This window comes from Pseudopipra pipra, chromosome 3 (assembly GCF_036250125.1).
Source record: "Pseudopipra pipra isolate bDixPip1 chromosome 3, bDixPip1.hap1, whole genome shotgun sequence".
NCBI classification, from domain to species: Eukaryota; Metazoa; Chordata; class Aves; order Passeriformes; family Pipridae; genus Pseudopipra; species Pseudopipra pipra.
In genome coordinates this window covers 18,234,928-18,347,141 of record NC_087551.1, presented here as the reverse complement: position 1 = coordinate 18,347,141, position 112,214 = coordinate 18,234,928, and the positions used below count along the sequence as shown (strand labels likewise).

At 41.2% G+C, this 112,214-nt stretch overlaps 1 protein-coding gene across 3 annotated transcripts; it reads right to left on the bottom strand.

Annotated features, from left to right (window-relative positions):
• Positions 1-8,385: 8,385 nt before the first annotated feature.
• SUSD4 (sushi domain containing 4) lies at positions 8,386-81,497 on the bottom strand. 3 transcript variants are annotated; one of them, XM_064648126.1, is made up of 9 exons: positions 81,201-81,497; positions 80,684-80,839; positions 39,279-39,491; positions 31,800-31,979; positions 28,277-28,465; positions 13,318-13,509; positions 12,699-12,843; positions 10,673-11,055; positions 8,386-9,484 (listed from the first exon to the last, which is right to left on the bottom strand). In XM_064648126.1, exons 2-9 carry the CDS (start codon positions 80,802-80,804, stop codon positions 9,456-9,458), a joined length of 1,452 nt encoding a protein of 483 aa, XP_064504196.1. In that variant the 5' UTR covers positions 80,805-80,839; positions 81,201-81,497; the 3' UTR covers positions 8,386-9,455. The 3 variants fall into 3 exon arrangements, with proteins under 3 accessions (XP_064504196.1, XP_064504194.1, XP_064504195.1); XM_064648124.1 differs by lacking the exon at positions 81,201-81,497 and adding an exon at positions 81,028-81,186; XM_064648125.1 differs by lacking the exon at positions 81,201-81,497 and adding an exon at positions 81,061-81,178.
• Between the last annotated feature and the right edge of the window lie 30,717 nt (positions 81,498-112,214).

Sequence of the window (112,214 nt, the reverse complement as noted above, 5' to 3'; positions counted from 1 at the left end):
TTTTTAGTTGGCAGCAGTTTCTGCTCATTTTGTGCTATCAGTACAAGCCCTAAAACATTGCTCTTATCTACACCTGTTCCTGCCATGGAACGTGCTGCCTGAGGAAAAGAGATGCTGCAGAGGGTAGGCTTCTGTGCCTCCTGCCTGTGAAGCAACCATCACCTCACAAATCATATTTGCCTGAAATGGCATGCTTGCCATTTTCTGTAACCCCACACATTGCTGTTATTATTTACTTTGTACGTTTGAGAGAATTTTGTGTCTGGTCACCTTTGCTACTGGCTGTCCTGGCCAATGCTCCAGCACTGACACAGCTGTGTGGGTCAAGGCCCAGTACAGATGGGCTACAGTAGCATAAACTTGTGTCTCTTTTGCCCTAATGTATATGGTGCAAATCCAGGAATAGCCTTCAGCAGTGAACAGCTGTTGTTTTTAAGAGAGCAGAATCAATTCTCTATGATCACGCCAAGTAAAGCAGTTGAGGCTCAAATGAAGCGTTTCCCAGTTATCACAAATTTATGCTTTTCAGGTTTTTTGCACTTTCTGTCTTCTTCAAATTATATAGAAACATGTGAGTCCATCTACATTTGGAATTTAAAATCTATCACAGCCTGTTTGGCATCCATTGCCCTGTAAGCTTTCGGCATATACTTACTGCTCTCCACAGTCATTCTTCATTTCTTTCTCTGTGGCTCTGTTAATTAAGGCCTCAGGTAATTTTTCTTTTAAGGTCCAAACTCTCTTCACTCTGTAAAAGAGAAAAATACTCATCAAGTGTCAAAGGTCTTTGAACTGTTGTATCTGTGTAATCCCGGTGATTACTCAGGACTCTCTCTGACCAGCAGCCTGGGGTTTATGCCTTTCTCATTCAGTAAACAAATCTTTTCCACAGAACTTAAATATGTAATTGCATGGCAGAGGCTGTTGCTTTCCAGGAAAAGCACTTATGAGTACATCTCACATTAAGCTTTTAGATTTCAGTGTAATCACGGGCTAATATTTTTCTGGTTTACGTGCTGGTTTTTCCTTCCAGGGTCCTAATTATGAACATGAGATTTCGCTGCCCTGTTGTGAACTTCTCATTCTTCAAATGCATGACTAATCTGAAGAGAAAAATGAATGCATGGGAACAACACAAAAATGAGGCTACTCCTAAGCTTGATTTTTTATTTATTTATTTTTAAAATTTGCCTAGTTTTCAATGCCACTCGCTTTGGAGCTGATGTGAGTTGAAAATACTCACTGCCTCATACAGCTGGGCCTGAAGGACATCCTGACACGACCTGATAATGTTGATTGCTGCTGATGCAAAAACCTAAGAGGACAAACCAAGGGAAAAAAATTACAAAGCACAGCCACAAGGAGGGTCCCATTCTGCCATGGACTGTAAATATGCCAGGTTCAGGGGGGACTGCAGTGCCCAGCAGTCCAACTTACGCAAGCAGGAGCAGCAAACATGGGTGCTCGCAGAGACCCAAGGCCCACTGTCATTTCCTGCTGATTATCTGGGGAAAAAGGCCACTTTCTACTTACTCCATGTTCAGTCTTGGACCACAGAAGTAAAGTGCATCAGGTTCAGTCTTCTTTTAAGCTAATTAAATTATCAATTAAATTATTGAGAAAGGATACCCACTAACTTTCTTCATGAAGAAATCTAAGATCTAAATTTATCTTGGGTGTTTTTCTTATAAATTATTTATAGTTTTTAAATTATTTAGTGAAGAAAAAAGCATTTAGACAATAAGAGAGAGTGGCAGGTTGTTGCTTTTCTCAGGACTGCAAACAAACTGAGGCAATGCCTCTTGTGCTGGAAACCAACAGGCAGATCTGTGAGGATGAAATCGCATTTTAAAACTGAATTTGGAAGGTAGAAAATTCTCTCAAGAAAATCTGTCTGCCTTCATGGATGGAAGTAATTTCCTCCCTTAGATATTCTAGAACAGGCAGATATTTGATTTACGTTTACTGTCTCCTAGTGACATGAAATATGGTTTGGTGACACAGTTTCAATGAAGAAACTGAAGGTCAGGGAACAATTCATCACTTTCTTGCTCATAATTTAACATGAAGATATGTAGGCATTTTTAGAATACTTAGGCATCCAAAGATGAAGACAGCACCATGCTGGATTTAAAAAATATCTAAGGGAACTGTCTCAGTTTCACTTCCTGTCAGTGCCTAGAGCAGACAAAGGCAGAATCCTATGTTGTGAAGGCTTAAATGAATGCAGAGTACTACAATGCACCCACTCAGCCTCAATTCACTACACATAGTGCAATGTGAGTAAAATCAGAAGTCTGGGTGGAGTTTCCGGAGTCCAGAGTCCAGTTTTGCTCTAAAGGAGTGTAATGCTAAACCCCTCCCTTCCTTGGATGGGAGCACATGGCCTTTCTTCTGCTTCTTAGAATCAGGAGATGGGCACTCCAGACTGCATGGTCAGAAAGAGCTCATTACTGAAAGGGGTCCCAGTTCCCATCCATTTCACTGTAAACTGAGAACAGTGCATATATCCAGAGCCTTTTGTCTGTAACAGCTCCTAGATTCAAAATTTCAGGGAACAGGAAACTCTGCCAGACCAGAGAAAACTGAGTGAAGAGGCATCATTACCTTTAATGATGCTGCTTCTTGGAAATTTTCCCCTTTTTTCATAAACCAGAGAGAACACCATCACCCAAGTCTTGCAGGTATGTTTATCTCCACCAAGATGTATTTGTGACAGATCAGCCCAGCACCCTAAGCCTAACTGAAATGCCGGACTCTTTACAGTTGCCATGATGTCTTTTTTAATGCCAGGCTTCAGCACTCCTGTAGCTTGGTCTACACTGCACAACGGGGCAAGGTGAATGTATATATAAGCAAACCTGGTAATTTACTGTGGCAGTTCTCTTCCTAAGCAGTTGCCCAAAATCCAATGGAAAACCCAACAGGAGGTGTACAAGCAGGCAGCCGACATTGCCCATTGGACTAACCCTCATTTTTTGCTGCAGCACTTCAGTAAAAGCCAATTATACTGAACTCCAGTAGTGGCTCTATCAGTGATAGACTGCAGACATTTATAGTCTTCATCAATGAACAGGCTAAGCGAAGCTAAATTGTTCTGCTAAACTTTTTAGTAAGTAATTAACCCTGAATTATTAACAACAGGCAGCTATGGTAATGGTTATGAAAGAAATAACAACTGGTTGCACAGTTATTAACACGAGAGCACTGAACAAGGCAGGCAAACAGCATGTGCTGCCATGGAATTAATAGAAGGGACAACGGTGGCAAATGCGATCTCCCGCAGGGCGGTAGAGTTCCAGGGGCTGAGGGAGCTGCTCAAAGACACTTGCTTTGGCAAGAGCAGCATGTACTCAGCAGTAGATGGATGGAAGTCAGAAGCGGATGGTAATAAGGAACGTTAAAAATAAATCTAGCCTCATTAGGTTAAAAAAAAGAAAATACGTGAACCTGACAGCTCAGCAACTGGCAACTCCTTAGTTCAAGCAGTTATCCGGGGAACAAGAAATTCATACTGGAACATCAGGAAGCAGACAGATGAAGTGACCTGCTGGGCACCCTGTGCTTCCTAACTGGACCGTGTCAGTGCCAATTTTCTGAAGCTGTGAGCTCACCAGTTTCAGAAAGGAGGGGGTCTTTAAAAAGTCTTGTATTGAAACCCCCTAAAATATAAGCCAGTTCTTAAAAACCTTGGCTACAAGGTTTTTACAGGAGCATTTGTGTGCACCTGTGAATACTGGGCCAATGAATGATGGCAAGCTGAGAGTCTTGGGACTGAGGCATATAGACACATCACATATGTAGCAATGTGGGCTCCCCTTAGTGCTCCACTCTAACCATTTTCATGGACCATTTATCAGCAGAGTGAGGAGCTCTGTGTCCCTTCTTGTCCTCTCTTGCTGAGAACACAAATGAGCAAGGCAAATAAGAGCAACCTCTTAGGAGGGAGAGGACGTGTCCTGCTGGGTACTGCACTGCAATTAAGCAACTTGTTTGGCTTCCCAGCATGACTGAGGTGACAGGATGAAACTGGAACAACAGTATTAGTTACCAAAAAAAAACCCAAGAAAGAGAGTAGAAGGATAAGCAGAGGAGAAAAAAAGGCAAACAAATAAAATGGAAAAAGTGGATCCAAACCAAAACCAAGGCCCTTATTGCAAGCAGAACCAGTCTGATGACAGAAATGCAGAGGTGAGGGAAAAGAGATGCTGGACCACCAAACCAAGAAGCTTGTCTTACCTCTCTGCCTCTTGACTTTCTTTAGAACCAATTGTATTAAACAAACAGCTCCCTCTGTCCTTACTGTGGAACACGGGGAACTTATCCATGTCCCCTGGACTTTATTCAAATTTAAATGTCTTTTCTCCTTCTCCAAGTTTTTCTTTAATATATTTTATCAGGTGAATCCAGTCTTCCTAGGTTATAAAATGCCCCCATGTAGCAGCTTCCTCTGGCCTGCAGGATAGTCCCTTTGCCTTGCTGAGGAAAGGTGCCTCAAGAATCCCATCTGTATGGGGTCTGTGAGAATTATTAGAAGTTTGCTCTGACGCCAGAACAGGAAATAATTCAATCTCAGGCTAATGCCCTTTCTGTTATTGTTAAATAACCTTTCTTCCTGTCCTGGAAAATGTCGGGCTGAAAGAATGGACTGTAGGCTACTATATAATGGTAGTGAGGAGAGAAATATATAATGCATGAAGTAAATTATATACATTATTTGGGGAGAGAAGGATTTGTCTGTCTATTCTGGCTGCACACCCTGGCATCAGAGAGTGACAGGCAAAGCAGGGCCTGTCTTCCCTCCACCATAGTGCCTCCTCTCCAGTATGCTGCAATTCCTTTGGGAACTGTGTCGAGGGGACTGGACGTGCCCTTGACAATGGCACATCTCCCTGGGTTTGGGGCAGATGTTTGCTTGCTTTCTAATTCCTTCTGCCCCTGAGTCCTCCCTGGGCATCCATGGGAGATCCAGAACAGGAGCTTGAGATGTGCTTCTCTCATCTGTCCTACTCCTTCTCTGACAGCTGATGTGCTAAGCTGTGCTACCATCCGCAGCACAGCACAGGGAGGAACAAACAGCTTCTGGGGCACGTGAAGCAAGTTTTGCACAAACATGACAATGGTCTCTGCGCTCCACTGCCTGAGCTGCTGCTTCTCATTGAACTCAATAGGTGTCTTCAGATAATTACCAAGAGAGGATTTACTTCACCTAATGCGCAGCGAGTATTAGAAGGGCTGCCTAAGATAGACATGAAGACCAGAAAATCCCAAGTTTGGATTTGTCACAGAACAGAATTCTGAAATCAATGTCACTAACGCAACAGGGTTTAATTCACAGGATTTTACTGGAGTTCAGCTCACATTACACAAAAGCCTCTGTTGATGGAATAGAGGGTATTTCTGGCTGTGATTCTGACGAGCGCTGACCAGTTTGCCCAGTACCATCAGTTTGGAATTTGTGGGCAAAACTGTGCATCAGTCAAGTTTAGTTCTCACAAGCTGGGAATCATGCAGAAACAGAATGGGAAGGGCCCCCAGAGCTCACATAGTGCATTTTACCCCAGTGTTTTCTTGGCCTGTATTTATTTAGAAAAGTCTTAAAAAAATCTCTCAGAGGTTTTTTTACAGATTCCTCAGACCAACTCTCCCTCCTTGTAACCATCCCTGTGACTAGAATGTTTTTCCTAATATCTAACCTAATTCTCTCAAGCTTCTGTTAAGCCTATTATTCTTGTCCTACTTATATGGATAAATTCCTTCTTCTTCGCAAAATATGCTTATTACAGAATACCAAACTTCTGTGTTCCCTTCTGTTGTTCACACTGAACACATGATCTGTGAGGACAGGCCAGGCTCTTCCAGTTCTCTGTGCTTGGCTGCCCTCCAGCTACTCTACATTTTCCTTGAAGAGGAAAAAAATTGCTCAACATTTGACACACTGCTCTAGCTGAGGCCCTGCTAGTGCTGAGTGCAGCTGAAGGATTGCTTCATGCATTTGATAAGTTACAGTTCTGTGTAAACATTCTCATATTGACATTTAACATTTTCACAACAGCCAGGTCCTGTTGACTCATGCTCAGGATTCACTCCCTGCAGAGCTCCTGAGAGACCTTGGACCTCCACCCTTCATCCAGCACTCCGCAGGTCAAGCCCTCGTTCATAAGTCAGTGTTGAAGGCTGACACACTTCTCCTCCACTTTTTTTCATTTTTAGAAATATTGGCAGGGTGAAGCCAGTTCTTGTTTTATTTTCCTGAAGTTGTCAGCACGTACCCTTTCCCCTCACTGCCGAAGGCACACAGGTTGTCCATCCTCACTAACATGCTGCTTCTCCCCTCACCAACAAGGGTTTTCCTGGGCCTGCTTTAATTCACATCCAGATAGCTCAAGGGAAAACAGCTTAATCTGCATAAGATGTGCTCATCCTCCCATCTAGTTTCATTTACATGGCAAACATACCATCATGATCTTACCAGCTCTGTAGTCTCTCAAGGCCCTAAAAGGATCCTCCCTCCTGAAGGTTTGGCTGCTGAGGGTTCAGGGAGAGCTCAAGGTTGACCTGAGGTTTAAGCCAGGGAGTTGCAGAGTTTTCCAGGCTGGCAGGGTGGTCAGCAAAGGCTGAGAGGGCACCTGGGGGCAGCCCTTAGCCCAGGACATCAGCTTGTGGGTGGGGGCACGGGTGCAGGTCCAGGTGTGGGCAGTCCTCTCATGAGAATTCAAGCCCTATGTGAAAAAAAAATAACATCAGAATCAGTCCTCTGTTTTCCCCAAATACTCAAGCATGTAAAACTCCCAAACTCAACCACACAAGTAATCCCCCCAAAACAGCCTTTCTGGAAGTCTTATACATCAGAAGCAACAAATGGTAAAAACTCTATTACCTTTAAAATCTGTATTTAGTACAGTGCTATCAAAGGGCTATCAGACAATATTAATACATCCATGTTTTCTAGAGTATTTGCAGTTCTGCACTTTTTAAAATACAAATGGTCTAATAAGTCATAAATTTACATTTCTTAAGTTACCATGTCTGGCTCCTTTAACAAAATGAGTGCAGTGCAATACATACAGCAGTGTAAATCCGTAAAACCACAGAGCTCCAAACATTAATCAGAAGCCTTCATAAGAGAAATTAATAAATGGAAGTCCAAAAATTTAATAAGGAATGAAATTTCACAAGCTGTTAAAAGACTTGCAAAGACAGGTTTCATAATATTTTATAAGGCATCTAAAGCAAATTCAATACTTTTCAATGACATTATGAAACAGAAATCACTTAACTGACTGTAGGCTTGAGACGTGCTTCAATTCAAGGTTGGTATCACAGCAGTCCCGTCTTATTTGCTGGAGTGACAATCCTGAACATCAGTTGGTCATGCAAACACCTCTGGAAAGCATGGGGACTAAAAAGGAAGGGTAGCTAAAATAGTACTAAGACCTGACAGATGTGTCTCTAGGATCAATCTGAAGATGCAGTTGCAATTGAGACAATTCAGCAGAAAAAACTGCAAGTCTTGTGTAAGCAGGAATAGAGGATAATGCAGAGTATGTCTTATACTCTGCAATACCAATTACTACATTCTCATCCATCTTACCGTAGAGTAATTGGCATTATTCTAATAATTGCTTCTGCACCATACAGGTTTTTTGTCTCCTTCTGCTTCTTGCGGTAATATGCAATTGCTGACAGGCTGCTACTAAACACTTTCTTGAATGGTTGCAGCACATCTATAATTCTACTAGTCTGACTCATGAGAGAGGCCACTAGATGTTACCACAATACAAAGAAATCATTAAACAATCATGAAAAAATAACAGAGCAACTTGTAGTGATCCTCTATTTAGGGCAATAGAGATATTATTAATTTACTTTGTACATAAAATCAGAACTCAGTCTTGTTTTTCCCTTTGGTTTGGATTAGCCCACACAATGGCAATCTCTGTCATTAACATATGGCAAGTTATTCCTTCAAACACCGCCAGTTCAACATATGTTTCATTCGCTCAATACCAAAAATAAGACGAGGAAATCTGCTTGGATTTCAGTAAGTGTATGAAACAGCCAGGAATTTTCCTGAAAAAGAACGAATAGCCTGTAGCACCACAAGGGTGAACCATACAGGCTTTAGCACAATGCTTGGCACAGCATGCAGAGGAGAGAAAAGCCGTGTAGCACCTACAGAAGCTGTGCCCTTGCTGCACCCATTTCATGTGCTCTGCTTAACCAAAACCACTCTGTCCATTTGCAGCTGGATGAGGGATGTAAAGCTGAAAATGCACCAGAGCAGGTGTTTTGCTGCCTTCTCAGCCTTCGGGTAGGAGCTGGTAAAAGAAGTGAGGAAGGGAAAAAAAGCAAAAAAAAAAGGCCAATGTCACAACAGTCCAGTAAGTCAAAAGAACCAAAACTGAACTTTATTATTATGTTTTTTTAAGTATTCTACAATAATGGCTCAGAATACTACCACAACGTACAGGGACAAGGCAGTGCTCTGGGCTATGACTGTAGATTACTCCAGTGTGTGTGTATATATATATATATATATATATACACACACATTTAAGAGCTTAAGAAAGGTTGAAGCAGGGTGGTTCAACATTTCTTAAGCACATAGTTCATATTTTTAACGTGTTCTAGATCTCTCATTTTATAGCAGGATTTATCAAATGCAATGTAGTTACAGAAGTCTTGCATAAATACAAATATTGATATTTTACCTTGAATATTGTCTATGATATAAATTCTGCCTTACCTTTAAAAAAAAATCTCCAGATCATTGTGTGACCTGGGAGTCTTTCCTTTTCTTTCTCTTTAAGAGTTTTTAAATATATATATATTTTAATATATAATTGCTATCATACATCAAAGTATATATGAATCCCATCATTTCTGTTATATTTTCTGCAGACATGGTCTGAACCAAAACCACCAACACCAAAAGCTTCCTGGTTATCATAGGAAACCCAAAGAGGATCTTTCCTCTTTTTTTGTGTGTGTGTGTGTTTCAGTACCGGTATTTTTTTAAACTTGCAAGGATTCTTCATAAACTAGAGGTCCATTCATCATTTAAAGCAGTCTTTATAAGCAAATTTACATATTTTGACATGCTTTTGTGAGGCAGTTAGTATCAAAATCCAATAGCATTTCTTACAGAACCATATGACTTTCTGCGATGCAGATATACATTTCATTTCTAAAAAGCCACAGTTCTTTTTCTACATCTGCTCTCATCAAATCCCCAGGATTCATTCATAAAACTGCTGCTGTTCCAAATGCTGATGCTGTTATCCCTGCTGTGGATTAAGACATACACCCAATCTGGTGACACCATCACGTGGAAGATTGATAAGTAGGAAAATACCCTCCCCAAATCCACAGATAGTCTTTTCTGTCTCTAAATCCTCATGATTTCATGTCACCCAACAGTGCAATGTGACGAAGACACAACTCAGTGCAGGCTAAGGGTCTTCTTCCATCAAAGGAATCTCTAGGAGAAACAAAGAAATAGCAATGACTGTAATTTCCCTTTATTCTTTTGCAGAGTATTATTGTTAGCAATTCTACAAAAACAGAAACGGACATTGCAAATATCTGAACAAGACATGTGGTATTGCGAATTCTAGACCGCTCATGCTCTGACACCTATATGAAAATTATTACTAAAACTACCCAGATTTTCTCAAACAAGTTAGGCCCACAAAAACCTAAATGCAAACATCCTTGCTACTACATTAATCACTGAAACAGCATTCAGAGTAGGCAGGGACTACTTTTACTGACATTATCATAATTTCTTCCTCTTCTCCTAACTGTCCTCTTCCCCTTGTGATAGCACCAAAATTATCCTAACCCTTATGAAGCAGGAAGAATTCCTCCACCCAGATCTTCCCCCACACTGAATATAGGACCCTGGGCTTCAGCTCAGTGACTGTGGAGAGAAAGATATGAGCCTCTCCTTCTAAATGTCTCCAAGGAAAGCTATCTAGTTTCCTTAACATTCTGAGCAGCACACCATGAGAACTCAGTGAAATGGTATCGGAGCATGCCCATGTTGGATTTAAATGGAGGCAGTAACACATGGCAAGCTCCCTCCTCACACATGGTCCTGTGGGTACATTCCCCTTCTGCTGTGAGTTCCACATCCATGGCTTAATGTGCATGTGCCTCAGATGGAAGGAACCCTCTGCTCACTGCACAGACATGATGAATTTGATAATAAAGGCTGCTAATTTTGACCCAGTATGAAAACATGATTTATTTTCTATTTCAAGGAGAAAAACCTGTTCTTTGCTGGGAAAGCCGTGGCATGTGAGGGATTTGTGAGTGTAGGAGTTGAGGAGCAGATGAACAGATCAGCACAGGCAAGACGATGGTTGGCTTTGCTGCTGCACACAGGTGCTTCCTGACATTCCTGTTGATGAGACTGGGGTCTGGACAGGAACATTCTGGCCTGGGATTCAATTCACATGCACCAGAGCTAGCAAGGACATACCACAGACACAAAGCCCTACGACCATGGAGTTGTATGATTTAAAAAAAAATGTCCAAATTAAGACACGAACAAAAACATGGAGAAAGTATGAGCAAGTCAGGTAGGTGTATTCCTGCTCCACCAGTGCAAACAAATGATGTCTCCTGTTTATGGACTCACCTATTGCACCTATGCAAGACTCACCATCTGTAATATCGATCCGCGGACTCGTGGATGCAGCCTCCCCGTCAGTGCTACGGGATACGTCAGTTCGGTCTGGAGCGGGAAGCGCTGCCGCTTGGCACGTCAGGGATGGATACAAACTTTGGAGCAGTTCAGAGGAACCCGACCTACTGTCACAGGTCTCAAATTCGCTAGGCAGCATGTCTGTAATCCTGGGGCCAGGGTAAGCGGGAGGATTCTGATCTTCTGCCTGCAAAATGTGCCCCTGGTCTGTAGTGGCTGAGTATCCAGGTGCCAGAGCATTCAAGCCGCTGCTTACGGCTTCATCGTAGGAGGGCAGCATGACAGGAACGCCATCCACCACCACGAAGTCAGGGTCACCCATGGAGCCCTCCTGGTTGCCTCTACGTCAGACACAGACGAGTTATCACAGAGAGAAGGAGCATGTCAGAAGCACCTCAGAGCAAATACTGAACTTCAGCAAACACAGCACTTTCTAGTCATGCAAAATGAAGCTACAGGGCCATAAACATTCGCATAAATGTTTGCTTCATGGTTTTGCAAAACTCTCTTTGGATTGACAGGTGAAATCTTTTACAATCGGAAAAATGAAACTACTAATGTGAAGGAGAACTTCAAGAAGGGAGGAAAACAGGTGTTTGGGAGAGATAAGGAGCACCATTTGCTGTGCTGTGCACAGTAGGTATCATGGATATAAGATCACAGATGTAGTTCACCAGCCAAAAGTGCCTGAACCCCCTGGAAAGATGTGTGCTAGAGCACAGAAGTGTTTACAGCCCATGTAAACAGGCACTGAGATGACTACTGCTGGATGACAGGTGGCCAGATTTGTGGCCTCCCTCAAGTCTTACTTTCAAAGGATGGAGGCTTCCTTTCCTTAACCAGTATTAAGCTGTATTCTTTTTTAAGTAAAACACATTTCTATTAACTGGGAAGGTCTGTTAAACTCTGAAGTATCTGTTTAGTAGCCAGTTAAATTACAGTATAGTCCTGGCAGGAGGGAATTGGTTCCAGGTACCTTTAAGACATGAAAATATCTGAAAAAGAGAGGACTTAAAGCATTTCAATAAGTTAGAAAAGTACAGTCTATAGACCTATCCATCATGCAGCCCATTACCCCAAAGATCTTCCTGGTGATATAGGTGTATGCATAGGTATTTGTATACTACTCCCCATACACTGTATATATTGACACCTATATGTATACATGTATATAAATTTACACATTGCTTATACAATCTGCATCTATTTAACATTAAGAACACAAAGTCCTTTCTGCTGCATTGGCATGGGGCCGTATTTACTGACACACAGCTTTTTCAGCTCTCATTTCTGCTCGTGGTAGAATAAAGACATGAGAAAAATCAAGTGTAGGAGAGAAGTCAAGGTCCATAGTGAACTGAACAGACTGAAAATAAGAAACACATCTAAGCCCTGATACAATTCTAGCTTTGCCTAAACCTCAGCATGTCTGCCTTTGTTTTTCCAGATGTATCTCATGAGGAATACTATGTGAATCAATAACTAATGCTCATAGCTGCATGGTATTTTATGGAAATAAAGGAAGATATGGGAGATATTTATGAATCATGATGAAAATAATACTAATGAAGGTAAAGCAAACTTTTAATATAAATTTGTCCATAGAGAGAAGATAAATTCTTTCTTAAAACTTACATTACTAAGTCTACAGTAGTTAAAAAATTAATTCCCCCGCACCTGAAAATGAGTATTTAAAAATATTGGCAGCTATTTTTACATGCAGAAGCAGCAATTCTCAGTAGCAGAGCTGTAATTACTCCCAAAGTGAATCTGGCAAACTTTCCCTTTTATCTTAGTTGCAGAAAGGACTACTGTAGGTTTTGGGGGGTGCCCTTCCACACCAGTGATTCAGAGACTTCTGCTCAGAGCAGAAGAAAGTATCTGCAAGGCTTTGTGAGCTGCTCCATCTCTTCAGCAAAGAGTGCTGAATGTGAAAACTGAATCAAGGCCATCAATCTTCAAAATAAAAAAGAACAGTACAAACCGTGGAAGGAAATGTGTCTTAAATTTGGTCTGGAACATCCTGGCTAAAATAACCAGTAGTAGTACTAATAAAACGCTGGTAGCAGTAAACGCCACTATTTTCCATGTAGTCAGGAGGGTCTCCTGTGTATTTGGCCAGGTTTGTTCTGTAACAAAAAGACAGTACAAGAGTTGTGCTTGATTATTGCCATCATTATTTTGTATGAATACTTCAACAATACTCAGAAGTGCCAGTTAGGACAAGACATTTTTTCTATGCATGTTGTAAAAGCACACATAAGCCCAATGCCATATACCAAAAGCAGCCTTAACATTAAGCTGTCACAGGGGCTGTATCTTGCTTTTTCCCCTTGACTGTTTTTTTATACATGCAATAATGACTTTAGATTACGTACATATAAAAATATCCAGACGCTTAAAAATACACTTGAAGAGGTAATAATCAAAACGGTTTAGGATCATTCAGTATCTTGAAAATGTATTATATTTAACAGCATCTTAAAATCAATGTTCATCACTTAACCATGAAATAGAAGTTCACCAGGCATTACAGACCTACAAATTTGCTCCAAAAGGAGGGACTACAAGAAGCTAGGATTACAAGACTATAAATCCCCCACCTGTTTTGACACAGTATACTTGGTAGGAGGGGAACCACTCTCCGTACTGGCAGGTGATGTACTTGTAGTCGTTGGTGAGGGTGTAGCCAGGATCACAGTAAAACTCCACCACCGTCCCATGGTTGTAACGCTCGCAAGGCCGCGGGTGGCAGATGTAGTCTCCATGACTCACCATTGGAGGTAGTGGACAAACTTAGGCAAACAAACAAAGAGAAAAGGAGAAAGACATTAATCAAATGTCTTTAATTTGAATAATTAAAACCAGTAACCCACTGCTGGGTAGCTTCAGTGTGTCAAAATGCACCGGGCACACCTCAGGCTCCCTTTAGGCTTCCTGCAGTTTTGGGTTTGTCTCAGTGGTACCAGAAAACTGCCCAGGGAGCCCAGGTGCCCATCTGCTCTAGCAGATGGATGCACATGCCTCCTGCATAGCAACACATGCCAGGGGGTGACTTTTGGCTCTCACTGACACCAGCAAGCTTTGATGTCTCCTGCTTGTTTAAAGGCCTAAGCTTCCAGTCCTCTGTGGGAAAAGGAGGGTGAGAGGAAGACAAAAGAGGACCCATATCCATCAGATGGCTACAGGGGGTTGGAGGGAGACAGTCAAAATAAAGAGAATCACTTTCCTTATAACGCATCTCAAATTCAGCTGTAACATCCTATTTTTTCTTTCATTAACATAATTAAATGGTTATATGCACTAATTAAATTCCTAAATATTGACTTTTAAAAATAAGTTTGCCATCAGCAGCGTTACAAGAGATGCTCAAGCACCTAGTGTTGCTTAAGCATATACAGTCTGTATCACTGTAATGTTATTAAGATGGGCTCAAACTCTACTGGTGGTATTTGTGTTTTGTTATTTCTGAAAAGCCCCACTGATCTCAGTGGGACCACTGGTGGAGTGAAGTCTTAAATAAAACAGAGGTTGAGCCTGTGTTAATTAAGTACAGTGGTTTACTTAAGGTTAGGTCAACAAGAGAGAATTGCAATATAAACACGTGGGACTTTTATTGTAGGCCCCAAAACGAAAAGCAATGTAATCTCACATGCTCAGGCCAATGGACTCAATGGAGAACTGAAGGAGCAGTCTCTAGAAAACAGCAGTGGGGAGAGCAGCTTGCAAGCAGTATTTTTATAAGAGAGGAAACTTTTCCAAGGTGTAAGTGTTGGTTGATTATTGTTTTCTTAAGTGCTTCTAACACAGAGCAAAAAAACCTTACAAAGTGTAATGATGTTTCAAATGGCTACATACTGACCCAAAAGGGGATTAAATTACTGGATGGCTTGTTTTATTTCCCTTCAGAGGCAGTAGCTGACTGGCTCAGTGCCCCATCTACAGGCTGTTCCCTTCACTTCATGCCTCCCTCATGCAGGCAAGACCTACTGCATTGATTTAAATAATGAAAATGACATCTCTTGGAAGAAGAATCTTCCCAGAAATTACAATTCAGCTGCTTCTCTCTGTGAATCTTGTTACATGAATAATGCATTTCATAAAAAAATACACAAGATATTAAATGAATCTTCAAGAGAGGCTGATTACAATGTGCAGCAATGTCTATTCCCCATCCCCTGGAGACATGGTTTTGTTTGCATTTTCACTGGCAAGGCTTAATAATAACTTGAAATCAGAGCAAGTAATTCACATAAAAATTCACATCCTCAACGCTCTGCATACTTTCCAAAGTCTCTGGGCCCACAAGAAAGAGGAATGCTTTACTGGGAAGTCAACTCAAGACTGAAAACAATTTTCTTATGACTAGGACAAAGGTGTCAGATTGAAACAGTAGGAAAGCACCTTTTGTCTTGATCATTCATCTATTAAAAAAGAAAGTGATCAGTAAAAGCCATTATTCTGGCCTGCCATAAGGAAACCTGGTATATTTTTATTACCTGTGCTTAGAGGATGAGAACAAAGGAAGACAGCAATTTAAGTTTCTTTGCTACTGATTTTTGCCAAGCAACAGCCATGTTCAAGAGATGTGTAGGTGCCCAGTACCTTTCTAGCAATGAGCAAGTAGAGCACAGCTTGGCATTGGAACGGCCTACCCAGAGAGGTGGTGGATTCACCATCCCTGGAGGTTTTTAAAAAGAGATTGGACGTAGCCCTTAGTGCCATGATACAGTAATTGGAGTTGGATCAGGGGTTGGACTTGATGATCTTGGAGGTCTTTTCCAACCCAGTCTATTCTATGATTCTATGATTTTATCACAAAGTGCAACACTCGGAGAAACTAATTTTCCCCTACAGCAATGTACCTGCTACATCATCCCTAACCTCTTAATATCACTGAGATCCAAAACAGTCTTCTGAATCAAAAATCTCTCAAAGTTGGTGATCCCAGCAGCGTGGATCAGCTCAGGAATGACACATTTCCAAGCAGATTAAAAGTAATACACTGGGGAGACAACCCAGATATGGAGCTGTCAGTCTGTTTGCAAATGGAGATGTATTTTATAACACTCGAAAACAAGAGCATCACTCTTTGTGTAGGATACTTCCCAGTAGTAAAAAGGAGTGGCACCTCTTCCACTGACACATCCATATTTCAAGGGAAATGCTCGTATATTGGTGCTGCCTGGGAACTCCAGCAGACTTTTTTTATGGTACTGCTGAGCATTAGTCATGAATTAGAGTCAAGCTTTAAGCAGTCATACCTGCCAACAGCTCCTGCATTAAACACTTGCAACCAGCAGATACAATGGAATGGAACAGGTTTGAAAATGAGGGCGGCTCTGAGCTCAAATGAAACAGTGCTTCATTCTTATGTCAATTGGACTATCAAGAGTCAGGGTTCTAACTCACTCAGGGTATCCCTCACCACCTCCTGTGAACTTTATGTTCATCCAGTTTCAGAATCCCTCAAAATGTACATGGGCAAACTGGCCCCCATGTACAATCTGCTATGCTCAGGCTCAAAGCCTCTTTTTCCAAATCAAGTCAAACGAGATACATAGAAATAACCCAAAACAAACTTGCTTTGAGCTCTGGGCAGTTAGTTGTGCACTCAGTCCTTTTCTCAGCTCACTCCATTCCCGTGGCCATCCAGACCCAAGATCCTTAACATCTGAACAGTGGAAGAACAGCCACCAAGTGGCCTTAGTTTTGATCACAGAAAAGAAAGATTATGTAATTCTGGAGGGCCACTGAACATTCTTGGCTCCCAATGACAGAGGATTTTTCATGCAGAGCTAGTCACCTTACAGGGTCAGATTTCTTATTTATGCTGAATGCTAGTGTATGATACTGGTTAACAGATTAAAGGAATGTGCCAGATCAAATATGGAGGAAGACCCAGGTGGCAAACCTAATACCACTGAAGTTTTCTAGGGAAGGTAAAATTCTAGCATTCCCAGTGATGACCACTAACTATATTTGGTAATTACAGGTCATGGACTTCAGGCAAATGCATCAAACTCACTGAATGAAAACAGCCACAAACTGATTAAAATAAAAGTGTGTCTGACAAGTACATTTTCACTGTCAAAGCCAACAGCAGTATGCACAATAGATAATCACAGAAACAAGAGAATTCTATGTCAGGAAGCTCTCACAGCTTAAAAAGAAGCCCTATGTACTGTTCTTAAATACAACATTAAATCTTTACTACCGATAGCTTTCAGCATCTTCACTGTATAAGGCTTTTGAGACTTTAATGCACTAATTACAACATCCAGCACGGATGATCCAGTAGTATCTTCTGATGACCAACATAAAAGATGACATGTCTGTGTCCTTAACTCTGGATGTTGTCAGAGGGATGGATATAATTCAGACTGTGTCTGCTGGTGGTTCTGCAGCAGGTGATCCCAGGCCTCCAGACTGTCGTTGTAGAGTAATTGGCCACAGTCTGTAAGGGGATTTACAAGAACTTTTACAACAAGCTCAGCATTCTCAGCTCAAAAGTTGAATCGTTCATCAAAAAGAAAGAGCAATTGTGTTTATATGGCATACAGATCCCTTGCTAGATGCTCAAAAGTCCTGTTACTCGAGTAAGTTGAAGGAAACAATTCCTGATTTGATTTGGTGGACTTCCGTGCCTGCTCTTAGGAGCTGCTAGAGCTGAGGGCTCTCCTCTGAGATCCTCTGTGGGCTTTCTGCTCTGATTTTAATGATGGATTAGAACCATCAGGAAGAGCTTAAAACCTGGGAAGTTGAGCCTTGCTTTACAAACAGTGTGGCATACTGGCTTGGAGCAAAGGCAGAGGCTGGTCTGCCCCATGGCATGTCCCCTCCATCACAGTTTCTGCAGGGCAAGAGCCACATCCCTTGGACCGAGGGTACAGTGAGGGTGGCACAGGCTGTGGGTGCTTACTGCCCAGGCACTGGAGAAATAAATGGGGCTCACCCAGTAATTTTTCCTCCCCACTATGGTCAAGAAGCTTTTTAAATTCTGCACAAAGGATGCTGCAGTAATTCTGAAATGTTGACACTGAAACCGTAGGAGGGAGGGAAGATTTTTTGGCATTAGCACATCGATGGCACAGAATAAAGACATCACATGACTTTTAAAAGCCCCTGGGGGAGAGACCACAGTGGAGTTACAGACATTCATAGTGCTCAAAACCGTTTTTTCTAGTCAATCAGTTCAGTGGTGAGTGAGTGGGTTTAATCTTTGGTCAAAGTAGACAAGTGGTAAATTATTCAGGTTTTGCCCAGCTTTTGTATGTGAGCCAAAAAATAAAAGAAAAAATGTCTTGAAATACAGGTCACTTACTCATAAACAAAAGGAGTAGGAATAAGCAAAAAGCTTATTTTTCACCTTTGATTTTTTTGTGTACTTTTTTCCTCAAGCTACTAGTTCACCTTTCATGTAGAACATTAGTTGCTTGGTTATCTGGGTTAGCAGAAAACCCTAGTGCAAGGCCAGCTAGTTCTGTTTGACACAGAGATGGACAGGACTAGAGATACTTGCACCTAATAAAAAATAACACTTCTTCCAAACACATTGTGAATGTCTGCTAATTATGCAAAGAGTGAGAATAGATTAAGATGAAACTTCCTGATGAGAAAGACACAGATAAAACCCTGCCAGTTCCTGTCAGTGTGTGGGGAAAACGCTGGTATATCTTGCTCAGATAGTAATCTGAGAGTGGGACACACTGTCTGGTTTGCTCACAAACTGGAAGAGAACAAGAGCTTCTCCTGACCCTCATTTGTAGTTCTTGTACATATCTGGACACTAATTATCACCAGAAATCTGGCCACTGTCATCTGGCTACTGCATTCCAACTAATGTTTAATTCAAGTTGTCATTTACTCCATGAGACCACAGCTGTATATATCCCAGCAGGTCTGACCCTTCCCATCTAGGGTGGCCTAGTCCCCACCTGAAGCTTTACTGGCTGGCTTCTGGGGCGTACAGAAGGATCCTTTTCCATATCCTGCCTTCTTACAAACACATGCTTGCATGTGTAGGATCTGAAAATTCTTTTTTTTTTCTTTTTACAGGAACATAGAAAATGAAGATTATGTTTCTTTCTTTTCCTGTTTTTTATGAATACCGTACTAATAAAACTTGGTTCCCTGGTTACTTCAGTGTCATCACCCTTCAGACCTTCAGAATAAAATAAATAATCAACCGAGAAGCCGCTCTTTCATATACCTCAAGAATTCCTGTCCAGTTCACCTGACAGACCTGGCCATTTCCACAGGTATTATCAGCACATGAATCACACCTGCACAGCACAGTACAGAGCCCCAGTTTCAAGCTCTTTGTCCTCTCACATACAGATAACACCACATTATAAGGCAGTCTGTAAGGAGGGGAATATAACACCTTTCTGTTATGTTCAGTTGGTGGAACACAAGTGTCAGCCTCTTTCACAAAAGAAAATGTTTCTTAATAGTTATGAGTTTGTAAAAAACAACAAACAAAAAAGGAATTAAATCAGTGGTGTTCAAAAGAAGAGTAGCTGTTAGTTGCGGATTTTTAAACCCAAAGGCACTGTGCTGTTTAGAGAATTTACTGATTTATTAGGCAAAAAGATCTCAATACAAAAATTGGTACAGAAAAATTGGTATTTCTAGAGCAATATCAAATAGGGAACTGCATGGGGGAATGGGGAGTGGATGGCCAATAGGAAGAAGAGGAAGCAAAGAAAATTACTTCTGCACTTTGAATATTAAAAAAAAAAGATTTTTTTCTATTCTATACTTAGACTTCAATTTATACAAATGTACAAAATGAAAAATATTTTAATTCTAAAATTGAAAAAAATCCCTATTAAATTGCCCAGTATTATAAGTAGGATGGAAGATAAACTGTTGGACTCAACTGCTCATACCCAAGTGAAAGTTTGAAGAAGAAATTTAGAGTTTTGTAAAAGGAAGTAGCAAATCCAGCTGCTTTAAAATAAGCCCTGTCAAAACATCTCATTCTAGAACAGCTGCTTAATGAGACTTTATTTTTAATGGCACTCTTTGGGAAAGTAAGCAGAACAGGAAGCATTACTAGAGTAATCTTTTCATTTATCATGAACATCATCTTAACAATATCCTAACGATACATTCCCATAACAAATGCTGCCAGCACTGTGAAGGGAGACTTCATGCATCTTATAGCTGTACTGGAACAAAGTTGGAGGCCACTGAATTTGTGTTTTGAAAGTGGAGACATGCTTTGAGGAACTTTTCTGATTATTCATTCCCATAGCAAAACAACAGCACCAAGAGTAATGACAGAACAGAAAGTTTAGTGGAAACAACTAAGTGAGCACTCATATATAAAGTAACTCCTACTAAGCCTGACAGTAGTCATGACTTAAAGCAATGAAGATAGAAGATGCTTACTTTGAACTCCGAAGTTGTCAGCAAATTTATTTCTTGAAAGCCTACAGCAAAAATTATTAAAAATATTGTATTCTTAGCCAATATTATCCAAATTCATTTCAATCTCCATCTTTCTCAATTACTTATCCTTCACAATGCCACTTACACATTTTCTTCTGAAAAGACACCTGACACCTAAGCAATTTCTTTTTGACCATTCAGCAAGACGATGTTCCGGCAGCCAGGAACATACCCCAGGTTTCCAGGCTGCTTGATGTTCCCCTCGACAGTCATTCCTGGGTAATTCTGTACCACCTACAGTAGTGAGGTCAGCCTTTCAATGTGCACACAGTGAGAACTTCTCACCTTCTACGAAGTGTGAAATGAATTGAATAATTAAGTTTTTAATGAAAAACTGCTTCTCTGGTCTAGCTTTGACAAACACCATCTTGCTGAGAATTGCTATCATTGAAACCAGCTGTATGAGCCTAAATGAAACAGTATAAAAGTAGTTTCAAACGTATTTTAATAATAATTTAACATTAGCTGATTCCTAAATGGAAACAGAAGGTGATTTGCAATCACTTATTGTACACAGAACTTCCTTGTTACTGGAGTTGCAAATTACAGAGCACATTTTGCCGTTCCAGTCAGCTGAGCTCCTACTGGAGCCAAATTCACACTCATCCTCAATAAATCTGCCATTCCCAGCACTGTAACCTGTGAAACATTGATATCAATGGGTAAGTATTTAGTTTCAAATGGATTTCACAAGAGATAGGGGATGAATCACACCCCAAGTGATCTTTTTCTTATAAATTAGAAGTTAAACAGTGCCAGTTTCATTTAAACTACAAAAAATTGATGACAAGTTTGCAGTTAGAGAGCTAGGACTTTTTTTAGCAATAGGCCCATAATTTTAATTCCAGAAATATTTATACTCATCATTAACCTATGAGTGCTTGGAGCACTGTGGTCTCATTTATAGCAGATCGTTTTAGCTTTCTTCATCACTTGCTTCTAGTTTTGTTTCTTTGTTTTCTCATGAGTGGTTGACTTAATGATCAGTAATGGTCTTTAAGGACCTTGAGAAGCAGATGCTGGGGACAACACAGACATTTTGCAGGAAGAAATTAGAGAACTCCAAAATAAGTCAAGGCTTGAGTGTTTGACAGACATCACAGGATAACCTCAGGTCTGGAAAAGGTCAAAGTGCTTAGAAGTAGAATGGAGATGGAGGAGAGAGAGCAAGCGAGCTGTCAGGAAGCTGGCTAAGAAAACCAGACAGATAAAGGCATCTGTCAGGGATATCCAAAGAAGCAAGTGCTCACTGTGAGCTGGACATATCAGTGCTTTTATGCTACTATAATCCCTCTTCTTTGAATAGCTTTTTTTTCTTTGTTTATAAAGCAAGAATCCCTCAAGCTTGATGGAGAGAAGGAATGCTGCAATAGGCAAGCTTGTATTCCAGGGCTTAGCAGAAAGCTGATGAAATCAAGCTGTACCACTCAGAAAAAGGAAAAGCACAAGGTCCCATTCCCAGCAGTGGTTTTAGCACTGTAAGTTCATAAACCAGCTTACAAGATTAGGAAGACATGGAAAAGTATCAGTTTCTTTGATTTATGTTTAGTTCTCAAGTGCCTGCCTACACTGATTGGTGAAACTGCCACCCTTTAAATAGTGGGTTTTATCTCTGGAAAGAACAAACCTACACAGCGAGCAGACTTTCTAATGCACAGAGTCCACAGCTACAGTTCCCTCCATTTGTGGAAGATGTTCTGTGATTGCCAAATTTAATGACCGTGTCCATAAAGCACAGATATGCCTGATTTCAAGGTAGACAATGTAGTGTTCTTTTCCTTTCCAAGGAGTCTTACCAGGTACAGTTAAAGATCAATATTATAAAACAGCCCTCGGGGAGAAATTTTGTATACTTCCCCCCCCCCCCCCCCCCCGTAATCTGCCGCATATTTAAAGCACCATGGAGAAAACACTACACACATCTGGCAGCTAATGTGGAACTTCAGGGCAGAAATTATGGTTCCATAAAGAAGTTGGGATGTCTGGCTGATTCTGGAAATGCTAAGGAGTTTCTGAAAGGTAAGAGGTGATAGAGCAGGTGTAAAACAATGATTTACTATGACAGTCCTGGGCATCAAGCACAAACAGAAGACATAAAAGAAATAGATTACAAGATGTTGTTCTGTTGCTTTCTTGAAAAACTATGAACAGTGAAGAAGGCATCTATTTCAATCCCTGCCAAGATCAAAGAAGATTTCTGCAATGCAAAAAAGGAGCAGTCACTTAGAAATATAATGCTATTTATCTTCAAACAATGTCTTCAGCTTGGAGACTGTTCTCTAAACCCCCTATCCCTCATTACAAGAGCTGCAAAAAGCCCACTTTGTTGTGTATCCATTCTGTCTCAAATTGTGGTCTGGTTTTCTTTGTGTTTCACTTTGCAATACACCTGCTGGAGTTAAGAGATTGGATATTTACTAAACAGTAAGTCCACAGAAGAACATGATTTCTCTGTCTATTATTTCTTGTCTCTATGTTCCTTCTGAATTCAATTCTTTTCCTCACCTCTTTAACTGTGAGTAAAAGTGTACAGATGAAGTGCAGCCTTTTCCAACAGCACAAAAATCCAGATATTCCAAGTTAAAGTGCTCAACTTCCATACTCATACAGGGGTGGTTGGATACATATAATGTCTGCACTCCTGGGTGGCAAATGAATTGTCTACAGTGCAGAAACATGAAGAATTACTGAATGACTTTTTTCTAAAGAAAACTATCTTCTTAAACTTTATCACACTTGCTTTCTGTAACTTAAGCACCCCCAGGGTGCAACACTATCAGCCTGTTTTATCCTTTGGGCATCAGGCTAAAGGTGTCACTGACATAAAGGTGCTGCCCTGGTAAAGGTGCTTAGAAATATTGTTGTCTGCTGCTGTTTGAGCATTTACTGCTGGTTGTAGTTCCTGAGCTGCAACAAGTATTGCTGTAGGCAGTGAATACATTCTGAAACACCACTGTAGTCAGAGCTATTAAAAACAAGGCTATCAATACGTCCCATGTTAACATTAACTCAGTTAACATGGATGACCTCTTTGGCATTGAGCAATATTTAACTTAGTCTTCCTCCTGCCTTTCAAGCTAAGTAGGTGTAAACATAAAACAGAATCCTGGTACCTACCTCACTTAATTTCTTAATACCATAGTGTTTCATAACTTACTTGTATTGCTGCCCTCTGCTCCCTTTACAGGACTTTTATCTGCTGGAGATCTGCTGCATCAACATTATCTTCCCTGAGATACACATCAGTCTGTCATGTCAGACTTTATCTAAAGCCTTCTCAATGTCAACAAAGAAACACAGAGAGAAATTCATTTGTACCAATGTACAATATCACAAGCTTAGGATTGCTTACTTTATTCTGTCTCCTGAACATAACTGATTACAGGATGACTTCTATCTTTTTCCCTCAGTGTGTAGCTTTATGTTCCATCGAGAATTTAAAAGAATTTAGCGGCCTAGTTTATCAAACATATAGCTCGGTGTCAATCACTCTTTATGGCATTAGCAACTGTTAGAATGAAGATTTTTGAAGCTTTCCTTCAAACTGTCCTGCGTATAATTGGTTACAAAGTTTCAGCTACTTTGTTTTGAACTATTAAGGGGCTACAGCATTTCATTGGCAATATCACCCTCTTCTTTCATGCTCTTTATTTTCTAGGTTCTAAGTCAGAATTATCAGCCCCTCTCTATGAATGTCTGTCCACAAGTTTATGAGAAGTAAAATTTTTAATTGTTCTGTATTCTTACCTGTTTTTCCAGAACATTTATTTTATCTGTAGCATACTTTGTTGTTTTTTCATTTTCACATGACTAACCCCCTTTTATTCTCCAGAAATTTCCTGGTGCTCCAGGTAGAGGGGTTTTCGGTTCCCTTGACCTTTTTCTGGCTTTTTTGTGAAATCTTCTTAATACCTTCCTTCTCCTATCTTTCTTCCATAGTTTCTATAATTTTCAGGGTCCTTTCTGTAATTTGTGGTTGCTTAGCATTGTATCTTTTCATCTCCCCTCACAATGAGGGCATTTTATTTTCCAGAAATTTTATATTCTAGACTTCTGCAATGCCTTCAGTTTTCTTCTCTATTTTTCCTCTCTTCTATTCATTGGTTCTCCCCTTTGATGTCTATTCCTCAGGTTTGTTTCATTTTAATTTTGAATCTACCTACAAAAATTTGAAATATTTTCTATTTTACATTCTTTCAAGTTTAACCTCAGCTAGAGAATCTGTTGGTCGCAGCACGTAGAAAGAAGTTTTGATATTGCAATATATTTGATTTCCTGCAGGACTGGCTTATCTGCTCAGCTGGGATGATGCTGAAACAAGACATTCCAGATAACAGGATCATGTCCATTGTTTGCAAATTGAATCAACCTGTTTTCCCTTTTACTCTTAAATACAAAGCAGGGAATTCCCAATGACACCATCCATACAACTTCTTTATTTTCTAGCATTATAATCAAATTCTTCCAACCTTTCTTCTCTTTGCCTGCTTCCCACCCAGTTTTTTATAAGAAATATTCTTTACATCTTCTTGGAAGTCTTCCAAAGGGCATGAAAAATTAAAATACAGAGTCCAGATGGCAAAGTGTGTAATCATATGCAGATCATGTTCCCAAAGTACTCACAGACAAGGGTTGTTGTTTTGGTTTTTTGGGGTTTTTTTGAGGGTTTTTTTGTTGGTTTTTTAATTTCTCCAAATCCCAAGTAATATCTTTATGCACTTTAAAGTATCATATTAAAAACACTTCCTTTTTTCATTTGACCAAGTTCCATGCAAGTATGTTTTCAAGTGTTTGCTCTCCTCCAATGTTTTTGTAAGCCATCTGATTTATTTTACAATTCATGTTTATACCCCATTCTTCAATTCCATTAATTTTGCACCCATGTTTTGCATATCAGATTTTACAGAAGGCAATAATTAACTTACATCAATTTCTCCAGATGGATGATTAGCCCCAAATTGGTAATTTAAAAATCATATAAATAAAGAAAAACCCAAAACTATTTTACTTTGATTTTTATAATTCTTGGAAGCATCTACTGAGTTTCAGTACAAAAGAATGTTTAAAAAGTTTATGCATAATTATGGAATTCCACTAGAAAGAGAGGAAATTAAGGAAGTTAAAGAAGAAGAAAATTCAGTGTTAAGATGCTTCATCTTATTCTCTAAATGACTGCAAAATTTGCTTGCTCTGGTAAAACAGCACCGTTTCCTTTACCATCATTCTCTGATACAGCTGAAACGTTTCAACTGAAGTCTCCCAAACGGCTCTGCTTGAGGCAGACACTCGAAAACCAATCCAAATGTTTTAAATTTGGCAAAGCTACAAGCATTTAAAGGTACCAGCAAATACTTGGCAATGTGAGCCGAAGGCATCCTTATTTGCCTGAGCCATAACCACCGCTCTGGTTGGATGGAAACAGCTGTTTCTGAGCAGGCAGTGCACAGCTCTGCACTGTTGGCTGCACTTCAGTACCGGGTGACACAGTGTCTATGCACTGCTCTGACTGAAGCAACACTGATTTTATTGATCAGAAAAAAAAATCTTCTTCCCTTCTTCTCTCACCATGGAGCTGGTGGAAGATCCGTGCTTGGCAATATCGAGGATAAGACTGGAAAGCATTAGAGAGCCTGCTGTATGATAGGAGCTGAGTGGTCCCTGGTGTAATCGTTCATTCAAATGGAGCTACAAACCCTTCATTCAGAATTTATGTGGTCTAACAAAGAGGGAAAAATTCACAAGATTGACATATAGTATTTTTTGTTACTACACACAAATTTAAGAAATCCCTTCCGTAGAGACTTCAAGAAGAACATATATCTGAATGAGAAAGCTGTAAGCAGCATTGCTTATAGGAGAACAAAAGTTCTAAAATGGTTAGCAATTGCTTCCTAACAGTCATTTGCTTTTAATCATTACCATATTAAAATACTGAGCAGGAAATGTCATTACAATACATTTTTAATTGAACATGGAAAGAAATAAATGGAATTAATTTGTTATTTGCAGATTTCCTCTGTGAAAAATACTGCTTGGTGAGATTACACTGCACACATAAAAGGAATGCTGAAAAATGAGCTTGACATTGGAATGCAAGGTGCAGAATAAAAAATATGCAGGGAAGGAGTTTGGTCCACTAATTAAGAGTAGTGGACTGTAACAAGATTCCTGGAGACTAGCACTCCTTTCATAAATCACTTGAAAAAACATCTCAAGTTGATTTACCCTATCTGGATTTAATTTTGAAATTCGCTACATACCTTCTGAAGCAGCCCTACAGAAGAGTTTATAAAGGGAGTTGTCAGGGGTGACCTTTCAGTGATGCTGCTTTCTATTCTGCACCAAAGCTGAGCAGAACCAGCTCTTGCAAGTATTATGCTCTAGACTTTGGTCTCCTGTGGTTCACTCAACACACGCACTGATGGGATGCCAACAAGGAATCACCATGGAAAGTTTTGACATTTAAAGACAGCCATAAGAAAGTGATTAAAAGGGAGGCTGAACCAAAAGCAAAACTCAGGAGGCATCCTAGATGGCCTTGGCCCAGCGTCTGGCACACACACTGATCCCTCAATCACAGATCATCACAGTTGAGTGGGGATGATGACTTTTGACATGTTATTTAAAATGTAAACTTGTTAGGGCAGCAGTTCTTATCTCATGTTTTTAATTATCAAGAAAAAGATTCTCTCATGACTTCATAATACAAGCAATAAACAGTGAGGACATGAGTTTTCTTTGGTATTTTGGTAGGAGGTGGAATGCTCACCTGTATTAAGTGAGGGTAAGACAGAACTTTTTCAGCTTCATAACAATTGAGTTTCTGTATTTTAATACTCTTACCTTCCTAACTGAAGAACTGCCATTTTTAGCAAATCAGTTTTACTGTTTGGATTAAGCCTAACAGGGCCCTTCTGATTTTTTAATGTGTTTTCCACGCTATACACAACAACAGACAAGCCTTCCAAAAAAAATCTTACATAGAGCTGATTGCGGATTAATCTTTTATGGTGTGTTAAATAAATAGAAAAACCCATCTTGTTTTGTCATTCCAAAATTGCAAAGGCATTTTTGTATTTTGGAACTTGGATTGTAAGTTAAAAATAAGGATCATTTAATTATTTTTGTGCAGCGTATCACTTTGTTGAAGCTTTTGGCAAATTTTTGCACTTCCAGAATGCTTAGCATTTAGTTCAGTGACATAAGCATCACATATGAAATCCTATAATTGCTTTTAGCTAAATTCTACATATAGATAGCCTCCTACAGGCTTGAAATAGAACAAAAACGTAGTCCTTTAACAGGAATGAAATGCAAAGGATGTATTTGGATTCTGATGACTCCCTAGGATGTTTCATTCAAGATGTGGTATGAAGATGGAGGAGGGTAGTTCATGCAGTTTTGACAATCTATAGAGCAATCGATTCGGTATCTCTGTTCTAAATGTATGGGATGCAAATATAAATGCACTACAATATCCTCCATTCCAGCACTGCAGGTTTAGTCACAGATTATTCCATTTGGCTTGGTACAATTTACCTCTGTTTCACACTGAATGGGTTTTATGTTCCTAATCAATAAATTAGCTCAGTCATTTTAGTTGCCAATCCTTCTTTAAGGTTAACTACTATGAGAGACAACAAATGTTGAAGTGTGCAGCATCGTGTAGCACTGAATAATGTTTGCAGTTGGCACAGCCCAAACTAAGAGTATCTATGGAGTATTTTTCAGTTTATCATGGAAATACATCCATATGTACAGGAACTCTGACCATCTGCACAGGAATGTGAATTCCCTAACTTCTTCAGTACTTTGATTAGAAAGGCAGCAAAGAATTTACATTTTAAGGGCAAAACAATCATCATTAGGAGCTTTCCCTCTTGCACTTTGGACTCTGAGAGAACAAGCATTTCTTAGGGAACACCGAGAGCTGACAGTGCCACGAGCCACAGGAAATCTGCGCGCAACGAAACCCAGATAGGCTCTGCACAGCCAGTGGGAACATCACATATCGTGGAACCGTGGTTAGAGCCCTGAGTTAAAATCATATAGAGCATGCAGGTTTTGCAAAATTGAAACATAAACAAACAAGAAGACATTTACCTTCCACATCAAGGCACCTAGGTGGGCTATCTGACCAGATAAGGTTATACATGCACTCAAGGATCTCTGTCCCTTCTAGTTTATATCCAGGAAAGCACTGGTAATACACCACTGTTCCTACAGGGAAGGAGGCCTCGAACTCAGATATGTTAATGTAACTATGAGGAAGAACCAATGGCCTCAGGCAACCTGCAAATTAAGAAGAGGGAGGTTTCTTTTATTATGAAGTGCTTATCTCAGTCATCTTCACACATCTCAGTTACAATTTCTAAATCAAGGAGTGTGATATTTTTCATCTTCTCCACTCTGAATGGCATGTCTGCATGATCTCCCTCAGATACATATGCCTCATTATCCTGTTTCAAACCCTTTTATTGTTTAGCCCACACACTGCCAGCGTGGGATTCACTTCCAGGAAAATCCAGGAAAGGTTTACTGAATCTGACAGTATTTTGTTTAACAAACATTCACCAGTTTTGCAGATGGCAATTTCTTTCTGAGGTAGGATCTTTAATAAATAATGATTGTCATTTATATAAACCATGAGTTTTATTCCTCCTCTTAAGAGTGACAGACATGTAAACCGTCTTAAATATTAAAATTGCTCCTGTGACAAAGTGCACATGACTGTAAAAGATTTGCAAGAAGAATTAATGATTTTGAAATTCCAGTTTGAGAAAGTCTAAAGGAATATGATTTCCTAGGAGGAGTCCCATGATAAACACTGAACAAGGTCTCAGATAAGGTTATCAAAAAATTAAGGTACCTGTTATCACCAGAAATGGTAAATGTAGTCAGAATTGGAGACTACATTCCAGTTCTACTTCTGGAATTACTTCTGAGGGATTCGTAGCATGGATGGTACTGAGCAGTGATGGTTAAATGATCACCAGCCGTATTTGGGGCAAGAGAAAGCAGTGAATTAAATAGATGGCACGTCTTTTCAGTGGCCTTAGAAATGACCCTCTGGGTAATACTTAATACTGTTGATTTTTTAATTTGCAATAATGTGGAGAAAAGATGACTAGTAATCAGGGAATGAAAAATAGTATTTTAAAGTTATGTGACTAATGGAAGCTGCATTACGGCAATCCATAAATAGGTCTCTTGCCACTACTAGGAATTTGTGAAGGATGTTCATAGGACACCCTTAATTTTAAGCCTGAGGGGGGAAATAAAATCAGTCTGAGAACTGAGAAAGTCTTAACAGCATTTCAAGCAGTCATTTCCTTTCAGTGGTCTTTTGAGGGAGAGAGAAGAAACCAAAAGAAAACAACGCAAAAAGCTTGAAAGCTTTTTGCAGCATGCTGTACTACCAGAGCAAAGGTTTTGATTGCTTTTTTACTGGCTGGTTATGTCACTACTCAAATAAAGCTTCAAGTGTCCTATCTACGGGCTGCTGCTCATACCCTGATCAGGTATGCCCCACACATAACACACTAATTCTTGCAATCTGAGCAGTCCACTGAGCAGGATGACATAAGGAGCCTCCACTGGGACAGAAAGAGCACAGACTGCCTGAGCAAGACCAAGCTTACTCTCCTCTGAACTGTATCAGGAAAAATTTTGTCCTGCTGGCTCAGAATTTTAATGCTCATTATGTTCCTTGTAATGCAGGGCAGAGATTTACTTGAATTTGTATGACAGCCAAGCATTTGTGAAAATTCCTAGGTCTCCAAACAACTCAAGCTGCTTGAAAACTTGATTTTGGCTTCTTTTTTGCCAAGTAATTCACATCATTCCAGATCAGTAATTAATTTTATTATCTCATTGCAAAAATAGAGGTTGGATTCTTATACGGTCTATAATCCTTTATCACTGCTCAGGCAGAAAAAAAAGGCATCTTAGTGTCATAAGACTCCCCTGCCTGTTGTAGTCAAAGGGCCATAGAAATGTAATTGACAGGCTACCTAGTGCAAGTAGACAAGTGGCTTTGATCTTATTAGTGCTTGACGTAGCAAAAAAAAAAATTCTGGGGACAATTTTGCAGCAAGAATTTGGCAAAATATTTCAGATACTTGAACTGCCTATTCTCTGCCTGTCTGGTAATCACAGCACTTGGGTCTTGTGCAATTGATTTCTCAACTTTTATTAGCACTGCTTTTATTCTGAAAAGCAGTTAATATCACATATTGAGTAGGAGCAGTTGATCGGGTTTCACGGTATAAATACAAGAAGAAAGTAACAAGCCAAGGGGTACTTGGGGATCTTCTGCTTACACAATTAATACTGTCTGTCCCAAAGTTTCCACATGGACCTTTGGCAAATACAGTACCTGCAAATTAATCTTTTGAGTATTCATCTCATCTAACCCTAAGAGTCTTAATCTACTTTAATTAGATGCGAGGTGCACCCACTCTCAGACATGGGCTGTACACTTCATACTGCCACACATGATTCCACTGCTGACAAGATACCCCAAAACCAGTGTCCACTTTTCTACAGTTTCATGAAAATTCTCCTTTGATGTTAGCACTATTCAGTGTGTGCATCTGAAACACTGAGCTATTCTGGTAATATGCCTAAATTTCTGCCATAGTCTAAGACAGGACCTTGGGGGACAGTCTGATGTGCTGTCACTCCTGAGAAGTGTCCCAGTTCCCCTGACTGCCTGCTCTCGCTCTGCAAATTGATGGGACAGTGCAATTAAGTGCCTACAGAGAACTGTTAGCTTTAGGAGCTGACATATGGGTTTGAGGAGAGTTAGGATTAACCCACTTTTCTGCTCAGCAGAGACAGTTAAAATCTCTCGATGCTGTTCAGTGGGCCAAGCTTGTTACCAAGATGTGAACTGGTTAAAACCAAGTCAGTGGTGCTAACACGTGTGTATTAGAAATGTGAAGGTAAAAGGAGTCTAAGGTTATTGAATTTCCATTCACTAAAGCTGGCTTACCCCCAGTCATTTCTCACAGTCTAAGCTGGGCTGGGATCCCATGCTGCTGATACTACTAGTCCTATAGCTAATGGCTTTTCTGGCCAAAATCATTCCTGTGCACACCCTGAATTTTCAGTCAATACCTACAGGTTTAATGGACTGTGAACCTAATCAACAACTCTGCTGAAAACTCTGACAGAAGAACAGGTTCCAGCCTCTCTTCTCCACCCCTGCCCTCTGTACAAGGCAAAGAAAGATAAATTGCAGTTAGAAGCTTAAATCTTTACACAAATTAATTAGTGAAAAAATGTCAGTTGCCCATCAGATCTTTTGCTGAACTTCTGACTGATTACCCTATTTTTTTTTCCTTTTAATGCAATGTATCTGTGTCAGATTTTAGACTCACAAACAAAAAGCAATATTTAAAGTAGTATTTTAAGTATGGGTATGTTCAGAAAGCGGTATCTTCTTTCCTGCAGTGAGCAACAGGGAAGAGAAATCAAAAAAAATCTTAGCAGCAGCATTATTCAAATACTGCACTGTGGAGCTTATCAGATCACTGACATTCTTACAACCGTAGGAAAAAAATATTGGCAAACTATCACAAGATGCATGAGCTATAAAACAGGACGTGCTGGAGTACTAAACCTTGACATAAAGGTAGGTTATCCCATGTTCCATCGTCTTGACATATGGAAACCATGTTGTCTAAGTCAGGGTAACGGATCTGGAATCCTTCATGACAGCTGATTATTAACTTATCGCCAGTCCTGTATGTCTTGTTATGAATCTCTGCATCTTCAACATGAGGAACAAGGCAATCTGTGACTTCATGAAAAAAAGAAATAGTAACTTAATTAAAAAAACATGGCTAACTATTCAGTAATCAAGCTCTTAAACAAAAATTAGCATTTAATTTAATTGCTCTGCTTAAACTGTTTCAAAAACACATGCATTTCAGTAAAAATGCCCTTTCCCTAGTCAACCACAATTTACAAAGTCTATAGCACTGCAATAGAAGCCGAGGTGCTATAATAATGGATCATTTCCCCAGCCTTTTTTGAACAAACAAAATTAGGTGCTTTTAGGAAGACTGTTGTTAGTTTTGGCCCTCCATTCATCATGAGTGCAAATTACAACACAGTGTCTGACTATCCCAAGGTCCCATGTGAAGGCAGACTCTTTGACAGCACTGAGGACAGGATGAAAGAAAATATAAAATACAGATATGGCACAAGGAACACAGAAAGACTGCTGTTTTAGCAGAGACACAGATGAAAATCAGGTACATTTACAAGGGTTTATCCAGCTCCATTCCACAGAGTTCCTTATGAGAATGTCCTCACATTAATCTCATGGATTATGTTTTAAATCAGATAGTTTTATGTGCTTGCATTCATATGCCTTCAGAGGACACGATTTTTAAGGTCCTGAGCAGGATCTCAAGTGCTTGTAGAAGACTCTCAACAAGGGACTACAAACCTGTAGTGATATACAGGCACAGGCTCTATTTCCTGTCTGCGATACATGTATCAGACAGTCATATATCTCTCTGTATATACCAGTACTGAAGACACCAAATACAGAATAAAACCCAGAACACTGAAAGATTTGGAAAGTGGAAGGGTGAGGCAGGGGAGAAATCCCTCTGCTAATACTGAATAATTAAGAAACAAGCCAAGAGGGTATGAGGGAATAGACCAGGTGACTCGAAGTTCATCCTCATTAAAAATGCAAAGTGAGATTAAACAGAAGAGACGAAAAGACTAAATATTGTGAGAGAATTTCTGTTTGTCTGCCAGCAGTCAATCCATGACAGAGATAGTGATAAAAGTTTCCAGGCATCAAAACTCAAGAAGTATTTAAAATAAAAGGAAGACAGTAAATATATTGTAAGCCTGTGTTAAGCTGTTTTCCCCCAACACTTCTACCATGAGAGACAATTATCTTAATTTAGGAATGCAATATTTATTAGGGGAAAAAAGAGTTTCAGAAGTCCCTTGAGATTTGCATAAAAGAGAAACTTTCTGCCACTTTCATGGGTAATTCTTGCTAAAGAGGAATAGGCAAATCTAAATTTTTATTTAGCAATTAATTGTGAGTATGCACAAAGTAAAGCTATAGTGACAGCTTGTTTGTTTCTGTAGAAGCACAAGTAGAAACAAGATAAACTGTTATTTAGCATAGCACACAAACTACGAAGAGCAAATGTATTTCATAATGTATATATTTAGTTAGGCAAACTAAGGTGATCTATTACTCTGAGACTCCATCACTAAATTTTACTAACATGAAGTGGGAGAGTATTGCTTTCCCAGTTAAAACATACTTTCCTTTGTGCCTTCCCATCCCAGGGATGTTTTCTAAAATACATTGTACTTAGCTAACTTTCGGTATTGGGCCTGGACATATTATTAGTTAAAAATTCTTCCATTTCTCTTTTTACTTTCAGCTTCTTGGCAGCTGCTGCAGGTGCCTCCTGCTGCTGGTAATGGGAAGGGCTGGCAGCCTGCCAGGCAAGCTGAGAAACTGCAGCAAGAAGTTTTCCTAGAATTTATTCATTTATAAAGGCCCAAGTCTGGGAGGATGTGTACCCTAACAGGAGGCTATAAAATACACTGACAAGGGTGCAGACATCACTTTCAAAGGCCAAACACTTTTCTCTCACTCTCTCTAGCAAGTTAATCAGCAGATGAGACAGCAGAGGATGCCCCACAAGAAATGCCTTACACTAAGCCTTAAATACTGCCATGAAGAGGCTGTCCTGGGCACCCTTGAGGATGAGATGAGATAGATGGAGAACCTGCTTGGCAGCCATACAGGAGGAGGTCGGAGATAGATGCCAGAAGATAACATCAATGAACAGCTCACTCTCTTGACATAACAGCTTTCTGTTGCTATACAAATAAAGGAGGTATGTATACACATGGTGCAGTAAAATACAAGATTTCACTTTCAAAGTGGGGGAAACTGATTCCATAACTATGATCTACTGTAGCGACTTCATCCCCATTATTCCAAGTAACAGGTGCAGATCGAATCGTTTCAGTCGTCTAGATGTTGGCAAAGAACAGGGATAAGTTGCTCACTGCACTGTCCTTTGCCTGCAAAATCCCGTCTGACTTTGATAACAGGCTTATTACAAGCCCCAGCTAAATGCCAGACCATTGGACCACAGTATTACAGCTCTTATTCCTGATGCCTTGCAAGCAAATGTTTTCCCACTGGCTGAATTCATATTGTTTAGCACTTAGTCAGGCATAAATTGCAGTAGCTACCTCTCCACAAACAACTGGATTAGCTGGTACCAATTCTGCTTGGAAAAGCTGAAAGTAAGTGACCGAATTTTAAAATGTCCTGTCCTAGAAAATAAACTACTTTATTCTAAGTACTTTTCAGCAAATCCGTGGAAGCTGCTAAACCATTTAAGGAAAAACATGGTCTTTAGCCAGCATTGAACAGCAAAGGCTATGACTTACACTCTTTTCTGGCAGTTTTACATGATCTGCTTATATCTACCATGTGCGTACTAAAATGGGTCAGCCAAAAGAACACATTTCTTATCTTGCAGGGGCAGAAAGAGCTGGGGTACAGCCAGCAGGCTCAACACCCTGCCAGGTGCAAGGGCTCGTCTTGACCTAACTTTCATGAAGATGCAGCTTTTGTGCGATAGCTGATCTAGCCTGTAGCAAACTACGTGTGTCCCCCATCACAGGAATATTGGTCTGAAGAGTAAAATTTGTTAATCACTATAGTTGTAGTGTGTTCGTTCATGTGCAAACCATGCATCATCTCTCAGAACTGCCCATGGGGATGGAGGACCACCCTACCTCCTCCCAGGAGCACTTGGGCCACAACAGCTACTCAGAAGGAAGGGATGACCTAGACACCATGGAGATAGCCACATCATCCACAGGTACCAGCTGGTTTGGGATGGCTTGTGTCTATTGCACATGAGCCCTTACCATCCAAAAATTGTCCCTGCTCCATACTAATCCAGAAGGTGCTTGAAGGATTTGCTTGGGGAGTACTACTGGATGTTGGCCAAAACCACATCAGGGACTTTTCTAACACTGTAAGAGTGTGCACAGTTGAAAAACACTGTCCTGGTCCGTGCTCTGGCACTGTTTTGTTTACTAATCTGTACATCAATTCAAACACAGAGGTCCACTGCTCCTCTGTATCTCACTGTGGAGTGGTCTCTAAATCAGCCTTGACCACATCTAGTGACATCACTGACAGGCTGGAACAGAGAGAAACAGGGAGGAGAGATAAAAGCAACATCATGAAGAATGGGTTTAATGCACGGACAGCTCATCTGGACCCTTTGCTCTTAAAAGTAAACATTTAAGATCAATATTGCCTCTTGCTTTTTTACTAGTGTTAAATCCATGGTACTGTTTTATTAGGATAGTTCTGTGGATGGCAAACACAGTAGTTTAGTGCATATTAAATAACATTTTCCCTTTACTGTCTTTGCTTGTATTACAATAGTGCAGAGAGATTTTACCTAAGACCTGTGGCCATTGTTCTGCAGCCTGGTTACAAACATAGAGTGCTCATAACCAGCTTTAAGAACCAGCAAACAGCTGGCAAGACAGATAAGAGATGGGGAAATAAAAATATTTCAGCCATCTCACAGATCCAGGGACAAAGGCAAAGAAAAATGAGGGATGAATGTCCTACAGGAAAGGTGTAGCCAAACTATGTACTAGTCCACTACTTTCACCGCAGGTTTATCTCCCCTGTCAGTGGGAGAAGGAGGCACTGAGGACATCTCAAAGGCATCTGCCTGAAGAAGTACAGGGAGAGAAGGGCACAGCTCTTTGCTTGGTTGTCATCTCCATGTAGACTATAAATTTAGATTCAATCTCATAGGAAGGAGCTAACATTTGTTCCAAGTAGGGCAACAGTCTCAGCAGCCACATTATCACAGTGGGAGAAGATGAGATTAAAGTGTGAACAACATGACATACTGCTCTTAAACAGTAAATACAAAATTCCCACCTTAGAGGTTTGGTATTTATGTGCATAACCATATTAGAATTGATGGAAGTTACAATCACAACATGCTGTAGATCAACAAGAGAACGTAACTCAAAGCACACAGATTTTTGACAGGGCATTTATTGGGCATCTATTCGTGCAACTTCATACTCGTACTGACACTTAAAATCTCCTGCATCTTAACGAGAAATGACAGACCTATAAAATCAAATTGATTGGGTGAAGAGCTCCAGGCAAACGTATTAGTTCTAAAATCAATTACATTCTCAGGAACAGGTTACTTTACTTCCTTTGGCAAATAGCATCCACTTGTGATTAGAGATTGTTCTGGTAAACACATAACGACAATTAAACATACGTAACATACAGACATAAAATCATCCTTAGTTGAATCTAAACTCCTGAGAATAAATGAACTCCAAAGTATTGAGTGTTTTTAGCGTGCAAGCTCAGCTGGCAATATCTGACACTTATATATCCCAGGACGAGAGGCGTGTAGAGCACAGCACAGCACACAGAGCAGTCAGCCCCCGCTGTCAGTGGGTAAACGCAGCATAAAGTTTATTTCGCCTTGTGATAGGTAATGATGAATGGTACAACATTAGCTTCTTCCTCCTCCAGGAGTTGCCAGAAATTTCAAATTTCTTTCCATATATCATTACAGAATTTCTGCAATGTAGACTTTTATGTATGTCATTAGACAGCTGAGAATTACAAACTCTGTTATTATTCTTTCTTAACTGTTCTCCAGATGTGCCATGTTCCTACACTGTCCACCTCTCTACCATGCCCCTCTCTCACGATTCTGCTCCCAGTATGCAGAAGGATCACTCTAAAAATCACTTAAGCAAATGCTTGGGTCTCATGGACTGCCACTGAGCCTTTGTTAATATTTCTTCTGAATCAATGGTTCTACTGTGCATTGGATAGAAGAACTAATTCTGTAATCTAATTTCTTTTTTTTCTACTGCCAAAGCCTAGGATTGTTTTAATAATACCCGAGTATTATTACAATGTTAATCAGGAAAGTACTTAAGCACTTGCTTCACTAAATCCTAAATCACGGTCCTACTCTTTGGTCCAAATAATAGAAAGCATTTTTGCGTAGGCCTAATTTTGAGCACAGAATTTTAACAAGACTAATCACATAATTACAGTTATGCTCAAGCTTAAGTGCTTTGCTTGATCAGAGCATTGGGTAGCAATTCTTTTTAAGTGTTCTGTGCTGGAAAGTAATTATTGTCGCTTAAGCAACTGTTGTCACATCATCCATCACATTCTCATCTTCCAATTTCTTTCTTTTTTGAAAACACCTGGCTCAAGTGTTGAACTCACTGACATTGGTGACAGTTTTGCTTTTGATGGCATTGTGATCAGAAACTTGCTCCACAGATTTCCACTGAACATTGAATATTTAATAAAACACATTAATTTTTATTTTAACAACTGCAATGGATGATACAGGTAACATTTCAAAGATGCACATCAAAATTCCTAGAAGCTACCTGAAGTGGTTAAGAAAACAGATTTTCCAAGCATTAAAGCTTTTTCTGTTAGTCTGAATAGCCAGTTTAGACAGACGCTGCTGCCACTCTACATGTATTTTTTCTTAAATAACCATGAGATGAAAGACAAGGTCATTTATGAAAAATGTCTGTACACGAGAGGGCATGATTTTCATACATATGTTATTTTAAAGGCATCAGGTTGTTTCTTTGTAGCTGACCCATGAGGCCAAATGATGAGGTGTTATTGGCCACCCTTTGCCTTTATGTTCCAGATATCAGCTGCCTTCTCAGTGCGAACCACGGCACAGCTCACAACTGTGCCCCTCACAGGCCTGTAGCCTGTGGCCTCACACATGACCATATTTTACCAAGACCTCTCCTGCCTGAAAGCCCACGGACTAGTTACCAACTGCCTCTGGCTACTCTCTGCAATATCTCATGCACCACTTGCACACAGGCCATTGTTCCGGGTTGTTCCCTTCACATGCACCTCCTGAGTGTGCTCCTCCCAGGCCTTGCTTGATCCTGCTGGGGCACATCCCTTTGCACACCCCTGTCCTGGTACAGGCTTCTCATACTCACTCACCCACTACCATAAATAAGTACTTGCAGTTTTTATACATGCTGAGTGATGTATGATCCTATGCAGTAAGTGTGTTTATGAGCCACTTAAGTCTCTGAATACTTTTGAATGAAGTCCATAAATTTATCTGATTTTAAATGGTGAAATAGAATTTATCTTGCTCAACCTTGAAGACAATGAGGCAATGCTTAATGACTTTGGTGGAGAAGTCACAACACTAAAATGTACACACTCGATTTAACTAACACTTTTCGTGTCTGTCGATTTTAATAGCTCTGTTGACCAAAAATAAATCAACAACAAGGACAAGCTATATCTTCAATATACTTGGTGAAATAAATAATTTGTGCTGCTTGCCTGTACCTTGGCCAAAATTTACACTTATGAAATTCAAATTAATCCTGCTTCTATCAAAGTCTTAGAAGAAGAAAGTAATTTAATGGCCTGATTATTTAAAACCAAATGCAATTTCAAATATAGAATACAATAAAAATCAATTGGTTTATGCCATAATTGTCTGAATTATCTCAGAGTAAACTTCTACCCTGACTTTAAACTTCTGCTGTCTATGCATATTTGATTTTTCTACTTGACTCATGCACACATTATAAAACACAATTGTTTAAAATTCCTGATTAGCAGGAGCAGTAGCATTGGAACCGGATTTTATTTTTCTAGTAAAACACTGCAGAAAGAAATGTTAAGTGGGCAGCTTTAATAAATAGTTATAAACAGTTTACTTACAGTGGATGTTGGTTTTTTTCTCTGCATTAATTTGTAAGTAGTTAAAAGGAGACATGTATTATCTTTTTTTTTTTTCACATTTATGTCCCTTTCAACACGTGTGCATGCACACACACAGTCTCTTGTCTTACAAATTTAACTAACAAATGAGAATTATGGATGGGAAACTAAAGTATGTATCCAACATGACACAGTGAAATGGACTCCAGCCTTTTCTGTTTTGTCCCGAGATACAGAGACATGGTACATGGACATGTGAGATCTGCTTGAAGAAAACTGACTTACCTTCTTGTAGGCACACAGGTTTATCACTTGGTTTCCAGCTCAGGGAGCCATTAAAGTGTCTCACACAAAGTTTTTTGGAAGTACCGTTAAGCCTGTATCCTTCTTGGCAATGAAACCGGACCACCACACTTTCAAAGAAAACACCTGCACTGGGTGTCTTGTATCCATGCTCAGGAGCTCCAGGATCAGCACAAGCTTGTAGGTCATCAAACCCTATGTCAGATAAACACACAATCAAACTGTGTTCATTTACTCCTCGTGCAGCCATAGCTGCGCTTTTCCTAGTTTTATCCATCTATCATGGGGACCTTGTATCTTCCATTACTGACCACTAGCAACCCTGCTTGGGTACCGGGTACTCCAGATCCAGGAGAGGACTAACCTCCAGCTACAGATGAAATGCTCAGGTGACAGAAATACCCCTGTCTTTTCATGCAGCTACTGAGGAAGAAAAGTCAACCACACGCCTCGGTAGCTGACCTGGATAAAAATAAAGCACTTGACCCAACCTCCCAGTGGGATTGCTCAGTAATGTATCTGTAATTACTTTTGGGGACTATGGGATTTTGGAGGTCTGGTACAGTCAGTGGAAAGAATAATAATGTGTCAGAAGCAGAGAGGAAGAGGAAATAAAGAAAGGGGCATGAAACCTAACTGCCATCCAAAGATACAGTAACTCAAATATTAAATGAACTGGTAAGTACAAGGAGGTTTCAAGATTGAAGGGAGATCTACCACAGGGTGTATCTGAACCCTCCATCACATCAGCTTGGTGGCCCTACTACACTTTTAAAACACAGTTATGGAACTGCTGTATCACTGCATTGACACCAGAAGGGATTTTGTAAAGCCCTTTACTTTCCCAAAATTAATTGTAAAATAACAAACTAAACCCCAACAGTTGCAATCATTAAATGTGACTGTTTATCACTTTATCAAACTCATTTCAATGCCATTTGCATAAATGGAAGCTTTTTTTACTGCAAAGCAACAAAGGTTTAGTGCAGCACCGAACAAGCGCTGCATACTGAAAAAGCAAATAGCTTTGGAACAGGAACAGCAGGGGGGCAATTAATGCCAGTAGGAGGGATGCCTGGAAAATGTGAAAATCATTGCACTGTAGCTTTAATGTTTTGATTTTAAAAGAATAGTATCAGAGAGTATCAGAGAGCCTCAGCTACTTCCTGCATGATAAGGATGAGTGGCTCCATGGTACAGTCAGAGAGAAGGAAGATATTACAGTAAAGGACTTTTCAAAATAAATCTCTGTTTCCTGAGGCTAAATCATTCCCTCTACCGAAGGGCTCCTTGTGACACTGTAGCAGCCAAATGGAGAGCACTGAAGGTGATAAAGGGCTCTTGCATTTGAACGGTGAATGTCTCCATTCAGTGCCCTGGCTGACAGCTGCCAGAGGAGAATACAAGAGGCCCACACCAATCCACTGCGTTGTACGTCCAATTACCTGCTCCTGGTCGCAGAGGCAGGGAACACTGTCGGGTCACCAGAGCAGATTGCATCTTTCTGACTCCATACATCGCTGATTTTATGTGTGCCCAGGTCCTATGCTGAATTCCCCAACCACACCACAATTTCCAGGAGGTGACCTGATGGCCAGGATGCCTACGTGCCATGTATGCTGGAGAGAGCCATCACCTACAGCCAGCCTCTGCCCCTCTGCAGTGCTCCAGTGCCCATGGCTCTTCACCTAAAGAGATTTTACTAGCATTCCTTCTCTGCTGAAGCAGCACAAGAGCAGCAGAGCATCTGCTCTTATGCGGCTTTACTCCTCCATCCAGTAAAGTTTATCATGAGAACTGAAGGGTCAGTGTAGTAACCAAGTCAAAAACATCTCTGAACTTCACAGCTCAAGTCCTCAAGTGCAAATTGCCTGAGACTCTCTACCATTTGCTAACATGATGAGCAAGGAGAAGTACAGTCATTACATTCATGGGATTACACACTGCAGGAAATATTAACAGAGAAGGGCTGTCCATTTTTACTGGAGATTAAAAAGAAGCTTCTTACGCTTCAGACAGCAAACCCACATCCTTTAATAATGTCAGCGATGATCTTAATTATTTTCCATTAAAGCAAGGGATAACATGACATTTAGATCAATTTTGTTACTTCAGTAATCTCAGAATTTGCAGTCAGGCACGGAATATTATAACGCACCTTGAAATACGTGTTCTTTCTTACTAGCTGCATCAGGGAAAAGTACACAACTGCCTACTACTTTGCCTCCACAACAACAGAAAAAAGAAATGAGCTGAGGTCACACACAATTTGCCTGGAAAAAAAAATGAGCCAAGTTTGTTTCTCAGTTTTCATTAAGTCAAACATGCAAAGTTAGAGATTTTGTAACTGTCAGCACAAAAGCCAACATAGAAAGCAAGAATGTTTTCTTTCCTGGTGCAGACTAATTTTATGACCCTATTGCCACTTTTCTGATGACCTTTCATAAGCAAAGATTTTCATTCCTCCTAGGGATCCTTTTGCATTAAGTTGGTCTCTTAGGTTCTTGAGTGCAGTTTGTGAGCAGACAAATCTAACCCCAAGGGGAATTCCCAAGTAGAAACTGGAACACGAATGGAGGAAATTGAATTATGTACCCTCTAGTTTCTATGAAGTCAGTAGCCAGTTGTTATTCAGCTACTGAATAAGAGATGACACAAGGAATCGACACAGGATCACGGCTTCCTTGGCTTGTTCCCAAAGCAAGGAAGAAAGAAAAAGCCTCAGGGAATAGCCAGTTAGGCAGATTACACATGCAATACACTAACTTCTCATGGTAGGATCATGAAAGCAAAGCAAACAAAACTCTAATCCCATCTTTTCTCCACAGATACCAACAGTAGACTTGGTCCAAATCTTAGTCAGTGGGAGACACTTGTATGGGAAGCTTCTTTATGAAGGTGCATATGATCCAGGCATAAAGTAGTGAACTCAGTGCTGTGCCACCTTATCCTGTGTTTTGGCTGAGAAGGAGGCAAGGACGTGTGTGGGAGGTGCAGTGAGACTGGCCACCATGCTGAGGATCTCCCTGTGCACCGAGAGCACTCCAGGGGTTCCAAAGGAGCAACTACTACCATCTAGAGAAGCCAGGAACTGCTCTGATTTTCACCAGGGTTGCTCCTCTCTTGCACAAGAGGTGTGCTGAATGTTGCAATGGCTACTTAGCTGACAGCTAAGTTCAACAGTCCTGTCCAATTTAAGTATGAAATTTCTGGTACAATACTCAAGAACAATATTGTTCAAACATCTCTGAGAATTTCAGTTCTTTTTAGTGATAGCAGACTTGGACCCTTTACATAATAATCCTTTCCATATAATCTCATATAGTTCAACTCCACCCTATCAAAAATTAGTAAATATATGTCTTCAATGAGACACGGCTTGGTAGATTGTATTTTTTTTTCTCATGATCTTTGGTTTCTCTCCTTTTTCAGAGCTATGCATTTAAGAGCAGCTACTCAAAGTTGTGATACAGTATTTTTCTAATGACAAGAGTAATCCTACATTACAGATGAGATTCTATAGACATTTTATGCTGTGATCCCTTTAGAACCTGATGAAAACAGCCAGAAAACTTTTCAGCCAGAGCCACAAGGTAAGTCTTTGGAAGAAACCATAAAAGTTACATAAAAGCAAAAACCAATCTTTTGGCTATAATAGAAAAGTGTTGCCCTTCAGGAAAAAGTATATCAAATAAGATAAAAAATAACTTGGAACTACAATGGATTCTGTTTCTTTATAAACCCCTCTATGAATCTTTGGGAAAAAGAAGACTACTGGACTTTTTCTCATGGTTGCAGAGAGGGAACGGGGAATCATCACCACCTACTAGTAAAAACTATACAACACACTTGTCAAATAAAGCAGTAAATTTTCATGTTACCTATATAGTAAAAATTTACTATGGTCAGCAGCCATCATAATCAACACTACATCAGTATCAACAACTTTATGGTATGCTGTTGTAGGGCTTTAAACCCCTAAAGTAAAGACTACACAATTACTGCTGGAACTGACTATTTCAGTAATCAAAATCATTTAATATTTAGTCCAAGTTTTGGGACCTTTAATGGACATTGTGTAAAATATAATGAAGAATAATGCCTTCTGGTAAGGTTATCGAGTACATCAGGTTATCATCACCAGTAAAGCATGCACTTGATACAGAATATATTTGGGTTGTAGTATTTACCATATTTTTACTGTTGGACCAACCAGAGGTCATCAGAAAATAACAATGCTCTTAACCTAGATGAAACACAAGCAGATTATAAATTTACCTAAATTTCTTGGTATTGTCAGTTAGATAAATGATGTCAAATTAATCAGAAGATTGAAAAATAAGCAATGCCCTCCTTGGGGTGTAAAATGAACCTTTGTAAATAATTTGATCAGACTATTTCTAGAATTCAGCATTGTACATTCTTAAACATATAACGATTTATCTCATCCCCAATGAAAAGCTTGAAAAGTTGGAAGTCAGGGGAAAATTACATATTTCTGATGGCAAGAAATCATGATAGCCACAACTGAACTTCAGACATGCCTAAATAGGCAGGAGGAAGAATCCCTCAGTTCATTCCATAAATCTGTATTTCTGTGCTTCTTTTTCTCAGTTTCACTTTTGGTTTTCCTTGTTTCCCTCTTCCCTCACCTTCATGTCTTACAGCTCCTTGTAAATTCATGGTGATGTTGAGGTCATTTCTAATCTAGACTTGATGGACTTCTTTGCCTCTAAGGCTGCTATATAACATTTCACTGACATACTGATAATGGATGTGAGCTCGGAACTGGTTGCACTCATTCTTGAACAGAGGCATCACTCTCATTACAGTTTGTTACATACACACAGTGAATAAGTGGCACTTAATGTGTAATAATATTAAAGATATAGAGTATTTTCAGTATTTGTCTTCAGTAGGAAGGAGAACAAGCTTCTTGTACAGCAACACCTGCACTTGGGTTCACTAAATCAGCAAGTCCTTGCTATCTCGGTCCAGGGTAGGGGAAGGGAAAGGCTTTGCAGCCTGTGGCAGGACCAGACTGCCTGCATGCACATTTTATAAGGAGTCTGTAAACACTGCAGGAGCAGGTTATCTTGGGCCAGCTCTCAGTAAAAAGCCATTCTGGGACTAAAACAGAAGGGCCACAAGTGCAAACATGCCAAGGGTTTGCTTGTCTTGTACAAAGAAAAAGTCGTTTTCATCCCTTATGAGTTTCTGCCCCGTTTCTGTGAAAGCCACGCAGGCACAGTGGTTTGTGCCTCTGGCTGTTTATGCTTCCTCACTGTTGATGACGTTAATTGAACTATCCATGTACCCCAGTAACAAGAAAAGGAAGGATGTGCAGCTTTGTAAAACGCTGCCCTGTTTAAGATGTGAATCACAACCCCCTTTGCTATCCTTGAAGATAGCACTCCCTCCTCACTTGGCTGAGCCTTATCCAGGAGAGCCTAACAAGCCACAGGAAGAAACAGAGAAGTTCAAATTATTTTGTAGAAGAAACAGAACAAAAGAGCAAAAAAGCAAAAGAGACTTCTGGGCGTGGGTACTGTGCTTAGGACACTGATCTAGAGTTGCTGATATATCAAATCAAGAACACCATTAAGCTTCATTCTCTTTCATATAACCCGAGTGTCATAGCAGAAAAAAAAATCAGTTGTAATGCGGTTCCCAAGCACCAAACCCACTCATCTGCAATGAAAAATGAACATGCAAGCCCTGCACGAAGGGCAACAGGCTCCAAGAGAGGCAACTGATCATTCAAAAGGCTGAAAGGTTGCCTCATTTGCAATTCCTCTTTTTTCTTATCTTACATCCTCTCTTCTCCCACTTCCCACCCTTCCCACTTCCCCGGCTTCCCACCTGTATTCTCCATACTCCTTCACTCCAACTCACCCCAAGCCAACTCACCATCTGCCATTGCACCCTCCTATCAAGACCTCTATGCTCCCAAATCTTGCCCACCACCATGCTCACCACCCCCCTTTCTCCTCTTCTCAGTGAGCACTTGGAAAGGGGCAGTCACTCAGAGCTGCTCCTAAAAGTGACGGTCAGCTCAACCTTAAAATTTCTACTCAGGTGTGACAAGTCCCTGGGCATTTTTGTGCTAAAACAAACTGACATCTCCCTAGAAAGCCTAAGGATTGCTGCTCCCTCCAGAGTGGGCACAGGGGAAGGAGTGTAAGGAGCCATAAGCAGGACAAAACACCCATGGAGGACAAAACAGGTCTAGGAACCATGCCAGAACTGCTTCTGCATAGGAATATCACCAGGGAGAACTGGGGACAAGCTGCAGTGTCAGCAGGGCAGGTTCGAGGGCCCTGCATAGATAATTGCAAATGTAATAACACCATCTTTATTTCAGGGGTCATGCCTCCAATTAGTTACTCCAATTACTGTTCAACACTCACGGATGACAGCATAGCCCAGCTGGTGCCTGACCAGTGTCACACAGTGGGAAACAAGCTGAATTTTCTACCAACGAAGGCGATCACCATTTTTGATTTTGAACATGAACCTTGACACAGGATTCTTTTATTGCCTTGTCATTAGGCTAATGCATGACGAAAAACCACTTAAAATTGGCTGGAAAAGGAAGATAGTTCAGAATACAACCATCAAAGCACTTCAGTAAACCCAAAGCAAACTAAAAAGATGCATTTGTTTCTTCTCGAAAATGAGTTTCTTCTAATTAACATCTTAAACAGTGCAGGCCTATCCCTTTAATCATAACTTCTCACAATTAATATAGCTATGTCATCATAGTAAATAAGCCATTTCATTTATAATGCAAGAAGCACTTGTTACTTCCAGCCTTTTGTAATCCAACAAGTCTGACTGCATAATTTATGAACCCTTATGAAATGTCATATGCTGCTCTGTGATCCTCTGAACCTCCCATCACTCAAATGAAAAACAAAAGGCAGAAAGTAAATTTGCCGGTGGTTCTGCTGACAGAGTTCCCTTCTTCTGTGTTCTTGCTACAGAAAGTTACCATGGATATCCTGGGATATGATTAAGAGTAAATAAAAGCCAATTTAACATACAATAACTCCCCCAGTTCCTAAAATTTTAAATGGGATATTTAGTTTTCTAACAAAGCCACTGAAAATGATAAAACTTGGCCTCTGAGGCCTAAACTGAGGTCAGTTCAAATCCAGTGTAAGGCAGAAATAATTAAAACCCTGAAGACAGAGTTTGGCCAGCTTTCTGCAAATATAAGGTGAATATTTTCTTTATCTCAATTTATTCAGCTAGTTCAGTTTAATGACTAGTTTTATTCAAGCTGCAAGATCTAAGAAATTTAAAATGTACAAAACTAGAGGGTTTTTTTTCTACTTTGTGAAAAAGAAGCATTGAATTCTTCAATCTCCAATAATATTTCATGTTTCTAAGTGAATTTAAAATATAAAATGGGCTTAGATAAGCTTATCTTTATGCATATTTATTATAAATAAAGTAATTTAAACTACTTTAAAATGTTTCTTCTTGGAAATGGTAGTTCCACACTTCTCATCCGAACCCCAAATATCTATGGATTCTAATTCCTGACAAACATGCTTTTACACAGATGACTAATTTTTGAAACAAGTCAATTTTAAAAAATAATCAAACTACATCTTTTACCACAACAAAAGCAAGGATGCAGTAAAGGCATGCTAAGCTCTATATATGCTTCAATAAATGGGCACATACCTAACACATCCTCTCATTCATTTTCCTCATAAGGCACTGTAATAAAGATGATATTTGACAACATGTGATTGTTGACTGGTGACCTATAAGAATCATCATAAGGAATTAAATATGTACAAATCCAAAATATAAAATATTAATATATCTCTTATGCCAAGATTTTCTTATTACTGATTTAAATGAGTAAATGAACTCAGTACTTGGATTTAAACCAACCAACCCCATTTATGTTTTCATCTTCAGATGTAACATTTTATATATTATATGTCTGAGGATTTCATTCGAGTTGCAATATTTTCGATGTGGGAATACAGCCTTAGGTCACTAAACTGGATTAATAACAACATAGAAAGCTACTAATAAAAAAGTGCCAAATAAAATAAACCAATATTCCCATAATTTCAAGAATGTTATGGGCCTGCTGTGTTTTTAAAAAACAGTATCTAAGTATTTTTGTTTATCTGTCCCATATTTTTAGCGCTCTGGAAAAAATTAATTACCGTGAGTTAGTTTGAACAATTTTAGTCTAGACAGGCAACCCTTAGGAAATATAGCAAAAAACAAATAACAAAAAGAATCATGAGCTAGTTACTATAGTAATATTTCTTCTAGCCAATAGCATACAATATTATTCATCATAGCAAATCCAAAGTGATGAAATGTCACATTGTTCAGCAGAGATCCTTGTTTCTATAAGATGCAGGAAGCAAATACTCAGGGGCATGAGCTGGGGGTTTGGTATTTATGTTCTAATCAACTACAGACTTCCCTAGATAACACTGTATTTTTATTGTATACCACAGTATGGTAATCCAACAATTTTTTGCTTTTCAGCTGTGCTATATAAATTGATTTTATACTTTCCCAAGACCAGGCAGAACTGTATATAGGGACAATCAGGATTAATGTGTGAATATTGTAATATTAAACTTTTATATGAATTGCACACTAGAGAAGACTGAGAGACGTGGGATTTAAAAAGCTGGTACATACCTAAAGCATGAGAGCAGACACTGTTTCCAGCTTTTGCACTGATTCTTTATCACAAATCCTATGGTGCTTCTGGGTACTCTGGTAGCTCTTGCACCCTACACTGACTTTTCTCTATATGCACCCACCCATGAAACTATGACCTTTCCTCTTGGGATCTCATTGCAGCCATCCATTTTTTATTCACCTTTTCCTCTGTCTATGTTTTGCTTGCTGGTACTTGTTTTGCTTAGCCTTGAAAAGTTGTGACATTATCTACCTACAGGTCTAGAAGATGTAAAGGAAGACAAGGTGGCTTTGCTGGTTCACCAGGTATTTTCCACATGAGGACTGGCATTGCACCTTTCACAATTGCTTCACATCACACTGCAAAGCATTTCTACTCAAGTAAAGCTTTTAGAGAGCAAGCAGATAATATCCATTGGAAAAAAAACAACACCCTTATTGATTTTGGTCCTAATCTGGACCCAAGGAGAACCTCTGATTTCCTTCTGTATTGAAAAGTGACTGTATGTTTCTATGTTTTGCTATTACTGTTAGCATTAAGCACAGGCTTTAGTCTGGTGATTCCCTTCGTGAGAATGCATTGTCTGAAGAAAAATGAAACATAGTTGTCTTGCTAAATTGTATAGAAAGGCAACAGAAATCCAGTTGGGCACTAATAATGAAGTATTGTCATCATACCAAAACACTTCTAACTTAAGTTACTCATTTAGAGTGCTCTTTCCTGTGAGTTATTCTGTCTATGCTAAAAAGACTGGAAAAATCAGTGGTAGTTTAAGATGATGCAGAAGCATATTTTTTCCCTTTCTTTTTGATTCACAGTTGTGTTCAACTTAATCTTCGTGTACCCGTTTTCACCGTACGGTCCAACCCAAGCACCGCCCAACAGCCACAAGGCGATGGCAGGCTGCTCACAGTATCAGAGCAAGCAACTCAGAGCAAAGTCCCAGAAGAGGCAGTGACCAAGATGGAAACATTTATAATTAAAACACTGTGCCACTACACAGCCATCATGTTTAACCCCCTAAAAAAAAAATTCCAGAAAAATGTCAATGACAAATCCCACTGGCATACTCTCAATTTTTGCAGCATCATCAAAAAATTATTAGTGTGTGAAGTCCCCTCTGGCCCCGTATTTCCCCTCTCAACACAAGCTGTTTCCCCTCTAGCCGATTTCCTATCAATTCTTCAATTCTTCTATGAATCCAAATCTTCACAAACACTTTCCCTGGTGGCAGTTTGCAAAAGTCAAGACAGACGATATCTGCTGCATTTCCCATCCCTGGGAAACCATCTGTGTCTCAGGAGATTAGCAGATTAGCCTGACACAATCTTTCTTTTAATAGAGCAATGCTTTATTTTATGTCATACCTCCAAGGTTTTTAACCTCACTACCTTAAAACAACTCTAAAATCTTGTGAATTATTGAAGTAAGAGAACCAAGTCCCTGACTGCCCACATCCTGGGGTTTTCTCTTTTTCTTTCCCCTTTAATCTGAGGGTATTACAGATAGTGTTTTAGGGAACTACTGAAAGTCAATCTCTTTCAGTTATATGGCAGTGACCTTATACAGAAGAGGAGGAAGCTGAGGACAGAAGAGAAACCAAAGAAACTGGAGCAGGAACAGCAGGAGTGACTTGGCAAAGGTACAGAGATGGGATGTAGCAATACACAAAAATATGTTAGCCTAGAAGCTGATTGATAGCTGTTTGGATGGTGATACCACCAGGATGTAAGAGAGGAGAGATGGGAACACAAAAAGAAGCCCAATATGGTTCCCAGGAGGCTAAAACATGGAACTGGAGAGGGACAAGTGAGAAGGGAGGGGAAAACTCTCAGTCACACGCAACAGAGCTAAGAGGATAGGCAGTGCCTGCAACAAGAGTAGGGCATCAATGCCAGGGGGATGCCTGGCAGAACAACTTTGGAGGCTGGCAACACACTGTGAGAGCCTTTCCAAGGGTTAATGGGCTATCCTTTTGGATCAGAAGAACCTGGATGGTTTTTTTTCTGATGACACCTCTAAAAACTATACACTCCATAATGTACTCAGTACTGACAACACTGAAGTTGAGACTGTCAGATTAAGTCTGATACACTTTATATAACATACACATCACTATTAGTCAGTTGAAAGATTGAGAGATATGGCATTCATGTGCACAGATAATAGGTATTGCTGAGCTACCATCATGAGCTCAAAATATTTTCATAAAAGCCAATCCAAAAATCACATATATTAGTTAAACTTAAAGATTATGGGCTTTTGTTCTTCAGAAAGCATTCACATCCCTACCTATCACGAAAATAGGTTCTCATCATTTTGAAGAACTACAGGAAGAATAAGCTGTTATTAAATTTTTATGGTACTGTAAGTTGATTAACTGGGAACTAGGAAAGGTCTAGAGCTAGCAAAGTGATAGTTCTTTGTTCTTATTCAAGGGACAAGAGCTTTAACCACATAAACAAGCAATTTATTTAAAACTTATTTTCCTTAATAGATATTCATTTGAGGATTTTTGCAGCTTTTTTTCCCCACAGTGTTAGATGGTTCTTTTCAGAGCAACAGCTGCAGCAAACCTAGTTAAAATAAAAAGCAGTCGGCACACAGATCCATACATATGCTTTGCAAGAAACAGGCAGCATATCCAGATTTATGTGTGTGCCAGTCCCCTAGGATGTCGTAATTGTGTTTGTTCTTTTAATAACTTTAGGCTCCAGTGATCAGAATAAGACATCCTATGCTGAAGCTAATGCTTCATCCTTAGTTTACCTCACTATCCTGAATTATATAGTAAGCAGACTTAAATAAATGCAGGAGTCTGGCTCCCTCCTTACACCAGATTCCAGCCACGCACGTAATAGGTTGCCTGATATAATTCTGGGTCTCTCTGTTCAAATCTTACTTTCTTTTTACAAAATATTTGGCCATTTCTTTTTATGCAGATTTTTGAGCCCGCCTTCCAGCATTCAGTGAATTGCAGTCTCCCTGATACAAACAACACATCAAGCTTCCCGACTTGCAAGAGCAGTTGGATTATTCAAACAATTTTGTTCTTCCTAATTATTATACCTACACTTTACATTTACAGCCTCTTTCTATAAATGTATCTCAAATAACTGAGTTAGTTAAGCAGCTTATTAATTACACACAGCCTTCCAGTAGCTTTTGTGACTACAGCATGCCAGTTCTAATCTTATGATTAGAAATGATTTTTTAACTCCTATAACCAGACTACAGATTACCTTATAATGAAGACAGGCATACATATTACCAGTTTACATGAGGGGCACTGAAACAAACAGAGGTCATAAATAGCACAGGCTAATGGAACAGTGGTGAGTACAAAGCCAAACCCCAGGCAGCCAGTACCTAGTCCAATGTGTCATACTACATAATGACCAAAACTGAGCTGAACACGTCTAAATATACTCCCACTTTCTGTTTCTGACCACCTTAGAAAGATTTTTTTTTTCATAATCTGACCATCTTGAACCTTGTTTGAGACCAGAGATGAACTGCTTTAGGAATGTCAGAAATTACAGAATCATAAAATGCTTTGGGTTGGAAGGAATTTTAAAGACAACCTAGTTCCAATCCCCCTGCCATCAGCAGGGACACCTTCCACTAGCCCAGGTTGCTCAAAGCCCCATCCAACCCGGCCTTGAACACTTCTATGGATGGGGCATCCACGACTTCTTGGGCAACTTGTGCCAGTGCCTTACCACCCAACCCAGGCCTTGCTGGATTAGGCAAGACTAATTGTCTTTGTTTGTTACACACGAAATGCAAGGGTACTTTTGGCCCCAAATAACTCAAAAACAGTTTCAGAATAAAACTCCAAGCTTGGTTGTTGATAATGTTGATAATGCTGGTGGAAAAAGAATAATCCCTGCATCAGTTCCCTGACCACCACACTTTGTCACCCCTTTGCTCTTCACCATTACCGATCCTACTGTCCTCCTGAGAATAACAATGACCCTTTGTTTCCATACCTCCTCTATCCTCACCCAGCTTTCTTTTGTGGGTTTCTTGGGTGCCACTTTTCAAAAACCTCTCTTAAAATAATTTCCTTTCTCATTCTGACTGATGGGAGTCACCCAACATGATTTGACATCTAGTGTCTGGTGCCAAAACTGCCTTTCTAGAACTGCCTTGAATCCCATGTCTCTGTGTTATTCCCAGTAATGTCTCTGCTCTCATTTTATCTCTGCCAGGACCCCGAGGGCATTGACAGGCCCTAATGGCACTGACTGGCCCCACCTGGAAATCCCCACACACTCTCTGCCCATGGCCCCAGAGCTCCAGGTAGCTCAGCCCTGGGCTCCCAGACATTGTCTGGGCTATGCTGTAGGTGTGCCTGACTCCAGGCCCATCTTCTGGATGGACCCTGGACCCACGTTTTAGCCCTGTCTCCTCCTGCTCTGACTGGGCTCATTCTCTGGCTGTTTCTGGGGCTATTGATGGACCCCATGACCACCTCTAGCTCTGCTGAGACCCTCTGGGGCTGTGCTCCGGTTGGTGAGAGCACAGCCCCAGTTCACTTCTCTCCTTTCCTTTCTTTGTGAAGTAGAAGACCCTCAGCCTGTTCTTCCTCACCATATGCTCCATTCTCCATTCTTTCTGTGCCCTAATTTTCTTCTACATTGTCCCCAGGATGTACTTTTGGTTGCTTAGTTTTTTCTCAAGCTTGAATTTATCTTTTTATGACATCTCCCTCTTCCCCCATTTTTCCCCATTCATGTCCAGCTGTCTTTTAAACCCCATCTCAAAACCCCACTTATTTAAATTATCCTTTGCCAGGGCCAGCTGCTTTCCACTTTGAGGGCTGTTCTCCATGAGGTCTTTGAGTTTAGACTGTTAAAATCCACAGACAAGTAAGCATCTTGCCACACTTGGTGGTCTCTGACATAGTTCACCATAACCTTGGCCTGAAAATGTTACTATTCTACTTAATTTTTTTTATTCCTGGAAAAAACCCCTTTCTTCACTTGTGATTAATTTCCTGTGAATATGTCACCATACCTAAAAACAGGGAGACTGCCATTGATCTGATCTGGCTTATCGTTAAGAAATACTTGTTCCTGGCATAAAAAGCAGGATCTCTGCTCCTGATTTCTGACTCAAGCCACTTCGTAGCCCACATGCTGCTCACCAAAGACATATCAATCATCACACACCAGGTGGGAGTGACCTCCAGAGGTAGTTATGAGTTCCTACACTGAGATATTGCTACATGGCTTGACCTAAAGATCTCTCCCACTCGCAAAGCAGGCCTGTCCTTCAGACATTTAGACCTACTGCTCTCATGAAATGCATCATCTTGTGCCCGATCAGCACAAGGAGTTGCAGCAACCAGGTCTCATCACTGGATCCTGCGGGTGTCTTGTGGGTCCTCCCAGTCCCAGCCCTGCTCCAACTGCCTGTGCCAGCACTGCAGCCTCACTCCAGCACTGACCCTCATCCAGCAGTGAGACCTGGTTGCTGCAACTGCGATGGTGGTTGTAGTCCTGATCCACTGAGGTGGTGATAGAAGTCCCATGGAGTGAAGGAAGGAGACCCTCAACCTACTGAGTGAAGTCTGAGTGTGGTCTTTTAGTGGGCTCAGGGTAGGTGGGAACACCTCTGATACCTCCCCTGGGATGGGGAGTTCTTCGCTAGATGGTTATTACTGGATCGGGGGACATTTCAAGAGCCTTTGACACCTTCTAAGCACAGGTGGATCCATTATGGCCATCAGCAGAGATGAATATCTTCAGGCCATGTGTGTGAACTGACCTGATGTTTCCCCGAGTGGAGTTATCACAGATGAGTCATTTGTGCAAGGATAAAGAAACGATACCCAACCCTCGTAGGGCAGGTGTGCATGATCTCTGAGTTAGCAGCCTTCCTGTCTTTGCACACTGGTGGATGCATTCTTCTCCTAGGAGAACCACCCTTAAGTCCCTCTCCGCAGTCTAAATTACATATCTGGAGAAAAGAAAAAAGAAAAAAGCAGATACCAGAGTCTTTGTGTAACCCGGAACAGACTGCTATGTTTGTGGGCAGCTTTCAGGACCAGAGAGTGAAAGGGGGTGAGGCAGAACATGAAGAGCGAGGAGCACAGCTTTCAACCTGAAGTCTTGTGAATATTTATGTTCATGAGCTACAGAAAATGAATGAACTGGGCAGCACAAGCTCCCTGTGTACAAATGGGAATGGCACTACTTAAAACCAGTTGCTTTGACAACTGGGGGAGATGTCAGTCCTGCCTCTTAGGCTGACAGAGCCTTGTTTGAGCTGGTGTTTGTACCACCAAGCTTACCTAGGGAGCGTGTGGCAGCTGAGCTGTGGCATCAGACTGTGCATGCACTTCGTCCGTGAGATGAAATGCATTAGCTTTAACTTCTTGCATCCAGACAATTTGTCAGATGGATTCCTAACAAACAGCAGAACTGAACTGCTGAATTATTTTATATATGCTTGGAAAGCCTGGGAGAAGAATAAACACAAAATAAGTAACTAATGGGAATTGAGTGATGCATTTTTGAGTGCAACAGACTGCATCACTATTTCAAAAAACCTCTGTGCGTTACAATTCTATTTTTTAAAAAAAGTCAAAAGTCAAAGTAGTTTCCCATGCTAAGTGAGATAATGGGCCGAATTTTCACTCAGTAAAAATCATGTCCTATTCCTCTCTGAGCATACTGTTCAATAGCAATGGTGTATGAATGCATTAAATTAAGGCTTACATGGTGCTGCAAATCCTTCAGCTATGCCTGCAAGAAATTCCCTTTTCCCTTTTCACTATGAATCTACATTCCTGCTCCTGTACAACAGCTGCATTTATTGTTGTTATTATTATTATTGTTTCTTTTGGTTTGGGCATTCAATCTTATGGATACGCTTTTTTCCAGCTTTTTTTAAAAAAAAAAAAGCCAAATGAAGTTAACGCAGCCACCAGAGGGAGCCTCTAATGTCTTTCTAGAGAAGAAAAAGCTATTGACAGTGACAGAGAAATTAATGAAAATAATTATAGTTGAGAAATTGAATTCCAAGAAGCAGTGACTTTGCCTTAAGACCAAATTCTATTTCAGTATAAGGTTTTGTGAAAAGATGTAATTTATGGCATAACTGCCTCCTTTGAATATAGAAAGCATGCAGAGGAAGTACAAAAATCTGACTGGGGTGAGAACAATTTTGATTAACTGTTGCTTAATCTAAAAATGCAGCAACTCTTCAGCTCCAGTGAGTAGCTAAAAGCAATTCAGGCTACTCAAAAGCATGCCTTTTGCAACCAGATATTAATATATAAATACACGAGGGTAGTAGTATGAAATTTTCACTATCTAGACATAAACTTTTTAATGGAGTTTGCAAAAGAAAACACACAGCTACTTTCCTATGTGTGATGTCTGCGTGAACACAGGTTTTATATGTGTCATGGCTGCCTTGCCAAGAAGAGGCATGAAACCTGAGTTCTCCAGAAATGACAGCAGAGCTTTCTCAGACCTCTCAACATCTTGCATAACCCTATCATGTTCCCTAGACAGCTGACCTTCAAAATGTCATTAAAAATATGAAATATTAAAAATACACTTCTACAGAGTAGCATCTGCACTTTATATCCCATTCCTGCCATGGCTCTTCAGAAGAAATCTGCCTTAAAGCATATATTGCTTAGAGGATGAAAAAAGGATACAGTATGTTTGTAACTAGTATCTCCAACAGTACATTTAGTGAAATATTCATCACTTGTTCTAGTCCCTGAACTACTTCTGAATTGCTTATGTCATTTCTGAGAAGATACTTGCCATATAAAGACTTTATATGTTGTTATTCTTAACTATCATCCTTCTAACCAAGAAATTTTGCCAGAGGGGCTTTACCTCACAATTGCAAGAACTTATGTTTTAGTTTACTTAGTCTGGAACTGGGATGCTTCCCTTTCTCTTCCTACTAATGAAGGAAAATATTGCCAAGCAAATACCAGACTGACTGCTAGATGATGTATGGTACTCAACATACTCTCTCAAGATGCTTCTCCTGCATGCTAGGGGATTCAGTTCTGGGGGTTTTTTCCCCCATAACTTAAGCAAATACGCTACTGGAACCCACACCAGTAACATTGATCAGTTGAACCTATCTTTCTTTAACATATGTGAAATAACTCTGTACAGGCAACCCATGAAGTAACACACTGGGCACAATTAGGTATTTTAAAATCTTGTTCTAACATCTCCTGAAATCCAAAGCTATGAAGCCAGAGATAAAACAAAAATGGAAAACTTCAGTTAAATGTTTCTGTATAAAGTTATAAAAACAAGTTTTCCTACCGAAGCAGCTTTAGCTACAGGGATCACTGCCAGCTCCACCTTCCCCAACACAGCACAACCCCTCTTGACTACACAGCTGCTCATCACACCTAATATAATCACAGTTATATAACCAGCTCTAGCACAAGGCACTTGATATAAATGTTGATGTCATGGTGATTTTTAAAAACAACATTTCTATTAGCATTCTGTCTTCAGCTTTCCCAGCTGGCTGACTGCAGACCATTTCCCAAGATGTTCCAATTCCTCCCTGCAGAGCTTTCTCATGTATCTTAATAATAATTCATAACATTTCTATTGCACCTTTTACTTTGACTCCCACTGACATATTCAGCTGTGACTTTCAGAGCAGCAGTAATACTGTTGTAGCTGCGATTGCCTTCAGGATACACCAAGGAAACATTTGTAGAGAAAAGAAATATATTTTACTACACCAATTAAGATAATTATAAAAACCAGACCACCTTGAAGTCACACAAGGCCTTCCTCACAAAGTCTGCTGTATTGTCTCTACTACAGAAATGAACTGCAGTTATGAACTAGAAAATGCCTGCTTAATGGTGTGCTGGCCAGAAGATGGAATTCTCTGGGAATATGACTTAAGCCAGTTACAAGAGTTAAAAGGTTGCAAAGGTTTCATGTTTAGAACCGGAGGCAAAACCTAATCAAACTAGAAACATATTTTCAAAAGCACTTTTCCTCTCCCTCTCATCATTACTCTCTTCACTGACCTCTTTCACCTTTTCATACGCATGTGAATCAGCGAGTAACCATTTACATTTTATGTGGAAAATTAAGAGACCAAGAAATGCATGTCAGAACAAAGAAAAGAATATAGATCAATCTAATGCAAAAGCAATCAAAAAGAAAATGAGATTAAATCATTTTGCAGATCTGTTCCTAGCATTCCCCCTCTTCCCCCCCCCCCCCCAAGTTTCAGGAACAAGTACAGCAAGCAATCACGTGCCAACATGAATTAGCCCACCTCTAGCAGCATACACAGAAGGCCAAAATACAGAGAGAAAACATCACTGAATATAGTCTAAAAAGCATTAAAAGGATTTTCCTTCTGGAATGGTGGTAAAGCACCATGAAGTGAAATAATAGTACACGTAGTAGACGGTGTTGCAAATTTCTCCCATCATCCCAGCAGTACTGTCTGGTCCCAAATAGTTAAATTCAACAAACAAGTACAGTTCAGCTTTCACAATCTCATCCAAAACGGGCACCTCTGATGAGAGTATGAAAGGTCATGAGGAGACCATGTGTGATGCAGACATCTGAGCAACAGGAAAATCCATTTTACATTTGTGAGGCCATTTAGTATCTATTTAAATGGCAGGAATCTTTTGTCACTGTTGAACTAAGGTCACTGAATCAGGAGCTTAAAATATAGCTTTCTTTATCCCTCTGTCCAGATTCAAGGTTTCAAGGCCATCATGGGTTTTATGTAAGCAACTATGAGATGCTGCCAACAGAGCAGTCATTTTATTGTTACACGACGAAAACGTATCCACACGTTCAGAACCAGATATGGGAAGAAATGTCTCAAAATGCACGTATGTCTATGAAATCAATCACTTTGCATCTTCTTAAAAACTTCAGTTCGCTTATGTGTGGCATATGCTTGCCATCTCTGAGAGACCTTTGACCCTATCTGTGTAATGGAGGATTACATCTAGAACTGATTGTTAAACAACACCTATCTGTAATAGCCGTCATATTCCAATAAAAGCCAGTTCATTTGACCTTCTGCATCTTGTTTTAACCAAGCTGGGAACACTCCTGCTATGCCATCTGTTCCTATCACGAAAGCAGCAAGACAAGGACGCTGAAGAATACGAGCTGTGCCTTAGCAGTTTGGTCCTACTTGCGCCAAGGCAGCATACGGTCATGTTGTGTGTTCATCAAGACACCAATGCAACACACTTCCTAATTTCAGCTGAGTATGGTAGCCAGACTACATTAAAAACAACCACGTCAGTCATAATAGCAATAACAACGATGGTAACAGTAATAGCAAACCACAGAAGTGCTACCATGTCTAATGTCTTTATAGTTGTTTTTTTTATTTGCTGTCATTCCCTTTACTTACATTGCACTTTAGATCTTTAACTCTGTATTGAAAGGGTTGTTAAATTGTTTCCCTTAACCAAGTACTACATCCATGCTGGACTAAGGCTAGAAGGGATAGGAAAGAAAGGGGAGGAAGGGTAGATTGCATGTGGCCAAAACTAAATATTTCTTAGGCCATATTTCCAGGCTGGAATCACTTAGACTCTTGAACATGAGCAAAAATTGTCCACATGTTTGGACACGTGTGGACAAATCTTGTTGGATACACTTAGATTTTCAAACAGCAGAATTCAGATCTCCATCTGCTTCTTTATGTTATGTATACACCTCAGCCTTGCACCTAACTTGACGTAAGTCCACATACTTTGGACATGACCTGTGCTATCACATTCAGTCATTCCATCACTACACAATGTCTGTATAATAGATTGTGTGTTACACACTTCCCGTGTCCTTGACAGGGCTGAAAGGCAACTCTGACTGGGAGGCTTCTTCTGATGTGTATATTTGCGGTCTATCACAGAGTAACAGGACTGTTGACATTGGAAGGGACCTTCTGATCTAGTCCAATGCCTCAGCTCAAACAGGAACAGCTAGAGCAGGCTGCCCAGGACCGTGTCCAATCAGGTTTTGAATATCTCCACAGATGGAGACTCCACCACCTCTTTGGGCAACCAATGCTTGGTCACTCTCACAGTGAAAAACTGTTTCTTGATGTTCAGAGGAAACCTCCTGTGTTTCAGTTTGTGCCCACTACCTCTTGTGCTGCCACTGGGCACCCCTGAAAGTCTGGCTCTGTCTTCTTTCCTCTCCATTCAGGTTATTTTTATACATCAATAAGACCTTTCCTGAGCCTTCTCTCCCCCAGGCTGAACAGTCTCAGTAATCTCAGCCTCTCCTCACATGAAATGTGCCCCAATGTCTCACTCTTCCTAATGCAGTCTAGGATGCTGTTGGCTGCCTTGGCTGCAAGGGCTCACTGCTGGCTCATGGTCAAGCTTGTTGTCCATCAGAATCCAAGCTCCCTCACCGCAGAGCTGCTTTCCATCTGGTCAGCCCCAGATTGTCTAATAGGATTTATAAGTATCTGAAAATGAACTCCCCTTTAAAATGCGTGCCTGCATAACATAACACCAGACTTGGATGTAGATTCACAAATAGAAAAAAAAAAAAAAAAAGAAAAAATACTTTAGACTAGACCAGACAGTGGAATTTGTTACAGCTGACTGTGAAGTGTTGATGAGTCAAACATGAGACCTAAAGTGGAGTGCTCAGCTTCCAGCTACCCTGACTTAAAACATTCCTCTCAGACATCCACATAGGACCAGAACAGACAGCTAGTCTTCTGCTTTGAAAACATCTGCCTGGTGTAGTTTGATAAGATTCAGTTCTGTCTTGTACAATGAGAAAAGATAAATACCAGCGAACACCACGAGGTTTTATGCCTCCTATGAAACACAACCAATCTTCCACTGTTAAAGGCTTCTTCCATGACTTGAAGTCACAGCCAAAGCACGCTACACCTTTCTCATCTTCTGGTTCAACTACTCTTTCACACTAAACATAGAGACAGACAAGGAAGCTACAGAGTTTATAACGCAGAGAAAGAGCAACACATTCCCAATGATCCAGTATGACAGGTTTGTTTCAGGAGCCAAAATCAAATTGATCTTCCAAATCAAGAAGTGTGAAGGTTCCACCCTCTCCCACAACTACCCCTTTACGGCCCCAGCAGCTGCAGTCCCTCAGTGTTCCCAGGACCAAGATGCCAAAGACAAGACCTGCACCTACAACAAAGGGTGTCAGAATTCCACCTCTTCTGCTGAGATATCATGAATGGAATATGATTGTGTTCTCAAAACTTACTATTACCATAATGAAACAAAAGGCTCATGTCGCAATCTAGTGTTTTCTATAGGAATTTTCTCAATAAGATAAAATGGGAAAAGCATTGGTAAAAAATTCAGCTGTGTTGCGCTCTTGATTAATGCACTGCAGAGGAAAGGGGGAATACATATGGTCAATGATTGCTTTCCTGACCTTTCTTTTCACAGAAAGTTGTAGCATTGGACATCTTTACAGATTAGAGAGATGCACAAGAGCAAACTGAGGTTAAAAATGTGAAAGTCAAAGTGCACGGTTCGCATTATTTCTGCAGTTCTCTCTCAATGCAAAATTCTACTGAATATCAGTCAGATTAATTCTTTTGTTGGAAAATGAATGCAGGATTGATTACCAATGGCCTCATTGCATCTCAAAGGACTGTACCTAGTATAAGGAGAGACAGTAAGCTACAAGTGATCACATCCTCCTTCCAGGAGATTTAGAAGATGGTGATTTAGAAAGGGTTAATCTTCAAGAAGCACTCAAAACAAAGAATATATTGAGTCTTCAGTTTTGAGGACGATTATAAAGAAAAATGTGCTTTATGTAACATATTTCACAATTTAAATCTTTAATCTCACCAACTCCAGACCTGTTATACAAGGTAGAACTTTCCAGATTCAGAAACAGAACAACCAGAAACCACATGTGAATGATTGCTTATAAAACTAAAATGTTGTATAAAACATATTCAAGGCATTAGGAAAACTGAGGTGGAAACCAGCTTCACTAATTTCTTCAGCCTACACAGGGACATGCCCAAAGGATGAAACTATAATCTTCTAGATGTTATATCTATTCTGTACCATTACAATTTCTAAACAGTCAGATCTTTTGCCTAAGGAGTCTTTCCACTTGGCACAGCTAACACATCACTGAAAAAACCCATATATTAATTTCAAAACAGAATATAAACACAATTTGGTAACAATTACTTCAGCTATTTATTCCTCCAGATTTCAAATATAAAGCCACAGCTTTCCACCCTTGAAACACACTCTTTCTGCAGGCAGGATATGGGAGGGATTCTCACCACTGTGTCCCAGTGAACTGAATTGCACAGGGACATCTCAGCTGCTCCTGCATGACAAGTGCAAAATGCAGTGGGTCAGCCCATTTGAGGTAGACTATGGAACAGGCACTCCTTTACTTCCAACAGCAGCTTTTCGATGTGGTCATACAAACTTCAGAACAAGACAAATCCAACACTATGGCTACTGATCCTAAGAGTACCTGTAGGCACAAACAGTCCCTGAAGAACTCACATGGCAAGGCCAGAGCAGGGACAATATCTGTGAGCAAGAGAGGTGACCATTTCAGAATGGCAGGAGTACCTTCCTGTACATACAGAAGACATACCCACATAGGTTTTGAATAAGGGAGAGGTGTTCATCCTGAACAATCAGTCTTAGGAACTGTCACCTGCACTAGCGGAGTGGATAGAAGATCTGTGCTTAAACAAATACGACTTGTTTGATTTAAGAAATCACTGCCTCCAGCAAACACTTGAGTATATATTTACATGAAGAACCTGAGAATGAGTAGGTAGAATACAATATTCTGCTCCATTACAGAAGTATATTGCATAAAAATCTCACAAACCCAAGCCTGAAGCAACGTCAAGATTATTCCACTGCCTATTAAAAACCTGCAATTTTGCTGTTAAACTTGATGTTTGGAGCAAGATTCAATAATGGTCTAACAAGAGGTGAATCCACTGATATGACACAGTCATCTGTGGTAGCAAGGGATACATGACCTCACCCAGAGTGTGGCAGAGGTTCTCAGTTCTGAGTCAGGCGCTGGACTCAAAAACAGAAGGACAAAATTAAGAGCCACTGCTGTTAAAAGAGCAAGACAATATAGGCACTGCCCTTGTTTAGCAAGCACCCAAGTCTGTGAGCAGTTCTGCAGACAAAGTAAGCAGAGCTGAACAGCGCAGCTGAAGATGAGTCCTCTCAAGGGCTTGGCTAAGGGGATCAGACTGTAGCTCTGATGTGTAGTTCTAGTGCTTAAAATGTATCCATTTAGAAAACGTTTCAGCTTAGTTCATTCAACTTGTAGCATATACAGCATTATCTATTGACAAATAACCTTGTAAAGTCTAGGAATAGGAGAACATTTACTAAAAAACTGTCAGATTTAATAGTTTCCTGGTTGTAGCTGACTCATTATGTGACTTGAAACTTTATATTTAAATCTAGTGTGTGTGCACAGTATGTCTCTTGGTATTTGCTTTGTTTTTTTAAATATGTTGTTAAGTGAAAAATGTTCTGCTGTACAAAGCAAAGATGCTGAACGCAGTCAGTCTTAAAATACATACTAACTTTTCAACTGCTATATTGCATAAATAAGTATTTAGAGTCTGTTTAAAAGCAGATTATTTATATAACAGTTCATAATAAATCTTGTACCAACAGTACCATTTTCATGCAAATTTGTACTGAATGTCTAATTTCAAAATATACTCCTTTTGTCTAATACACTTATACAAGGGTAAAACAGTTCAGAAAGCAAAGCCCTATTGAGCTGTGCAGTTCTCAATATACATCAGCTTCAATTTTGTTAACATATTGGGTGAGATTCAGCTGCGTTATAAATCCAGAGCTGTCAGAATACTCTGGAATTAATATTTCCTGCCTTTGCAGAACACTGGGCAGATGGTCACATTTTAAAGAGATTTCAGTACAGTGGCCAGAATTTATTCCTCACTAATGGTGCCATATGATTAAGGTGTCTTAGGTCAGGATACTGATTCAAAAGATAATGCAAAACTGCAACTTTCATGGACTTTTACTAGAAATTTGGGGTAAATCATATCTGAAAATGAAGTCCTTCAATTAAATCAGTGGTGTCCAGTGGGGTTTTTTTATATTATTAACATTTGATCTTGAAATGCCACCTCATGTGTCAGGGCTCAGCCCCAGGCAAAGATTTTTCATTAAATGGGAAAATAAATGCTTAGAGGACAAACTCTAGAACCTAAATGAAATGCAAGCCATCAGTTGTCCAAATAAACTGGAGACATAATCTAGCCTTCAGAGAGACCCAGGGTCTCCCCTGCTCAGTTTTACAAGTTACAGGATCAGGTAGGGCAGAACATGTTTGTTTTGCAGGCATTATCCTTCTAGAACTGAAGTCTACTGAACAGAAATCAACTTCTAAATTGTCATTAAGATTAAAGATAATTGAAAAGTGAGTTAAATTTTATATTTTTAAATGCTTTCAATGTCTATAAAGTATCTCTAGAAGTATGATCTTAAATGGATCATCCATGGGGTGGTTCTGTGCAGGGCCAGGAGCTGGACTTCCATGATCTTGTGGATCCCTTAAAACTCAGGATATTCTATGATTCCATGGTAAGAAACTGTTCTATTCAAATTTGAAAAATGAATTCCTCAACCTAATTGTGACATTTTATTCCTGATGCAATCCAGAGCAGAACTCCTGTGGTCTTCACTGAACCAGGCATTCAGAAAATCCACAGAGGAGGCCACAGCAGCAGCCTTGTGTGAAAACTGGCTGCTAAATGTAAAACTTCCAGGGACAGGAGAACAATTCACTCTCTTTGCTGATTCAGTACTGGCTTTTCCTTCAACAGTGACAGCAATTATTATGAATTAGTGTCAAGTGGCCTAGGGCTATGAGACAGACAGGTATCCCATAAGAGTACGGTAAGAGAAGGCCTTCAGGTGAAACCAGCTTCAGATTCAGAGCTAACAAGCAATGACCTCCTAAAGGAAGAAGGATCGATGACCAAGTACAAATCCCCGTCGTACTCAGCTGTCTTGAATATACAACCACTCAATATGCATTTTCGATTCTTTTACAAGTCGACGTTTCAAACCCCTGCTCCTATTTCTGGCTGCATAACTTTGCATTCCATATTACTCGTGTATAAAGAGCAGGATTACTGTGTACAAGTATATTTTTTTCCTGAAGCAATGCATAAAGGAGTGGGTGTTCACATATGTGTACGGCATATGTGTGAGCATTCATCCATATTAACATTTTTGGTTTGTCAGTGGCTAGGCCTGTGTGCAAGTAATCAAAAGACAGGTTGAGACACAACACGGAAATCTGTCCCATCTGTAAAATTGAATCAATCATGTGCTGTCACCAGAGATTTAGCTCACAAAGAGTTTGAGTCTTACAACATGTTATTGACTTAAAGGCCATGCTGTTAGAGAAAATTATATAAATTAAGCCATTTCTCACCACAGTATTACATCCTTTATTTAAATGTCTAACAGGGGAACAAGCAAACAAAAAACACAGCTTTCCAAAAACATTAGCCAAGAGGTCTATAATTCAACGACCACTGCTAAAACCAAGGTGCCAAGGTGACTGGAAACCTTTCTGTAACCAGCCTTACGCATGTCAGGGATACTATCTGGGTTTTTTTACCTTCCATCTCAAGGTTTTTTTGCATCCAAACAGTGTACTGTAGTTGACACAATTTCTTTTCTCTGAAGAGCAGAGAGAAGAGAAGTCATCTGAGTTTTGCTTCTCTGCCTGCTCAGGGGATCTGAGGAAGCAGGGAGAACAGATGGGCAAAGTAGCATGTGCAAAAGTATCTATGAACCCAACAAGTCACTCAACAGAAAACCTAGAAGGGACACTTCAGCTGTCACTTTCCCATAGGTATCAGATAAAACTTTGGGGGCTGTTTTTTGTTGTGTTTTTCTTTTTTAATCACAGGCATTTTGATTTATTAAGTTTAAAATGAGATTATCTGTGGGACTTCTGGCATTGACAGCATTCAGTTAATCCAAGAAACCAACAAGCTTTGTCTGCTGGGCCACAAATTATGACCTTCCAGGAAAGGGTTTGGATCATGTTGTGACTCCGGAGCTGCCCAATTTCACTAATAGAAATCACTACAATGAGCACAGGAAGGGTACAGCCAAGCTCTGTTCCCACCATGGCACTTTATTTCCTGAGTCTGGGTAGCTTCTCACAAGAAAAAGGATTTACATCCTAGCAGCATTTACCACCCACAGACCCTGACAGATTTAGCAAGAGGTACAGTGATTCAGTACACAGAGGATGGATTAAAAATAGTGACGTTGCAGCTAAATTGCCTCCACTGTGTCTCTAAACATTGACAACCTCAAAGCAGCCACTTATGATACTTGAAAACTACCTGTGCAATTGTAGTTGTGTGTCCCCATGCCAAGGTCATGAAGCATCCCCTGGACATTAAGGGAACAAGGCCAGAAAAAAGACAGCTTGGCCAAAAATCCTGATTGTACATGTATTTACTGAATAAACCCAGTATTTCCTATTCCCTGCATTACAGCTTTAAAAAAGAATGAGTCAAGAAAGCAAGAAGAGAAAGAAGCATAGCACAAGCTCAGTAGCATCACTGTGCCCCAGGATATCATAAAATGGATAGAGAAGAGCTCAAATACACAGAGAGACTGATTCTACCTCTACCATCTGCAATCAGTATGTTTGTTCTGGGATAAAACAACCACCCATAATCAATACTGAAGGAATGCTGGACTGTGTCTCATATACTTGAGCAACTGATCAAGAAATAATTCATCCCTGTGCAAAGCTTACCCTTGTAAGTCTGCCAAGGTCAGTGTCACTTTAGGTTATCAGCTGTTGGAAGTGCTGGCTAAGTTAAACTGCCTAGAGCAAGCTTTAAACTTACATACCCGACTTCTTTGACAAAACGTCTGTGTCTTACTTCATCTGAATTTGCAATCCTCTGATAATGCAAGGCACATTCTTCCCCCGTATTCCTTACTCTCTGCCCTTACTTCCCTTTTTGGCTCAGATAAGTCTTCCATACGTAGCAGAACAAGGCTTCATTACAGAGAACATACTAGCATCACTCAGTTGACATTCACCATCATATGTCCCTCTTAAGAAATAATTCAAATTAGATGTAGATCCTGGGGGGGGGGGGTTTCCATTAAAAGGTTTCGTTATGTGTAGTTTCCCACTGTGATTAAAAATATTTTTTTTTTCTTCAACTTAACATAAAACCAGTAATCTCATTATCAAGTACACTGCATCACCATTATGAGCTATGGTCTAGGACCTAAACCCCACATAATCAGAATGTAGGTTTTTGCATTGGTCATACTCTTAGCAAGTGTCCCAAAGGCTGTAGCACCTCTGTGGGCTGCCCTGTAACTTCACAGTAGCTCGGGGCCTTTGTTTCACTGTAGGTTTATGGACTTCAAGTTTATTTCAGTGCTTAAGCAGTTCTTAAACTCCAAAGTCACTTAACTGCTTTTTTAAGGTGTAAACATGTTTTTTTCTTCAAATCTGACAGTACCACCAGTCACCTTTACTTCAAAATTCAATGTCAGAAACTGGAACTGCTTGGGTGCAACAGAGGATTGTAATGACCAGTTATTTCTCAGGTAACCCTGGCAGAAATGCAGAGGCCATGCAGCCTGGTAGGCTTTACAACACTCTATAGGATTAGGAGCAAAAACTTTCAGAAATCATTGTACTTTTCCAAGCTGAATATGGAGCAGTTATCCCACAAGAAAATGTGATCTTTCCTTTATTATATCATTACCACCAAATGTCTCACTTCTGAAAATTTTTCTTTAAACATAAAATAATTAACATTCTGAAAGGAAAAGCTTTGAATAGGACAAACCCAATCCACAGATTTCTGTGTTGTCATTTCAGTTAAATCAGTCACATTTTCCACTTTGGCTGTTTCTAGCAACAGTTGCAAAGTCTACGTCCTATGCAAGGATCTGTACTGTACCAGAAGAGCAGAGAGCCATTCTCTCAAGGAGCAAGTCTATTATGAGTAGAAACCAAACAGATGCATGGCAGAAAGGGACCTGGGAGTTTGGATTGACAACAAGCTGAACATGAGCCAGCAGTGTGCCCAGGTGGCCAAGAAGGCCAATGGTAGCCTGGCCTGGATCAGGAACAGCGTGGCCAACAGGTCCAGGGAAGTGATTCTTCCCCTGTACTCAGCGCTGGTGAGGCCACACCTGGAGTACTGTGTCCAGTTCTGGGCCCCTCAGTTCAGGAAGGATATTGAGGTGCTGGAGCAGGTCCAGAGAAGAGCAATGAGGCTGGGGAAGGGACTCGAGCACAAGTCCTATGAGGAGAAGTTGAGGGAGCTGGGGTTGTTCAGCCTGGAAAAGAGGAGGCTCAGGGGAGACCTCATCACTCTCTACAACTCCTTGAAAGGAGGTTGTAGCCAGGTGGGGGTTGGTCTCTTCTCCCAGGCAACCAGCAGTAGGACAAGAGGTCATGGTCTTAAGCTCTGCCGGGGGAGGTTTAGGTTAGATATTAGGAAAAAATTCTTTACAGAGAGGGTAATCAGGCATTAGAATGGGCTGCCCAGGGAAGGGTGGATTCTCCGTCCCTGGAGGTTTTTAAGATAAGACTGAATGTGGCACTTAGTGCCATGGTCTAGTAACCATGGTGGTAGTGGATCAAGGGTTGGACATGATGATCTCAGAGGTCCTTTCCAACCCAGCTGATTCTATGATTCTATGATTGTATGATTCTATGATGCTATGATCTTGCAGAAGTCTGGTTAAAAACAGAAACATGAACGTTAAGCCTCTCAGCAATATCAGATTGTTCAACAAAAGATTCAGCTGGTATGGAAAGACAAACCTTTGCTCCACTGTCTCTCCTTCAGAGCTAAAAATAATAGTGAGTCATGCCAGTAGCAGTGTTGCTATTCAGCTTTACAAATTCAGGTCATGAGGCTTAGATGTACAGAGTCATTCCCTTCCTACCGCAGATCATGAAATGATAGTAAGGAACACTCAGGAACTGGGTAAAAAACAGCGCTTGGTTTCAAAACTTGATTTCAAAAGATAGCCCAGGAACAAACAAAATGAATACAGTCAAGTTCAATAAGAGAGTCAAGACTGAAATTACGATTACAACTACTACAAAAAGGGAAGCTTTATATAAACCTCTGAATAGTACATCCCTCAATCCCCCTTTCCCCTATCTAGCACATCCCTATCTTTTTTTTCCTGTCTCTTATTTTGTATTTCAGATCAAGGCAAATGGTTATAAAGTGTTTGTGAAGAAATTTTTTAAAAGCTAGATGATCTAGACAGAGAGACCAGATGACCTGAAGAAGGCTGAACAGGAGCCAAATTACAAAAAGAGATACATTAAACATTTTCTAAGTGCCTTGTAGCTTCCCAGAGAATCACCCAGAAAATGCACTAGTTGACCTGTTTGTTTTATTTTCAGGTAAGTACTTTTGAATATTGGTCAGAGGAGAAGTATGGACTGACAAGGATATAAAGGAGAAAGAAGGAGTGGTCTTCAGATGCTGAGAGGCTTGACATCCAACCAGAAGGACCAGCATCATCTACTGTTCTAGAAATGGCAGATTTTCTTCATCCCCGCAGGTAAACCGAGGTAGGGCATTGTTTTAGAACTGTTTTATGAGACCAAATCCCTTCTCATACAAACTCCTCTCGCCCCTATGTCCTTCATTCACAAGGTCAAGTGTAAGAGATAATACAGAGGATCCAGATTTGCTCTTGTAGGAGATTTGGCAGTGCTGCTGGTGACCAGAGTACCCATGGCCTGGATGACTGCCCTAGAGTGAGAAAGGAAATTCACAGGAAAAACAGAAAGCTGATGAATAGGAAAATCCCTACATCATCCTATTTCCGAAGACGTTCAGACCAGGGAAAAAACAGCAAATGGTATTTCCAAGCTAACAAACAGCAGTATCGTGTTAACATTCACAGTAAGCTGCCAGTCTCATTGGCTCTTGAAACACTGCTGCAGATCCCTGGACTGCCTTGGTTTTGTACTTCAGAGGAGATTTTCTGATAACAGAATCACTTGACTGCAAGGACAGAAAACACCAGCATATGAAAAGTATTTTTTATAACAATGTATGTATATCTATACTACCAAAGGACTTTTTACTCTCCAATAAAGCAACCAAAGAATTAAACTGAGATTAAGTATGGCATAAAGGGATCATAAACAGCAAATACTATGATGGATACACAGTTGCATCTGGGAGCAGTTATATTGTTGCCTTGGAAAAAAATAAGTATCTGATCAGATTTATAAAATATATAAAAAATCAGATCAGATTTATAACTATTTTCTCTGAAAGTCTGCATTTTTAAATCACATCTTTAAATCAACAGGTCAGGATGGCAAATGTCATGAATCGTTTACCCGTGATACTAATGCACTGCATCAAAATCTCTAGCTGACATAATCCTGAGCTACATTAAATGAGTGCCCCCTTCTATTTATTAATATTCTAATAATGCTAGCATTCAAAAAAAAAGTTTTAAATAGTATTTTTTTCAGTCTGCTTTATCAAATTAGATCCCTGTAACCTTGGCCTGGCCAACATCCTTTCTGAGCTGCGTAGATCTACCTGCTCTATGTACGAGGTTTCTCAGACAGCCTCTTGGAAGAACCAAGAAAACTCTGCCACATGCAGAACCCAGAGTTAAAAAATACACCTATCAGTAACGTCGAGGAAACACACCTCCTAGCACATCAAGGCTACTGCAGAAAGGCATCTTTCATCCTGGTTTTGACAAAATTCCTCTCCCCACAGTGAATGTAATTTATCTGATGGATTTCTCTTTGAAATGAGGAATGAAGTCCTTCTCTGTAATGTTACTATATATGAAATAAAAATGAAATAGAATCTAAATATACCCAACACTATTCTGCTCTCCATCCCTCACACGAATCCAATATCATTCTTGCACCTAAACAGAAGCATTAGAAGCAACGCTCATCCATTTTTCAGTGTAAAAAGCAACCTTGTAAATGTTAAGAACAAGCATAAGAACCTTGGAATGACTGCCAATGAGAGTACTATTTTTTTTTGCCATTTCATTGCTGAGTTGCTGGGGTTTATTTAAGTTTCTTACTCTTATGCAGCATATATGCATCTATCTATCTATCTGTCTATATATCTATCTATCAAATCCACCTATCCGTAAGATTAACAAGGGCATGCTTAAGTGCATTCGTGCATTGCTGCATAAAAGACAGATGTACCCCTCCTTCATCCCTCCTTTATAACCAGCTGCCCTTGCTAGCCCATATGCCCTTTCCTGCAATTTGTTCCACTGGCACCTTTTACAGTCACAGTTCTGTGGTGTGTCCCATCATCATCTAATTTCCAAGAGATCATAGGTTAAATAGGGTTGGGCTTCATCTACATACATTGTGCAATCATTCATAAAGTTTGTCTGGTGAATATTTTCACTGGGATTTTCCCTTTGGACTAAAATAGCCTCTACAGACCAGCCTAGTCTTGACAAAATCACTCCTAGACTGTACCTTTCTTGTGCTGGTCTCTAAGACAGACACACTGGATAAAGGCAGCAGTGACAGATGACACACAGGTTATCAGCAGGGAATGACTATGCTAGACTGGAGAGGTGGATTCTTCCATCTGGGCAAACACTTCTGAGTGTCACTCGTCAAAAAGAGAAGGGGGCAAAGTCTGAAACAACAACCCCACTTTCTGGTACACGAATCACATAGTCGAGAGAGAGGGAGAGTTTTAAAATGTGGGTACTGTGCTGAAACAACCATGTCATACCCTCCAGCTCACCCATGTGACTCCGGGTATTAACCAGGAAATAATATGTATTAACCTGGAAACACGTTTAATGAAAAGAGAGGCTGTATCCTCCATACTTCTTCCCTGGACCCACAGAAGAACCTCAGGTCTTGGAGAAAAGAACAAAGGAGTGCAGAGAAGAGAGTATGTGTTTGTATGAGACAGCAATGAGAAGAACTGCCCAGACTGATTATCTCTGAACCTAAGGAGTGATAGAGCACAATCTAGTATTGTGGTCACAGCAGTGTGGTGCTCCCTCAGAGCTATGACTGTACATTTTGGGGGCCATGACCTCCCTTCAGAGGAGAGAAGAATCTTCTACACTTCACAAGATCAAGACAAATGTGTGTGTATTCTCATTTTTGCTATTGCTCATGATAACACCATTTTATCTTAATTCCTTCAAGATTACTGCAAAGCTGGTAATTGCAATCAAGCTATTTTATAAGTCCAATTTACAGGAGACCAGATTATTTATTATTTATTTCCAATTCTAAGTGGACCATTTGTGTTTTCTCTGAGTAATATGATGTGTACAAAATATCCCTAAAACTGTCAACAAAGTGGAGAGATACAAAAAAACGACTCTGTCTCATAAGTACCCATGGCTTTCAGAATACAAACCATTCTTACACAAACACAGGAATAGCACGGTAGTTTTACACAGAGTATTACAAATACAAAAAAGAAGTTCTTTCAGCTAAAAGATTTACCCAAACAAGTAGTCCTGTTGACTTCACTCCCCACACCACTGCAGACCTCCAGCTAATTCAGCTCTTAATGTTGCTCTAAATCTCTTTAACTTCCATTTTAGCCTAATCAAGCAACTCCTCCCCTCACACTCTTCCCATGCCACTCCAGACTTCTGAATGACACAATCTTTCTGGATTCCCACAATTAGCAACCATTTTACTGGGAATGGGAACTCAGGCACTAAGGGTGTCAGCTGTTAAGTAGCTGCTTCTAAAATTCCAGTTAAAATTGTTTATTTGCAAACACACATGGAAGTCTTAAGCTATTGACCAGCTTTTGTGTGGATCTAATCTATTACCACAGGGCTATTCAGTATATACAACTTCACTCAGTCTACAGAAATAAAACACAAATTCACTTGGGTGCAATTTACTGTGGCAATAACCATACTGTTTACATCATGATCAAGTACAAAGAGTTGGTCTAATATCCCCAAGGAGAACAGACTGTGTAAATAAGCATCTTTTATAAGAGGGCTCTGAGATTTATTCCTGATCCTTTCCAAGTGTAACTTTGGAAAATCCTTGCAAGCCCTTCTAAACTAGCCAGGCAAAGCTGACCTTTTTGATAGCTGCTGGTAAGGCATCTCATTGCCTGTTAAATACAAACTTAGCTGTGACCTTAACTAAACTAGAACAAGGGAAGAATCACAATAGCTCCTCCTGTGCTGGTAGAAACATAGGAACATTGGGCAGTTACAGCTAAACCTTAGCTTCCAGACTGTTAATTAATACCTAATGTTTCAAAGACACTTTGCTGGACTGGAGCAGTCTGGATTCTTCCAGCCTGACCCAGGGAAGTGATGGCAGCAGTCAGGATGGTTAAAGACACAGCACTGGTGGATTTGCACTGACAGCGTGGTGGAGGAAGTAACACTTGGGAATCCCACACTAGAGACATAAATCCTCACAGTCCTATGTTACAGCAAAGATTACTCAAATTAGACTTGAGAAAAACCTTTTTGAAGGTTAAGAGAGTGAAGCACTGGGATAGATTGTGGAGTTTCCAACATAAAGCCTCGAATTACAGCATCCCTGAGGTTTGTGTGTGGGTCCTGTGTGCTGGGCAGGAGGATGAACTGCAGGTGCTTCTGAGGTCTTTTTCAGTCCTATTTCTGTGACTCTGTTCTCAAGTCTTTTGTTCCACATCCTGAAAGATGGAAATGAAATTTCTGTTCTATAGGTTTTTTAGTGTACACACTCAGTGGTGCTAATGACAGAAGTGAGAACAGGGCCCTATGTTTACAGGTTTCTTTTTCTGAGCATCTTCTCCTCCCTCCCAGCACGTATGGTAGCTTTTCTCTTGAATCTGTATGGTGTTCTCCAGTCTCCTGACAGATAAACAACTATGAGTGCTGCTGCCTTTCTGCAGTACCAAAAAAGAAGATCTGAAGGCCTTGCATTTTCAAAGACAACCTCTTCTTTTTAGCATATTCTCTCGGTCTCTGGAATGGGAGTCCAGTGATACAATGATTCCTCTGATTCATGTGTGTGCCATGCCCTGTTTTTATTTCTGCAGTGTACAAGAGTTTATTTTTAGGATAGTATCTCATGATACCCTTGATAACCCAACCTCTACATAATCTAACCCTTAGTAACATAACCTATTTTCTTCCTCAGCCTATTGCAAGCCCTGTTTCCTCTTTTCAGTTTCATGACTTTTTTCCCCCCATATTTTGTAAATTTTTACTAGTTGCAGAATTTGGCTTTACAGAAAGAAACTCTGCTGCACCCTTAGTCCTGCTTTGCCATGTGCAGTAAGCATCAAGGGACTAGGCACTATACCTGTTTCATCCTTCTCTCCTTCATGCTCCTCTACATTACACCTTATGTTTTCATGAGCAAACATTTGTAAGCTGAACTCATCTTTTTATGGGAGCACATTATACATCCACTGATTTCTAAAGTGGAATGGGCAGTATCAGGCAGTGGCACTCATGCCACTGTCTACAAAGAGCTGCCTGGTCATGTAATGCTCATTTCCCCTCTAACTGTTCAAGTACATTAGAATTAATTTAAAATCACATGCAATACTTCTCTACAGTTGCCCTTTCATGTAAACTACAATCATGAGCCAGATGATTGAACAAGGCAGAAATACCAGTCCTGTTAATATGCGCTTTCCACCATGAGAAACATGCATAACAACATTTTTCAGGGCTCTACTCTAACTTATAACATTAACTCTTTTCGTTGTTGTTATTCAGAAGATGTTTTTGGTGTCTGGAAAAATGCCATGTGCTATCTCAGACATAAAGGAGTCAAGCAAACAAACCACATTGGAAAAACTCCCTCTGTGATTTGCTTAAGTAGCAATTTATGTGAATAGGAAATCAGCTGCTCATCTCAGTTAGAAGACAGTCACAGCCAAAGAATCCTATTATAAAGGCCATACCATAAAAATGTGGATTAGGAATTTCCCTAAGTTCTATTTACAGAAGAAAGTACTGAATGAAGATCCAAAGTATCTCTTCCCTGTCTATGGCAACATCTGTTTCTTACGTGAAACATGTCTTCAAGACATTTAATCTTGCTACAGTCATTTCCCCATCTACAAAGGGATATAACAAAACTTACATTCCTTTATAAAATGCTTTGAATTCTATGGATGAGAAGACCTATATGAAAAAAAATAATATTTTTATCCCTATTGTTACTCTTAAGCTAACACAAGCAAGAATATTTGTCAAATTATGGGTTTAATGAGGTATGCTTATCAAAAGTAAGTAGGGATGCTTGCAGAAAAGCCCCATATACTACTTGCTAAAGTTGTTCATACCGACAAAATCAATTAATACATAAATGTTCCTGATAAATTCTGGAACCTCCCTGGATAACAAAAGCTTGGTGCCATCCCTTAACAAAAAGCAGAATTGCAATTCAGGACGGACACTACTTAGTTTAAAAGACTCAAGGGTCACAAACGTGGAAACATATCCAACACATCCGCCCCACAGGATCTCAGGGTGCACAGACAGCACCCACAGCCACTCCCACTATTTACAGTACGTGGAGAAAGAAACACCCCAATTTGGATAAATCCCACCAGCAGACCCGCTGTTCAGGAAAAGCCATCGGGAGACCCCTCTGAAAAGCAGGTGGCCAAACTCAGTGTTGACAGAAGCAATGGGATAAGACAGTCAGAAAGTAAGCATGGATATCAAAAACTGCTGTTATAAACCACACCACTGTGAAATCTAGTAGATGTACAGCCTGTAATTGGTTTCATAACGCCACATTGAAGAAAGCAGCTGAAAAGATGTAAAACCAAGTGAGGAGATGTCGGTTTCACAGTTAAATTGCTGAATTTCGTAAGATAATTGTACTTTCAGTGCCCTTAATATGTTACCAAAGCAAATTTTTCCACTTACTGAATCAAATCGTACACACTACACCACTTTATCCCTCGAGCTTATTTTCTGACTAAGCAATGTTCACCACTAAGTGTAGCCCAGTCTTCATTCACACTTGCACTGACATATAGCAAATAAGGATTCAGGCCACACTTTATTGTCCTTTTCATGCCTAAAACCTTACAGAAATGCACAGCACAAGTGCAAGGTTTTCTACTTTCAATAATGTGTATTTTGGTATAAAAATAAATGAATCGCAATCAGAGTTAGACAATATTTGGAAAAAAACAGAGTACATGTTCAAAGATGTAAAAAAGTCTCTAATAATCTGTGAAAGTCAAAAAAAGATAACATCTTCCTAATTCTGGTAAGAATATTTAATTATTAAACCACGTGTATGGCAACAACAAAAATCATAAATGCTGAAGAACCTTCTACTTTGGTAAACTTCAGTTTGTATTTTGTTAAAATTCCTATTTCTTATTCCTATAACATTTTCTTTGGGAGGTTCTCAAACTACTTCATAACACGCCCACAAAATACATCCCTTATCTACTTTACAGAGGAGAAAATCAAGCAAAGCATAATTAATTAATTCTTCTAAAGTTGTAATCATCCCTAATATAGAGATCAAAGATACTCTATTGCAATCCTGGGAGTAAGGGAACAAACAGAGAAGCAAAGTTAACCTCAGCCTCCAAATGCCACGGTACATCAGAGATAAACCTCCTTCTTGCAGGGTGCTAAGAAACTGATTTAAGATTAATCTATCAAATATGCCCACCCCTCTCAAGGCCGTAGGCAGAAGGATGTGCCACTAAGACAAATGATGAGCTCCCACCCTACTATGTTGCTGGCCTTGCTGCTTGCAATCAGAATGGCTACAAAATGGTACTGAACTGCCAGCTTAAGCCTGCAGAGAGGGGAATGGAGGTTGCACGAGGTATATTTGGGACTGAGAATAATAACCTGTCATGGTGGGAAAAATCTGTTCCCTCCAAAGCACTAAACTTCTCCAATAAACTGAGGTTCAAAAACAATCCTGCAAAATAACTGATGACTTCATCAAATGTACAGGGAACTCAAGGCTGAAATGTCTATTCTGCTTGACAAGCGAAGCAGACACACTGAGAGGGAGTGAGTAAAATACATTAACTACAGACCTAGTGAGATGATATCAGAAAACATTCTGAGTTTTCACAAAACCTTCTTTACAATCCCAGAAGCACATGCAAAGCAGTTAGGGTGAATCTTCGACTGGCTTCTCTTGCTAAAAACAACTGCAAGTTATCAAAAAGTAAGCCCTATGGTAGGCCTGCATCATCAGCACACACAAAAACTTGTATCACCCCAGGGAAACAAGTCCACCATTCTCAGAAACCTGAGGGATGTGTTTTTGGTGGCCAGTATGTCCAAAGTCAGTGGTTAGATACTATAACCAAGGCATAACCAAGATTTCAATCAAATGCAATACACTCACAGAGCAGTAAAATTCAGCTTTGGTCTAGAAAAAAACTCTATCACTATTCCTTGTGGTATCACTAACATTCAGTATGTTCCAAGGCTTCACAACATGCCAGATTTCCTTACCATCGTGCATGATGTACAGTACTTCACAGCTTCAAAGCACCCACCGATGTGCAGGGATGTTGCCTGCAGAACTTGCAACTGCGAAAACACAGCAAATTGACTGCAATGCCAAAAAAAAAAAAAAAAAGCAGTATCATGGGACAGGAACATCTGGCCAGGTAACAGCCTAGGAGCTGCAGGGAATCCAAAGCTGAATATAACCCAGCAGCATCATATAATGACAGTAAAGGTACTCAGGATGTCTGAACAGGAGCAGAGGCTCTAAGACACATTCCTCAGGTCTGTTCAGTGCTGGTGAGGCTCCTGGGTAGCACATTCCACAGGGAAGTGGTTCCATGAGAGCAAACTCATGGTCTGAATGACCAGCAATCTAGCATGTATGATACAGACTTAGGAAAAGTCCAGAGAAATTGGAGTCATCCAGTCTTAGGAGGAACTGGAGTCTGCATTTGTGCAGAAGAACAAATAGATTAAACAGAACACAAAAGATAGCCAGAAAGCTGAGGGCAAGAGGCAAGACAAGGTGACAGCCCATGGCCCCATCCAAGCCTACAGAGATGCGTGACCACAGCCCTGAGACTCCCCATGGGGCTATCCAGAAGACACTGCAGAAGAACAGAGTTCACCCAACTGACCTAGGACAACAAAGCAGATACATACCCAGGAGATGTCTTGATACAACAATAAAATTCTAAGACCACATGACAAGCCTCAAAACCAGAAGCTTACTGAACTTTTTTCTCCCTCTCTTTTTAGATTTCTCTGTCCTCTACACAATTTTAATATATTTCCAGGAATTTGAAATATATGTGAAAATATATTGTTACAGCTACTATCTCCATACTACAGGTTTCACAGTGAAATCTGTACAATGCTTTAAAACTCCAAAGTAACTTGTCATCAGCTTTGTCCACTACGCATTTCATTTTTCCCTATACTAGCCTTCCAACCCTGCTCCTACTTTCTCACTTTCTTCTTTTGCCCCTCCCTACAAGAAGGACCTGGAGGCACTAAAGTGTGACCAGAGAAGGACAACGGAGCTGGTGAAGGTTCTGGAGTACAGATCTTATGAGGAGCGGCTGAGGGAGCTGAGGTTGTTTAACCTGGAGAAAGGAGGCTCAAGGGGGACCTTATTCTTCTCTACAACCTGGAAGGAGGTTGTAGGGAGGTGATGGACAGTCTCCTCTCCCAGGTAACAAGTGATAGGACAAAAGGAAATGGGCTCGAGTTGCACCAGAAGAGGTTTAGAATGGGTATTAGAAAACTTTTCTTCACCAAAAGGGTTGTCAAGCACTGGAACAGGCTGTCCAGAGAGGTGGTTGAGTCACCATCCCCGTAGATATTTAAAAGACACACAGATGTGGCATTTGGGGCCCTGGTTTAATGGTGGGCTTCGCAGTGCTGGGTTAATGGTTGGACTCCATGATCTTAAAGGTTTTTTCTAACCTAAATGTTTCTATGATTCTGTAAACAAAAATGATTAGATGAAAGCCACAAGCTGAAGGATGAGAGATACACTTTATCCTTGGTATCAGCAGAGTTAAATACATCAGGGAGGTATATTGATAGCTGAAAGGTTTGTTCACTTGAGTTCACTTCTACAGCAAATTTTTTCGCTAGATCCACTTTTGAGAAAGTCAAAGTGTAATAAAGAGAGTTATTCTCTGTAGGGTTATTGACAAGAAAAAAGACTTATAAATAGTATTGATTTGGGGTGAAATGGTAGAACGTGACAATCAATAGAGCTTAGTCAGATATAAAATAGACGGAGTCACACAAGTCATGACAGGATTATTACAGGAGGCAAATCCTGGTATCAGCTAAGGAAGGGAGGAAGATATAAATGGGATCCAAAATATAAGCTCTGGATTGATTTATAGAAAAAAATAACCCTAAACTATTCATTTTCATGTTTTAATATGTGAAATAGTTTCTATTTCAGCATATTGTCACTGCTGTTTTTCTAAAGCTTTTGAAACAAATTCTTTCCACCTCCATAGTATTTTTATTAAATGTCATCAAAGCTCTTTTCAAATCTCTGAGAGAAGTATGATTATCCTTATTTAACAGATAATGAGAAGATAGAAAGAGATTGGGACTACATTTTCCAAAGCAGTCAGTAATGCCATGTGCCTTCTGTCTGGATACGCAAATCCATAAAATGAGAGTCCTACAGAAACAAAATTTTCAAAGGTCCCAGGAAATCACAGCTTTGATCGATGTCAACAGCTGCTTACAAGTTCCCAAACTCTGGGTCACAGGCTGTGGAGCCAAAAGCTGAGCCTTCACAGCAAGCACAGCAAGATGTGTAAGCACAGTAAGCTTGCTCAGAGATACAACAGAGCCTAAAATAGGAGGGATGCTAATTCACGGTCCACTGTTCTAATTACAAAGCTCATTATTTTTACCACTCAAATGACTCAGGGTGAAAAAAACCCAACACTGTATATTCTACCACATGAAAGAACTGTATATTTGCCGGTATTTATATAGTGCCCAGCTTCCGAGCATGACCACACTGGAAAATAATAGCAATAATAATAACAGCAATGAATATTTCTTGCTGGTGATTTTACCCATGCACAGTCATTCAGTGTATTGCCTTTTCCTAGACTCCGCACCAAAGAAAAATAAATTATTGAAAGGTCCTAAAATACCTTACAAATGAAATTTGATACAGAATTAGTTACACTACCAAGGTGAAAGGCAGTGGTGTTAATAACGATCAACAGCACACAAGAATCTATTGCAGGCTGTGATGAAATCTATTCCATTCAAGGAAGATACAAACCATATTTTGAAGAACGGCTTGCACTAATCGGCTAAATAAATGTCGACAATCAAACTGCAGGATATACAGAGCCTCAGGGAGGAGGGGGCTTTGGAACAGTTTCATTTTTATGAATGGAGCCCTAAGAAGGAGGTTAAGAGAAGGACAGGAGCACACACAACTCCAGTCTCGAGAAAGGCACAGGACAGGCAGGATGGCATCACCACATTGAAACACAAGGCAGGAAACCAAGGGTAATAAAACAAAATAAATAATAATTTTAAAAAGCCATTGATTTCTAAATAGAGATTCATAGTGACTGCAACAGTTTAAAAGCTTCTTTAGCTGGAATCACATTTGCAGTCACAGGATTTCTATTGGCAAATGGCATTATCATCTCCAGAGAGAAAACTAGGACTGAATCACATCAGGAGGAGGATGGACAAGATGACCTTTTGAAGTCCTCTTCAGCTATATTTCTGTAAGTCCATATTCAGTGACTGAAAACACATCTAGATTGGAGCTGCTGGGGCTTAGACATTCAAGTTAGAAAATTTTGGCATAAGTCTTTGGCATGAGAGGAACCCCAGGCAATTTTTATATTTGGCTCTGTCTGCCATTAGCGATGCGATTCAATCATAAAATGGCTTATTCCCCCAACACAAATATATAATAACACACCGGAGTAGAAATGTGAAGCTGCTCTCATTATCACAGCTAAGTTCATTTTGCAGCAAAGCAGTTTACTTTAAGACTTTTCCAGTAATCCAAGTCTAATTATGGAATCAATTTAAAACAATTTTGTAATTAAAATTACCTGCTGAAAATATCTCACAGGCTCAATAATTTAAATGATAGTGTAAAAAGGTAATTAAAATTAAAAAGGCCAAATGAGGCTGGGTCGCTCCTCCACCAAGAGAGCGCTGAAGGACGTTGCATTTGCAGACCCGAGCCGCCTGCTTCCTCCCCAGATTTCTGCTTTCCCTAGCTGCATAGGGATTTCGCACTAAGAGTCATCCAAGAGATGTCTGGCCGGACCGCGGCGGGGCAAGGCTTTTTTTGGGGGGGGTTGTTTGGTGGGTTTTTTTCCCTAATTCAAAAAATTGCACTGTTTCAAAACCAAGCTGTACTTACATCGCGCCAGTGCGCCCTAACCGGGGCCGGGGTGCGGCTCCCTCCTCCCGGGGGTCCCCCCACTGGGTGCCGAAGGGGAGCTGGGGGCGCGGAGGGGAGCGGCGCCGCGCTCCGCTCCGGGTGAGCTGGGGGGCAACTTTCCCCGCTCCCCCCGGGGTCGGGGCTGCGGGGGCGGCCGGGGAAGGGGTGTCTCGGGCCGGGGTCCGGGCGGAGGAGGGGGCCGGGGCCCCGCACTCACTCACCGCCCGCCGCCGGCCCCGGGCCGAGGTTCAGCGCCAGCTGCAGCCACAGCGCCGCGGCCAGCGCCCGCCGCCGCGCCGCCGGGAGGGCACCGCCGCCGCTCGCCTGCTTCCCATGACACATCTTCTGCCCGCCAAAGGCATCCGGTTCGCCGCCACCTGCAACGAGAGAGCCGCTCCGCCTCGCCGCTGCCCGGGGCTCCTCGGGTCGCCCCCGCCGCCCGCGGCGCGGCTGCCCCCGCACCGCCCCCCGCCAGCCCCGGGACACGCACCCGCCCGCCCCGCCGCCCTCCCGGCCCCGCAGCTCCCTCGGCCGGGTCTCCCCCCCCGTTCCCCGCCGCCGCTACCTGCGGGGGCCCCCCCGCCAGAGCCGGCGGTACCTCCGCGGCTGCTGCCGCCGCCTGCGCCGCTGCGGCTCGGCAGCCTGCCGGGGCCGGGCGGAGCGCACACGCACACACGGAGAGACACACGCACACCCAGGGGCGCGCACACCGGCACACGCGGGCACGGCCGGCCCTACCTGCGAGGGGGGCAGCGGGAGCCGCAGCGCGCACCTGCCCGGCCCGCCCGCCCGGCCGGCCGCGCAGCCGAGCGCCGCCGCGGGGAGCCGTGCGCTGCGGGACCGCGGGCAGCCCCGCCGCGGCAAACACGCATGGCAGCCGCGGGCAGGGCTGCGGCGCCCCGCCGCGCCCGGCACGGAGCGCTGTCCCGCCGGGCGGCACCCCGGGGCTGCCGGGCGGGGAGCCCGGGATGGAGGGGGACTCGCTGCCCAGCTCCGCGGGGCGCCCGAACGCTTCCAAGGGCGGAGGAAGGCGAAGTTAAGGCTTCGCTCCTGGTGGTTTCTGGTCGTTTGCACCTCAAAAGGGGGTTTCGTGGTGGGCAGCTCTGAGGGAGCATCTTTAGGATGCCCTTATGCTTCGTCACGTCGGCATAACGTTAGAGATGAGACACAGTTTACAAGCGTTGGTGCCAGTGCCACATCATTCACAGTTTTTGGGAGTGGGAAGGTGTATTCCAGAGTACTCTCACCCATCAGCTGCCATTGGAGAAAGGCAGGACGCCTGGGCCTGCCGGCTGAAGCAATTTGCTGTCGGGAAGCAGCACCCAGCTGGATTTAGTCAATCTGTGAAATTCACTGCAACTAATCACTGAATCAGAGGCACTGTCTCGTGGCTTCAACAGCTGTGGTACAGCTCCTGGTGCCATTCACAGGTTGCTGTTAGGGATATTGCCCCTCTGCCCTCATCTGGGCATTGCAGGTCTTCCCTTGCTCAGAGGTAGCAGGGGGTGCCCTATAGCCAAAGAGGCTGCAGAGATGGTGCTGGTGAAGCAGATTAAGGTGTGTGGCACACTCCTGGGTCACAGCGAGGGGAAGAAAACAAGGGACAAGAGAGTACATATTTGTAATGAAACATACCAAGGCTCCGTGCAAACGCAGACCAAGGGTATGTGGGGTCTACTAACAGCATGTGCAAATAGCTGATGCTTTGAAGTCAATAGGCAACAGTGGTGAAGTTGAAGTTCCTTTCAAGTGTCTCAGCTACCTGATGCTGTCTTCTCCAACTTAAAACTTAACGTTCTTCAAGAGGGATTTTAGCTCAAATCATGCATCAGTTCAAAGACCAGTGTAAGAAGTGTAGTTCTTTATCTCCCCTGGAGAAAATGGGCATCTCATAGTGAAATACAGGTATTCTGTTAAGAAAAGAAAAGTACACGGCCAATTTTCAGCTAAGAGCATGCATTATCTCTGAGATACTTAGCTGCTCCTTTTAAACAGGAAAATTTGGAAACTATAGAGCCTTTTCAGCCAAGAATAATTTCCTGACCAGGTGAGTGTTCACCTCCCCACCCAGCCCAGAGAGGGAGTTCAGGTTAGTAATAGCTCTCTTAAGCCATGCAAATACAACACAGGCTCAGTTATATGACAGAGATGTTCTTTAGAGGTAATAAGCCATTGACTATTACGAGTGGCAGGACAGAGCAATAATGCAGAAATTCCTATTATCTGTAATAATAATGGTTTGATGGCTTTGATTTTTAAAATCAAAATAGCAAAAGACAATGTCCCCAGCAAGCTAGCGCTATTCCTCTTCTGCATCAATTAAAATGCAAAGAGCTGGATGCAATATCTGTCTTCTATGTCGATGGGGGCACCCAGATACATACTGGTCTTCCAAGGAGGAAGAGACAAATGAAATACTGTCTGTGTCTGTCAGCGTTGATAGGTGCTGCTTAACCATTGTTTCTGCCATTTACTCCCATCCCCACATGTGTGCATCTGTGCTTCTGACACCATTGAGCCTGAGGAAGGACAACTAAGTGCACCAGGCGCCCGTCAGCCACCCCATGTGAGTGGGAGTACCAACACTCTGAACAGTACCAGGAAATCAAGGTTTCCTTGTGCAGCAGCTCTTCTTCAAAATCTTAAGGAACTGTAAAAATTCACCTCTTGCTGAGCAGCACATGTACGTAGGATGCAAGATGGTGGCAGTGGCTGAAGGGGCTGGGGTGGCTGGCCGCCCATGACTGAAGGAGTTTGACAGGCATCCCTGTCAGCCAAGAGCAGGGAAGGGCTTCTGGAGCCCAGGAAAGCCTAAATTGAGTGAGGAACAGCAAGAGGTGGAGGAGGATGAAGCCTGAGGCAACCCTGACCTCAGAGAGGCAGAGGGAAAGGAGCTGCTTTGCTTTGGTTTGGACTTCATTTCTGGAAGGGGTAGATTGCCTGAAGGGCTACAAGAGCTCTGTCACCAAAACTGACATCTGTAATCAATTTTAGCACATCCTCCTGAGGTGAAGTGGGGCCAGAGCAGTGATCAGCAGGCTGGACTTGAAGCTCTGAGCTGCCATTACCTAGCACAGACTGTAAAATATAGGAGGATTTGTCCCCTGATGATCAGCCGCAGCGTTTCACAGTCACAGATGTCGTGATTTTTGTGCCTTCCTATACTTGGTTGCCCCTCCACTATGTATTTTAAATAATTTTACAGACGTGCCTCAAACCTTTAGGGACTAACCCTGAATTGCCTCCTGTGGGGATAAACCCTCACTGGTGCTGGCGCAGACAGGCTAGAAACAAGTCAGAGAGATGATGTGACCTTTCTTTGCTCCACACATACTCGAGGAGCTGTCTCCATCTCCCTGTGCTGCTGCTGCAGCTAAAAATGCCTCTTGTTAGCAGCCACCCCCAGAATGAAGATGGAAAGTGCCAGCATTCATCTGCACCCACCAGACACAGGTTCCTGTTGTTTGGGCACATGAACATCGAGGTGGTGCTGGTAGTGGGGGGAGATCTCTGCTTCCTCTCGGCAGGTTGTGGGTGCTGCCATGTGGTGAGAGGCGTTTCTGGCCAGCTTTGCTGTCTTTGGAGGGAGAGGGCTTCAGCTCCCCTCCAGCTGGTGCACACAGCCGGCTTCTGGATGCTTCTAGCAAGTGTAGGGTGGGCATCCCAGCTAGATTCTGCCTCTCTGTGGGCTTACAGCTTATCTTCTCCTGGGGTTTTTTAATCACCATCACGATTAAACAATTGTGTGTGTATTTGTAGTTGCACGATTTTATTTTTATCTTGCCATACACACTCATCCATTTCATTCTCTTATTTTTATCTTCCCACGTGCACTCATTTATTTGATTATCTTATTCTGAGATCCATACTGAATAAAAGGCTGGATTGAAAAATTCTTTTAAATGCATCCAACTCAAAAAGTGGCCCTTCACTCCAAGCCAAGTGACAAGAGCAGCAACATTGACTCTGCTCAGGACTAGGGAACAAGAAGACCACGCCCACCCTACACAGCCTTTGGCCCCAAGTCCTTAATACAATATAATAATTTTCTCTCTCTGTGAAGGTGTAGGAAGTGTCTTTCAAAGCATCCAAGGCACTGTGAGAGTCCCTGCCATCGTCAGTCTGAGCAGTGCTCTTGCTGTGTAAACCTGTGTTGCACAGCTGCTGCCGTGGCAGGTGAAGGTGCTCGAGGATGCCTAAGGACACAAAACCAGGGCAAAAAGAGGACAGGAGGAACCAAACCTGCTCATTCACACTGCTCATTGGGAAGGTGTTGGACTAAATTATTTCCAGAACTGCCAACAGGTACTGTTTCAAAGGGAACAAATTCATTCACTTCAAAAAAGAGCTAGGGAATGAATGAGCTTGCTCAGTCCTCCACCATCCCCTGGCAGAAAGGGCAGGAGAACTGGAAAAAAAAAGAAGCTCATGGGTTTAGATCAGAACAGTTTAATAATTGAGATAAGAACAGTTTAGTAATCAAAATAAAGTAAAATATAATAAGAATACTACTACTAATAATAATAATTAAAATAAAACAATGGAAAGAGAAAGAGAGAGAGAGAAATAAACCCCAGGATAAACAAGTGATGCACAACACAGTTGCTCACCACCCTCTGACCAATGCCCAGCAGTGATCAGCAGCTCCCAGCCAACTCCCCCAAGTGTGTGTATTAAGCATGACTCTCCATGGTATGGAATATCCCTTTGGCCACTTCAGGACAGCTGTCCTGGCTGTGCTCCCTCATGGCTTCTTGTGCATCTCCTTGCTGGCAGAGCATGGGAAAATGGAAAGTCCTTGATTTAGAATAAGCAGTGCTTAGCAACAACCAAAACATCAGTGTATTATCAACATTATTCTCATACTGAATCTAAAACACAGCACTTTACCAGCCACTAAGAAGAAAATCAAATCTACCCCAGCCAAAACTTGGACAGTGTGGTAAGAGTCAGCTGGAAAGGAGGTTTTAAGTCCAAATTTGCAATACGACTCTGCTCTCCTCCCATAACTGAAACACCTATTTCTTTGCCTGGGATATACCCAAATTCATTCAGTTCATCTCTTCTTACTGACACCTTTGGACACTCACTATTGCATTATCCCATCAGTGCCCCATGCTCAGCAGCTCAAGAGCCTGAGACTGACTGGGATCAGGAGACACACGTGGGGCTTTGTGTGACCTGCACATTCAGAGCACTCCTTGATGCCAACCAACCTGGGCTTTCCACAGAGCAAACTGTGGAAACTAGGTCAGAGCAATGTGGTTCTGCCCACTATTGCTGGGCATCACAACAGTTAGAGCTCTCATCCAGGAGCTGGGAAAACAACTTCCCTGGTCTGAAGGAGCTCAAACCTGTATCTCTTTGCTATAGTGAGTGTGCAGACACTATAGATACTGAAGCTACATCTACTTAAGTACATTGAACAGTTCTAGGACACCAATTCTCTTCTCTCTGTATTGTTAAATTGTAATCACAGCATTATCCTGGGCTACCTAACACTCTGGTTGGCCTCAGTGCATGAGTGGTTGTGGGCATCTTTAATTTGCTGGCCAAAATATAACTCAAAATATTGGGTGCTGCATCTTCGTGTGATTAAGTCTTACGGTTTTTATTTGTCGCATTAAGATATTCCTTCTCCATATTTTACCTGCCCAAAAACAAGGTCAGAAGGAATTGTGTGGCTGTTGGGTAGGTAAGTTTCATCCTTAAATTAGATTCCAGAAAGGGTGAAAAGGAAGTAGCCAGGATTCTAGCTGAGGATGTGAGAGAATTTATTTGTGGCACTGTCAGACTGTAAAATAAAAAGACACCAGGGAATATTAGTGGCAGTTGAATGAGTAAAGGGGTGGTCAGTCCACAGGGAAAAGAACAGCTTAACACAGAAATCTACAATTAATTATTTTAAAATATAAAGTGGCAATGACTGGCATTGAGATTTGGCTGCAAAACCTCATTCCAGACCGTAAGTACATATTGTTGCAATACATCCTCCAGCCCTTCTGACCACAGACCAGCTTCCTGTTTCATTTGCCACAGGGAAGAACTATTACCTCAGGCTCACAGGTATCGTTTTGTAAACACAATTCTGCATGTAAAATTAAGAAAAACAACTCAAGCATCATCTAACAAAATGCAGGGAGTTGCTAAAGGGAGTTTTGAATGCCTTCGAAGGCACAAAACTGTTGAGGGCTAAGATTTGATAATGACCTTGTCCTTATGGAAGATAATAACCTAAGATATGTTGTATTATTGTATTCTTAACAAGCTCAAGTTGTCAAGCATTTTCAAATAAAAACTCATTTGTTGAATTCCCAATATAACAGATAAGACATTCAGTCAAATTCTTCATACCTGGAGAATGCTGTATTTCTCTTTCAACTTAGAAATATTAATGAGCTGAGATTTCACAAAAATAAGGTGTGCATGAGTGACCTGGGGAGACATATATTATTAAACCATGTAAGAATGGTGATGTCTTACTGTTAATATTCAGGAATGAATGACTTCCTGAGTGTTTTCCAATCTATTTCCAACTGTGCTCTATTTCCAAGTGAGTCTCTAGCAGGGTACTCCTGGAGACCCTCCTCTTCACTGTGACTTTGCCTTTGCTTGATTCTGGAAGAGACTACCCCTCCACACACCTCTCTGGGTAGATCTGTATTGAAAACCTTGATTTCATCATTTCACTTCATCCATGTCTAAAAAGGCTTGCTCATCTACCTCATCCTGAAGAGAGTGATTGCTGGACACTCAGTAATTGCAGGGATTGCAGGAAAGCAATTATTCTAAACAGAATACTTTTAGGTGATTGCTTAGAAGAGAGGCTTTCCTCATAAGTGTGCTTTCAAGAACAGGTAAGCAATTAGGAGGATAATTATTCTGATGAATTCTGAACCACTAACAATTATGATGGCTCAAGAAAAGCAGCCCTAAAATTGTTGAGTCCTGATTCTGCAGATGCTGAGTAGTGCTGGGTCCTTTCAATTCCTACCAAATTCAAAGGAGAGTTGAAGGCATTCAGTTGCTCACAAAGTCAGGATTTAAGAAGAAGCTTTCCCTTCCCTGAATATAATCACTCTCGTTTGAAAGGAGCAGGGAACACTCTGAAGAAAATGACAGGAATATGAAAGAAGAATTCTTTTTCCTTCTCTGAGCCATTAGTACTGACAGCTGTAAACTCACATCTGGGACCAATACACAAACATTAATAACCAGCCATCAGTATAGTTTTACCAATTAGTGCTAATTACATTTCATTAGAAAAACTGGCAGCATCGAGAGGGTGAAGTTTGAACTACTTTTTTGTTTTCTACTGACCTATATAACTGTTGAAAAGTTTTAGTTAACAGAAAACTATGCTTTATTTTTATTTCCATCAACATAGTTTAGAGGACATTACAGAAAGAAATGATACCTTGCTAATTGGAGAACTGACTAAATCACACTTACTGGGGGGCCTATTCTTCAGCTGAACACATGGAGATTTTTGTACTTTTCTGATAATAGCCAAATTAAACTTGTCAGTAGTCTTATGACTACATTTGGCCCTTGCTTTCCAGTAGACAGTAATTTTCTGCAGAAGAATGTAGAATGAAACAATACCAGGACATGAAACAATTTAAATTGTTTATGACTGCTTTTCATTTCATCTCCCCAGTGAAGAAGAGGCTAGCACATACAAAATGCAATGTGTAGTGTTTGATTTGCAACACCATTCTGAGCCTGAATTGTATTCATCATCCTTAAGTATAAACTCATGATGAATTTTTCTATGTCCACAGCACACTTGGCACAGTTCATTTTCTTTGCATTATGATACCTGAAGTTCTCCATAAGAGGACCCCAGTGTCTTTCACCTCCAGCTCACAAGTTCATTATTCACTGGTCTGTTTAAATTAAGGTGCTCAGCCCCATCCATTTACCCACTGGAAAAGTTCCCAAATTCTGCTTTCTGGCCCTTTTCATCAGTCTGCTGAGGCAGCCAAGAGCAGACCGAGGAGACACACATCTGACTGCCACTGTGCCTTTGGGGTGGCACAGGGAACCACACAGGGACAGCAAGACACAAATTCCTTCCTACCACTGCCTGAACTTACAGCTACAAGCAAGGCCCTTGGACTCAGCTCCCCCAAAAAGTACCTACATTCAAAATTGCAACCTGAAGACCCCTGCTCAGCTGTAGTTTAACTCAAAGGCACTTCACAATTTCTTAGCAAAAATTCCAAGGAGTTTGGGGTGTTTCAGATGTGGGCTCAGCCTCGGCAGCAGGGGTCCTGTGCTTGCCTAGATAGGGTTGTACCTCTGTGTACTGGATTCACAGAAATGTGTGAGCTGTCATAATGCTTCTGATGAGAAGGATCTCTTTCAAACCAGAAGAGATGTGCCTTCCTTTGTCCAAACCGAGCAGCTGAGCTTTCTACTCAGATGCAGAGGAAATCAGCTTCCCTGGCCCTTGGATTCAGGCTCTTGCATCTCACATCTCTGCAGAGTTTATGCAGACAAAGTGTGTTTGCCTAGAAGCATTTAACTAACCCATGTAGAAAAGCAAAAATTGTGCACTACCTTTTCCTTGCATGAAGAGCAGCTTTATATATTCCTTCAGGAAAGATTTCCTTCAAGAAGAATAAGGAATCGCGGTAGAGTCCCCATGAGAAAGGAAAATGAGAGAGCTGAAGCAGATGTGTTCAAACATATTCTTTGAAAGACTATGACAAAAATAAAGCAGCTGGTTGAGAACGCTTCCAGTGCAAATACCCATACCTTTACAATCCTAAACGTAGAATAACAGAAAAAGTTAAAATGTCACCATTTTATAGCACTGCATAGTGACTTTCTAAGTTGTTGAGATTTGTTATATTGAATCCTAACTAAATGCTACGCAAAACCTTAACTTCATAACACAATTTGGTAAGAATTAATTTACATTCACCTTATATATTCCATATCTTCACATTTTTATGTTTCTTGATAGGCATACAGCAATTTGTGTTAACTTCATTTTGTAGCAAAACCATGAAAAAGTTGCAAGAGGATAGTTGTATCATAGTTACACTAGAATTTTTGTAACTTTCTTTGGCATCTGTTCTGATGCACATACTAAAAACCACAGTATTAAGCTGCCAAACTTTTGGAAAAGTCCACAATGTGAAGCAGCACCCATATAGCGTAATTTAGTGCAGCCAGAAAAAAGGGACCAGAAAGAGAAGTCTACTAGACAGCACTCGATACTAGCAAACTTTGAAGAAAAAGAGATTTGGATTTGAGCTGCTCTCATCTTTAATTTCCATGTTTATTTTCTATCTTTTTCACATAGACACAAAAATAGCTCTCTTCAGCTATAGCCACATTACCACTGAGTTGTGCCAATTGTATCAGCTGTTCATCTGGCTCTCAGTGTAGGCAACAGTTCGGGTTTGCTCAGGTTTCTCCCTGCAGGTGATTCTTTTCTTCCTTTTTGGTGCTGCATTTTTGTAGTTAAATATCTGTCAGCTCTTTCCAGGTGAGATAATAACAAATCTAAAGCTGTCTAAAACATGATCACCATTCCTGCATTCTGTTGCCATCCTGAAATTCCTAGCAACAACAGGATTAGCTTGAATTGAAGACTAAACTAGATTAGGTTCGATTAGCTCTCCTCCTTTAGCAAAAAAAATCTCAAAAGAAAACAAAACAAAACCCAAACAAACAAACAAAAACCTGAATTAAAAAATAACATCAGCAGCTCTTAAGCAGGTGTGTAAGAAGGCCAGGAAACGCCCATGCCGGCCCTGAAGGTATGTATCTTCAGTGACTGTCCCGCCCCTCTCTGGTCCAAAGGGGGGAAGCTGTGGTTTGAGAGCAATTGAAGGCAGGAAAAGGGGATGAGAAAAAAGGGCATTGTTGGAATTGAGGTGAGTTACTCTGTGATAATCTGGGAACAGAAGACATGGTAGTGAGAGCAAACTCTATAGCCTGGAGAAGGAGAGGGCAGCAGACTGCCAATGATGCTGCATGTGGCAACAGCATGGATTTGAAAGGTCTCCTAAATGATGCTGCCTTCCCATTTTCTTCGTGTTCCTGCCTTTTCTGTGCAAGGTCTACTGCACCCTCCAGGAACAACAGCTCCCCAGAACAAGGGCTGAAGCCCTGCTTGTCTTCACCAAGGAAGGAGTTCTTTTTTTTTCTGCATGAAGGGATTTCAGGTATTTAGATCCCTATGGGAGTCATCTAATTCTTCATGCTTGCTAGTGAAAACTGAATCCAGCCAGGTCTAGTCTTCATCAACAGGTTAATTGTCATAATATTAAATATTCCCTTTTATTAAGCATAGTGCCATATAAAGCTTTGTCCTTCTTTGTAAGTAGGTGTTAAGGTTATACTATTTATATGAGGTAATTTTTTTATTTAGAGTGTAGAACACAAACTGAAACAAAAACATAATTTTTCTAGTATAGCAATGCCAATACCTTTTTGGTGCATAAAGCATCAGGTATTATATACATGGATGGGACCACGTATGGTGGTGAAATGCAAGGGCTTCAGATGACATGCTTTCAAAACCTGATGCTAATTAGATCTTCATCTGATCAGACCTTTAATGTGTCCCTGACCTCTACACTTCTCTCAGTTACCCCAGTATATTCTGAAGCATATTAGTGTTTGGTTAAACCTAAGTTTTCAGAAGGGCATACAGTTTTCTTGTGGTGGTTGGTTCAAACAGTTACTTTCCATGTGAAAATAAGATCTCCGACTATCCAAATTGCATTTGTCAACTTCAGCTCCCAGATAATGATTTCTGAGTTTTTTTTCATTTGGGCTTCCCCTTACCCGCATCTGGAGTACTTTTTCTCATGAAAATACTTCTATAGCACGTTTGAACCACTTCACAAGGTTCTTTAAGGTAAGCTCAGCTGACCGAGACCTTCGAATTTCGCACACTAGGAGTGTTAATAAGGAGCTATTTGAGCAGCTCCAGGGCCACCTGGCACAGGGGAAGCTCAGCAGGGGAGGCTGACCCCTAGATGATCTAGGTGATCTTTAAGGTCTCTTTCGTCCCAACTCATTCTATGACTCTATTATATGACAGAGACATGCCAGGCTCCCTAGTCCCAGCTGCCTGAGCTGGTGGTCCATGTGATCTGGACTTGTTCAAGCCACCACTGTGCTCACCAGTGTCGCAGCAGTGAAGGAAAAGCACTGCTGGGCAGAGATGGCCTTGGCTGATCTTGCTCCTCCCTCATGAGCAGCAAGGAGATGGGGGCTTCTGAGTCCCCACCCTTGCCAGCCACTGCCACCAGCTTGGCTCTGCTGAGCTCCTGTGTAAGGGAGGGAGAAGTCTGCTACACAGCAGAAAAGGCTTCGCTCTGTCCTGAGAGGAAAGGGCAGGAAGAAATGGACAGTCCTCTTTGGAGACATGGTTCCTTCTCTTCTTCAGAGCAACAAACTTCAAGCTTGCTTTCAATGTTGAGAAGCTTGTAGTAGCCCATAACCTTTTTCAAAGGGGTTACTCCATGCTGACTTTGTAGGGAGCTACCGCTGTCCTGCCAAGTGGTAGCTCCCTACAAAGTCCCTGATGAAAAGCCCAAACTGCTTTGTGCCCAGCCAGAAAGGAACTGAAAGAGTTCACTGTCATGTCTTTTTGTTGCCTCTCCATTCCCACACTTCACAAATTCTCATCTATAATTGATTATTATATGTTACCTTTATTTATTGATTGTACATCACTGCTTATTCCTAATTGCTGCTTTCTTTTTTTTTCACAGAGTCTGGCTGGCCTATCAGGCAATACTGTCATCTTTCTTGGCACTGCGATAACAGCTTTTTGGCTATTTAATGAGCTCTTCTTGAAAGAGTTCACAGTTCTTCATCACATTTGCTCCTTCTGTTCTATTTTTCTCACTATCAGTCTCACTGTTTTTTCTTCATCTGTGGGAAACCAGTTCTTCTGAAACACTAAAAATTTATAGAAGTCTGATTTCTTTTTGCCTATTTTGAATACCACTGTGATTACCACTCCATGGTTGACCACTCAGCTTTACTTGTAACAGAAGGGTCCAGACTAGATTTGGTATAGGGTGAATGTTCTAGATTAGGAAGTTACCTCTGTAACTTTTAGGAAAAAAATGCCTTTGGAATAGTCTCAGAGAATATTGCAGTTCTTTTCATAAACAAAGCTCATGAAGAAAAGGGAGATTGTATATGTGAAATTTTGTTGCAACTGATTCGAATCCAGGAGTTCTGTTCGGTCCATCATAGTCAAGTCAGAAATTATTTTTCTAACATTCTAACATACCCTGCTAACTATTTGGGTAGCAGGTTGTATTCCAGCTGATGATTTATTTATAAATCTGAGGGAAAGGATTGTCTATCACTGCAAATGCAGGATAAATTTTAAAATTACACTTATAACCAAAACTGAGTTACAAAACTTCAACATATATTTTATTCACAAGCCTTCTTCCTAATACATTATTTACCAAACATAACATTATCTCATTATATGTGGTCTTTGCCCCAAAGAGTCTGCAGTCTCATTCAGGCACCAAAGATTTTTTAGCAGTGGAAAGCATAATGAAGTAATTAGTTTTGAAATAAACAGACATCATTTCAGATTAGAGAGGATGCACATTAATTAAGGCATCATCCAGAAACCTTCATCTGCAAGGCACATGTTCTGCACCAGCAATGGCAAAAGATGTTACATGAAGGACTTCACTGAAAGCAGAGACCAATTACTTTTAGATTATGACAGTGAAGTAACTTTACCTATGCCAAGATCATAGGTCCATCAGTAAAGGACAGTGATTTCAAAAGCCATACGTTGTGTTTAACCCTCCTTACCCATACACTCAGCACACTTCCCCGTGGTTTGATTTTGCTGGGAACTGAAACCATAAAGGTGTTCAGTCCTCAGGTAGAGTTACAGCACCAAGAATTATTCTACCACAGTTCAGTGCAATTTACCACACCTCATAGTGCCTGAATACAGGCAGTCCGTAATGCAAATGGGAAGAATAATTTCATTAAATTATTTTTGTAACTGCATAATTTTAGTAATTAAAACCTTTACTTATACCAATTCAGGAATGAGCAGAATATTACATTAATGCGCTGCACTTATTGAATTTTTAAGGCTGACTAGTAAATTTGTGGGTGATGCAAGCCATAGTTTAAAAGCTTTGAGGAGAAAAATGGTCAAACAGCATTTTGATTAGTACAAATATATTTATGGGAATTGTCTCCTCAGATTCAGTTTGGTGGAAACAGATGGGCTTTTTCACGTGCCTGATTCTATGGCTATTTTGCTGTTCTTCAGATGTTTCTGAGGCACAGGTGTTTCTAGGCAACATTTACAGAATTCCCTGAGGAAAAATATCAGCATAGCAAAAGCAAAACTAACAGCTGCCTGACCTAGACCCTGTACTGAGTTAGCATGTTGTCTAGTTCTTCAGTCATTCAAGGCTAAAGATATATGCTTATTTATTTCTTTGGGCTTTGTGTCAAGCTTTTAGATTATGATTTGCAAAAACAGTGAGAAACCCAAATAGAGCAAAGCCCAATTGATGTGTAAGGGAGCACTGAAACAAAGATGCTCATCAAATACTGATAATCATTTAGTCATCTCCATAAACAAGACATGGAAAACAAATGCAACAACATGGAAAACAAATGCAACAACGCACATGCATTACATTAAAAGCCTGATTCTATATATCTTTTATCCTGCAAAAAAACCCTGGATATCTCACAAAAAAAGACATATAAGGAAGCAGGGCTCTGTACAGATTTAATCACAGTGTCTGATCCCAGGTTAACTTAAAGGAAAATGAGAGAAATCATCTCACCTTTCATAATTCATTAGAAATGTAATTTAGACACTACAATTGATTCAGAGGAGTACATGACACTTTTTTCATTGCCTCTTCTCTATTTCTCTGCCAGAAAGCTCTTATATCTCAGCTTCTTACAAGATTGTTAAATTACTAGTCAGAAGAACAAACCTTTCAAAAGATTTAGAGGTTTTACCTTCTGGATTATGCACCATGGTAATTTAATGCTAACGTGCTGCAGTGCTGACTAAAGCAATTTCATTCATAAGAATTTATGGGCTATACAGAATATATCCCAAATTATGATTTTAATTATCTGACAAATTGTTCTGTGAGCAGGGGGACTAATGTTGCATCCATGTCCTTCAAGCCCCCTCCCATCCCAGGCATCCCATCTCTCTGCTTCCTTTAGCAGCCCATGGCTGTGGCTGGGGCAGAGCTGCAAACATCCCAACCATTGCTGCTGGTTCCAGATAAAACCTGCAATGGGCTGATTCTACAGCTAAAACCAGCATGCAGGAAAGAAGAAACAACTGGTTAATTGTCCTGGTAGAGAAAGGCTTTCTTTTCCTGGAACCTTCTCTAGTTAATCTATTCTCATTGCTATCCAAGCAAAGGCAGGATTGCCACTTTAGGCACCTGCAGGAAACCAAGATCACAGGTCCTTTAAAATTCATGGGGATTTGCCTCTGGCCTCAGTAGTTAGAGGATTGTTATTGAAATCTTCCCAAACTCTCTTTGCTCCTGGTTGTACTAGCACAGGTTATCTTTATTGTACCTCCTATGCTTGATCACAGGTAAGTACACATTCCAGCATTACCAAACAGAAAAGTCCTTGGGACTATACAATTCTGAGAATACACAACTTACAGTTTCACCTTATCTGTGCTCTGCTGTGACTACAAGGAAACGAATCATAAAGAAAAAGACAACAAAAAGGAGTACAGTGGGGTGAAATTCTGTTTTCTCACCCTGGACTCACTCTCTGGGGCTATGAAGCTAAAGTAAGTGGATTTACACTCAAGTAGATTAGAGCAGATTTAATTCCTAGACTGTCACCCATATCTGTCTCTTATCTCATCATTGTCATGGTTGCACTACACTGTTAAAACTGTTGAGGAATGATACCTTCGTTTAACATTGTCCACAGATCTGTAATTTCAACTGTACTGTTTTAGCTGCTGCCGAATTAGGCCTCTACTTTGGTTCTTTAAGAAAAAAAGACGTTCGTAGCCCTAACATTTTGCCTAAGCATCATTCATAGTGCTTCTCCTTCATATCAGTACTACTTTCACCTTGACTCTGATCAAGCAACATCTTGGATGGCTTTAGAAAAGGAGAAATACAAAGTGGCTTCTGATTTTTCTAGTAGCAGAGCAAATTAGGAACCTCCCTGGAAGTGATTAGAGTTACTACAATGGAAACTACCATTAAGACAACTCCTAAGACAGGAAATAGTGTCTAATTACACACCACTGATGGGAAAGAGAATGATCTCACACACTTGCACCTTGCTTCTAGCAATCATAGAAAACAGGGTTGGAAAGAACCTGAAGAGGTCCTCTGCGACTTTCTGGATCTTTGGTATGTGATTCTGTGGTATCCCACAGAAGTATGTGACATTCACTGTGGATATGGAAACCAGATTATTCCCACCATCTTTGTAACTTCTCCCTAGGCAGTAGCTGAAGACTTAGTAGTAACTAACCTATATCATACTTCAATCTTCTCCAGTGTATCCTCCCCCACTCCTTCAGTATTTTCTTATATGTCTTTTTATCCTAGATCTTTGATCATTGTCTTTGCCTTTTTCCAAATTCTCACCAGTTGGTTTAGATCTGTTTGCACTATAGTACAAGGAGCTGAGCACAGAAACTTAAAATCAAAATGACAGTGTACCCCACTAGGTGTGACTGCCTTTTTAGGGAGCATGGTCCAAGGCACACGTCTGGAAGACAGCACCATAGGTCTCCTAATCTATGTGACTTTCTTTCCAGCCTCTGCAGCATCTTTATCAGCTCTGGTTGTTACACTGCCTATCCACCTGTGATAATAATTCTGGCGTTATTGTAAGCTCTTATTTCTTGGTGTTCAGGTGCAATTTTTGTCAATAATTCTAAACTAGGAGAGTTCCTACACTCTGAGAGAAGCTGGACTAGTTAATGCCCTGAGACTATCTCCCTCTGACTGAATTCTCTTGGTGTTTAGACTGGCCCTGCCTGCTCTCCACTGAAAAGTTTGCTGCCAGCTTTATCAGGCTGCAACGATTAATTTCCTTTTACTTTCCTGTGATGATGGATTAACCTTTTTAGGGATCTGAGGGAAAACTCCAGCTGTGAGAAGCACAGCTAATGAGGGCATTGTCATTTGCAGGCACCAAGGAAGTCTGAGAGTCTACTGCCTGCTCAGAGAATCCCTGAGTGGGCATTCCCATGTAAAGGACTTCACATTATTCTCAATTGCCTAGAATTGCAGATTGGAAAGTTAAACGCTGTGCATAGACTCCAGTAAAATAAAAGTTTTTTACACACAACAGAAGAAATACTTGACCACAGTACAGTATTTAGTATTTGAATTAGTATTTGAATTAACCTCGTTCAAAATGCAAGAGGAGGAAACCCATTAAAATCAAATCACATTATAGTGTTTATGCTTATATCTTGCATAAATGTCTTGCTCTCTATGAAGTTTGACTCTGATGAGAAGGAAAGCTGTGTTAGGAATGATTATGTGCTTATTTCCATAGAAATGATCCACCAGTTTCTGATCAAAACAATAGAGAAGAATGCTTGAAAGATACCAGTTCTTATATCAGCTTGCCACACTCATTTTCTTCTACAAAGTCTTGGGATAAATCTGAAAGTTCTTTAATATCTCAGAAAAATATATGTTCTCAACTGTGGAATGGTAAGTTTGATACTGAAAACTCAAGAAGCTATGGAAGCTTTTGTGGCAATATTTAGGTTTATGTCTTGTTTGGGGTGCAGTTACTGAAGAATCTGATCTATGACAGCAAAGTGGATATAATACCCTCTATGAAGCAGTCAGACATGAATTCATTTTGACAGAGAAGCCAGCGAGCTGCTGATTCTCTCTCTTTACTCTCTCCCCACCGTCTAAAACACATATAGCAGATAAACCCAGCCCAAGCCCCAAAGCTAAACAAAATACAGATGTAGTTCTACATTTAATTTAAATAACCATTTGTTTGAAACCTTACAAGCCTTTCTATCCAGCAGCACTAAAAAGCCTAAAGCAGAAAACATAAAAAGCAATCATAGCTCACATCCAGGTAAAAAAGGCTGCTATCCATGTGCAGTTCACCAAGACTTATTCAAATAACTTCTGAAAACACTGCCCAACATTCTACTGCAAATCCCAGAAAAAAGAGTAAAAACATTACTTCACATACATCTCAACAATCTCATTTAGTTGGACTTGAAGAGAATAAGGTATTTCCTAAGTGTCTTGGACAAGATATTCAAAATTTAAATCCATATAGGGTCATTAGACATCTTGGAAAATTTTAACATTTTCCCTCTTCATCTGTAGTATTGTGTTTACAGTAAATAGTGAAGACCTCATACTTCCTAGTGCTGAGATCTTAGTCTTCTCCTAGATAATGCCCTGCAGATTTGCTGGACAGGGACATAATTTGCAGTTTCTTGTGGGGTGTATCACAGCTTCCACTGCTATGAGGATACTCACTGAGTACATCAAAGTTTTTCTGTGTTGTAGCAGAGAATTTGAATAGCTCAGTACTCAGACCATTTATTTCCTTTCAAAGTCTATATGGCTGAATTATACAGCACAGAACAAATATTTTATATTTAAATAAACAGGGAATTCCACAGTGGTATGATGACATGAATTTGTTTTTTTAACAGGAACATTGTTTGCTACAACCATTTCAATAGAAAGATAACTAGATGAGCTTGCATGTTATTAATTCCTTTTCATTGTGAAAAAAAAACTAGTGATAATGTATTTTACTTTACTTTTTTTAAAATGAGCTTGAGTTTTCTTTAGTTGAATCCCTAAACATCAGGGGAACTTAGTTCAGCTGAACTGGTCATGCTGAGTCATAACAATTCAAAAATTGAGCAGAAAAAAATCTAGTTATCCCCTGGCTCTCAAAGTAGATCAAGTCTCTCTGGGCAAAGGTTGGTGAATATGACTAAATGACATCTGAAATCTTATCCATCCAGATCCTTCTACCTAGTTATTTTGCTAGGATCAAGTAATTGTCCCAAACTCCAGTTTCCATGTTGCCTCCTGTGCTTTCAAAGTAACTGGGTGTAATCTGATCATACAGATGAATCTGTATCCTTTTTAAATGGCATTGTGCAAATTATGTCTGCTTTATCTAAAAAAAATTGCAGCCAAGAAGAAGTGTGTACTTAAAACTATCAAAGTAGCATGGCTGCATCTTCAAGGGATGTGTGGCTGATATGCAAGGCAGATTACATCAGTGGAGCACTTCCCTGTAAACCAAGTACTCCAAAGTGCCCATGCCTCCTTGTGGCTGTTCTCCAGGTGAGATCAGGCTTGTTTGCAGAAATCCTCTTTCTTCAATATTGATCGCCAGAGCTGACATGCAACCCAGAGTAAGACTGATGTACTCCCAGTGGTTTGCCTGTGGTCTGGACACTTCTATAAGCAAAACCCTAAGAAAAAGGATCACTGACCTTGAGAAACTTCAGACTCTGGGGTTGACATGTCTGGAGGATATGGAGCAAGGCAGTTTTGAATAGAATCTGGGAAAAGAATCAAGCAAAGCACCCTCTGAACCTGTTCAAGAAGATACATGACTATTTCTAAAAGTAGGAGTCTTGGCTCATGTCACTCAGCCCAGCAGCCTGGATGCTGCCTCTGTCATACAGAAGAGCAGAGTGGAAGTCTGTACACTACATCTTTGCAGTCCTTGCTTAGATAGAAATGAACCCACTCTATTGATGCTAACAGAGACCTGGTGTTATCTTGCAGCAGAATTTGATAATACAGGTCTATTTCATTAATCCAGACTTACAGACAGGTCTGGACACAACATAAGTTATCTCCTAACCACCTCCACAAGACCAAGTACTCTGGCCACATCAAACGTGAACAGGGACCTTGAGCCAACGCACTTATTTACCACAGAAACTAATGGCAATTTCCTTGGCGTCTGGGGTTCACTCGGAGTCTGACTCAAGGAGTAGACATGAACTACCCTGGAAAAAAAGTATTTTCCATCACTTCAGCAGTTTCCTAAGATATCTATGATGTCTGACACAGCACATAGATCACAATGTGATGTCTCACTATGTGATGTCTCACTCCTAAAGGTCATTGACCATTAATTATTATTTCACTGTACATCCATCTTTTGAGGGATATCTCCTCAGCTTGCCATCTGGAAGGTTAATAACAGACAGATTTGCAGACTGTGCTGCAACACTCAGATCCAAAGACGAATTTCAGACACTCCTGATTGCTGCAGCTGATCAGAACTGCATTTTGAATGGTTTGCAGAGAAAGGGCCCCTTCTGAAAGTTGGGTTCAATGTCAAGGCTTTAACAGGGTCCGATTCCAGTGCTGGAGATGCTAATGTTGATGACTCTAATGCTGGGCATGTCAATAATGAGAAAGGGTTATGTGAAAAGATAACAAGGGATTCCCTGTGGCCATCTGAGTAGAGAGAGCAACTGGGTCTCCTGGATGGACACCACTTGAGGCTGCTTTGACAAGCAAACAGCTTCAGCCAGTGTTTGAACTCATCTTCTCTTACATGATGTTGAGTCTCAGGGTTGAAATTCAGGTGCAGATAATAACACAGGCAGGTTACATCTTCTCTTTTATCATCAGAGAGAGAAAGATTAGCAAAAGCTTCCTAAACAGTGGACTATTATAGCTCCTCAGTGACTTTTTGGAATGTTTTGGGGAGTTGCTGGCTATGGCGCTGGAAACACATAATCCCTGGGATGGCATTCGTAAGCATGTGTAACCCAAACTCCTTCAATGGTCTCAGCCCCCCTCCTTTCCAAAGAACATCTCACTTCATTATATCTCTTAGCATTAAAGAACTGCTGTTTGTTTGTGCCTGGCATTTGTAAAGGTCTCTGAATCAACAAGCTCTGTGCTTCAATATTGGTTTGTGCTTTGGCTGTGTCTTACAACCTCAACTGATTTAACCATTTTTTGCATCCAAGCTATTGTCTAAGCAGTACTGAGGAGCACAATGACACATAACCCAGGAATGCTGTTCATGCTTGGAAAACGATGTTGCACACTTCACCCTACAACCCATGTACACCTATAGTCTTTTACCACACACAGATTATCAGCCACTGAAGGGCAAAGGTGCTTGATCATGCTGAATTGTCCCATGTGCATGGAGTCTTGTTTCCTGGTAACATGTTACAGCCCATATAATAGAAAAAAAGCATCCAGAACTGTAGGCAGAGTTCCCCGGAGAGGAAAAATTTGCAGCTGGAGAAAAGGCTGCTATCTGGTACATTATTCTGGCACTGCTTAGTATTCTGATCTATTTCTGCTTGCGAAGACAGCTCATGATGAAGAAGGTCTCACCTTATCAGCAATGGACAGCAGCTGCTGCACAGGGAAGGGAGGTCTTTAGGTGATCAGCTGCACTGGGAATAACTTGAAGAGATGAGAGTTAATTAGTCCAGGATAAACCAAGAAGGGATCTGATTAGCCAGAGTACTAAAAGCCAATTACTTACAGAACATAGCTAAATGGCTTTACAAAGCTAAGAAAAGACAGCATCTGATAGCTTTTCCAACACGTGAGCTCTGATCACTAAAAAAACTACCTCTTCTTGCCCTCTGCCAGAAAATTTAGTTCTGGATGAGGGCAGATTTGGGAAGGGGTTTGCTTTGGTTTTTTTTTTAATAAGTAATTTCTACAGGGGTTTGTAAGATACCCAGCCACTCCTGGGCAGGCTTTAATGCAGAGAAAAACTCATCACCACAAAGCATGATTTTTTGGAGAACCACTATTATGAGCAAACTGATCCCCACTGTGAACCCAAGTTGTCCCTTCTTCAAGTGGAGTTGGCACTCAGGCCATCTGGCCACCCTGGTAACTGCATCAGGTCAGCCTCCTGATGGTACCCTCTGGTACCAGCTGGTACCCTCTTCTCTGACAAGAAGAAAATGTCCTGTGTATAACTAATGACCTGATGATTTCCTTCCCATGGGTTGTGCATTAATATATCTAGTAACTCTGCCTCTGGTCTTAGTCCATAGCTGAAGGGCTAAGGAATGCATTTATGGACATTTGTACACATTCAGTAACTTGCATAGCATTTATATAAAAACAAAAGGATGATCAAGGCAGGCAAAGCTAAAAATGTGAGCAAGAAGCAGACCATCTGTGGGCTGGTGTGTGGCTGCCTCTGCGGCTGCTAACACTCAATTCCAGCTGGACTGTCAGTTCCTTTCGTGTAAGCATAGTGTCAATGTAAATTGACAGGAATCCCCGGGATTTGAGCCTCAGAATGTACTCTCTTATGAAACACTAATTGTTCACAACAGGACAGATACCACAGGAGAGGATGTTTGACTAATTGCATATCAAATTGCACCCAAGCCAAAAAGCAGTCACAGAAGAGGCAGTATGCAATTTCAGATAGGGTGAAATGGGATCATGTGAATGCATGAACTCAGCCACTTAGGTTCTGCTTAAATTCTCACTGTAAATACCCAGCAGAATTTGCAAGGCCATAAACTGCTGCTCTGCGTGAATGTGGATTGCATCCATAGCATGTATGAACCATGTCTTGTATAATTCATGAGAATAGCCACACGGGGTCATACCACAGGTTCATTTAGCTCAGCATCCTCTCTCTGAGTCTGAGTCTGAACAGTGAAAGGTGTGTAGGAAAAGAGCATAAAAAATGGGATAAGCATAGCATGCACTTTCCTCTGGTGTACTCTCTATTTGCCGACAGTCACTAGTTTGGGGACTTCTGGAGGCTGTTACTGCTTCCAGGAGCTTAATGGCCCATGAGAGACCTTTCTTACTGATTCTAATTGCTTCTTCTGCCCATTCTTGCTTATATCCAGAACATCCGCTGGCAAGGAGGTGCACAATTTAACTATATATTGTGTGCAGATGTTCTTCCTTTCATTTATTGTGATTAATAATTTAATGTGTTTCTCACTAATTCCTGTGTTATAAGAAAGAGTGGACGATCTTTCCTTACTTATTTTTTCAATTTCCACCTCTTCCCATAGATTGCTCTATGTTATTTGGAGAAAATTAAACCTTGAACTGTCTGATCTCAGATATTAAGGTGATAAGAGATTACACCTATTTGTTAACTTCCAGCTGTATACAGTGGACCTGCTCTGAATTCCAGGTACGAGAAATGGTCTCTCTTTAGTGTTCAGCCTTTGAATACAAATTACAGCATAAACCTGCCTCCAGCATTATTATCCATTGGACTACTGGGATTTAGAAACTCTTTGTATCTTGTCTGGTTACTATGACCATTCTCAAAGTCTGCCGAGTCTGTGCATTGTATCAGATGTACAAGTATAAGGCTGGGCTTTGTGTTGTCTTAAAAGGTACAGCATTTCAATGAAAGTCTCTCCATGTTCAGACACAGAGGTTTAAGCAGGCCCCTGGATGTGAAGACCGTAAAGAACCCAAAAACCTTGGATCTAAAAGAAAAACAATCCTGTTTCCCCTTTGTCGTCATCTTCATACGTAATAAATATCGCGCAAAATGCTGCTATAAAGGTTTCCCACTGCAACTGTTCCACCCATCATTGGCTTATCCATCCTATTCAAAGTTTCAAATGTACCTAGTCTCATTTATGCAATGTACCCATTTACTAATACTGTACAGATGCATCTTCCTGATTGCTTGCCATGGGCAACATTTTTCCTCAGGGGAAAGCCATATTCATACATCAATTCTCCACCTTCATGCCAGAGACTCTCTCCCTTACTTCTTGTTTTCAAAGCCCCTCATATGAAATGCACAATGGGTAAGAAATGACAGAAAATCAGAGTACTTGCATTTTGTATTCATCTGGCACTAGTTTGAGTGGCTGAGCAAAAACACAAGCCTGGAGTTTTTAGGCCCCCAGCTCTCATCACCCTCATAGCTCTGTTTCTGTTACACATTTTTTCCCTTTGCCCTGTCTGAATTTGACTTCACAAAGGCAGGAAAAAGTGATATTTACAGTGCTTCATTTCTTACTGCCAATGTTTGGAAATACTAACATGTCAGTACACTCTGACAACGGTTCACTTCAAGTGTGGAGCATTACCATTCTCATCAAGGGCAAAGAACTTAACACAGTTCCCAAGAGCTCGGGTTTTTTAAGCTCCTTTGTAAAATTACATTTCTGCAGACAACAGAACATTTAGTTGAGTCATTCTGTGCAACTGAATGAAATCTTCCAGTTGCAGTTCTGTGTGATCAGTGGGGGGTGCATAATCTGAGGGGAATATTTAAACTACCCCACCTGGAAGTTTATGTCTGGCAGTGGCCTGGCAGGAGCCTGGGAAGCAGCAGATGGGTTCCACTATAGAGCAAAGGGTTAGGGCAGGCAGCTCCTTCTCCTCCTGCTATTCCTCCTGCTGCAAAGGAAAAGAGAGAAAGGTGCCATCAGTGGAGACCACCAGGCGAGTACTTCCAGGACCTGCCTTGCCCTGTCTTCAGCACGGGGCTGAGCCGTGCAGCAGGACAGGCCCGGAGCTGGCAGCTGGAACCATGGCTCTGGCTCGAAGGCTTCTGAGAGATGACACACTACCAGGACAGCCTATCCCAGCCCTTGCCTGCTCTCCTCAAAGTTGTGTGTCTCCAAGAACCACAATCAGCAGTTACTGCCTAGCAGCTGTCCTCGCTTTTCTGGCTGACATCATCCATTGAGGTGTCACTCCTGCATGGTGACACGCCGGGGACAAGTGAACTCACCTCCTCCCGGCTTCAGTTGAGGAGCAGGGACCCATCCACCCGAATCTGGGGACAGAGCTGAGGCAGGCAGCACTTTGCTCAACTTTATTGAAGGGTCCTGAGGGTTCATCTCTCTCCTGCTGCAGCATGATGAGCATCGACTTCCTCCAGGTGAAGGGCAGCAGCAACAGCAGCATCCTCCTCAGTCCTGCAGACATGCTGGTTCAGGAGAAAAAAAGACCCATCCTGCCTTTTTTTCCAAAATTGACATAATGAGCAGGAAAGTCCCCTGCCATTTCCAGATGGGACCATTGGAAACCCTTGCTTGGAATCATCCTGCAAGAATTAGGCTGTGTTTAGAGAGCAGCCCTGCGGCAGAAAGGACCACTGGCGAGCTGCCACCCAGCACCAGCAGCCTGAGTGTGGCACAGCTGGGACCTTCTGCCTTCTGGGGCTTTCAGACCCACATGTCAGGTTTCCTCCCAACACCACTAGGAAGGCTGTACCAGTGAGTCTAGTGGCTCCCCAACCCTCTATGTTTCCTAAGTGCCACTGCAGAACCCTCTCTCCCTCCTTCCTGCACAAGCCCACCCCACTGGCCACACATCGCTGGCACCCTGGCAGAGCCAGAGGCAGATGAGAGACAGCCATTCTCACCTCTCCTCCAGGCTCCTGGCACAGAATGTCCTCCACTGGGCAAGTGAGAAATAGTGGGAGAAGATGAGCAGTGATGCCTCTGCTGCTCGGTTGGAGCAGCAATGCTCAGGGACAGAGCCCAGAGCAGAGACACTCACAGCATAGTGGCAGCTCATCTCCTTCTCCACAAATTTGATGTAGGTGGGGGAGATGGATCACTCAGGCTTTCTTCACTCCTGGTGGTGTACTGTGCACCAAGAAGGGACAGGGAGAGAGCTGACTGAGCCTCAAGCCGTTTCTCCTCTCTTGTCAGGCAGCTCTGCCCAAGAGCTGTCCGCAGACACAGGGGCACCTCTCCCAAGCTGTGTTCCCACCTCCAGCTGCTCCTCAAGCATCCCTCTGGATGGCTTACTTCAGCAATGTGCCCACCCACAGCTGCAGAAAGGGAGGAGAACCAGCATCAGGCCCCACTGCCCCCCCCAAATGTGGGCAGGCATGTGCCTGCACAGTCCTGCTCCATGGAGAAGAACACAGGAGCAGGACAAAGCCTGATAGTGAGGCCCGACAGAGGCACTGCCCAAGCCCTAGATCCCTCTATTATGCTTTTTGTGTTCCCTTCTGGGGACCAAAATATGACCAGGGACTGTAGGATGTGGAAATGTACTCATTCCTCCCTGCTGGCACGCTGCCCACTCCCCGTTCAGGGTCTGCACAGAGGGCAGAGCCCATTCACAAGGTGGTGTGGACATGGCTTGGAGCCTCTCCTGACTGCAGCTGCCAAAGCCTGGAGAGGACAGGGGCCACCACTGCACTGCATCACCCAACCCTGCTGTGGGACATATCACGCTGACTCACTTGAAAATGGCAAGGCAGAAGCCAGTGGGTCAGACAAGGATGAAGTAATTGCTATCCTTGCTGCTGCCATCATCCATTTCTTCTTCCTTCCCCACCTCCTCCTTTCCACTGCTCAGCAACCACAGTTCTCAGGGCAGAGCTCAGACCAGAGAGACACACAGCCTGGTGGCATCTCATCTCCTTCTCAAGGAATGTGATGGATGGCAGACACACCAGAGGGGAATCAGGACACAGAAAAAGGGGAAAGTTCACCTCCCTCCACCTGTTGGCAATGCCCCTTGCCTTGGGCTTCACTACTGGTTCCTTTGGGCCACCACCCTTTGGACCCTGCCACTCAGATTATTTTCCACCCACCTCCCAGTCTGCTGAAGCAGCCCATGAGATTTCTCCATGAGGCTATTCTGGCAGACAGTTAGAAAGTCTTCCTGAAGTGGACAATGGCCACTGCACTCCCCTCATGTCCCAGGCCAGTCATTTCACCACAGGAGTTTATTAGGTTGGGCAAGCAGGGTTTCCCTTGCTGAATCCATGCTGACACCTAGTTGAAATCACATTCATGTCCTTCATATCTCCAGGATGTGCTGTGGTATTCCCAGCACCTCCCTGAACATAGGAACCCCTTTTCTTATAAAATACAATAAGTTCAGGGTACCTGGTGAGCTTGGTCTTTTTTTTTCTTTTTTTGAGAAGCCTCTCCAAGAATGTGGCTGTGAATACTACAGCAAACATTTAACAAGATGTGTGGGCTCTGTCCTCATTAGTCTAAACAAGAGAGAAGAAGCAGCAGATGCATGCAGAGCAGGCATTGCTGAATGTCATGAAGGTAATTTGAGTTTGGATGAGGGGAGCCTTTGACTGGCAGACAGCCCTACATACTAAAGAGCACTGATGTGAACCAACACATGTGAGTCCTCAGCCACATTGCAATGCCTATTGCTCCAGAGTCCTTCACTGGAATCTGATTCAGAAACACCCAAAAAAGCCAATAGCAACTGGAAAAGAAATTTTAGATCAACTTGTCATCAAAATAATTTTAAACCTGAATTTACCTTGTGTTTGAGAGCATATTTCCTTAAGCTGTGTTCACAGAGCTCATTATGATAACGTACATTCTAGGCATTTTTTCCTTGAAGGCTTGCTGTAATATCACCCACATTCCACAGAAAGAAAACAGAGAGACAGGGGGAGACTTGCTCAAGGTCGGAGCAGGCTAGCTTGGTGGAAATGAAAAAAACACAGAAACAATGAGGAAAAGATGGATCTGATGTGTACAGGAGGCACTTGAATGACAGTTATTTATAAAAGTATTTATATCAAGTCTGAAATGAAAACACAGTATCAAAACTATTTACATTATCTCGTCCTTATTCTTGATAATGGCAATTATGTGGCTTGAAAATAGAATTACTTTGACCTTAAACATTGAGTTGATATTTTCCTTAGGGATTTTTAACTTCTGATTATCATTCCTTACACTTCTCATCTCCTCTTTCCCTGTCTCAAATTAACTGCCATTTATTTATGACACTATCCACGTCTGAGCTACCAGGATGTCTCCTCTGAGCAATATTCCCAAATCATTTTCCACCAAGGTTTAGGAGCACACTTCTTCCCTTAGTCGAGCCACAACTGCCTCCCTTTATTACAAGAAGATCCAGATTCAGTTGCTATTTTCAGAGAAGTTCATGAACCCTAAGCAATTGCATGCAGCATTTTGTACAAGACCACTAAAATAGACAGCCTCCTCCACCTGCATGCTGTTTAGCTTGTGTTGAAGTCAGTCCCATACACAAGGTGACACACCACAGTTCTCTCCAGCTGAACAGGATTTCCCAAGGAGCACCCGGGGCTAGCTAGCACTATTGCAGCACTGTCTAATATGCAGTGGGGAAAGAAAATCCATTTTGCTGAAAAGAACCAAAGATACAGGCATCAACTCTGAGGTGCTTTGAGTCCCACTGAGAGGCATTATATCACCAGCAACAATCCGGAGCCGACAGTGATGTACATCTTGCCCTCGGACCTATCATAAGACCACAGAGATTTGAATACAGACTCCAGATCCAAGTGACAAGACTAAAACTCTCTTTGCTTCCTTGGGTAGATCTGTCTCAAACGAGGGTGATATGACAAAAATACCATACGAAGAAAAAGATGTGAAAACTATGTAGCCCAGGGAGGAGAATAATGAGAAAGACCCTAATGCTGCAGAGAAGACCACTGTGCCTGTGTGAAGTGAATGAGAAAAAACATCCATTTTAGATTAGTCCCTTGTCAAATGTATAGTTCTTGTTCAGTCCTATTGCACAGGACATAAAGCATCTGCCTGGACTCTGTAGTCCTTCAACGCGCTCTGTAAAAGAGCCATTTAGTGAGTGTCCCTAACCTATGTTAGCAGCTAGAGAAAAGAAGTCAGCGCTGAAGGTCATGACATCTCTCTGTTTCACTTCTATTGTTGATGCAGAAAGACAGCATGATTACTTGAGCTAGAACACAAGTTACAGCAGCTCCTACCACCATTTTGGTTTCCAATTAGGAGCATTCAGGCCTCCCATGAACTCAAAAATCAGTAGAAGTGTTGAGAGTTTGTTGATTTGCATAACTTTGGCTTGTTGTGGGCAAAATGGGAGCTTCAGACAAAGTTATTATTGGAGAAGCCCTCCTGTTGAGTCACAAGATACAGAAAGGACCCTCTTGCTTTCTACACTCCTTTTGGGAGAGGAGTCTAGCTGTGACTGGTCTAATCTCAGCCCCAGACTTTGTCAGTGGTTTATGACTAAAGGATTATATAGGTGCAATTGAACCTTTATACAGTTTTGTCCCACAGGATTAAGGATGACAAACCAAATATATTAATATAAAAATAAATAATTATAATTAGACTAAAAGATCTTAATCATAATTACTTGCTATACAGTATAGGTAGCTATAACTATTAGTATAGTGCAATATTGAAGGAATTGTACTGCAGCTAGCAAAACCAGTTATTAAGTAGAGATTAATTTTACTCTCCCCATACCAACAACCATGGGCATATCTCTCTTGCTCAGCCTTGAGGAGTAACCCTGAGGGGCGTCCCCACTCAAGGGAGGAATCTCCAAACATGTTCCAAGAAGAATTATGTTAGAAGGCATGGGCACTGGCACAGTTTGCCCAGAGAAGTTGTAGATGCCCCATCCCTGGCAGTGTTCAAGGCCAGGTTGTACAAGGCTCTGAGAAAAGTGGTCTAGTGGAAGTGTCCCTGCCCACGGCAGAGGGGTTGGAACTAGATGATCTTTAAGGTCCCTTCTAGCCCAAGTTATTCTATGATTCTAAGACGACCATGCCGTTAAAAAGTGGGTCTGGGCTTTTATATTATGAAGTGATTATCTTCAGTCATGTCTCCAGGCCAGCTGTGTCAGCCCAGCATCTTTAGATAAGTTATCAGTAGTATCACTTGCTTGTACTGTATCAGGTACTTTATCAGGTCTGCCACATCTTCACTTCACTATCAGGATGTTTAACTTTGGGATTGATGAGTCAGGCTGGCTTCGGCATTATTCAACACCAAAAGCAGCATGATGCCCCCTTCTGCATTCACTATTGATACCTTCACAACGTATTGTTCGAGTTGTTTTACCCCTGATTCCAGGCAGAGCATCCTGCTACAACTGCCCTTCTGAGCAGACGCTGAAACTCATTTACTTTGCCTAGAGACTCAAGTCTATAATTCATTCCTATCACTTCTATCAACCTTGAATTCAGATCAAACTTTTTGAAAACATCTAATAGCAATTGCCAATTAAGTCATTAGGCTCAGTTATCTTAAACAGATGCAAATTTTACTGCAAAAACTATAAACAGCTGTTGAGAGAGGAGATCTCTTATACTACAAGTGATAAAATACTGCTAATCGGGCAGTGTTTCATTTTCCTAGGGTGAAAATGTGACTGCTGGGAGGATACTAATCCCAAGGAACCTGATCTGATTCCTGCAGCTTCTTCTGAACTCCTGTGCCTCTTGAACTTTTCTACTCTCTCTCTTCAGAGAAAAACATCTGTAAAAGGGAAGAACATTAGTTAACCTTGTGCTTCTTTTAGACCTCATCAGCAATAGTGGTCTGAAGGGAGGAAATCCTTCTTAGAATGATCCCAGAGAGTGACCTGAAGGATTGCTGTAATGTAGTGTCTCGTACACAGTTTGTGATGGCAGCTACTTGCCCCCCTTTGTACTTAATTACAATTGAAATTTGTGTCCAGTTTGTAGCATACCAGGCCATAATTGGTGGGGAATATTTTGCTGCCCCGAGAGATTTACCATTACTTTGATTATCCCTGCTTGTCCTTTTTTCTAAATCAAGGTTTAAAAGGCAAAACCACGAGGGGCTTTTGCTTGAAGATTATATTAAAAGTATGTCAATATTTTGATTTCAAACACTTTTCCTGTAAATTAAATTTTTGAGGAAAAAAAATTACATTGATTCATTGATATTCCCATTCTGCTTCAGCTCTCCTCTGAGACTGAAAATGCAGTAAAACTGATTTGTTTCAACACAGAGGCGCTTTCTGACAAAAAGAACATTTTGAAGAATCATTTCTCAAGTAGCTGTTACACAGTCAGGCTGAGAGCTTCCCAAGATCTCCCTCTGCCCACTCTACATGACTATTATCGAAACCCTCCTCTCTCCAAGTTGTCAGTGCCATTTGTATTATCGGGATATGAAAATAAAGGGGCTACTTTATCAGCCAGCAAACTCTGGGCTTATCAAAATGGTCAAGGGAGCTGCTTTGAAGCAGTTGTATATAGGAGACCTAAGTCACAAACTCCATTTGTCTTGCATTTGGGTTGCATTCCTGTATGCCTTTATATAGTCTGGAATAGCTGAGGTGCCCGTGACAACCTCGATGGGAGGTATGTGCAACTGTGGGATGGCATCAGGCAGTGCTAAATGAGAACAAAAGTATTCTCTGGCTTTCCCTGCACGGTGAGTCTTGTTCATCAGGATTTCAGGAGGTCGGAGAGGTGCCAATAGCAGGTGACACAAAGAGACAGTCAACATCAGCTGGTGCTCAAGCACACACAGCTTTATCTGTAATATATTCAGTCCTGATAGAGTAAACCAAGATAAGATAGGAGACAATCAGAGCTGGTCTTATTAGGATGTCATATAATTAATTTAAAGTTATTTATTTAGTGAGATTGTGATGATCAGTGTTGTGTTTTCTCTCCAGATGATGGGGTTATTAGTTAGCTTCAGGCTGCCTGAGCACATGAAGCAGGAAGGAACTGTAGTTAAATAACAGACACGTACATGTCACACATAGTACATTAATACCCCTTCCCTTTTTATTTCTTTTCATGCCCTTTGGCCATATCTCCTTGGTCTTTTACTTGTTTGACCTCTTACATATAGTAAAAAACCACTGACAATCAAGGGGTAATACAGTCGCTTACTACTGCTTGTGAACAATATTAATCAGAATTTAATTTCAGCTGCTGCAACACAGTGTGAAATAGAAGCATTTTCTTCAAACATGTCCTGAGTGTTCTCTCCCAACCTCCTAAATTTCATTAAAACTACCCAACTGAACTTCATCTTGCAGTGTTCAGGTCACATACACAAAATGTGTAACAAATAAGAAAAAATAAAAAAAGCCCCAAACCAACCCCAAATAAAAACAGACTAAGAAATTACTACAATAAAGACATGAAATGTCAGCATTGGTGTACAGTAAAGGCATAGAAAGGGATTCAAGTCAGCAATAAAAAAGATTCTATTTATTCTTCAAAATGTAAACATTTTTTTCATAGTAACATTCAGCTGTTCATAAAAAACAATAATGCAATCCTAAGAGTTAGTCTAATGGAACTCCTTTGTATTCTCTCACCCTGAATTACTGAATTGCTTATGGCTCATCCATCTCCATGCCCCATGGTACCTTTGCCCACAAGATGACAAATCTTCCACGAAGGACCGTAACTGACATGTCTCTCAGACTCTGGCTCCCTGCCATGGGGTGCAGAGCTGGAGGACCCAGACAGGGGACCTGTGTTGCCCACACTCCAGGTGTATTTGCTGGGGCCAACCTGCTGGGAAGCAGCTCCACAGAGAAGGACCTGGGGGGGTCCTGGTGCACAACAAGTTGTCTATGAGCCAGCAGTGTGCCCTGTGGCCAAGTAGACCAATGGCATCCTGGGGTGCATTAGGAAGAGTACTGCCAGCAGTTCAAGGGAGGTGATCCTGCCCCTCTACTCAGCCCTACTGAGATTGAGTGCTGTGGAGTGCTGAAGTGCTATGTCCAGTTCTGGGCTTCTGGAGTGAGTCCAGTGGAGGGGAACAAAGATCTTTAAGGGACTGAAGCGACTCCTTTATGAGGAAAGGTTGAGGGAGATGGGTCAGTTCAGTCTTGAGAAGAGATGACTGAGAGGGAACCTTACTGATGTCTATAAGTATCTGAAAGTGGGTAGCAAGAGGATGGAGCCAGGCTCTTCTCAGTGGTGCCAAGCAATAGGACAAGAGGCAATGGGCAGAAACTGATGCACAGAAAGTTCCACCTG

Coding starts and splice junctions, on each gene's coding strand:
- SUSD4 (XM_064648126.1), bottom strand. CDS start 80,804: ATGTGTCATGGGAAGCAGGCGAGCGGCGGCGGTGCCCTCCCGGCGGCG. Junction 31,980..39,278: donor ACCTGTGTGCCTACAAGAAG/GTAAGTCAGTTT, acceptor TTTTTCATGAAG/TCACAGATTGCCTTGTTCCT. Junction 28,466..31,799: donor TAACCTACCTTTATGTCAAG/GTTTAGTACTCC, acceptor CTTAATTTGCAG/GTTGCCTGAGGCCATTGGTT.